We start from the raw sequence: 121,896 nt of genomic DNA, 5'->3' as shown, positions 1-121,896 counted from the left end.
AGCGCTGGCTTTTGGCACCAGTACAGCTGGCACTGGGCACCAGTGTGAGTGGCCACTGGGCACCAGTACAGCTGGCACTGGGCACCAGTGTGGCACTGGGACAGCTGGGGGGGGGCCGGGGCGGGTCAGGCTGTCCTGTGTGCCCCCCAGCCCAGCTGGGATCAGTTTGGGGGGCACCACGTCCAGTGGGGTAGCATGAACACAGCCATGGGATTGGACTGGGGGCAGCACCCCCCCAAAATACTGGGGTTACTGGGGGGGTCCCCATGGGGCCTGATCCAGCCGAGCCCCCCAAACCACCCCAACACCCCCACGGCCACCCACCGCCCCCCGTCTGCCCCGAATTATTGCCTCCCCTGGAGCGCTGATTGCCCCTGAGCTAACGAAGGGCTGGGGGGGGGGGGACATCGGAGGGGGGCTGCAGGATAATAGGGGTGGCCTGGTGCCCCCCCCAAACCGGTGATTACCGAATTAACCGTCTGCACCCGAGCCCGTCTGCCGCAGGGATGTGGGTCAGGGATTACCCACGCCGTGCCCCCCAGCCCCCCTGTGGGGAGGCACTGGGGACGTGGAGCCCCCCCCCGGTGCTGTCCCAGGACGTGGCACCCAGACACGGGGAGGGGGGGGGCAGGAAGGAGCTCCAGGCAGCCCTAATAAATACAAGAACAGTTTATTGAAAAAAAAACCAAAAACAAATAAAAGAGGCAGGGAAAGGGGCATCGGGCCCCGGCCCAGGGTAATAAATAACAAACGTGCTCCCGGGGGGCACCGGCTTACAAAATATGGCTCTGGGCAATGGGGACCCAAGCTGGGTCCCCAGCAAGGCTGGCGGGGGCCACCGGGCACCCCAGCGAGGAAATTGGGGGGGCCCAGCCCCCCGGCACCCCCCGGGCACCTGAGAAGGGGTTGAGCACCGAGCACGGCGGGGTCCCAGCCCCAGCGGGGGGCACGGGGGCAGCCCCCCCACCGCCTCCCTGAGAGCCGCCGGCGCGGCCACCGCGGGGTCCCCAGCACCGGGGCGGGGGGCTCAGCACCGTGGGGGTCAGCCCGGGCTGGGCGTGCAGCTCGTGGCCCCCTGTCCCCCCCCCAAATCCGGGGTTCAGGCGAGGATCTTTTGGGGGATCTCCACCGAGGCCTTGATGAAGATGGCGTTGTCCCGCACGTAGTTGCGCTTCTTGATGTCCTCGTGGGAGATGAACTTGGGGTAGCCGAAGCCCAGGGTGCTCTCGTCCAGGGAGCCGCGCGAGCTCCCCGGCTTCTGGAAGTTTTTCCAGTTGGGGTCGGGGTGGAAGGTCTCGGTGATGTGCTGGGGCTTGGAGAGCGAGGGGTCGCTCTGGTCCAGCAGGGAGAAGGTGACGCGGTAGGAGAAGGGCCACTCCAGCAGGTTGTCGTACTCGCCCGGCAGCACGCGGATGTAGACGGAGAGGTGGCTGCTCTCGCCGCTCCCGTTGCCGTTGAGGAAGGCCGAGACCTGCAGCTTGTAGCCGTACTTGTGGGTGTAGAAAGGGGGGCTGAAGAACTCGTAGTTGCTGCGGGCTTTGGCCTCCTGCAGCTTGCGGGCGTAGTCGGCGATCTTCCAGATGAGGATCCCGTCGCTGCTCACCGACAGCTCCTCCACGTCGCGCCGCAGCTCCAGGATCTCCTGGCGCTGCCGGCTCACCAGGGCGCACACCATGCCCAGGTGAGCCTTGGTGCTCTCCTCCAGGTGCCGGCCCATGGCCAGCTTGGGGCACTGCGGGGACGGCGGGGACGTCAGCGGGGGGTGGGATGGGGAAGGAGGAGGGGGCCGCGGGGATGGAGTTGGGGAATGGGGGTGGCGGAGAGGGGTGGCGCAGGGCTGCACAGGGACAAAGGGGTGGGACAGGAAAGAGGTGGCACAGGGACACCTGGATGGGATGGCACGGGGACATCTAGCCGGGATGGCACGGGGAGGACACCAGGATGGCAAAGTGACACAGGACAGGATGGGGACACCAGGTGGCAGGAACCCCACAAGGAACTGGACAGACGTCAGGGCAGGAGAGCTGTGGGGATGCTGCGGGGCACTTGGTGGCGTAAGGACACCGGGATGGGATGGGGACGGGGACGCTGGCACGGGGCTGGGGCCACACTTACCCGGTGCTTGCAGCCAGCCTCCTTGAAGGGACACAGCAGCATGGCAGTGTTGCAGCTCTCCTTCAGGTGGCTGGGCATGTCCTCCCGCGCGATGCTGGGTGTCCCACACTGGTTGGGGCAGGGCATGGGGTACCGGGGACACTGGTACTGGTGGTTCTGGGGACAGAGGACGGCGGTCAGGTGGTGGCACCGAGAGCCATCGGGGTGGCCTCATCCCCACGGGCCCCGTCTCACCTGGATGGTGTCGAAGACGAACTCCTTGGCGCAGTAGGTGCAGGGCTGCGTGCGCTTGGGGCACTCGGCCAGGGTGTGCTGGGACAGCAGGCGCCGCATCATGCGGGCCCCACACTTGTTCTCGCAGTACACGCTCTCCTGGGGACACGTCCCCTGGTGGCCCTGGGGACCGCAGCAGCGTCACCAACCACAGCCAGGATCTGTCCCCACAGCCAGGATCTGTCCCCACGGTGTCCCCCATCCGGGTCCCCCACGGCCACCCTGCACCCCCTGAGACCCTGCTACCCCCCCCCAGCCATCTGCGTGTCCCCTCCCCGGCCCGGCGTGTCCCCCACCCCGGTGCCCACCTCGAAGGCCTCCCCGGTGAAGTCGCTGGCGCAGAACTCGCACTTGACCCGGCGCTTGGGGCAGCCGTGCTGCACGTGCTCGGGCAGGTCGCGGCGGCTCAGCTTGGCGCTGCAGCGGTTGGGGCAGGGGACGACGTTGAAGGCGCAGGTGCCGAGGTGGGCCTGGGGGCGCAGGGACGGTCAGAGGGGGGGGGCTCTAAAGCACCCCGAGGCGCAGCCCCGCTCCTCTCCTGCCCACCAGCTCCTACCTGGAGGTGTTTGATGAGCCCGCTCCAGCGGCAGCCCTCCTCGCTGTGGATGCAGCGGATGGCCAGGCTCAACACCTGCACCTCCAGCTCGGGGTCGGGGTAGATCTGTTGGGCAACGGGACGGCACCGGGCTGTCAGCATCCCCCACCGGCCCCCTCCTCGCCCCCCCCCAAGCCCAGCGGGGAGCCGTGGGCACGGTGCCCGGGGCCGGATCCCCCCGCCGGCACGCGAACAAGCGCCCTTTGTCGGCCGTGGGTTTCCGTTTCCCAGCGCGGCGGCACAAAGGGCTCTTGCTTCCGCACGGGCACCCGTGCCAGGCACCGGGGCCGTGCCAAGTGGGGGGGGCGCAGAGACCCTCGGTGGGGACATGGGGACGTTCCCTTGCCAGCGGGGTGCCCTGGCCCCGTGCCTGCAGCTCCAGGCTCACCTTGGCGTAGTCCAGGGGCAGCTGGTCCTCGGGGCACTTGAAGACGCCTTCGCTGCAAGAGAAAGGGGTCGGGGGTCAGGCAGGGCTGGGGCACGGCGGTGACACATCCACGGCATCCCATGGGACCCCCCAGCCCCCAGCCCATCCGTGCTGCCCACCCGGCGTGTGCCAAATCCAGCCCTCGGGGAGCCCTAATCCCGGCGGCAGCCGCTCCATCTGTCAGAGCTGGGAAATGCCCCCCCGCCAGACGCCCCCCGGGCTGCCCCCCTGCTGTCGGGGGGGGTTGGCACCATCTGGAGCCCCCTCACACCCCCTCCCCGGGATGGAGGTAGGGGCCGGAGGGGGCCGAGGGCAGCCCCCGGTGCCGGGGCCAGCAGCTGGGCTCCAGATGTGCAGCCCGGATGCGCGGCCCCAGGGGCTGCCCCTCGCCAGGAAACGGCCCCGCCAGCCACCCCGGCGAGGTGGGAACGGGGTGGGGGGACACGGGACCTGCAGCTGGGCCCTGCACATGGAGCCGTGTACCCCCAGCACGCCGCGTCCCCACCCCCAGCAGGACGGGGGAGCTCGTGCCAAGAGCCAGCCCTGGGCGCAGGATGGGGACGGAGCCCAACGGGGAGCCCAATGGCACCGGGCACGGCTGGCCGGGAGCCACCGTCACCCCATGGCACCGTGCCCGGGGTGGGAAGCTTGGGGTGCTGCCCATGGGGACAGCAGCAGGGACAGGCAGGGATGTGAAGGGGACGAGGTCGCCCCGTGCCCCCGATCGCTCCGCGTGCCCTTGGCAAGCACGGGGGTGTCCGGGGCTGCCAAGGGGCTGCGGGATGTTGTGGCCATCCCAGCAGTGCCACCAGCTTGTGCTGGCCTGGGATGTCACCGGGATCAGCTCGGTGACATCCCCAACAGCCCCTGAGCCCCGGTGCTGGGGACCAAGGGATAATGGGGTCAACAGCGGGGTGCGAGCCCTCGGGGCACGGCCCCGTCCAGCCCCGCTCTGCCACGTGCCCGCTGTGTTTGCTGGGCGTTCCCTCGGGACCACCACCGCCACCAGCAGCAGCCCCAGGGCCCTTTTTGGGAGGTGGCATCGCCCCATGGCCTTTGGGAGGGGACGCAGCGGGGCGGCAGCACTGGCCCTGCCCGGTATCGGGGTGCGGGGGCCGGAATCCCCATTGGGGCGGGGGTCCGGGGCGCAAATCCCCGACAAAGCCTCCCCATTCCTCACGCTCGGCCGGGCAGGGAATGTGCTGAGGCAGCACCGGGGGCACCGTCCTTGCCTCTGACCTTCGTGGTGAGCCGGGGCGAAGGGGCAGGACCCCCCCCAAAACCCCAAATAGAAGGGTTTTTTGGGGGGGTTTGGGGGGGAAGCACAGATCCCCTCGTGTCCGGAACTGAGCCCCACGGCCCCGGGTGGGTGCGGGAGCGGAGGCACAGCCTGGCACCGGCCCCGGGAACGCCCGGTTTCTACGAAACCGGCCTCGGGCACCCCGGTGCCCCCCCCCCGCCCCCCCCGCCCCGGGGACCGTGCAAAGGTCGCCGGAGCGGGGCGAGGCTGAGCCGGGGGCGGCGGCGGGCGGAACGCGGGGCCGGGGGCGCAGCAAGCCCGGGGGGGGGGAGATGGAGGGGGACGGGGAAAAAGAAGTGGGGGGGGGGGGGAGGACCCGAGGGGCTCCCGGGGGTGGGTTTTGGGGGGGCTCCGGGGTGCTGCTTCCTTCCTGCGCGGCCGGGGCAGGATGTTGGAGGGTGCTGGGAGCGCGGCGCTTCGCCTGGCCTTCCTCCTCCTCCTCTTCTTCCTCCTCCTGCTCTTCCTCCTCCTCCTCCTCTTCCTCCTCGCCCCCCCCCCGGCTCGCTGTCACGCCTGGGGGGGCCGCCTTGCACCCCCCCCCCCCCTCTCTCCCTTTTTCCCCTGCAGCACCCATCGTGCGCGCCCGCACCCTTGGGTGCGGTGGGGAGTGTGGGGGGGGGACCCTGCGTGATATCCCGGCGGGGTTAAAAGGAGGGGTCGGGGGGGGTCCGGGGGGGGGTCCTCACCTGAGGAACTCCTGCAGGCAGGTGTCGCAGAAGCGGTGGCCGCAGGTGGAGACGCGCACGGGCTCCCGCATGGGCTTCCCGCACAGCGGGCACAGCACCCGGCGCCGCGGCCGCTCCAGCAGCTTGTAGTCGTAGCCCGGCATCGCCCCCCCACACACCCCACCCCCGGCCCCGAAGCCGGCTCCCGGCCCCGCTCAGCCTTCCTCCTCCTCCTCCTCCTCCTCCTCTTCCTCCTCCTCCTGCCCGAGCCCCGGCTCCCGGCTCCCGACACCCGGCTCCTCCCCGGGGCGGCGACAAAAGCGCAGCCACGCCGCCCCCAGCCCCTCTGCCCGCCCCCCCCCGGGGGTGGTTGGATGGGTTTGGGGTGGATTTAGGGGGTTTAGGGGTGGGGGGGATGGAGGGCGGGCTGTGGGGCAGCAGGGGGTACCGGGGGGAGCTGGTGCTGCGCCCCAAGGGGGGCTTCATTCCCAGCAGCTGGGGTTACTGGTTCCAGTCCCCCCATGGCAGTGGTTCCCAGTTAGCAGAGGTTTCGGGGCTCCTGTCCCCTGGGTCTGGTGGCAAAAAGCTCTGGGCGAAGCTTGGCCCCACGTGTGCTGAGCACAAAAAAAATTTGGCCACCCCCGGGGCTTTCCCAAGGGCCCCGACACGCTGACAGCCCGCGGTCGGGGGGGGAGCAGTGGGGTAAACCTGAGCCTGGAAACACAACGTGCAAAAAATTAAAATTAAATTAAAAAAAAAAAAAAAAAAATAATAGACAGCTGGGTGAGCGCGGGGAGCTGGCAGCGGTGCCACCCGCCAGCTGTCACGGGGGGTTGGGGCTGCTCAAATTTGGTTTCTCCTGGGGGGGTTTGCTCAGAGCCAGGAGCCCCCAGGGCAGGACTGGGTCCCTCTGGTTCTGCCACCAAGTCGCAGCACACCCCAGAGCCAAACACATAACAAAAACAGCCACTGCCTGACACCCGTCCCAGCTCCCTGAGACACAGTCCGATCCCAAAACCATCCCTGGCCACGGCTGTGGGATGGGGTGATGGCCAGGAGGGTCCTGCAGGCCCTGCACCAGCAGGCACGGACCAGGCGGAGTTTTGTCACCATTACCCCCATCTCTTTGATGTTCCCCAATTTTTCCGTTTCTAACCTGGCTGAAGAGCCATCTCTGCTAATTAGCCCGGAGCTGACAAAGCCATCAGAAGGCGCTGGCTGTGCCGGCAGGATGGCTCTCGGAGGTGTCAGACCCTGCAAACAAAGCTCCCCTCCTTTCCCCCCTCTCCCTAATGAGAGCCCTCCCCGCACTCCACATCACAGCCCCGGCGTTTGTCTCGCACAAAGGCGACACTCAACCTCCGGGCAGGGCCCTCGCCTTTGGAGAGGGGAGATGTCCCCCCCCGGACCCATCTGGGCTCGGGGAGGTTTCCTTCTCCTCCTTCCTTCCCTTTTTCCTTGTGTTTAGGGACAGAAAACCAGAAAACAGACACTCTGGCTTCCAAAGAAGCCAAGGCGGCGCCTTGTGCCCCGGGGGGAAGAGTGGGGAGAGCTCGCTCCCTGTTCTGGGGACCGGTGCCCGCAGAAGGCGAGGTGCTGGACAGACAGACGGACAGATGGATGGATGGATGCATGGATGGACAGTGGCTGTGAAGCGTCTTGGGAACGGGGCTGTGACCAGGCCAGGTGCCAGCACCAACCCAGATCAGCTCAGGGAGCAGCAGGCGCGTTTTGGCCGTTCCCTGCTGACAGCAAGGGGCCGAGGGCAGTGGGACGGGTCAGCTCAGCAGGCATGGGAACCTGCAGCCCTCAGAGCCTGCCTGCCTGCGGCTCCTCATGCCCGGCCCTCCTTGCAGGCAGCTTTTCCTCAGTGAAAATGAACAGACCTCGGTGTAAATGGACAGACCTGGGCACCCAGGTGAGGTCAGCACCATCAGGGATGCACCACCAAGGACCGGGAGCCCTCGGTCCCATCACGGCCCCGGGTTGTGCTCAGCCCCTGGGCTGCAGCAGAGCTCTTCCAGGCGTTTCCAGCACCGGGGTGCAGGGACAAAGCAAGGCTCACGGCAGAAGCCCTGAGACCTGCAGTTTTCACCGGGAGCTTCTGCGGGGAAACAAAGCAGCAGACGTGAGGAATGCAACTGGCCTATTTGCCGGGGCTGCTCTCTGCCTCCGGCACATGGACGTGCCTCGGCTTGTCGTTTCAAGAGCTATTGTTGCTCGGGGCTGGGGGCCTCTTTGTTTCCTTTACCCTTTCTCCAGGCTTGGTCACAGCCCGGTATTAAATTATTCAAATCATCTCGCCGGGCTTCACAGCTGAACCGAGCACGCAGGCTGCAAAATCCCCAGGGCTCCGGCCCTCGGTGCACAACCCCCAGCCCAGCACCAAGCCCCCTGCCTGGGGGGGGAAATGTCCCAATATTGGGGCTGGTGACACCCTCAGAACCAGCAGTGCTGTGCGAAGCCCCTTGTTAAGCCATAAAACAACCCACCCAAGGCCAGCAGGGCAGAGGGGGCTGCCAGGAGCGTGCTGGAACAAGGAGCCTGGCTCTCCATGCTGCACGTGGCCCGGGGGCAGAAGCATTTTGGTGTCACTGTTGGCGAGGCAAAGGGTGGCAGAGAATCCTGTCACCCGCCTGGTGAGGCTGGAGCAGGAATCCCTCCTTATGGGGTGTGTTTGGAGGTGGTGTGGGCTGAGGGGAGCCCCAAGAGAGGGGCTGTGCGGGTGCAGGGTGAGCACCGCACAGCCACGAAGGATCTCTTGCTACAGGAGGAAAGACAGCGGCCCAGAGGGGCTGCGAGGTGGTTTTCCCCAGCCCTGCAATTATCCCGGTGCTCAGGTCGGTCTGGGAGCAGCTCCACCTTCCCCTCCACCGACAGCAGGGCTGCCAGAGCTGTCCCCGTAACCTGCAGCACGAGAGGCGAGGGCCAAGGCACCGGCAGAGCCTTTGAACGCGAGCCGGCTTCCTGGGCTAGCAGGGTGTAACCGCCTGAAAAGGCAGCTCCACGAGAAACAAAAAGGGCAGGGGAAAAACCCATTCACCCACCCTGCCAGGAGCCAAAGAGGGAGGCCGTGTCTGCAGCCAGGACTGCACACGCCTCTCCCGGCTGGACGGGACCTGCTCCCTTCCCCAGCCAGAGCCTGCGAGGCGAAGGAGGGAAGAGCGGGAGAGCTGCAGAAATTCATTACCTCTCACATGACAGAGGGATCAGTCGGCTCCTAGCAGAGCCCGGCGAGGTTTCCCTCATTGAAGACGGGAGAGAATCACAAAAATAATTAGAGAGATTCCATCTCAGCCAGCTTATGAAAGCACCGACTTTATACACAACAGATTGGCAACAGCACAAAGATGGATGTGAAAGGCAAGAGCATTTGCAATGTCAGACAGATCAGAGACAGAAGCTCATCAAAAAATGGCCCAGGGCAGACAGAAGTTAAAAAAAGAAAAGGAAAAAAAAAAAAAAAAAAGAAGGAAAGGAAAGGAAACGACCCTTCTGGAGATAAAAACCGTAACTCCTGTCTGTGACACGGTGATATGCCCCCCTCCTGCCTGCAGAAAGGATCCCTGGTGAAAATTCATCATCTCCCCGTGGAGATCTGGGTTAAAAAACTTCACCTAGAGACAATCGCTCGCTGTGTTCTGCTGCCTTCCACTAGCTCGGCTGGGAGCCAGCGAGCTGGTCAGCAGCAGGATTTAGGGGCCCGAGGACAAACATCAGCTGGAGGATCCTCAGCTGGGCTCCCCGGGGCTGGAAGGGGAGAGCTCTGGGGGGCACTGCGGGAGGGCGGCTGCGCTGCACCACGAGGAGTGACGCTGCTCGCGCCGGGTTCGGCCAGCCGAGCGGGCCAGGACCCTTGAAAGCGTGCTGAACAGCTCGAGCAACGGGCAGAAGGCTTTCAGGGGGGGGATGGGAAAGGCCAGACTTCTCTAATTAGAAAAGAGGTTTGCACTTAGTCACCCAGTGTAGTGCCTGGGGCTGTAACTCCAGACACTGCCGCGCAGAGGCTGACAGTTCTCTCAGACACCAAGCTGTCAGCCCGGGCTTTGTAACCAGAGACAGTTTCCACAGGGGAAAACAACCTCTGTGCTCACCAGCGGCAGAGGAGAGCCCTTCTGCTTCTACAGGCACTTCCAACAGGGTGGGGAAGAGCCCCAGTGTCACCCACCAAAGGCAGAGACAGTACTAGGGACGTCTGCCCCACGGCAGGTCCAGTGCAGCGGCTCTCAGGCACTTCAGGTTCACAACGACCCTCGTTGATGTGATGTGAGACCAGCTCTGGTTCCGTGGGAACCGTCGTCAGGAGCTCCCCGTCATTGCTACTCCCTTCTGGGCGCAGGGACACGGCACAGGCAGGCTACACGGAGCCTCCGCACCCGCAGGGTGAGGCTGGATGCTGCCCCGCTCACCTCCAGCTCACTGTGGAGGTGACTCTTCCACGGCAGCTGAAAGACAAAAAACAACACCATGAATAAGCCCTCAGCCAGCGCTCGATGAAGCTGCAGCGAGGAGTGTCCTGCAGCAACAGATGAGCAATGCAAACCCTGCCCTGCTGCTCCTGGAAGCGTCAGTGGCAGAGCCCAAGCAGGAGGAAATATCTCGAGGCTCGCGCCTTCCTCCTCCTCTCCAGCACGCCCGGCTTCTCCCAGTTATCCCAGGCCAGTGTTTGCAGTGGGATTGAGCAAAGGGCGCAGCAGCAGTCTCACAATAAAGCAGGCACAAGTCCAAGCCGGTCAAAAACAGCCCTGGCCACATGGGAGGAAACCGCAGAGCGGTGCACAACTGCTGCCCCAAAGGTGGAGCGCGGCTCGGCAGTGCCAGCACCCCTCCCAGCTCACAGCCAGACCTGAAAGTGGCTGGAACATCAAACGTGTCGCCAGCTCGGGCTCTTTTCGGAGAGGTTTCCAGGGGACTGAGCTGTGTGAAAGCCCGAAGTGAGAACTTCAGCCCTGGTGCTGAATCTCGCAGCCGAGCCTCTGTGAGCTCAGCCCCTGGGAGCCCACAGCCCAGCTGCCCAGAGCTCGGTGTGACTCCAGCATGGGAAGCGGGGGTGCAGCTTGCAGCATTTTGCTCCCACGGCAAATTCCCCGCTTGTTCCTGAGCCCCGGGGACTTGGCTGTTCCCCCTGTCCCCTTCACGGCAGCACGCATCACGTGAGAGCTCGGCACTCATGGCAGCAACGGGACCGATGCCGCTGCGCTGGGGCAGCCAGCGGGCCTCCTCCCCTCGGGGCTGTAATTAGCCTCCTTGAAGTGGGCTGGGGCTGGGATCCCTCAGCCCAGAGCCGAGGCCATAATCGGCCCGGCAGAGGAGGAAGAAAGGCCCCCTCCAGCACTCTGGGCCAGGCTCCCATCGTACGCCCAGGCAGCGGAAGGGCAGGGTGATGCCACGGGCACGTTGTAACCACGCAGCGAGGCTGCCTTTGGCCCCAGCTGAGAGGAACCACAAAAACCATCGCTATCTTTTCCAAACCACAAGGGAGAGCCGGCAGCCAAAACGACGCCTCAAATCTCAGCTTCTTATTTCAGCAGCAGCAATTAAGAGGGCTGCTCTTTCGGGATACTCGGCAGGCCAGCTCCCCACCAGCTGCAGCCCGGCCAGCCCACCTGGCTGGGAGCGCGTGAGCCAGCCTCTGCCACCCCTCTCTGCTCCCCCAGCCCGGGGAAAACAGCAGTGCCACAGGGTGGTGAGGCAGAAGGGGAGTATTTCTGCACTTCAGGTTATTTCTGTTCCTCTAGATGGACAGGAATAATGCACAGCTATGTGCCGGGGGTGCTCAGCACAGCTCTGGGCACAAGGCATTGTGTCTGGCTGGGCTCTCACAGCAGGAATCTCGGCAGCAAAGCCTCTACTCACGCTTTACAGCCAGCAGCGTGTTCCCGTGGCAGCAGGCTACGGAGGTCACCAGGTATGGATGCGTCTCCTCCAGCTGCACAGGCCGCGGCGCTCCCGTCTCCTCGTCCTTCCTGCCCAAGCGTCCCCTGGCTCCTTTCCCCCAGGTGCACACCTCGCCGTCTGCAGAGGGACACAGCTGGCTGCACGCAGGGCTCCCGGTGGCCTTCACCAGGGAACTGCCTCCCCTCCACCTGGAGCTTTCTCCTGCTTCAACCAGCAACGTGAACTCCAGGCACAGGGAAGTCAGGGCCTGCTGCAGCCCAGCACGCGGGGACTTTAGCCTCACCTGCTCCGATGGCCACGGTGAAGGCGTCCCCACAAGCCACCACGGTGACCTTCATGGCCTGGAGCCCCACCACCAGGTGAGGCACGCGACTGTTGCGGCAGGAGTTGGTGCCCAGCTGCCCGTGCTGGTTGCTCCCAAAGGTGTAACACTGGCCAGAAGCTGACAACAGAGAGAGGAGAAACAAACGGGGTGTCACCAAAGGATGTAAGGAAGCCCCAAACCCCTAAAAGAGATGGGAGAAAAGAACGGGTGTCACCCGAGGATGTACAGAACCCCTTTTCTCTCTACCATGCTGAGCATCCTACTCCACAGAGCTCCAGTATTAGGAGCAGGCTGGCTCTTGAGCCTCTTTTAGGCTTTTATCTACAAGAAAGGGAGGAAGAGAGAGCAAAGGCAGCCCCCTCTCAGGGGTCTGGGCACCCACGCCTCACCTGTGACCGCAGCAGAGTGCGCCGTACCGATGTCAGCGCACACAATCGGCTCTTGGTTCAAGGGGGCTGACTGGGCGCACGTGAACACGGTGGCCTCTTCCACCTGGTCCTCCGGGGAAGGTTCTTCTGCTGATCTGATCTGGTCCAGGCCCAGCTTGTTACACCTGCAAAGAGAAAAGGGCAGCTCAGAGCTGGCTGAAGCCAGCGTCAAATCCTGCCCGAGCATAACTGCAGCCCCAGCAGTGAGAAGCTGAGGAGCAGCATCACACGGAGAGGTCTTCTCGAGACCATCTTCGTGGTGGACGCAGCAAGGGGCTGAGGAAGCTGTAAGGCAGGCTCTGAGGTCTCCCAGACCCTCGTTTCCCCTACCTGTTGCTCCCGCAAGCGAGAATCTGGTTCTTCACTGTGAGGACCATGGAAGAATCGATGCCACAGATGACCCGCTGAGCCTCGTGCTCCGGTGGGACTGCTACCTGCTGGGGGGAGTTATGGCACTCCAGGGTGCCCAGCCCAAGCCGACCTGGCAGGAGGAACAAAACAGGACACAGCTGAGGGCAAGGCACAAACTGAGCACACCCCCAGGAGCCACTGCATCGACGGGGCTGCCTGCGAGAGCCCAGCCTGGGACTTATCACCAGGAAAAGCAGAGAAACCCCGAGCACGGGGGCCCTGGTATGTGATGAAGCAGCTGCAACTTGTCCACACCCACCCAGCCTGGCACATCTGGAGCGGACTGCAGGCGAGCAGGGCCACGTGGGAGCAGGCAACGGAAAGCAGGAGCCCCGTTTGGCACAGCAGAGCCCTTCTTACCATTATCCCCTCTGCCCCAGGCAAAGACTTCCCGTTCGTTGGAAACTGCCAGGACGTGGGACGCGCCACAGGCCACCTGCACCATCTCGTAGCCCAGCAGGGCCTCCACGATCTTGGGCTGGCAGGGGAAGAGCAGCAGCCGTCAGCCGAGACCTCCCAGCCCGCCCGGCTGCTCCCATCCCTCCCACCCTGTCCCCCCCCTCCCCTCGAGCCCCAGCGCAGCGCTGGCACCATCCCAGTTTTCATCCAACACAAACACCGGCGAATTTTTTTTGTTTTTCTGTTCCAAACAGCCTTCAAAGGGTTTTAAGAGACTACGTGCACGCAGCGCAGAAGATAACGCAAACATCTCAGGGGCGGAAGAAAGCAGCCAGCACAACGGTTTGGAGAGGGAAGAGGTTGAGCCGAAGGGCTGGGATTCGCCCCCCTGCCCGTGCGGGGAGTGCCAGGGGCTGTTAACGCCCGCTCTGAGCAGGCAGGGGCTTGGTGCAGGATGCGTTGGCTTGAAAAGCTCCGGTGCAGAGGAGCCGTGAGCCATCGCCACGTCCTCGTTAGGGCGTGGGGAGACGGCGATCTCCGCGGTTCGTCCAGCCCCTGCTGTGACCTGCTGTTAGATCTGACACCTCGCCGCAGCAAGCCTCCTTCTCATTATGTGCCTGAAGTGAAAAGCACCATTTGCTGGGAGCTGGCTGCTGCTCCCAATTGGTTTCCCCCCCCCCCCCCAAGCAATAAACACCCAGCAGCTCAGCTCCGGCCGGAGCGAGGCACAAATGAGCCAGCTGACCACAGAGACAAATGGCACCAGTCCCCGGGCTCGGCTGGAAGCCATCGGCTGCTGCCACATCCGAGGGCAGGCGAGGAAGAAGCTGGAAGGGAACAACAGCCCCTCAGCCCCGGCGCTGGGAGCCAATCGGAAACACACAGCTCTTCTTTAAATACTGGCTCTTTTGAAAAATAACTTTTCTCAGTGAACCCTGGCAGCTGCAGGCCAAGAGTGAAGCAGGCAGGTGTGTGACTGGAGGCAGGCTCCAAGCTGGGCGCCTGCCAACAGCAACCACAAGGCAGCTCTTGACTTCCCCCGCGCTCAAAGGGATCATTGTGCGGGGCGGGGGGGGGTGTGCTGGAGAGAAAAAGAGGCAGGTTGGGCTTTTTAAAACCCGCAGCGACGAGGAGAGGAGGGGGAGGGCTGCGGATGCCAGAGCACGCCTGGGATGCACACCCCTGGCGCTGGGATGAGCCGTCTCACGTGGCGGATAAAGCGCAATCCGTCCCCTGCCCCGGGGGGAGCAGCGTGCCCGGCCCCTCGGCGACAAACCTGGCTGACATCCGTGAAGTTTCCGTGCCCCAAACAGCCGTTGCTGCCGCTGCCGAAGGTCATGATGATGCCCCGGTCTGGGAAAGCAGAACGAAGTGGTGTTAGTGGTACACGTGATGCCCTGAGAGGCACGCAACACACACACACAGCCCGTGGGGGCTTCAGCAAGCTTCCAGGGAGCAGCAGCCTCGATGCGCCGCGACAGCTCGCCAAACAACCATCAGGGTGATAGCGGGGCGCTGAGATAACATTGGCGCAGCTGTGTACGCAGGAGCTGCTGGCTGCACGGCCTGGCAAGGTGTTAAATACACAGAGCTGCACAGCGAGCAGCCGCCCAGCAGAGCGCTGGCAGGAAACGCCACGGGGAGGGAGGACAAACACATGCTGGTGGGGTTGCTCGTCTGTCATCTACCGCCCTGAGCCCCGGCAGAAGGGCAAACAGAGCTCCCAAAGGACCCCCGGGAGGGTTTTGCTCCCTCAGGTTGGTGTGCGTGCTCTCCTCCCAGCCAGAAAGCCTCGTGGCTCGCTTTAACAGGGCGTCAGACCCTGCCTTCCTGCAGCTGAGGACAACCAGCCCCCCAGGAGCTCACAGGAACCCCTCGTGCTGACTTCTTGTTGCCGTGCCAGTCCCCACCAGTCACTGCCTGTGTCCCTGTCATGCTTGCACAGTACGTGACAGAAAATGCCTGAAGTTCCCAGACATTCCTCACGCTCCAGGCCCCACTGCTCAGGCCATTTCTGGCTTCAGGTGACACCTCTGCAGGCAGGACAACAAACTGAATGCATTTATTGCCTTCCCCATACCAGACGGACCTTTGGGACCTGGCTGATCAGCGGCACATCATGTGAGGTCCTGTGATTCGTGCCTGACCCCACCTGATGCTCCACAGCATGCCACGGAGCCCTTCATTTCATCCCAGCCCAGTGCATCTCCCAGTTCTGCTCCGAGCAGGTAGCCCAGGCTGTCACACTGTGTTTGTAACAGCACCAAACCAGGCCGGGACTCATCTGGGACTCATCCAGGCACCAAACCAGGCAGTCCTGGGACTCATCCAGGCAAAGGCACACGGCAGCAGCTCACCTGTGAGACAGGCTGTGAAGAGATCGCCGCAGGACACGTGTTTGATGGTCACACCAGACTGGCCCTCCAGAAAACGGGAAACAAACTGAGGCTGCAGCTGCTCGGTGGCTCCTGGCAGAGAGGGGCCTCCTGCAGCACCCATCGGGGGAGCCTGGAGAGGAGAAGCACCAAGAGATGAGCAGGAGAATCAAGTTAGGCCCCTTCCCACAGTGCCATCCACGTCCTGGACTAGACTGTGGTCTGGGGGACGCAGGGCCAGGACCTGTGTGGTGAGGGGAAGTTTCTCCTCCTCAGAAATCACCTCGGAGCCCTCAGTGGCCACTGCCCACCCCAGGTTCCCCGTGGCTCACCTCCCACATGATGAGCCGCCCCGATTTGGTGACCCCGGCCTTCTGCGTCCTGCCAGCAGACACCTGCACCACTTCGGTGTTGAGCATGGGCAGGCGGAGCGGGGTGGTGATGCCGCTCCCCCAGGTGTAGATGGACGACAGGGGAGGAGGGATTCCCGTCCTGGCTGAGCCACCTCGAACACCTGCGGGTCAAACAGCGACGTTTCTTACTATCCTCTCTCCCGAGTGCCTCTCTGACCCCCCGACACCCAAGGAAGAGTTTGTTTTTTTTTTGGAAGCCCCCTGCCAGGACTCACCCCGTGGCCGGGCGCTGCTCACTCGTCCCCCCGTCCGGCCGTGGGTCACTGCTGGCACCGGAGCCAGGGGCTTTTCAGGCCTGCCAAATGAAAGCCCAGTCCTTACCGCCAGCTCAGGGCTACCCCAGAAGGTCTGGGCAGACCTACAGCAGAAGCCACAGCTGCCTAGCTCACAGAACTGCCTCGGCAGGTGCTTTAAGCCACCTGAGAAAGGGAAGTCGGTGTCAGCGTGCTTCCCCCCCGAGCTCCCAGCTCTCTGTTACCGCCACGACAAGCCCACACCTGCTGCGGCCACAAGCCACAGGGCCTGCAGCTGCTGCACCTTGGGTACTGCAGCAGAACAGCACGGGGACAACCCTTTGTGGGGCTTGTAACACAGACAACGAGCTGGTCTGACGCGTCGTGAGCCCTGGCAGCCCCTCCCGAGGGACGCAGCCGTGGCAGGATCGCTTGCCTCCTCATTTTAACGCTGCCCACGTCGGTGTAGAGGTTGAGAAGGGGGCGAATGCAGATGGCCTGGGCCATGATCTCATTCAGCTGCGGCCGCTTGGAGGGGTCCAGGTTCAGCATGCTGAGGATGAGCTGGCGCAGGTCGGGGCTGTACCTGTCCGATATCGGGGCGAACGTCCCGCTCATGATCTTCAGCACCAAGGCAGGGAGATTCTGGGAGAAAACGAGACAGAGACGTACAGTGGCTGGGCAGGCAGAGGCGAGGCCAAGGCTTAAGACACTCTCAGCACTGCCCTCTGCCTTCACACCATCCGGTGCAGCGAGGAGTGAACCAAGCAGGCATTTTCACCTCTGTAAGGGATCACAGCTCCCTGCACCGCGCGCAAACCCGATCTGTCTTACCGCAGCTTCAAATGCTCTCTTGAGGCTGGCGAGCTCGTACAGCACACAGCCCAAAGCCCAGATGTCGCTCTTCTGGTTGTAAGGCTTCCCTTCGCAGAGCTCTGGGGAGATGTAGCACGGAGTTCCCACAACCTGAAAGGGATGGAGAAATCTACAGCGACGCTGTGAAAGGCAGGAAGGTGGAAGGAGAACAGCTTGGTTTACAGCCCTGGGCACTGACTGGCTGGAGCACCAAAGCTCAGGGGAGCTGGGTGTTTGTTCCCCAGTGTCAATGTCTGGCTGACAATCTCGGTAAAAAATATGAGGATTTGCCTCCTGGAGGCCTCCCTTGCACATACACAGATTTCCTCTCATTTTGCTCCTGTTCACTTGAGAGAATCAAAACCCAGATCAATGAGCACGATATAAACGCCCAGCCAGGTCTGACCAGGTAGGGAATGATACCAGGCACAGAGAGGAGATTAAGGCAGGGCAGGACAGAGGGGCACTGGCAGGAATTCAGGTGCCAGGTGTGTGTCAGATGAGCCTGCAAACGCCATCCCTTAGGGTGGCAGCAGGAGAAGCTCAACTGACCCTCACCAGCGGGCTCAGACACCCCATCCTCTCCTCTCCCAGGCTAGGGCAGGCAGCTCTTGCCCACTTTTCTGCAGCCTAAAGAACCACAACAAATTTAGGCACGAAGCTACCAGCCTGTATGAACTCCGAGGAGCAAGACAGCACTGTGTGGACTGCTATGAGTATCCTACCTCCAACCTTACTCCTACAGCAGCTCCCATAAGACCATCACAAGTGAAGCCCAGCATTTCCAGCCTGCTGCCGTGGCTGTAAGCAGCTCCCCTGCGAGGCCAGGCCACCCACCGTGTAGGCTTTGCTCTTGCTGCTCAGGATTTTGGAGATGCCGAAGTCCCCGATCTTGACGATCATGCGGTGCTTGTCCAAGAGGATGTTCTGCGTCTTCAGGTCGCGGTGCAGGATCTGCTTGGTGTGCACATGGTGAAGAGCCAGGAGGATCTGCACGAAGAAGTGCAGGATGGTGTCCTCATCCAGCAAGGAGTTGCAGCGCTTGTGAATAAACTCCGCCAGCGTGCCCCCTGCAAAAGGGCAGCCAAGGGCTGTCAGCAAGGGTGGCTGCACGGGGCAGCACGAGCCCAGCCTAAAAATGTGGGGGATTTAGCATCTTAATGAGCCAAGCACATGGGAAAGAACACGTCCTGGTGGGACATGTGGCACGTTCTCTCCGTGCTCCCGAGACCGTGCGGAGAACAATGGCAACACAGTTGGTGGGATGAAGAAACAGCGAGGGAGAAGTCGCTGTTGACACACTGTCAAAGGCAGCAGGAAAAAGGAACGCGAAAATTACAGCTCCTGGAGCCCTGTCAGGACACAAACCTCGATGGCAGAACAAGATAAGCCTGTTCTGCAGACAAAAATTCTTGCAGTCCAAGAGGCCACGTGGCACTGAGAGGCCCCTGTCGAGAAGGAGAGGTCTCGATTCAGGTTTCCTGTGAAACTTTTAACAAACTCTCATGCAAATGTTGAGTTAATCTTACACTCCACGGCAAGGCTCGTTAGAAATCACATCTTCCCACACAGATCTGTGCGACCAACAGCGTGGCCAAGAGCTGACAAAAGGAAACATAAGCGAAACCCAAACCCGGGGCAGATGGTGGAACACTTATCATCGGCAGGGGTGTCAGAAATCTCTTTGTATCTGTTAGGAGTAGCGGGCATAAGGCATGTGAGCACAGAAATACGGGATGGCTGGGGGTTGGCAGGGACCTGTGGAGGTCCTCATGTCCACCCCCTGCTCACTACAGACAACTGCCCAGGCCCACGAGCAGATGGCTTCTGAGGATCTCCAGGGAGGGCGACTTCAGCACCTCTCTGGGCAACCTGTGCCAGCGCCCAGCCACTTGGCTCTTGGTCAGCTTGGCACCCACCAGGACGCACAGATGCTGCTCTGGAAAGATCTATAAGGGCCATATCTCCTCCAGAAGGCCTCGTTTGTAGTCCTGGGGGTTTCTGGAGGACAAAGTGAGGCCACAGCAGATGGACCCAAGGCGAGCTGAATGCTCGGTGTCCCCTGGAGCTGTCACAGGCTCGAGGGGCGAGCGGGGCGCACCTGGGGCATACTCCATGGCGATCATGAGGGCCTTGTCCTCCAGGAAGTTCTCGTAGTACTCGATGACGTTGGGGTGGCTGAGCAGCTTCAGCACCTGGCACTCGTTCTGCGCCGCCAGCCGCTCATCCTTGCTCATCTGCTCCACGGGGATCTGCTTCAGGATGACCAGCTTCTGGTCGGCCTTGCGCAGGCACAGGTGGACGATGCTGTGGGGACACGGGGTGGGGGGTGTCACCCTGGGGTGACACTTGGGCCTGGCCTGCCGCGTTGCCATGGCAACGGGGCCTGTATGGCAACCCCTTCCCCATCCCGGGGGGGGTGCCATGTCCCCCCCTTTTCCCGTTACCATGGCAACAGCCAGGGTCAGCCCCCACCCCAGGGTGCCACACTGACCCCCGCGTTGCCATGGCAACGGGCCCCGGAGCCTTGTTGCCATGGTAACGAGGCCTGCGGCCTACCACCCCGCGGTGCCCTGCCGCCCCCCACCCCCTCACACCCCCATCCCCGGAGCCCCCCGCTCCGCCCGCAGCCCCCCTCAGCCGCCAGCCGTCCCCCCTCACCCGAAGGCCCCTCTCCCCACCACCCGGATCCGTTCGTATTTCTCCATCGCTCCCCCTGCAGGCCCAGGCCCCCCCCGTCTCCATGGAGACACTTCCGGGTTCCTCTACGGCGGCCGCGGGCGGACAAAATTCCCTGCTCCGCGCCCGTTATTCCCCCCCCCCCCCCCCCCCCCCACCTCGTTTTAGGGCCGTTCTATGGCCACGGAGCCCCCCCCGGCGGCTCCTCACCGCTCCCCACCCCACCGAGGGGTCCCCTCCTGGCTGTTGGGTGCCCCCATCCCCTCCCTGCCGCCTCCCCAAGCCAGCTTTGCCCCCCCCGGACCCCTCTCGGACCCCCCTGGGGGGGTCTCTGGCACCGGGGGGGAGGTCTCTGGCACTGGGGGGAGCCCCCCCTGCCCCAAAGAGGGGCACAGGGACAGCGGTGGCACTGCCACCCCCCCCAAGCCATGCGGTGTGGCCGTGCTGCCATCTAGCGACACCCAGCACGGCGCGATGGGGGCTGGGGGGGTCCCTAAAGCCCCCCCTGTAGCAGTTTGGGGTGGTTGGGGGCGAGGTGACAGCGCTGGGACACCGAGGGGGGGCTCCAGGACACGCACACAGTGCCTGGGATGGATGTGTAACACCCTGCGGGTGGGCGACGCCTGGTGTGCACTAAAGGGGCCTCAAAGCCCCCCCAGCCCCAGCCCCCCAGCATGGACATGCAATGCCCAATGCATGCCCACGTCTGTGCAATGCCCAGGATGCACGTGCAGTGCTCGATGCACACACACACACATGGAATACCCAGCATGGATGTGCAATGGCTGATGCACACCCACGTGCAATGCACAATGTGCACATGCAATGGCCAGTACATGCATGCACACGTGCAATACATGCAATGCCCAGCAGGGACAAAGAATGGCTGGTGCATGCACATGTACATGCAATGCCCAGCATGGATGTGCAATGCCTGCACAGACATGCAATGGCTGATGCACACACACACACACACACACGTGCAATGCCCAGCACAGACATGGGACGGCTGATGTGCACACATACACAATGCACAACATGGACATGCAATGGCTAATGCATGCGCACACACGTGTAATGCCCAGCACAGAGGTGCAATGCCCGATGCATGCACACACGTGTGCAATGTTTCACACAGACATGCAATAACCAGTGCACACAGACCCATGTGCAATGCTCAGCATGGACATGCAATGCCCGATGCACACCCACACACGTGTGCAACGCCCAGCAGGAACGTGCAATGCCCAGTGCACAACCCCACATGTGTGCAATGCCCAGCATGGGTGTGCAATGCCCAGCATGGACGTGCAATGCCCAATGCACACCCCCACACGTGTGCAATGCCCAGCATGGACGTGCAATGCCCAGCATGGACGTGCAATGCCCAATGCACAACCCCACACGTGTGCAATGCCCAGCGTGGACGTGCAACGCCCAACGCACACACACAACTGTGCAACGCCCAGCACGGACACGCAACGCCCCATGCACACCCCCACACGTGTGCAAACCCCATCCCATACCCACACCCCCCCCACTCCTTCCCCACTCCCTCCCTCCCCCCGCGCAGCCGCACTTCCCGCCACGAGCTGGCGCCGGCGGGGCCGGGCGGAGGGGGGCGTGGCCGTGCGGGAATTAAAAACCCAAAGCCCCGCCCCCGGCCACGCCCCCAGCGCCCGGCAGCCCGCGCCAGCGCGCGCCCCGGGGCGCGGGCGCGGGAGCCGAGCGCGATGGGCCCCGGGTGGCGGGCGCCGTCGGTGGCGCTGGTGGGGGGCAGCGTGGCGCTGTTCGGGGGGCTCCGCCGGGCAGCCCTGGCCCTGCCCCGACCCGCGGCCGTGCGGAGCCGTCCCGGCAGGGTCTGGCGTTGGGGGAACCTCCTCGTCTCCTTCGCGCACTCCGTGCTGGCCGGCCTCTGGGCCCTGTTTAGGTACCGGGATGGGAAGTTGGAGGGGGGTGCTAAGGGGTGAGGGGAGTGGCGGTGGGGAAGTTTTCTCGCCCGCTTGCACTCGGATAGGGGTCCCCTCGGGAGCAGGACACCCCCCCCGAGCACGGGAAGCCCCGGTTTGTCCCGGCACTGGGGTGGGTTTGGGGTCCCGGGGCCGTACCCGCTGTGCTCACCCCGTTTTCCCCCTTTTTCTGCTTCCCCCCCCAGCCTCTGGCAGTCCCCAGAGCTGCTCTCCGACATCCAGGACGGCTACAGCGTCTCAGGGCACCTGCTCGTCTGCTTCTCCTCAGGTAAGCAGCCACACGGCCGGGACACATTTGGGACACATCTGGGACGTGGCCAGGACACGGCCATCCCATGGGACTGTGCCCACCCAGCTCAGGGACCCCACACCTCCCACTTCACCAGCAGCAAGCCGCCTGCATGGCGCCAGCGCCCCAGGGCACGGCTCCACCACGGGGCTCCCTGTGCAGAGCACGGGCTCGCCACCCTCCTCGGGGCACCCCAAACCCCTCCTGCACCCCGTTTCCCGCAGCAGGGTGCTGGCACAGAAGCCTGACCCCTCCATGCTCTCCCTCATCCCGCAGGCTACTTCATCCACGACAGCCTCGACATCATCTTCAACCACCAGTCCCGCTCGTCCTGGGAGTACCTGGTGCACCACGCCATGGTGAGCACGGGGAGGGGACGGGACACCTCAGGGGGGGGGTTGCTGTGCTCCTGGGGCCGTGCAGCGAGGCGAGCTGCAGCCCTTCCCTGCGCCTCGCCCTGGCTGCCAGGTAGGTTGTGCATCCAGGAGCCCAGGGAGCCCGGCGGGGCAGGACGGCTGCCAGAGGCGGCTCCTGGCGCCGGGAGCCAGACAGGCTGCTGCTCCCTGGCACAGGGGCACGGCTCGGTGCTGGGGACGCTGGCACTGGGGACTGAGATCCACCCTCGGATCGGGTGCCCGCAGGGTCCCAGGGTCTCCAGGAGGGGATCTGGGCGCTCCCACCACACCCAGAGCGTAGTGGGGGAGAGCTCACGTCTCATGGGGCTGTGCCCAACCTGGGAGCTGATCCATCCCCATCCCCTCCTCCCAGGCCATCTCTGCCTTCGTCTCGCTCATCATCACGGGCCGCTTCCTGGTGGCGGCGATGCTGCTGCTGCTGGTGGAGGTGAGCAACATCTTCCTCACCGCCCGCATGCTGCTCAAGATGAGCAACGTGCCTTCGCCGGCGCTCTACCGGGCCAACAAGTACGTCAACCTGGTGATGTACTTCGCCTTCCGCCTGGCCCCCCAGGCCTACCTCACCTGGTATTTCCTCCGCCACGTGGAGGTGCAGGGCCAGGGCGCCTTCCTGACGGCCAACCTGCTGCTGCTCGACGCCATGATCCTCATGTACTTCTCCCGCCTCCTGCGCTCCGATTTCTGCCCTTCCCTGCGCCAGGGGAGGGACGTGGACGGGGAGAAGTTCCTCATAGACTGAGAACGCCGGGCTCCTACCTGCTCTTCATGTGCCTTAGGGCTCGCTCGTTCCCCACCCCGCGGCCGCAGGCCCTGCGTTCACCCCTCTGCAAGCCGCTGCTACCCTGCTGGACCAGCCCGACAGCCGAGCGGATGCCACCGAGCCCTGGGGATGCCCCCGAAGCCTGGGGCAGATCCTGGGGAGGAGCAGCCCGAGCCTGCTTTCGGCGCCAGCGTGGCCAAGGGGTGGCTGCGTGGCGCAGCCGATGGCCGGAGAGGGCTGGGAGGGAAGGGCCGCGGCCCTCCCGCGGTGGTGCTGGGTGCTCTGTGCATTAAATGGGTCTGTTCACTGCTGCCGCGGCGTGCCCAGGCTGGCTTTTTATTATTTTTTTTCTTGTTGGGAGGAGGAGGAGGGCTGAGGGCATGGGAAAGGATGTGCCCCAGCTCCCAGGGGAGGGCAGGGAGCCGGCACCACGCCAGGGACCCCCCTCGGGGACGCATCCAGCACGGTGCTGAAAAAGCAAAGCTCCGGCTCTCCCTCGCCTTCCACTCGTGTTTTTCCTTTCTGTGCCCCCTCGGGGGTGAGCTCCTGCACCCCGAGGGCCTCGCAGAGATGGGGTGAAGGCATCAGGAGAGGGGCTGAACCCGGCTGTGGTCCCTGAGTGGAGCCGTGACTCACCCGGCAGCCATGTGAAGCCGAGCTGGCATGGGAAGGCCGAGCGAGGCCACGGCTCTTCCTGGAACATCGCTGCCTGCTCAATCCCCCCGGGGCTGCCTCCGCCAGCCCCGCTGCCTCCAGCAGCTCCCCACGGAGCCAGGGCGCAGCTCCCATGGGGCTGGAGCTGGCCCTGCCGGTCCTGTGGGGTGCAGGAGCGGTGGGAAGGCAAATGGTGATGTTGTGACAGCGCCGGGATCACCCCGGGCTGGCTACGAGCAGCGGGGCTTTGAGGGATTCCTGCCCACAACCTGCTCCCGGGTGGGATCGGTCCTAAAACAGCAGCTCAGGCAGACTGCAGGTCAAATGAGGATGGAGGGGAAGAGGCTCAGCTGTGGGGTTGGATCCTTCCAGGGCTCCCCGACCCCGCAGCTGGCACTGGGGGCCGGGTGTTGGCAGGAGTTGAAATGGAGACGCAGCGCTCGGGGCCGTGCGTGGGCAGGGATCTGCTCCAGCCCCACAGCAGCCCCCGAGGCTCCCCACGGGCTCTCCTCGTGCCCCAGCAGGCTCCAGCCTCCCCCCCAGGAGCTCTCCTGACTTCCACCGCATCCCCCCTGCTGCAGCTGAAGCCCCCCGGCCTCAGCACCACCCCCACCTGCCCGTACCCCACACGGTGAATCCCCAAACTCCATTTTCCCTCCCATCACCTCTCCCCCAGTCTCTCCCAGCGCTCCCACCGCCCTCCTGCAGCACAGAGGGGCCGGGCATCACCCAGTTTCCCCAGCAGGCACCCCAGTTGCCTCCCAGTTTCCACCAGCAGCGCTGGGCCAGCTGTGGGGCGGGCCGGCTGCCAGCCCCGAGCAGGAGGCAGGCAGAGGGAAGGTGCCAGCCTGCAGCAGCCATCGGGAGAAGTTGAAGGCAGGGTCAGGGCAGACTGCAAGTCATGCTGATGTGAAATCCCTTCCCAGCCCAGCCTCCACATCACCGGGGAGGGCTGCAGCCTGTACCCGTTCCTCGCTCCGCATTGGGGCTCTCCCTGTGGGGTGAGCTTGGCAAGGAGAGGAGCTCCTCCAACCCCAAATCGCTTTTGGGGTGGCCGCAGCTCGGATAGGAACAGGGCACGGGGCTTGGTGGGTACCCTCAGAGCCCTTGCTGCTGCTTGTTCCCTTCTCAGAGTGCTCCAGAGCCCTCACGAGCATCAGGTGCAGCTGCAGGAGAGGTTTGTCTTGGGTTTGTCCTGAGTCTGTCCCAGGTCCCTGCTGCCCCAATCCCTCTTCAGCCTTCCCTGGCCCCATACACCATGCCAACAGCCCCCGCTGTCTGTTTCGAGCCCCTGACCTAAAGAAGTTGAGGGGTTGGGAAGTTTCTGGCCTGCACCTGAGGTGGCCGAGCAGCCACAGAAAGGAGCAGCACAGAGAGAAGCAGCACTGAGCCCTCGAGGTTTCTCACCCAAGGGAGCGTCACCACCCGCCTCCCTCAGCCCCAAAGTTGCCTCCGGCCTCTCCCACAGCCTCCCATCCTCCCCAGCCCCTACAGCACCTCCACGCTGTCCTCACGAAGTATTCCTGCAGCTGGTGGAGGCTCAGAGCTACCCCAAAGGGTTTGGGGGCTCTCCCCCAGTACCTGGAGCCACCCCACAGCAGGGGAGCTCAGGGAGGTCCGAAGCCTCGCACCGCGTGAAGGGAATCTGGAGCCAAGAGCAGCTAAAAAGGGAAAAATCGTGACCTACTGCCCCAAAACAGCAGCAGCAATCAGGGGAGCTGCCCCTCAGGACCCCCTGCAGGAGGCTGGAAGGGAACTGGCTGCCCCCCCGCCTGAGCTCGATTGCTCCGATCAATATTTGGCCACCGCCTTCACCGCGCCTCTCAGCACTTAACGCCAATTATCTCTATCAGCACTCCACCTCCAGTCCCTGCTCACCGAGTGCTCCGCGTTCTTAGGGCTCTCCAAGCACTCCAAAAAGCTGCTTTCATCCCAAACGTTGTGGCAACGGGGCTGCCCAAACAGCAGCTGGCTTGGAAACAGCCCCTGGTGAGGGACCGTGGGGAGGAACCACGGGGAAACCGGGCTCCAGCTCACACGCTGCAACGAGGGGAGCGTGGATGGTGCCAGAAAAAAAAAACAAAAACAAAAACAAACAGAGTGCCTGCTGTTGTGTTAGCTTGAGGGTTTCAGAGCCTGCAGCCTAAGCAAATAGTTTAAGAGGTGGGAAATGGCCCGGCACCCAGCTTGCAGCAGACCTGAGCTGTGAACGTGGTTTTGCTGCAGGTAGCAGCGGCCTCACGGGCTTGTGGTGCACCCCACGGGGGTTCTGTAGGGCGCTGGGAATCACCACAAATATTTACTAATAGCAGCGTGACAAAATGCACCAGGATAGCAGCACAGTGCTGTGCACAGGTACCTGCACCAGGAGAGCATCGCGTCACCGGGGTTTTACCCGCAGAGGGACCAGGTCAGCCCCGCGGGATGCCCCAGAGCAGGGAGGTGCCGCACATGGGACGGCCCCGCAGCCCCTGAGAGCCTCTCCCGGGGCAGCTGGCTGCAGGAAGGAAAAGGAAAGCAGGAAGGAAAAGGAAAGCAGGGACCCTGTTTGCTAAAAACGGAGCCCCAGCAGTCTCCTGCAGGCTTTTCAGGATGGGCTGCATGGTCACAAAACACAGCAGGAGCCCCTGGGTGGTTTCACAGGGTTTATTGTCCCGTCTGTACAGTCCTCCATGCAGCTTAGATGATTCCGATCTGCAAAGAAGCAGAAGGGGTTGAAACAGCTGGCAAAGAGGCAGAGCCTCCGCCAGACATCACCACCACACATCTCCCACATCCTCCTGCTCTCCAAGGACAGGTTTCCTCCTCCCACACCCGCCCAGGTGCCTCACATCGTGGTTCCACACACCACCGGGATCCCCGTGCTGCTCCCCACCACCACCTCCTGCTCCCCACAGCTCTACCAAGGACTAAACCCCAAGCCCTTTGCAGCAGGACGGCCACCTGCAGTGAAACCCCTTCCACCCAGTGCCTTTGGCACGGTTTTCCCCCGAGGGAGCTGCCCGCAGTGTTGGCTGAGAACACTGTGGAGCCAAACACCACTTCAGACACGCCTCCTGCCTCCTCTCCCACCCCTTCACAGCTCCCAGGAACTTCCCCACAGAACTCGGTGGATTTTATGACCAGGAAGTGTTTCTGCTTACAAACACTCAGATCCTGCTCAAATACAAGGATGCTGCAGTAGCACCAGCGTGCTTCAAGCACCACCAGGTGTAGAAAATGAGATAAGAAATGGAAACTTGACAGATTTCCACGATTTCTCACCTTGTTGGCTACATCCAGCGCATCGTAATCTGGAGCCAGTCGGACGTAAGCCTTTTTCTCCCCATCAGGCCTAGAAAAGGAGATGGAAAAGGAGAGATCAGCACAGGGGCATGCCATTCCTCACACCTACTCCATCCTCCTACTACGGGATGTGCATCAGTGGTTCCTTTGGAAACATCAGTTTGCTCAGGGGTAAAACACATTCACATCATCTGCACAGAACTCCCTCGGCATTAGAAGAGCCCCCTGCTAAAGCCAGCTTCCTGCCTGCCACTTTTTTACACTTCCACCAAAATATGCTCAGTCAAAAGTTGCATTTTTTCAACATTTTAGGACTGGAAATGCTACGGAACTTAATTCCACGCTTCCTGAGAGCCCCTGCAGCACTGCTGAAACTCACACGTGTTCAAGCTTTCTGTCGAAATCCACGCTGAGCACCTGAAGTACCAGACACCCGCCAGTGACCAGATCTCCCCCTCTCACCTGATCAACGTGTTGACCTTGGCCACGTCGATGTCGTACAGCTTCTTGACAGCCTGCTTGATCTGGTGCTTGTTTGCCTTGACATCGACGATGAAAACCAGAGTGTTGTTGTCCTCTATCTTCTTCATCGCCGATTCTGTTGTCAAGGGGAACTTGATAATGGCATAATGGTCCAGCCTGCAGGAGAAAGGCCCCTGGGTTAACAAAAGGATGGCAGGAGCTGTTCCTACGCTTCAGAAGCTTTCAAACACCAGGTTTGGGGTGCATCAGTTACCAAAAAAAGTTTTAATCACAAACTCTCAGGCTTTGGTCGCTTGAAATCATCACCTGCACCCCGAAACATGGTGCCACCAAAACAGGGCTCAGCCCCAGGAGCAGCACAATGGCCAAGTCCCACCCTCAGACCCACAAAGGGGGCCAGGATCCCACACAAGGGGCCGTCCCCACGCCACAAACGCTGTGCCAGCTGCACCCCACACGTACTTATTTCTCCGTGGGGCACTCTTCCGCGGATACTTGGGCTGCCGCCTCAGGCGTAGGGTTTTGGGCCTCCGGAAGGTGGGCGACGTGCGGATCTTCTTCTTCTTGTGGCTGTGGACGCCCTTCAGGACGGCCTTCTTGGCCTTCAGCGCCTTGGCCTTCGCCTCTGTCTTCGGAGGCACGGCTGTGACAACCCCTGGGTCAGCACACGGAAGGATCTGCGGGCCCAGGGGGCTCCCCGAGGGGGCACGCCCACCGGCGGAGCCCCTCCGAGGGGCCCAGCCCCCCCTCAGCCCCCCTCAGCCCTCAGGCCCAGGCCTCCCGCTGCAGGCCGCTCCCACCCCCTCCACGTGCCCGCAGCCCGGCACCGCACCGCGGCCCCCGGGAACCCCGCAAACCTCCGGAGCCGAGCCCCAGGCACCTCATAGACCCCGCGGGGAGCCGATCACACCGCCCGGGGGCCGCCCGCCCCTCACGGCCGCCCGCGCTCACCCTCCTTCTTCGCCTTGGGCGCCATCTTGGGCCGCCGGAAGCCGAAAGGGGCCTCCCGCCCCGCGCCGCACGGGCTTATAGCCCCAAATCGCGCGAGATCTCCTTGCACCCCCCTCTCGCCGCGAGGCTTGCTGGGAAGCGTAGTCCTTGAGAGGAGACTCTCCGACGCATGCGCGGATCGTTCTCTAGCCCGCGGGGCATTATGGGGGTTGTAGTCCCGCTCCCCTCCCCGTTGTCACCGGGGGGGGGTCCCGGGAGGGGGGGGTCCCGGGGGTCCCGGAGGGGGGGTGGGGGGAGGCGGCAGGGCCCGGGCCGGCAGGACCCGCGGTGCCGGCCCCTCCCCGCCACGAAAAGGCCCGAGGGAGGGGCCAGGAGGGCGGGGGCGCAGCGCCGAGCAGAGGGAGAGGGGTAACGGGGTAACGGGACCCCCCCGGGGACACTGGGGGGGGACATCGGGGGGCAACCGGGGACATGGGGACACGGGGGCGGGACGGGGACATGGGGCTGAGGATGCCCCAGGATGCACGGGAAGGGGATGGGGAGGGATAAGGAGGGGGTAAGGGGGGCGGGGGGGGCAGTGGGGGGGGACATGGGGATGGGGGACAGGAGAGATTTGGGGACGTGGGGACATGGGGACGGGGGAGTGGGGGACTGGGGGACACGAGGGACATCCCCACAAGCGGGACGTGGGGAGGGTGGGACTGGGGGACAATGGGATTTGGGGACAGGGGACGTGGGGACATGAGGTGGGGGGCGGGGGGCCACGAGGGGTTGGGGACGAGTGAGATTTGGGGACATGAGGACAGTGGGAGGTGAGGAGGAGTTGACTTGGGGACAGCAGGGCTTGGGACGGCAGGACTTGGGGACATCGGGACTTGGGGACTTGGGGACACGATAACTCATGGACACGGGGAAACTGGGATTTGGGGACACGAGGAAAGCAGAATTTGGGGACACAGGCGCAGCGCCGCCCCCTGCTCCGTCCCCCCCAGGCCTCTCGGCGGCCCTCAGCCCGTCCCCGTCCCCGCTCCGTGTCCCAGCTCGCCCCGCTGGCCCCAGGGGACCATGAACGTGCTGGCCCCCGTCCGCAGGGACCGGGTGATCGCCGACCTGCCGCAGGTGACCGGGGAGGGGACAACAGCCCCGGGGTGGCCTCCATGAGCCCCACGAGCTCACCGGGGGTCCCTTTTTTTGTGTCCCCCCCCTTTCCCCGTGGCAGTGTTTTCGGAAGGAGGCCGCCCTGCACGCCCGCAACGCTTTCCACCCCAGCGTGGCCAGCGCCTGCCAGGAGCAGCGGACGGGCACCGTGGGGTGAGGAATCCCCCCCCCAAAAAAAAAAAACAAAACTAGGAAAGGGGGGGGCTCGGGGGTGTCCCCCCCCAAAAAAATTAGGGGGGTCCCTACGTTGGGAAGGCGCCGCGTGGCTGCCGGCGCTGCCTGGATGCGTCACGGCGCAGGAATGCAGCCCGGGGGGGGGGGGGGCGCGGGGGTCCGGGCTGGGATTGTGGCTGCTGGTTTTGGGGGGAGATAACGGGGGGGGGAATGGGGAGGATGGGGATATTTTGGCTTCCCAAAATGGCTGGTGTTGAGGGTGGGGGGGAGGTACTGAGTGCTGTGCCCCCCCCCCCCCAGCAGTGGCTGTGTTCTGCTCTGCCCCGCAGGTTCAAGATCTCCAAAATCATCGTGGTGGGGGACCTGTCGGTGGGGAAGACCTGCCTGATCAACCGGTAACGGGCACTTTTTTTTGGGGGGGGGCACAGTGAGAAGACACCCCCCCAGTGGGAGTCTGACGCTCATCTCCTGCTCTCCCCCCCCCACCCCCCAAAAAGCTTCTGCAAGGACACCTTCGACAAGAACTACAAGGCGACCATCGGGGTGGATTTCGAGATGGAGCGCTTCGAGGTGCTGGGGGTGCCCTTCAGCCTGCAGCTGTGAGTTGGTGCCAGTCCCCTGCCCCCCCCAAAAAGCACCCCCTGCCCCCCCAAAAAGCACCCTCTGCCCCCCCAAAAGGCTCCCGCTGCCCCCCCTGACCTCCTGTCCCCAATTTTCCCTCACCTCCAGCTGGGACACAGCCGGCCAGGAGCGCTTCAAGTGCATCGCCTCCACCTACTACCGGGGGGCACAAGGTGAGACCCCCCCCCAACCCCGTGTCCCGTCCCCGCTGACCGTCCCCGTCCCCATCTCACCTCTCCCCCTCCCCTCCAGCCATCGTCATCGTCTTCGACGTTAACGACGTGGCGTCCCTGGAGCACACGCGGTAGGTGACACCCGGCTAAGGAGGATGGGGACATGCTGGGGGGGGGATGTGGGGACATTTGGGGGGATTTGGGGGGTCACAATCCCGGGCAGCACTCGGCCGGTGACGGTGGCACCCGCAGGCAGTGGCTGGCTGACGCCCTGAAGGAGAACGACCCCACCAACGTCATCCTCTTCCTGGTGGGCTCCAAGAAGGACCTGAGCGTGAGTGTGTCCCCCTCCCCATGACCCCCCCCAGCTGCATGGGGGCCGTCCCCAGCCCCCCCCACACCCCCATTTTTTGGCAGACGCCGGCGCAGTACAGCCTGATGGAGAAGGACGCGCTCAAGGTGGCCCAGGAGATGCAGGCGGAGTTCTGGGCCGTGTCCTCGCTCACCGGTGGGTCCCAGACAAGGGGTGGGGGTTCAGGTGGCCCCCCCTCTAGCGAGACGAGGGGCTCAGGGGGTCTTATCCCATGGGGCAGGGGAGAACGTGCGGGATTTCTTCTTCCGCGTGGCGGCGCTGACCTTCGAGAGCAGCGTGCTGGCGGAGCTGGAGCGCGGCAGCGCCCGCAGGATCGGCGACACCGTGCGTGAGTACCCCCCTGGGTGCCCCCCCCGGGTGCTCCCCAATGCCCCCCACCCACTCCTTTTTCCCTCCAGACATCACAAGCAACCAGAGCGACCTGTACCAGTCGGCGCCCCGCAAGAAGCCCAAGTGCTGCCAGTGAGGGGGCAGCCCCCCAGCGCAGCCCCCCCGTAACGCCTGCGTCTCCGTACCAAAGAGCAGCGGCCCCGACCCCCCCCGGGGAGCCGTTCCTGTGGCCGGGGCTGGGCAGGGACCCCCGCGGCCCCCTTAGCTATGCAAACCCACTCCGGGGGAGACGCCCCCGGCCTTCCCTTTGTTTTAATAAAACGTGGTTTTTTATGCTTTTTAAAAAAGGCATCAGGATGGCGGGCGCGAGGCAGAGCCAGCGGCAGGGTGCAGGAGGAGTTGTTATTTCCTTGGTTACGCCAAAACCCAAAGCGGGCAGCAAATGCCCCAAACTGGGGGTGCAGCGTGCCGGCCCCAGCATCATTCCCAGCCCGTTTGGTGGCGGTCGAAGCGTGGCTGCAGGCGGGCGGGCACGCAGTGGGCGCACTTGTAGCGCTCCCGGATCCACCGCGCGCCCTCGCTGTCCTCCATGCAGACGGCCGCCACGCCTGCGGGACGCGCAGGGGGCTCAGCGCCCACTGCGGCCCCCACGGGAGCACCCCGGGGTGCCCCCTTCCTACCTGCCACGACCCCCCCGAGCCGCTCCACCAGCCGGATGGCCGCTCGCATGGTGCCCCCGGTTTCCACCCACTGGTCCACCAGGAGGACGCGCAGACCTGGGGAGGGGCAGAGGCTGCGTCCGAGCGCCCGGTGCCCTGCGCCGGCAGCCCCCCTGTGGCGGGAGTGCCCCCTGGGCTCACCCGGCGAGACGGTGTCGGTGCGGACCTCCATCACCTTCTCCCGGCCTGAGTAGTCGGTGTAGGGCTCCGACAGCGTCTCCACGCAGAGGTGCCCGGCTTTACGGATGGCCAGGAAGCCCTTGCGCAATGCAACAGCCACGGCGGCACCTGGGGGGTGGCCGTGGTGCTGTCAGTCCCCCACGGGGACAAGGTTTGGGGACCCCGGGCTCGCCCGCATCCCCCCTCACCCAGGATGAAGCCCATGGCATCGATGCCGGCCACCAGGTCGATGGGGTCCCCCTGGAAGGGCTGCAGCAGGTCGGCCACGCAGTCCTGCAAGGCCTGGGGAGACAGCGGAGGTGCTGGGTGCCCCTAAGGGTGCCCAAAACCCCCGACCCAAAGCCCACCCGGGTGCCAACCCCCCCTGGGTGCCCCTTGCCCGGGCGCTGGGTACTTGCGGGTGGCAGTAGAGCCGGGATGGGTCCAGCCAGGCGTAGTTGGGACCTTTGGTGTTGGGGGCCATCAGCGCCAGGTACCAGCCCTTCTCGCGGGCGGCAGGGACGTGGCTCAGGTCCATGCACGGGGGCCGCAGGCGCTGCGAGCACGGGGGGGCTGCAGGCGTGCAAGGGGGTGAGACCCACACCCTGCAGGGCTCCCCATGGCTTGGGGCACCCCAACTTCTCTGTGCACACCTCAACTTCCCCGTGCACACCCCAATTTCCCCATACACACCTCAGTTTCCCCATGCACACCTCAATTTCCCCACACACACCCCAATTTCCCTGTGCACACCCCACAGCCCTGCGCCGGGCTCCGTACCTGGGTGCCTGTGGTGAGGCCGAGCGGAGCGGGACAGTCACGGGGACCCAGAACAGTCACAGACAGCGACAGCTGAGCAGGGGCAGCCCCGCAGTGCCGGGCCCCCCGCCAGCACCCTCGGCCAGCGGGGACCTGGGCCGGTGCCAGGCAGGAGCCGTGGCGGTGACGTGCCCCCAAGGGGGTGGCAGGGAGCACTGGGGGGGTCACACCCCTGCGAGCGCGTCCCCAGCACCCAGAGGTGCCAGGGCTGGGTGTGCAAAGCATCCCATGAGTGTGAGGTTTGGACATGGCAGAGCCGTGCTCAGGGTGCAGCTTTTTGGGGTCTTTGGGCTTCTCGAGGCCGCGCACGTCCCTGCTGGGGCCTTGGGCACTGTCCTGCCCTGTCAAGCGCTGGCTGCAGCGGCCAGGCTCCGCGTCCTGACTGCAAATGGGCTTTGGCAAAGGGGAGCCTGCGAGGGGTGAGGAGCCTTTGGCAGCTTTCTTGGGAGCTGCCAGCCCCGGCTGAGCACAGACCCCAGGAAAAGCTCCATTCAGCTGGGGGCTGCATCGTTCCCATCTGCGTCCTGCCCACGGCATGGCCCCGCTGGGTGCTGCTGCTCCTCGTGTCCGTCGTGGCCATGGGGGAGCATGGCTGGGGCTGCGAGGGCTGGCACCTTGTGGGGTGGGACTGGAGCATTGCTCCTGCTGGCTGCACTGGCACAGGCTGCACCGTGTGGAGCTGAGCTGTGCTGTGCCAACTGGGGCATGCAATGCTGTGCCATGCCGAGCCATGCCAAGCAATGCCATGCCAAACTGCACCATGCCACACCATGCCATGCTGTGCCGTGCCATGCTGTGCCAAGCAATGCCATGCTGAGCTCCACCATGCCATGCCACGCTGAGCTGTGCCATGCCAAGCTGTGCCATGCCGTGCCGTGCCACACCAAGCTGTGCCAAGCAATGCCGTGCCAAGCTGCACCTTGCCATACCATGCCGTGCTGAGCCATGTCAATCTGAGCCATGCCATGCCATGCCATGCCATGCCAAGCCGTGCTGTGCCATACTGTGCCGTGCTGTGCCAGGCAGTGCCATATTGAGCTCCGCCATGCCATGCCATGCCAAACTGTGCCATGCTGAGCTGTGCCATGCTGTGATGTGCCATGCCATGCCACACCAAGCTGTGCCAAGCAATGCCACGCCGAGCTTCCCCATGCCATGCCAAGCCGAGCCGTGCCGATCCGATCCTTGCCGTGCCGATCCGAGCCGTGCCGCCCCGCGGTGGGCGGGCCGTGCCGTGCCGAGCCCCGCTATAAGGCGGCCCCTCCGCGCTGCTGTCCCCGCGGTGCCATGTGCGCCCCGCGGCCGCTCCTCCGCCTCCTCCTCCTCCTCCTCCACCTCCTCCTGCTGGTGCTGGTGGTCGTCCCCGGAGCAGCCCCGAGCCCCGGAGCGGCCCACCCGGGGCGGCCCCGAGCTCGCCGTGGGCTCACCTACCCCGGGACGCTGTGGTGCGGAGCCGGGAGCAACGCGGATGCCTACGAGCAGCTGGGTAAGGAGAGAAGGAGCCTGTCCCCGTCCCTCGGATCGTCTGCACCCTGCCCGTCCCCATCCCAGGGCTGGTCCTCGTCCACCAGTTTGCCCCATTACAGGGCTGCTCCATCCCAGTCCCCATCCTGGTGCCATGATCCATCCCCGTAGCACAGTCCCAGTCCATCCCGCTCCCATTTTGGTCCCCAAGTGCTGGTCCAGTCCCTGCCCCAGTGCTGGTCCAACGCAGTCCATACCCAGCCCCTCCCCTGATCCCCATCCCAGTGCTCATCCCATCCTCATCCCCAGACTGGTCCCAGTCCAACCCAGCCCATCCTGCTCCCAGTCTCACCCCCGCTGCAGTGCTGGTCCAGCCCCAATCCCCATCTCAGTCCCAAGCTCCGTCCCTCCCAATTCCCACCCCAATCCTCACCCCAGCCCCACCCAGCCCCTGGCCCTTCCTGCACCCCGCAGGGGAGCACCGGGACACCGACCGCTGCTGCCGGGACCATGACCACTGCCAGCACGTCATCCACCCCTTCACCGCCCGCTACGGCTACCGCAACCTGCGCTGGCACACCATCAGCCACTGCGACTGCGACCGCAGGTGAGCACCCCCGGGTCCCCAGGGCTCTGTGTGTGTGTGTATATTTGGGGAGGGGTCCCCCCGGTCTCTCCGTGACCCCGGTGCCGTCCCGCAGGTTGAAGGAGTGCCTCCAGCAGGTGAACGACACGGCCTCGCGCGTGGTGGGCCAGGCTTTCTTCAACGTCATCCGGGTGCCTTGCTTTGAGTTCGCCTACAAGGAGGAGTGCGTGGAGCCCTACCTCTACGTCTGGTGAGTGTGTCCCCCCCCATCCATGCATCCGGCCCCCCTGCTGTGTCCCACACCCACCCCTGACCCCGCGCCGTCCCCGCTCCCCGCAGGTGCAGGGCGTACAACACGGTGGCCGTGGCGGTGCCCAGGGAGCCGGTGCTGTACGAATTCGGTGGGGAGCTCATCGACAGGGCGGCGTGGCCGGAGGGGGACGATGCCCTGAGCCCCCCTTGGGGAGGAGGAGAGGTCCCGGCACAGCGCCATGGCCACCTGCTGCCCGCCGCCAAAGAGAGGAAAGGGATGAAGGATAAGAAAAAGAAGGGGAAGGGGTTGAAGAAGAAGAGCCCTGGCGAATTCGGGGAGCTGAGCCACGATGCGCACGCCGCCCACGCTCCCCCCGGTGCTCAGCTGGGTTCGGGGGCGCAGGACCCGCTGCCAGAGCTGGGGGAAGCGGCTGGGGGCAGCAGGAAGAGGAGGAGGAGGAAGGAGAGGAACAGAAAGAAGAGGCTGAAAGGCAAAGCTGAGCTGGAGGCTGCGTGAGCCCCGATGCCATGGGTCCGGCTCCCCGCGCGGGTCCTCGCTGTGTTAATAAAGTAGGGCGTCGAGCAGATGGAGCCGTGTGGAGCGGGGAGGAAGGAGCACGCCGAGGGGAAAAGCCTTGGGTTAAGGCTGCTGATGGGATGGGGAAAGGGGAAGGGGGTCTTGCTGCCTGACCTGCCTGCGGGCACTCGGCTGGTCCTGGTGCACAACCCCTGAGAAAAGGAAAACCCGAGGGTCTGCAGGGTTGGGCCAAAAGGGAAAGGTCTGAAGGGGCTTGAGGTACTCCCCAGTATTCATGGAGGCTCATGTCATGTTCCTGAGGATGGCGAAGTCACCTCCCTGGGGATGGATAGACCCCAGCTCCTGTCCCCACTCCGGCACAGGGCACGGGTTTGGGGTCCCTGCTCCAGCTGGCTGAGCTCCAGCTCCCCGGGGAGTTATTTCCCCAGAGCAGCAATGATCGAACTGCAGCCCCCCAGCTCTGCACCCGTTTTTCCCAGGCTGGGAGCGAGGTGCTCAGCCCCAGCAGCTCCTTTTGCAGCCCCACCAACAGCTCACCCCACGCACACTTGGCCCCTACCACTGGGAGCTGAGCAGCCCCTGTCCCACCCCAAAACACTACACAGGGGCCAGGGGCAGACGCGCTCAGTGCAGCCGATGCCACTTTTACAGCCCCAAGAAGGAGGCAAAGCAGTGCCCAGCTCGCAGCATCGCTGCATGGGGAGCTGGAGCCGGGGTGGGCTGCTCGGGGAGGAGAGGGGCAGAGGGGCCCCGTCCTTCCCCGGAGACTTCACACGCTGCAGGAGCTCTGGGGTGTGGGACAATAGAAGCTTTTCCAGCCCTGGGACAAAGGCAGAGGCACAGGCAGCAATCGCAGGTTGCTCGGGCAGCCCGACTCATTCCCCTGATGGATAACGGGGTGCCTGAATCAAGGGAAGTGCTCAGGGATGGGACACGAGGCCAGCAGGAGGGCAGCGCCGCCCCACACAACCCTCTGCTGCTCCTGGAGAGGTGCCTGAGGTGTGGATGAGATCCCACGTCCCTGAAATGAGCCCCACGGAGGAAAGGCTGGGGCTGCACCAAGTCATCGTGCCCTCGGTGCAAAGCCCTCGGGGCAAGAGCAGCATCAGTGCTGAACACAGACAGCTCGCAGGCAGCTTCCCAAAAGTAGAATTTTTATTGACGGTACGGGGAAACTAAAAACAAAGCTGAAAAGGAGCTGACAATGCACAACTAGCCCCCCCGGTACGGGTCAGAGACATCCTTGGGTAAAGAGCTGCTCCCCCCCAGTCCAATTCCCATCGTAGCATTTCGTAAAATAAAAAAATAGCACAGGGTTATTAGTACAGCTGCAACCCACGGCGGCACGGCCCCATCCCGGCCTGCGGCTACAGGAGGGACACGGCTGTGTCGGCCCCCAGCACTGGAGAGGAGGTGGCTGTGGAGGCCAGGACCTGCATTTCTCCCTGGAAAAGGGCTTTGCTTTGTTCTCCTGCGTGGCTGCCATTCTTCAGGAGCATTTACATGCAAAAAAGACCTTTGTTTCTCAGGAGTTGCTGTTCTTGCTCATTTCCTAGCGAAGAGGAGGCTAACCAGGAGCACTCGGAGGAACAAAGACCCTGCTTCCATAGAAAAGCCCTAGGGAACAAAGGAGGAGAGGGGAAAGTGTGTGCAGAGAAACTTTCCAGTTCAGAAATGCCTCTCAGCGCTGGCAGTTCCTGACGTGACAGAAGTTACAACAGGAGTTATCCGCAGCATCTGCCCCCTCCCAGGACCCCCGGTACCTCTCCCAGCCAGTGAGAGATGTGCGAGGTGCCGGTATGTGTGCGTGATGTCTCTGTACAATGCATTCAAAACAAAACTTTTTTTTTTTTTTTTTTTTATATATATATCAGCTCAACAGAAATCAGCTTCTCCGTGAAAGTTTCGGCACACAGAAGGCAACTCCAAGCAGCAGAAGGAAGGAGGAGCAGCGGCTTTCCGTGCTGAGCTCTGCTCCTGAGGCCAACCCAAGGCTAAGAGGAGAGGGCGGGCAGGCAGCGCGGGGCGCAGACAGAAAACCTCTCAAAGTGTTCAGTAGAAACACTATTTATTCACCCCTTTTGGTTACAAGTGGGCAGGGTTAAGCAGAGGCGGAGGAGGATGCCATGCACTCAGCTGCTTTACGTCCCCTCCACCATCCGAGGGGCTGCTCTCGCGGTGTTTCAGCCCGAGGGTCTGGCCCAAGCTTGGGAAAGCTGCCGGTGCCTGGGGTTTCGCTTCGCAGTCTGATTTAAAAAAACAAAACAAAACAAAACAACCCCCCCCAAAAAAACTAAATAAATATTGATCCAAAAGAAGCCAGAGGAGGGCAAGCTTTTGGTACAACAGCTGCATTTCGCTCTGGCAACACCCCTACCCCCAGAGCTGCTGTGTGAGACCCCTACGAGCACGCCTGGGGGTTGGCACAGACTTTGCAGAGCCTGTTACACGTGAAACCACGGAGCGAACAAACAACAGAAACCTTTTGAGAACTCTGGTTAGCTTGTCACAACCCCAGTGACTTTGCTTCGCGCTCTTTGGGCGAGGAGAGCCGACAGTCAGGGTTTGGGAGAATCCAAAGAAAACAGGCTCACTCCACGCCAGTGGTCTGCAGTTTCAGCTACGTTTGCTTCCTGGTCTTCGCTGTGAAAGCAGACTGCTGTGCGCCTAAAAGGATGGACTCATTTGACCTTGTAACTGCTCTGCCGAGCTTCCAAGTGGTGAACCAGGGACCTGGAACGCAGAGGCCACTGCAGTTGTCCTTTCCTATGATATATTTATATATATATATATAGTATATATATATTTAGACCAGCCCTGCCAAGTCTATTCGTCCGCTCAGGTGCACATCACCGAGAGTCATTTCCCACCGTCGCATGACGTATAAAACAGGAGTTGGGTGGCTAAGGGAAGGGAAGCTGTTTTCAACTGTTCGCTCTCCCCTTTCCGAGAGAAGGGAGCGGAGGTCACGGCGCAGGCCCCGCACAGCCTTATCGGTCCATCTCGTCGAGCAGCGGCGTGGCGTCCCCGGCGATGGACATGGGCGTGCTCTCGATCATGGGGCTGGGGGACGGGCGAGGAGTCAACCTCTGCTTCTGTTTCCTCCGTTCAGCCTCCTTCTCCTGCAGCCACTGCTCGGCCATCTTCCCCCAGTCGATCGCGGCGTGGCTGTTGGTCCTGTAACGACAGAGGCAGGAGGTGGGACGGGCCAGAAAGCAAACCCAGAGCAGCTTTCCCTGCTCTCCCTCCCCAAAAAATCCCATGTGGGAGGATTTCAGACAGCCCCACCGTGCTGCTTCCATGGGAATCCACAAAAGCAACCAGCAGGTGACACAGGTGACACCCGGTGACACTCACTTTGGCTGCTGCCTCTGCCTGGAGCTGGACGATGGCTGCGACTGTGTCTGGGACTGGGTGGACTGGGGGGTGGTGTTGGCCTGCAGCTGGTACTGGGGGGTCGTGATTGGCTGGCTGGGGGTAGTGTAGGAGTAACTGGGGGTCATCAGAGGGGTGGCCACTGGTTGCTGTGCTGGAGTTGTGAAGACCTGCAGGAAGCAGAGATGGTTAGAGGACAGAGGATAAACCCTGCTAGGCTGTGAGGCTGAAGTTTGGCGTGCCCAGCACTGCCCTGCTGGCAGGAGGCTGGTGCACGTCCTTGCTGCACACTCCCAGGCCTGCTGGAGCCCCTCATCTGAGCAACGAGAGGTTCACAGATCACAGCCTAGGGAACTGGGGGGCTGCAGGGCAGGAGGAGCAGCACCCTCCTGAGCATGAGACATTTCTGGGGCCTGCTTCTTGCCCCCCCAGAGCTCCCAGCCATAAAACAGGCACCCTTCCTTGTTCATCCCACACAGGGTACAAGGGGAGATGTTCAAAGCAAACAAAGGTAAGGACCACAAGAGAGATGGGTGCAAGAGATATAGAAACAACATCCTACAGTGGACACGAAGAACAGATGAATTTGCTCTTATTTTTCTGCCCTATTCATCTCCCTTTTCCTTCAGATTGGCTCAGTGCTTAACACATTGGGTTATCCACAGTCCCTGCCTATCCCCAGCTCAACACTTGTTTTGCAAAACTCCATGAAAGCCTCCCAAGGTGGTCCAAAAGAGAATCACTCCTCCCTGCAAGCCTCGTCTTGCAGCACCTCTTCATCAGCTCTAATGGCAGGGCGTGTTTCTTGTACCCAGACAACTCAGTCCTTCCGCAGCTGGATTTAGCCTCAGGGTCAGCCGGGGAGCTGGCAGCGCGTGCCGGGGGGAGGCAGGTACCAGTGTGCGTGAGGAAAGGCTTCAGCACGAGCTGAAACTGTTCAACTCCCTGCAAAGCCCCTGGGTATTCGGTCAGGCTGAGGTGTTCGCCTGCCGGTGCGGCTCGGAGATTAGCACGCTGAGCTGAAAAGCCCTGCAAACTCAGCGCATAGTTTCACAGCTAATCTCTTCCTCTGGCAGCTCACGTTGGCGATTCAGGGGCACAATCACAAGGTTGTGTGCCTTCACCGCTGGATCCCTTCTCTCTACCCTGCCACATTCCTTGGGGGCCTGGCCAGTTTGCTATTTGTTTCAGCTCTCCCCAGAGCAGGACGGGGTTACGCGCCTCATTTCCTCAGCCACGGGAGGGAGGCAAGAAGAAATCTGGTCCAAGAACCCTCTCAAGCTCCCCTCTGCAGCAGATCTCTGGCAACGAGCAACCCCTCGCACCACACAGAATTCCCATGGGATGGTTTGTAGTGGCGAGAAGCAGCCACGCAGCACCTTGTCCCCAAGGCTTAGAAGTGACACCTACATGGTACGCGCTGCTGCCACCTCCGCTGCCCCCGTAGCCGTACTGACTGGATGCCCACTGTGCAGGGGTGGCGTTGGGGTTCTGCCCCTGGCCCGTCACGGCAGCGATGGCACTGAACATCTGGGAGGTCATGTTCTGCGGGAGGGCGTTCACTGCACGGGTCAGGTCTGCAAGAAGGACCATCGTGTTAGATAAAGCAGAGCCTGGAGGACTTTGTACCCCAGTTCCACCAGGAAAGGCTTGCACTGACCTGCCAGGTTAATGTTAGCCGGAGTAGCGTTAATGGAGGCTGGAGTTCTGGTCCGACTGCTACTGCTGGGGGTAATACCTGTGTAAAACAGAAGCCAAGAGGGATGGGTTAGTTCTCCCAGGAGAGCAGCTGTTGGTCTGATATTCAAGGTTTGAAAAAAAAAAAAAAAAATCGTTGGAAACACTTGTATTGGCGAGGTGCAGTTTTACCAGGACACGGCACGTGCAGGATTGTATGGTGGGAGAGGCTAAGGGAGGGGAAAGGGGCAATTCCTTTGCTGCGTGGCCCATGTGGCCAAAAGATTCTTAGGAGAGCTCTTAACAGGTCGATGAAATACAAAAACTTGAGTACTGCTTTGAAATCTTCCACATACAGAAAAACCTAGAACACATTTCAGGGACAAAGACCACAGAATTGGCCTTTCCTAACAGCCCTAACTATGTGATGCCCATGAAACAGAAAGCTGAGACACTGAGGTTTTGGGATGCTCACCTGGAACAGGGTCCTGATAATGATCCTTAAACCATCGGAAGAGTCCATTCACGGTAGGGAAGATCTGGCCCCGGTAGCGGAATCCTTCTGGTGTGACTGTCACATACTCTATCCTGTGAGGAGCAGGGAATGTGGGAGAGCACAAGAGATCACAGGCTGCTCCAGATACCTGCCTCCATACAGCAACCTCACACTAACAGGCAACAATAGGAACAGGCATGACATGGCCTACAAACTCAGGTGAAGGCTGACTTACAGAGACTGACAGAACTGGAAGAGAAACTGGCAGCAGTAAGCCCAGGTGTGGTACTGGCAGTACTCAGCTCCAGCTGCTGGGCTTGCCTCTCATTTACCTTGGTTTGCCTCGAGGCTGATATCCCAAGAGGAATTTGCCAGGTAGATCTTTACAGGCACTGATAAAGTAGGGAATAAATGTTGGCTTCTCTTTCTTGGTCTTTATCAGCAGCTCTTCCAGCTTCTAATTAGAGAAAGAAAGAGAAAAAGAAACGCTCAAGGAGAGCCTACATTTTTAGCAACATGGAGAACCTGCAGGAACCCATCCTGACTCCACTGCTGCTAGACAATCCCCCTGAAACCTACAGCTGGAAAGTGACTGCCAAGCCCCAAGCGACAAGGAAGGTCAGAGCTCAGTCCAGCAGCAACTCATGCTAGACTCAAGGAGTTTAAGATCTGCCCTAGGACAAAGACACCTATTTATCTCCCACACAAGCTACCGCAGCCTGGGACGGGCTCACCTTCTTGTCTCCACCGTTGCAATCCTGATAGTATTTGTGATTCAACAGGTCTCTGGCAAAAGAAGCCATCGGCTGGACATAGCGAGCGACAATTTCATCCAGGTCTTCAAACTCCTTTGGACAAACACATTTTAAGAGGTATTTAGGGTGTGTGATGAGGAAACTGATCCTAGTATACAGCTATCAGTCATATATCCTGCACAGCAAGGCTGGATGCTTTGAGTGAAAAGAGTCTAAGAGAAGAGTAACATCCATTGCAGTTCTCTAGCCTGCCTGAAAGCAGCTGCAAGGACAGAAAGGCTGTGCCAACCTGTTTCTGCCACAGAGGTATTTCTCCTTCCCCACCAAGCCCTTCCCAGGCATGCTCTGCAGGGCTCTTACCTCAGTGTTAATCCAAAGCGTGGCGCCCAGACTGAAAGCGTTCTCCTTGCCCTCTTCTCGGACATCCACGTGCTGGTAAATCCCATCGTTCACCTTCCAGGTGACTGTAAGGTGGTTCTCCCCTTTGCTACTTGGCCGAATAATCACGTCCCCTTGGTCCATGGTCTCCATCATCTTCTCAGCTTGCTTGAAGCTAATGTTGTGGAATGACGGGTGAGCAATTACTCTCTTGATGTACGCTAGAGAGGACAAAGAGGAGTATTTAAGCTTCCAAGAGGAACTGCTTTATTCCAATTGTGCTTGTTTTCCCTGGGAAGCACCCTAGGAAGGCTGATGTCACATGGGAGGGAAAAAGGACAGACTCACTTGTTCGCTGCTGCTTTCTTTTCAGGTCTTCTTCCTGTTTGTGATCTGCTGCCTCAGAATCAAAGTCATAGTAGGTGTCTTTAGGCAGTTTCCACTCGTTGTTCTTATCCACCAAGTCAGAAGTCCTGCAGGTCAGATCTGCACTGAACTTCTCAATGTCAATCTTCATAATCCTGCAGTGAACGGTCATTCCCACCTGCAGGAGAGGGTCATGCAAAGCTGGTCAGCAGGTGTGGCTGATACGCCAGGCACCCTGTGCTACAGAGCAGCCTGCGTGGGATCGTGCTGCCAATGAGGAGGCACAAGTACCTCACGTATTTCAGACTGATACCACCTTTAAAAGTGATCCTGCGATATGAATTGAAAACCAACTGATCCCCAAGATGACTAGAATCAAAAGAGATTGAAGACATTTCTTGCTGGCAGTTCCCTATCATCTATCTACACCCCACATCACACTGGAAACTGCATGTCTGCAAGCTAAAGGCAATGAATTTTGCTATTTCAGGTATCTTTAACAATGGGAGCAGCAAAACTGGACTTCATGATGCACAAGCAAGCAGTTATGTCTGTTTGGAAACAGACTGGAAGACACCCAAAAGACTACTCTAGTTAAATGGGAAATCCCACCACAAAAACTGCAATGTCTTAGTCCAGTTAACCGTGCTGAAGTCAACAATGGCTCTTTAAAAAGCTGCTAAGAGATCTCTGTGCTTACAGGATTATCCATCACCTGCGTGGACTGTCAGGGAATCCAGGAAGACAGAAAAGATGTTAAACCTTTATTTTATCATGATAGAAATACGTGATCTCGTGATTTCAGAACCCCAGCCCCTGTCCTGAACAAGAACAGCAACTCTGATGACCTCCACAAACGAATTGCAAAAGAAAAAGCTACAAGAGAGGGAAACAGACCCTGCATATCTAACTAACAGCAGTTCTGTGAACTCTTTAGAAAGCCAGAAACAAAGGGCAGCTCTGCATTAGAATGCCTTTTGGTCTCCCAAACCCAGACTATAATAAATTCTCCCACAGTACAACATGTTAACTGATTAACATGGTTTCCACCAGCTGCCAAGAGAGATTTGCACTCTGGGACAAGGACGCTAACCAGAACCTGAACTTTCTGCTGATTTAAAGTCCTTCCATGGAAAATAAGGTTTGAGAAGCCATTTAGGAAACAGCATTAACCAAACTATGAATTATTGCCATTGACTCCATGCTCTTCTAGTTCTTGCAGGGTATGTGAAAACTCACTGCTTTCATACCTTCACCCTTTCTTCTGGCCGTTTGACCACCTTATCACTAAGAAATTTTGTTGGGATGAAGCCAGCAACGCCATTATCCAGACGTGTCTTCACTCCGATGGCCTGACCTGGGCAGGAACCGCTGTCAAAGTGATTCCAAACCTGGAGCAAGGCAAAGATAAAAAGTCAGTCCGCATGGAAACACAATAACCCAGGCAGCTCACACTCAAACAAGTCTAAAAGCTGTGTCAGCAAACAGGCACAGCCAGCACAGACGTGTGGAAGGGCAGAGGACAGAGGACTTCAACGAAAGCTACCCAGTAACACGGTCTTCCTACTTCAGCTGAGTAGAACTGATGGGACTTTGCAACCAGGAACATTTTTAGACCCTGAACAAAAGCCTGCAGCTAGGGCTGGTTTCTAACGAACACTATAGAACTCTAAAGTCACTGATTACCAATGCTGGAATTCAAATGTTTGGAAGAGAGACCTAAAGTACAGCTGCATTAAGCAGCAGGGAGTCCAGATAAGTTCTTAAAATTGTGAAGGTGGCAGAACAAACTTCTGTTCTCTATGTCACTAGCAACTTCTCTGCGTAAAACACAATCCTAGACGACAAACAAGCCTGCTTTATGTATTTGCAAAGAACTGGCCAGCTTATCCCCAAATCCATTTCACTCCTAGTTCAGTTCACTAAGATCCATAAAGGACCTGTCAAATCCATACTGAGGCAATTAGTCAAAACTGGAACATTTTATATTTGCAATCAAAGGTCACATTCAGGTTGGGGTCCTGGGGCACTGCAGACATAATCTTGGCTCCGTTACCTTGTTTCTCAAGAGCCCTTAGCTACTGCATCCCTACAAAATGCTCAGGTCTGCTGATACACTCCTGGCAAAGGTAGGGCGGGCGAGAGAGGCAGCCCTACCTCACTGAGCTCTGGGAAGTTATCCTGCTGACAGAAAGGACACTGCCAAAGGCCAGTTTCATCGTTCCGTATTGCCTGGTCGTAGCTTTCTCCTTGTGGCCGCCTGTGGGCTATCCCGGTGACATTGCAGATGATCATTTTACCTGTGGTGTGAGAGAAGGAGAGAATGAAGAACTGAAAGCCAACTGCAGGGCCAGACATTTACTTGTATCTAAGGCAGATGTGTATGAAGGTGTTAGGAGACTTCCCAGGTACACAAAAAGCTGCCTCACACACTTGTAATCCTAGCACTGTCCCAATGTCACCCTCAGCAACATTCCTTTGCCCCACCTCTACGTATTTTAAATCTACTTAGGATGACAACAATCATCAGAGCCCTCTAAGCGAACACAGATGTACCTATATAAAATGTCTCTGGAGTTTCTTTGGTCAGCATGTTGAAGACCTCTTCTGTGTTTGGAGCACGGTATGGTGTTCTCAGGTCCTTGTACCTGCAGCTCAGTTCAGCTCGGATGTCGTACAAAGTGATATGCTTGTCACCATAGCCCTGCGTGGTATTCAAAGGTTATAAAGCCATAAGTGACAGGGAGGAGGTGAAAAGGGAATCCAGGGTAAGTTACAAAAGAATTCACAGAACTTATCAAACACCAAATTAAAGAAAGGGGGGGGGGGGGGAGGGGGGATACGATGACACTGCAGAGTGTCATCATCATCAAACTGTAGGACTTAATCACAGTATGTTGAGGAGCTAAAAAGTATTACTAAATTCAGAAAAAAATTAAGTTCGGGGGGGGCAAAACCAGCCTAATTGCTGTCTTTTCCCTTCCCCTGCCTCAGGCATACTTTCTGTAAGAATTTACTACATGCCATTGTCAGACACCAAATACTTGTCATAGCTGTTTATAAATTTTACAATGGCAATAGATGAATATTATCTCCTAAAAAGGACAAAGGTCACCAGCTATAAAACCTAACAAACTGAGCTGGGCCACGCAGCTTCCCCTGTTTCTCAGCACCAGGAATCCCCAGCACACCTGTCGTTCCAGTTCTTCAGCAAAGGCATCAAGATCCAGGTCTTTCAGTCGCTCGGGGTTTTCTAAGATCTCCTCTAGAGCTCCTGCAGGATTAGCATCCTCAGCTGACTCGTCATACTCCAAGGCATCTACTGCCATTTTTCTTGCCCATTCGTAGGTTTCGGGATGGACTCTGGAACCATCTAGGACTTCGATGTAGGAATCAGTACTGAAATAAAACCAGAGACACCTTCAGATAAGGACGCTGCAGAGTTCCAGAGTCAGCTCCTTCAGCTCAATACGAATTATCCTATTGACCATCACTGCTGGCTGCATGGCTGCTTTGCCACCGCTGACCCCAAAGGAACAAACTACTCTCAACAGGACACAAAGAATTCTTCCTTGCTAAATCAGTAGGACCCAAGGCAAATTCCAGACCCAGACCGCAGCTCCTGCACATCAAGGTCATAGCCAGGCTTTTGGATGCTACGTAGACTCGATGACTCATGACTCAGTTTGCTATAGGTGCTGTACAAGCGCACAGCTCTGTAAGTTTCCTTCCTTATACAAGTTAAATGTTGCCAACTGGTGGTGCAGCCACCTGCATCCAGTTTGGAGAGGTCTATGCTTTGCCCTTGCACCTCTGGGACTTGGGTCCTGCAAGATCCAACCACCTAGTAGGGTTGGATCACTCAGCGTTAGGATTCAGCCAGGTGTCCTTTCTCAGACTGCTTTTCAAAGGAAAAAAAAAGGAAAAAAAATAAGAAAAAAAATGCTGTGGCAGCCTTAAAAAAAGCACGTTCCCAACAAGTGACCCTTCTGCACAAAGCTGGCAGCTGAAGACTTAGAAAATGGGTTATCACTGTCCGCCGAACACACATTTCTTTTTCAGTTACCAGTAACCTGATGCTCTACAAGTTGACCAGTATTGCTATGAGGAAGTTAAATTGCTGATTTATGCCCCCGTTCTGAAACTTCTGAAAAAACAAAATGCTGTTGGTAGGACTAGGCAGAAACCAAAGAGAAGTGCATATGGGTCACTGACGGACATGCACAAGGACTACGGAAAGTTAAGGAACAACTGGTTTTAGTCTAGTTCCTCTTGACCACAAAGGGTCTTTCACACCATAGCAAGCTATATAATTAATGTTCCGCAGCTCACATTGCTGGCCACGTTTAGCGACCCTTAAGAATCAGATTAACAACCAGCAATACCTGAACTTGGCCAGAGATCAGAGGGGCCACACAGAAACTCCTAGGAACATGGACTCTACAGAACGAGACTGTTTTAGCCTGTGACACACTTAGCTTCACAGCCTGTGCAGCACTGAACACAATCCAATACCCACCTATCGCCCAGCGATGCTGTGTCAATTTTGATGAAGCCAGCACAGTTGATGAACACCTTGGGTCCCATGTGACACATCGTAACCAGCTGGGTCCTGTTCTCCAGGCGTGTGTTGTTCTGTTTTAAGATCTGGAGAAAGAAGAAACAGCAGTAAGTTTTGCTATTCAAACCCGAGGTTTTCCCAAGAAAAGCAGAGGATTCTCACTGGACAGTGCGGTATTCAAAGCATCTGACATAACCAAGACCATCACAAATCATTAATCGTTGCCCTCTGCCTGTGTCTCAACACTGCACGAAGGGAGGTGACTCCCCATGGAACAGCTCCAGCTCTCAGGAAGAGCGTTGGCTTTTTGCCTTGTGTTTTCCGCAGTATGGAGGCGTCCTGGTACCGTAACAGCGCATCCGCTGCTGTGAGTTCAGGAGCTAGCTAGTACTGACAGATCTGCTGAGTTGCGTGGGTCTGTGAAGGACACAAGTCCACAAACAGCTTCGGGGTTAGGCACAGTGAGATAATGCATATGAAAACTCGTCGACGGAGCTGTCAGCTGCATCGCAGAACTCTGACTCAGCTCATCACAACACTGCCATCAGGCCGACTCACACACCGCTCGGGATGCATTGTTTTTGTAGGCAGTGACAGAAGCCTCCTTACCTTTAGCAGATGAGTGCCTTTGCGTGGTCCCAGGCCACACACATACTGCAGCAAAGCCTGGCTGTGAGGGTGAGCAATTGCCCGATTGACATCCACTCCCACCTCGTTCACGCGGTTTATGAATTCGCAGTAGAGGGCATTCAGCAGTTCCTCCTTCACCACGTGCTCCTGACAGAAGGGAGAGGCATTAGCCTCGCAAGGGGATGTGTGCAACGTTTTGCCATAAGCAAGCGGGGCCAGATGCAGTAGACTGGCTCTCAGGGGCTGTACTGCACCTCAGAGTTACCCCTGGGAACAGCCTAAAGGCAGGAGGCAGATGAGCTAAAGAAGGCAGAAAAAAAGGTGCTGTGTAGCCTGAACGTGGCACAGAACAGGCAGAGCTTGCACCAGTTCAACTTGGGGTACTTTTCCTTGACAGAAAACAGTCCCAGGTCTCCCAGGCCACTTTTCTTTTCCCCTCCCAGAAATGGATCCCCCCTGCCCAAGGATCCTACACGGAACCCTTACCTGCAGAGGGTGGAGTTTCAGGCAGAGAATATCTTCATCAGAGCTGCAGACCTGGGCAAACTCTATGAGAGGATCCTGAATGCGACGAGCAAGGGAGACTGCTTGACGCAGCAAAGGTGGGTAATCCCGAAATTCATTCTGCAAGAGGCCAGAGAATCACATTTTGTAGCACAACGTGCAAAGACATCAGACAAGAACGGGAACACAGGAGGCATTTGGTGCTCACGCAAAGAGAGCCGAGATCAAAGACCCACAGGAATGATGCTGTAACTTGGAATGAAACAAGCCCATCCACTCAGCTGAACAAAATCGATTTCAGAATGCACCAACATCTACTTTGTACATCTGCTGATGCCAACTTCTTCAGGGAAACCTAAACAAGATGCTTTGCCTTGACCCAGGGATCAGCATGTCATTTTCTAGATGGATCGCATGAGGCAGTGGATGACACAAGGCTGGGCCAGCAGAATAAACAAAGGCCAAGACAGCCTGAGTAAGACTGAGAGGTGTCTAGAATAATAGAAGGCTCACCTCAGACTTCTTGCTGTTCATGTAGAGGATGGCCAGTTCATTGTCCACCAGCTCCACTCCTATAGAGGACAGCTGCTGCCCCTGATCCAGCTCGTGAACAATTCTCTTTACATCCTCCATCAGCATCTGAGCATCCCTAGGGAGAGATGGCCAAGGGTATTGAGGGGAAAATGCAAGTCTGCAGCTTGCTACATACTCAAAAACTGTTTTGGGAGCAGCCTGTTCCTCCTCCGGCTAACTGTACAAACAACGAAACGTAGAGGAGCACAAGGAAAGGACTGCAAAGAGACCTAGAAATGCAAGGAACACAAAGACACTTGCTCTGACCTGTTCTCGCCTGCGATTGTCACCACATGAGGTTTCTTGTTCAAAAGAAATTTTTTCAAGGTTTCAATATCCTGTGCCTGGAAAGAAGAAGGTGAGATGGGTCAGAGTAGAAACGCTAGAGAGCTTCTGCATTGGATTAGCTACCAGTCTTGGGTTCCTATTTCACAGGGAAAATCCTCCCTCACTGCTACCTTGATCTGCCACCATGACATGGATCTAGATAAACACCTTCTCCAGAGGCCCTGCAGACAACTGCAAGGACAAACATGAAAGCTCTGCAGAGGAAAGACTGATGCTATCATGCTTCTGTGTTTCAGGATAGCAGTAAAAGCAGGGAATGGAAGTTAAAAGCCTATCCCAAGCTCCAGTAGGTCCTGCAGCATTTCACCATTACAGCATGATCTGGGAAAGTGGAGAAGATTTGTAGCTGTATAACCACAGAAGCTCAGAAACCCCAACCAACAGAACTCGAGACTGGCAAGGCCCTGTCACTCCCTGTAGGAGGAGAAGCAGAAGCAAACTGGAATCTAACTGAAAGCCTCTCCAGCAGAATAATTACAGGGTGGGAAAAAAAAAAAGGCAGAATTCTTGCATGCAGGAGTGACAAAGCCTGTGCTGTCTTCAGACTGGCTATTCCTCACCAGCCCACAGTGCATCACCCAGTTCCAAAAGCGACCTGTGGGCATTAGTCTCAAGACATGAGCTGTGCCAAGGCTCACCTTCTTTTCCCTCTCTTCCTCGCGCCAGGCATTCCTTCTCTTTGTGAAATGTGGCAATCGGAGGAAGTCTGTAACCTCGCCCTCTCCGTTAACAAGGGCACAGAACACGGGGTGGTCCCTGCAGAACAAAGATCACTCAGAAACAGACGATTGCTGAAGATGAACATAGATCCAGAGCCAATTCCTCTCCTCCTACCTGGCTGAGGAAAAGGCAATGCCTAGCACCCGAATCCCCTTCCCTTGGTTTTCGTCCATGAAATCATCATCTTCCTCCACTTGCTGATCAGGACGGTACGAAGCTACTTTTAGCCAGTTGTACAGCTTGCGGCTGCAGGCCTAGAAGAACAGAGAAGGAGAGACAGGAGTGAGAAAATCCACTGCAGGTGCTCTGGCACAGCCCTTCTCCACAGGGATGGTCAGGGACTGCTCAGGGCAGCAGGAGAGTAGCCTGCCAGATTAGGACCAGGTCTCCAGAAACACAAAGCCCATTTTACCTCCCACTGAAGCATCTGCTTTACTCTGCCTTTAGAACCTGACTCAGACCTCTCACTGTCCCCTCCTCCTTCCCAAGTGCCTGTATGTGGCCCATCAGCAGCCATTCTCAGTGTACTGTACGACTTTCAGCATTTGTAACCCCAGCTCTGACTCGAATCCATCTGTCCCCCACCTCACCTTGAGAACATATTCCTTGGCCTCCACCAACAGCTTGTTCTTCAACTCTTTAGCCATCTGCACGTAGAGGAACTGGTTGAGGGACCGCTCAATGGCCATAGTACGCTGCCGATTCCACTCCTGCACCTGGTGGCTGAACTCATCCCGATAGTAGAACTGTTTGATTTCCTCAAAGTATGTCTGGTCGCTACCGTAACTGCAAAAAAAAAAAATAAAGACGAGGAGATACAGACAGGCTCCAAACACCTGCATTGATGCCACCACTGTCAGATTCCTGCACAGGGACGTGACCTGATTCAGGAAGCTACCTGGTAAGTACAGAGAAGAGCCAATCCTCCCACCCAAGACTCCTTTAGGTGCAAGAACTATGCTGCTAGACAGACCTCAGCTGAATGTTCTGCTGGCAGCACAGAGAGGACTGACACAGGGGAGCCCACAGCCACTGCAGCACACCCTTACCTTATTGCACAGTGTGTCTGCTCGGAAGAAAGGGAAGAAACCAAGAAGCCACACAGCAAGGGTGATTTGGAAACAAGCGCTGCCTTTCACAAACAGCCTGAAGCCTTTAGAATTTGCTTTCAAATGAATAAGCCAGATTTCTTCTAAAGTTTTCAGTCAGATGATGATAAAAGCGAGCCCCCGAGGCTGCTTATCATTAAGGACCAGGAGACCAGACCACAACCTCCAGAAGCAGTTTGGGATACAGGAGCTCTAACAGCACAGCAGCACTGGACAAATGAGCTGTGCCAGGGCACAACCAGCGAGGACTCACCCCTCCACTCCTTTCATGTCAATACTGATGTCTATAGTCAGCAGCGCCTCATCTTCTGCCAGGCTCATTTTCAGGAACTGGTCATCTCGCAGCTCCTTCACAGGCTTGTTCTTCAAGTATTTAAAGGAATAGGCATAGTGGGCTTCATCGATATCCTGGAGAGAGGAGAGAATCAGTAAGCATGGAGGGCACTCACAAGGAATGACCCTACTGTACACTGGTTTTCATTAAATACCCCTACGCCTGCCAGTTTGTGTTTCCTTCCCCAGCAGGATGCAGTGGAATCTGTTCCCAGCTGGAGAAACAGACTGTTCCAACAACTGAAGGCAACATCTCAACAGTAAGAGTCAAGTCTGATGAAATGCTGAAACTAAAAATGCAGCATGCTGCTGAGCTGGTCTCTCCAACAGCCCGGCTCACACACTGCTCTAAGATCTATTCAGGGTTGCCACTGACATGGGAGAAGTTTCCAGATGCAAAACGAACATTTGTGTATTATTTAGATCCTTCCCTGAATTGACCCACAGAGTCAGAGCTTCCTTCCTTACCTTCTTCCCCTTTTTGGTTGGTGAAATGTTGATTTTAGCTCTCTCTTGGAAAGTCTGTCTCAGGACCTGCCTGACCAAAGGCTCTCTGGCTATCTGCAAAGCCACCATGTACCGGGCTCCTTCCAGCACAGCTTCTGGACTGGGGAATTGACTAAAAGGAAAAAAGGCAACAGTAAGCACTGGGACTTCAGAACACGCCAAGATCATCCGCAGGCCCTGAGCGAGGCTCCCCACACACTGACCTACACACGTAGTCCTTGGCCAGCTCCAGGGGCTCTGCAGGGAACTGCTCTGTCTCGTGCCGCTGGTAACTGTCTCGGAGATTCTCTCCGAACTGCTCGGGTGTCAGACCAAACTTTTTAGCCAGGCTGTCTGGGGGGGGGAAATAAAAATCACAAAAATGATGAGAAGGGTACTGGAGATTATACTGACCAAAATTACCAGTCCTCCTCCCCCAGGTAAGCCACACAGCCCAGAAGAACATGCAAGGCTAGGCCACAACACACTGCAAGCTCAGCATGACAGAGCAGAGCTCTTACCCAGCCCAGCTGTTTGACAGATGGTGTACATATCCCGACGGGAAGCCTGCTTCAGCTCAGGCCCTTTCTGCTCATCATCTTCAGCATCCTCTCCTTCACCTACGGGAAGCGTACGTTTAGCAAGGCCTCTTTACAGAGGCATACTGTCAGCTGCAGTGTGTCAGCAGCACAACAAAGGGGACAAGCACTGTGCAACACAGCCCCTAAATCCCATGAACACAACTGAAGGGTCACAGTAGCCTTAAAATTATTCAGCGTTTGACAAACACCCTGTAAATGCTAGCTTTTCTTCAATTTCTCTCTTTTGCACAATTTTAATAGCAGTATCTCCGGGTTGTATGCTAAAACATAAATCAGGGTAGTTGGATCTTTTTTTTTACCCCATCACGAGGCGTGATATTCTGTCCCTTGGAAAAACAGCATCCTGTATAACTGATTTTAAGCATTTTTAGAGATATTTGGAAGACCTGGGACTAACCTGAGACAGAAGGGAACTGCAGAGATGGTCTGTGCACACACAAAGGCTTTTCAACAAACTTTCTTACTACTCTTTTGAACCAGGATTTTGAACCAGCCCGGGATTAGGAGACTTATCAAGTTTGGGGACAAACCTTCTTCCTCTTCACCATCCTCTCGGATACGCTTTTGCTTCTTTCGAGCAGCCTTTGCAGCATTCTGCATCTTAGGGATGTCTCGCCCATAGTACAGCAGGAAGTGATTATACACGTCCTTCAGCTCGTCCATGGACTGCACATCCTTCAGCCTGGAACATGCAAAGCCAGCATGTTACATCCTGCTCACAGCACAGCTGTGGGTAGAGCGCTCACAGAACCTGCTCTAGGACAGGTCAGGCAAAAGGAGCGCTTGGGCTCATCTTCTGAAGGAGTTTTAAATATTTCTCATTGCTGGCTTTATGGTGAGGCTAAAATCAATGTAGTGCAATGGCCTGAGGGTCAATGTTGTACAGATAGGCTGGTACACATTAAGTCATTTTGGAATGAATACAAAAACGTCATGGCACCATACCTCTCCATGTCAGTAGTATCAAGGGCCCTTATCCCATCAGCCAAAGGCTTGTCTGGGTCAGCAGATATTTGCTCATACTGGTAGGCTTGCATCTTCTCAAACAGACGTGTCAGGTTCTGCTTGCGGATCTTCAGCTGGGTCCACTAGCGTTAAAACAGAAATCTCCAGTGATGCACTGTAGCTGTGTCACATTTATCTCCTCCCTTCCCCCAAAGACGGGATCCTAAGGAGGCACTCCCAGGATTTCAGGGTATTTGTTGTATAAAAATCATCATCAACACCTTCACTCACAGCCATGCCCAGATGTGACACACATGGCAGATTTCATCTCAGAGACTATTTGTTTATTTTCTGTTAACACAAATTAAGGTTTGGATCTAACTAATAGCAGAAAAGGAACTTGCACTCCTTAGAGGAAAGGTCACTACACAAAAGGAACTTGGTGAAGGGAAAGGACTATTTTTTGCACTCTCTTTTGTCAGGTAATTCTTTAACATCACGTGATGACAGGGATGCAAAATGAGTAAAAAAAGGCATAGAAGGTCTCCAGCTAGGTGGGAAGATAAAATAAATGCTGATTGGATAATTACCAATGAAAACACCCCTCACCTTCTCATCCCACTGCCAGACTCTCCACAGGTCATTGATGTGCAACTCTGGCTCTACATACTCCTTTCTGTAGAAGGCGATGAATGGGACCTAGGTCAGAAACGAGACTCGTCAACACCAAGCAAAAGGAGAGGGGGCTGCTCCTGGCAGCCAGGAGTCCAGAGACTGCTCCTGTCCCACGTGGGAGAACAAGCTGATGGGGCAGCAATGTGGGAGATGTACCAAGTCACAACACAACTCGAGACTGTTCCACCAAAGAACGCATCATATACACCAAAGAGCTTCTGTGACATCAGGTAACACCTCAGATAATAAGTTGAATGGACCAAGCAAGGTTCAAAAGACTCTGGAATTCCTCCACCTCATTTATCAACTTGTCCAGGATCAGGTAAACAGGGCAATAGCAGCCCCATCAAACAGGCCTTAAAACCTCTGCTGTCACATCTCATACGAGCTGAGCTGCACTTTCCAGAGAAGCACCATTTTGTCACAGCACAGGCAACCAGGTAAGGCACCTCAGACCTGCCTACTTTGTTACCCTAAATACCTCCCAGAACCCCCCTGACTAATCCTGCCTGGATAAGGAGATGGTGACTCATGCTTTGCCTTGAAAATGAAGCTGAGTTATGAGGTACCTCGAAGTGTTGATTTCTCATGAAATTCAGGGCTTCTTTAATCTTCTGGATGGTGCTGGGCCCCTTGCGGCTGAAGCTGCTGGCAGCTTGTCCACGATCAAGGTAGTCAGAACTTTCCTAAAAAAGGATAAACAACACATTATGTTGCTTAAAAGAGCAGTCCAAGCTAAGGCTGGAAAACGGTGATCCCTTTGTTAGCTGGAAATACAGGCTTAGCTACATGCTGCGATTTTAGACCACAGAAAAAGCATGACTGGCTTGAAGGAAAACACAGAAGCAGCATCTGGCCAATGTAACTCATCGTTAAAAGCAGATCTCAGCTAATATTAGTTTACCCTAAGTGCACAGTGGCTCAGAGATCTTTCAGTCTCTTATGACAATTATTCTTGCAACATCTCTGGGCTGCTTTTTGTCCTGTTTTATTAATGTGGAAATGAAGACGTGTGTGTGTTAAGTGACCCACTCAAGACCAGAAAAATAGAAAAGCATACTGGGCATGACGTTTCTCTAAGCAAACTCCTGGAACGTCTCCAGGGTAGAAATCTGTAGCACCTTCAAGTCACCAGCCATCTTAGGACAGAAGTCCCAGGCATAGCCCTTTACCTGCAAGGAGATGGTGGGTGTTGCAAATGCATTCCTGTAAATCCAGTCAGCTTCTTCCTCCAGCTCATCATCTTCAGCGCTCTTTACTGGGATGGATCGCAACTGTGAAAAGACAGCGGGATTAGCAGAGGCATGTACAGCACCAGGGCTCACACTGCAATGTTTTTAGGAAACCTGGATATGACTGTTTTGAGCCGCAGATTGCTGTGGGGTCTCAGTAGCTGCCACACCCACGGGGCTATGCTGAAGACAGCACTTCAACACCTTCATCTGAGCAAACAGCAAATCTGCATCAGCTTTGTAGTAGGTAAAAAAAGCCAACAGGTCTGTCAAAGACATGTGGAAAAGCCTGTAAAGGTGCATAGCCTTCTGTGATGAACAATTCAGGGTACTTGTGCTTCCTACAGGACTCCCAAGTCCCTTGAAGTTACATCCTCTATTCCCATCTGCCCCTGACAACCTTGTTATCACTTTTCTTGCTGCAGCCACAGAATAACAGAACATAAAACAGCTCAAAAGCCTCTCTGGGCATTTAGGCCAGCCGCTTCTCTTTCAGGTGGAGCCTGCTCTAACCATCTGTGACTATGACAAGACATCTGAACGAGCCACTTATGGCCAGAAGACATTATATACAGCACTTCCTCATGCTGTACACACTGGTGTGGAAAAAAAATGGGTCCTGTGAAAAACTGGCAGCTTCAGACATCACATTTCACAAAGGCAGGTAACAAGCTTCCACACAGAACTGTATTAACATACACTAAAGGGAGATCAAAGGACACTGACTGTCCAGGGAAAACCCGAATAAGAGGCAAAATTAAGTGAAAAATTGAGATAACAGAATGACTCCTAGCAGCACAAACAGGACTCCTCATGGACAGCAGCGTAAGTCCCAGTCGCTCAAATTATTTAAAGTGGGTTACAGAATCACACAGTAACACCTTGCAAGGAACAGTTGTGTTGGCTGGCACAGCTCTAGGCTAGAAAACCCTAGCAAGCCTCGGGCACTGCAGCATCACTCTTGTTCTAGAGGCACAGCTCATGGGATTACTAACAGCACCCAATACAGAGGACATCTCAGCAGAGCGCATGCCCTGCACCACACCCAGAAGAGCAACACTGGCACCCAGTGGCCAGAGAGAAGCTACGACCAGTGCTAAAACCCCTCTGGGTTTACACAGCCAGAACAACTCCGTTTCACTGTTATGTTGGAATGTGGAGCTTCGGCTTGCACATTTAAGGTGGGATAGACAAAAAGGGAAAAGAAATAGCAAAATCCAGCCAGGAGCCGGGTGAGAAAGCTGGCCTGCAGGTCCCAGGCCTGCTGTACTCGGTGGGCACTGAAATGCTTTCTGTTTGTACATCTGTCCCCTCTTCCCTCACCTGGAACCTCTCAGGCATGTCCGTCATGCGTATCTCGTTGTCCTGGTCTGTTAGGTGACTGCTCTCCAGCTCACTGGGCTCGTACATCTCGAAGATGCTACGGCGACTGACACGCTTCTTGGTGGTCTTCTTGGGTCGGACGCGGGTCTCCCCTTCAGCCTCTTCATCCTCGTATTCATATTCCTCCTCCATCTCTTCATCGTACTCGTTGTACTTCTCAAACTCATCATAGTCAAAGTCCACACCGAAGATTTCCTGAGCTTCCTGCAAGGCACTGGAAGGCAAAAACTACACTTCAGCCCCATGATGCAGTTCAAAAAATGTTGGTCTGGTCACAGCACCTAAGTTTAACCCTCGGTTTTGCACCTAAGCTAAAGAAAAATGGATAGGTACACAGACATTTGAACTTCACATGTAAATGCTTCTCTTAAGGGACTGCTTTTGGTATTCCCATAAAAAATCTAGGGAAGAAAGAAGTCTGTGATTCCTGAAATGTCTGCCCAAAAGCCCCATGTTTAAATTCACCACATTCCTTTGGGGAAGGAGACCAGCAGTATCCAACCACAAGCTGAATCACATTGCAGTTGCAGAAGTCAAGTGATCTGAGCACTCCTTTTAAGGCTCCGGGCCAATTTCCAATCAATACTTACGCATCAGTGTATCCAGGGAGCTTCTTTCGCCATTTTGGCTTCTTCAGAGGTTGTCCATCGTCATCCACAATGAAGTCATCGATGTCTGGACACGGACAAAACCATTTTAGCAGTCAGGACACACACACACACACTCAGCCAGTGCAGCTGTGCGCCTCCACCACAGACTTAGGCTGCTGCCTGCTGGCAGTCTGCACAGCTACCCACAGCATCTCCTTCACCAACCTCAGAAATTCCAGGAGCCTGAACCACAATTATAAGCTAGAACAAACTTTTAAACCCAGGACAACCATCTGGTAGCTATCTGCAGCTCAGTGCACAGAAAATGCACTCAGAAAAAAGCCTTCCTGCTTTGAACCCTAGACAGAAAGAATTTGTGCAACTCCTTCAGTACAGCACCAGCAGCGATGATGGGCTAATGCCCAAGAGCAGGAGTAGGGCAGGCATGTGCAGTGCTACTAAGTGCTAAACTGTGCCTCCACTTACTTTGTTTAAAGCATTTTCATGCTGAAAGCAGCTTAAAGGAGGCATTCAACACCTCAGTGTATGCAACATGTTTCTGGACAAAGCAGTTTAACAGACAAACTAAATCTGCTGCCCAGAAACATTTAATTCTAAAGATAGTACTAATCAGACACCAAGAGCTTGACCACAACAGGGCTCCAGCTTTTGGTTCACTGTAGATCAGTGGAAGCCTTAACTTGGTTGCTGTGCTTTAGTCCTACAACAAACTTCAGATGCAATCGGCCATCCATACTCACCAGATTCATCTTCTTCCTCCTCCTCCTCTTCTTCTGGTGGAGCAACAGGAGCTTCAACAGCTTCCCCTCCCTCCTCGCCTTCGCCATCCTGAAAGATTTCTTCAGCAATGGCTTCCTTCTCGTGCTCTTCCTTCCCATAGTCTTCCTCTTCATCATCCTCATCATCGGACATCTTCCGCACGCGCCTGAATTTTTGCTGCAAGCAAGGAGTCGTGTTAGTGCACACACCTCCTGGCACAGACTCACGCTCCGTGTCGTCTCTGCCAGGCCAGAACTGCACTTCCTCTGCTCCCTCTGGAGGGGGAGCAGGATGGAGCCCAGCACAGCACAGGCAGGGAGGGGCAAAGAGCCCTCCCCTGGCTCCAAAAGAGCCATGCTGCAGGTTAACTTTTCCACACAGGCAAAAATTACTGGCAGATGGGCTCTTCTGAACCTGCTTTGCTGAGGTGGGAGGGGAGGAGCAGAGCAGACGATACAAACAAGCACAAAGCGTTTTGCAAACTCTAGGAGCCAGTGCCCAGTTGCCTTGGCAAAGAGAGAGCGTGCTTCCTTCGAGCACTCAGCTCCTCCTTTGCAAGGAAAGCAGCAGACTGGAGGCACTGCTTGCTCACTCCACTCCAGAGCCCACCCTCTGTGCCAGGATGCAGCACACCGTTAGGACCAATGTGGAAACAACTCACCCGTTTGACTTTAACGCCCAAGTTCTCTTCGATGAGGTCGAAATCGTCGTCCTCCAGGCGGTCATCAAAGGCTGACAAGAAAGCAGAGACGAGTTACAGTCCCCCTTTACTGATGTGGGAACAGACAGGTGGGTACAGCTCACCCAGGGCACACAGACACCGCTTGCAGCAGGGCAGTGTGAGTGTTAACACCGTGGCCTGCACCACCCCAAAACTTACTGCGCTTTCTCTTTTTGTGGCCAACATCGTCTTCAGAGTCTCCAGAGTCACTGGCTTCTTCCTCCTCTTCCTCCTCCTCGTCGTCATCATCATTAATGAATCCTTTCAGGTTCCCTTGCTCATCTTGATCATCCAGATTTTCCTCTTCCTCTTCCTCATCTAGGGTGGAGAACAATAACTACTGCATAAGTGTCTAAGGCTTTTATCTCCCAAGGCTCTTGCACAACTCTGTACAAACATTTTCCTTCACACTATCTGCGCAGGGAGCCTTAACTGAAGGCTTTTACTGACACAGAACCGGGCCAGCTTCTCACACCAGAGCCCCATTTCTTGTCTCACGCTCTCTCTGCAGAGGGAACAGGTGGAGTGGTCACACTGGGAGAATTCCCGTGCTTTTACTGTTTACTATCAAACCGCGCATCCCCCGGGGGTGAAGAAATGTACTTCCTCTTGCCAAATATAAAAACCATCTAAGCGCTTTGAGGAAGGGAAACGCTTCAACAGCTGAGGATATCGCCTACAGATGGCCACGCTACTGCTGCACGGGTACTGCTGCATCCACAGCGTGAGGAGAGGGAAAACAGAGCCGTGAGGCACGCAGACAGCTCAGCCTCCTGGGCGCAGGCAGGAAGACTCACCGTCCTCATCTTCCTCTACAAATTTCTTGGTTACTCTGGGCACGACCTCCCCGTCCTGGTTGTATTCCTCCTCCGACTCCTCCGCCTCGCTTTCTACGAAGTCAGACATGGCTGCAGCGTCTCACGCGCAGGAGCTGGGGAGAGAAGACAAATCCATCGTGTCAGCTAAGGGAAAACAGGGTCAAATCAGCTCTCCAGGTCCTGAATTGCCCAGAGCCCCCCTCGCCTGAACATCCCTGTCACCAGAGATCAGCCAAGCCAAGCCAGCAGCCCCGTGCTGTCAGCTCCTGTCGGGCTGTGTCTCAGCGAGCCTCAGGCTCGGCCAGGAAGGCGACCCTACGCTGTCCCTGACGCAGCGCTGGGTCAGGCGCACTGTCCGACCAATTAGGACCTTGACGTGATTAATCCCCGCTTAATGAAGCCAGGGTGATCCCTAAAGTGGCCTTGGCTGAGTGCTGCGCGAGGCTCTGCTGAGAGCCAGGGAGCCCCACGGAGCAAACAGCACGTTGGGTGCCAAGGGGGAGAGATCAGGAGGTAACAGGGGACTGCAGCATGGGGTCATTCCTGCACCCAGAACCTTTTGTTTGATGTTTTTCCCCAGTGGGGTTTCTGGAAGCAGCATAAACCAGGGCTAACACGAAGGAAAGTGTTTCTCCATCCTAACATGGCTTCAGTTCTGTCTCCTCGAGCCTGTCGCTTCCTGTACTATAAATCTGCTCTAATTTGCAAAGGATTTTTTTTTTCCTTTTTAAACAGGCCAAAACAACAGAAATTTCTAAAGCCAGCTATAAGAAAACCCCGATCAATCCCTCACATGGCTATGATGCTGACAAAGCCAGCCCAGGAAGACACAGCAGCCTTTGGTACAAAGCAAAGCTCCGAGGAGGGATCAGATCTAAAGGCAAAACCTCCACGTTAAATTCCATCTGATGCAACACAACGACAAAAAAAAAAAAAAGCCCTACATGGTGGGGAGTGATACCTGACTGTGCTGCAAGGTGCTGCAATAACCATCTCCCCACCCGACCGAGGCTTTGCCGTGCCACATCTCGTGTGCAGGGCTTCTTGTTCCGCCCACAGATCCCCCCAGCTGGAGCACGAACACGGCAGCTTAGGGAAAAACAGGGACTCGCTTCTCACTTTCAAAAAAAAAAAGAGCGGAAAAAGGCTGATCTTGGCTAATATTTTGCTTTAAAATATTAATAGCTGCACAGGAATACGTTGGCCCCGCCTCATTAAAGGAAATCCACAAGAAAGATGAGGGAAAACCTCGGAGTTTTCAGGCAGGAGCAGAGAGCAGCTGCTATTCCTCTTCACCACGCTCCAGCCAGGGCCAGACGCAGCGGGCCAAGGCTGCCGCCCCGCTCCCAGACAGCACATCGCCGTCCTGGCGCGGGTACAGGCTGATCCCCGTCCTCACCCGGCTCATCCTTCTCCCAAACGAGGCGTCAGAGGGCGAGGCAGGCGCCGGCTGAATGCGTTTCCCTGCGTTTTGGAGCAAAGGCCCCCGACGGGCTCGGTGCCGCGGAGAACAGGAGCTGCTTTGTTTGCCAGCCTCTGCCCGAGCAGCGCAGCGGCTCCTCGCACCTAACTGCAGGGCGAGCGGCTTCCGTGGCATTCCCCAGCCTAACGAGCCTCCTTCTGCCCATGACAGACACCCGAAAGGTCCAGCAGGACGGAAAACCCTCCATCAGAGCACTGCGTGCTCCCTGCTGTGAAGTGTTTCCCCCAAAAAATGCTCGAGGCGCGTGCCCAGCGCCTCGAGCGCTGCCTCCAGCCCAGGGCAGCTCGGGGCCGTGCGGTTCCCCGAGCTCTGCTCCACGCCGGGGGTGCCTGCACTTTGCTCAGCTCAAGGGCACGATGGCAACCTGCCAGAGTCCGCGAGCTCCTTTGAAGCGGGGCGACAGCGAGCAGGCAGCTCTCCCTGCTGTCGGTACAGGGAGAGCAGATCCCCCAGCACATCAGGTTGCAAATTCAACCACGCAGCGAGGAGCTGCAGCGTCAGGAGGCACAGCGGGGACAGAGCCACTTGTAGGGCCGGCACCGGGATCAGCAGCACCCCACAGAAGCCTCACACATGAGTGAGGGAAACCAGAGGCATCTCCTGCTGTCTGTGCCCACGGAACAGCTGGGCAGGGTCACCGTGAGACCACACGAATTCTGCGATTTTTATTTTTTTTGGACAGCTTTTTTTAACCTCTGCCACTTCACGGTTCAAATCCCTGAGCATCACACAGATCCACGGAAGCACCTCTGCCAAAGCCATCAGGGAACAGTTCTGTCCAGCTCTCATCTCAAAGACAAAACGGCTGAACTGGAGAAGGTTTAGAAAGCTCTGTCACAGCACGAAGGCCAGAAATCCTGGCTCGATTAAAACACAGAGCCCAAGGAAGCCCAATCTATTCATTTTGTCAATGAAACACTCAGGAATTGAGTGTTAGCGTGCTGAGAGTACGTCGACAGGAGTAAGGCTGTGACAAGCGGCTTGGTATGAAAATCCCAAGCCAAGGGCAAAGGTAACGTCACCGCTCCAAGGTCTTACAAGGAACCGATCTCAGTGTTTTTACAATAAAAATGCCGCATTTGATCCCTTGCAGGCATCTCATCAGCTGCGGGCTCTTCCTGAGAGCCACTCTGTGGGGGCAGGCAGGAATTTCTGCAGGGCTGAGCCCCACCACGGCGGCAGCACGTGTGGTACTGAGGTTTCACAGCTGCTTTACAAACTTTCAAAGGCAGGACCTAAAACAAACACCTCTCTTTCCTCAGTGCGAGGTGAGTAACGGGGCTGAGGAGCAAAACGAGGAACAGACCCACGATGTTCAGCAACACCGGGACAGGGGCAGGTCGGGGAGAGCCCCGGCAGCTCAGGCAGCCCCGTTCCTGCTTCACGAGTCCTGCCGCTGCCTGCTGGTCCCGCTGCTCCCACCTCCCCCGATGCTATCGGGCCGCAGGACATCCTGTGGCAGCGAGTGCCGCAGCCCTGTGAGAGTGCTTCCGCATCGCTCCTTCAGACCTGCCACGGCACGGTTTCCTGCGAGGACCAGAAAAAGGATCTGCCCTCCTCGCTTTCTCTGCCCTGCCCGTGCCTGCAGGCACCCGGGTGGGATCTCTGCTTTTAAATAACTCCAAACTCTCCATTTTGGACCATGCCGGGGTGTTGGAGTGGTGTTTTAAAAGAAGGAAGTGCTGAGGCTCTGGCAGCTCTCCCCTGAATGGCGAAAATCGACGTGGAGGCAGTCGCTGCGGTGGCTGAGGCCTCTGTTACACCCCCTGCCATCACCTCCCGTGTGCCACACGAGCACCCAGCATCCTCCCCCAGCGGGGTTCAGCTACCCTAAATCATTTAGCTGCTAAATTCATCGCTTCCTTCCCTTCCCCGCATCGTCATACCCAGAAAAAAACAAAGCAAGCACCGACGGAAGCAGAACGGGGGGGGGCTGCGAACCCCCAAACCACCTCAAACCTCACCCCGCCGCGACCTCCAGCCGTTCACTCTCACCTTCCATGTGCTGCTTTTTAATCAAGGGTGAGCTCCAACAGGGCCTGCCCAGGCTGCTGCCCATCCCCAGCATTTTTTGGGGGGCCCCGCCAGCCGTTCACAAACCCAAACAGAGCTCCCCAGCTGTGCGGGGACTTCTCCTGCGGATAGGGTGATGAGAACCCACAGGGAAATGGGGAAATAGGGGCGAGGGTCTCGCTCCCCTCCTTGTGGTGATGGGGAGGGGGGTGGCAGCAGGGTGCCCTCCCCAGGCCCCATGGCAGCCCCGAGGCGGAGGTGGGGACCCCAGCGGTTTGTGTGTGTATAGGGGGGTCCCACCGCCCCCACCCCTCAGCAGCTGGGCTGGGAGGGGGCGCCCTAAGGAGGCGGGGGGGTCAGGGGGGTGCCACCCCCGCGGCCTACACTCGGGGGCGGGGGTGAGGAGCACGGAGGGGCCGCCCAGCCCCCACCCCCACACCGGGGAACCCCCAGAACCCCCCCCGGCCCCCTCACAGCCCTTACACCCCCCCCGACCCCCTCACGCCCCCCCCAGGCCCTCCCAGTGCCCCCCTCACGGCCCCACCGGGCCTCACCCCCCCCGGCAGCCGCCCAGCCCGGCCCAAAGCCCCGGTAGATGCCCCCACGCAACCCCTAGGCCCTACCGAACCCCTCCCCTCGCCCCTCACAACCCTCCCGGAGCCGTCCCGGTCCCTCCCGGCCCCTACCGGCAGCGCTGGGCCCGGCGCGGCCTCCCCCGGGGGCGCTGAGGGAAAATGGAGGCGGCGACGGCGGCGGCGGCGGGGGGCGGAGCAGACGAGTTGCGACCTCCGGGCGGGCGGAGCGGCGCCACTTCCGCTTCCGCCGGAAGCGGCAGCGGGGATGGGGCCGGAGGTGGTGGCGGCGGCGGCGGCTGCGGGCAGGGCCCCGCTCCCGGGGCCGGCCCCGCTCCCGATCGTGGCGCTGGTGCTGGCGCTGGGCGCGGCCGTTAACGGGGCAGGAGGAGGAGGCGGGCCGGGCCCCGTTACGTGCGGTTCGGTGGTGAAGCTGCTCAACGTGCGGCACAACGTGCGCCTGCACTCGCACGACGTCCGCTACGGCTCCGGTAACGGCCCCGCTACCGGCCGCCAGCCCCCTCCCGGGCGTTATTTACCTGCTTATTAATTTATTTCTTCATTTTTTTATTTTTTTGTCTCCCGTAGGCAGCGGGCAGCAGTCGGTGACCGGCGTGGCGGCGGCGGACGATGGTAACAGCTACTGGCGGGTGCGGGGCCGCACGGCCGCCGTGTGCGAGCGGGGCCGGCCCGTGCGGTGCGGCCAGGCCATCCGCCTCACGCACCTCGGCACCGGCCGCAACCTCCACAGCCACCGCTTCGCCTCCCCGCTCTCCGGGAACCAGGTACCGGGCACGGCCCCTGTGGCCCTTAACCCCGACCGGGCTCCTCTTGTTCCCTAGGACCAGCCCCTGCCCTTACCGGGACTCCATCAGGTCCTTACTGGGTCCCTAACAGGTCCCTGGTGTTGCTGTCCCCATCCTTCCCAACCCCACATTGTCCCCTAGCCCCTGCCAAGCCCCCTTGTCCCGCCCAGCTCCATTTTTCCCTAGCCCCATTATCCCCTTTTCCCCCTCAGACCTATTTTCCCTTGTCCCATTCTCCCCCTAGCCCCGTTCTCAGCCCCAATCCCACTCTCTGCCCCCCATTTCATGCCAGCCCCTCTCCCCAGCAGCCAGCAGGACCATCCCCACCACAGCAAGCTGCATCCCCTGGGGCACCTGGGCTTTGCTGTGCCCCCTACAAGCCCTGCGGCACCCGAGCTTTTACTTTAGGGAACAAACTTCTAACAAAACAGCACCCAAATGTGCACTCCTTAACCCTGACACCCCTGCAGAGCCATCCCCGTGGGTGCTCCCCCTCCGACACCCCCATTTTCCCCTCCCCACCGTGCCACAAAGCTTCGAGCCCCCCCAAAACGAGCTCCTTTTCCCCTCTCCCCACGTAACCGGGTCCTTGCTGCTGCCACCGCAGGAGGTGAGCGCCTTCGGGGAGGACGGCGAGGGCGACTACCTGGACGACTGGACGGTGCTGTGCAGCGGGACCTACTGGGCGCGGGACAGCGAGGTGCGCTTCCAGCACGCCTCCACCGACGTCTTCCTGGCGGTGACGGGCGAGCAGTACGGGCGGCCCATCCACGGGCAGAAGGAGGTGCACGGCGCCGCCGCCTCCAGCCAGCACAACTACTGGAAGGTCATGGAGGGCGTCTTCATGCAGCCCGGCGAGGTTTTCAAAGCGGAGCGTTACCACGCCGAGCTGTGACCGACACAGACTGACGGGCCCCGGGCCCCGCGCGGGTCTGGCGCGCACCAAAAAGTGGAGCCCGACGTCCCAAACACAGCACGGAGTTAATAGTTCTCTTGTTCTGAATTTCACACGGCGTTAATAATTCCGTTATTCTGAATTTAACACCAAGCAGAGCTCAGTGTCTGGCATTCGATGCAAAGCAGAGCCCCGCAGCGTGAACCCAACACGAAACAGATCCCAAATGCAGCCCCAAACTGATCCCAGTGTCCCAAATCCAATGCAAAACACATCCCTATGTCCTCAACAAAGTTGATCCCAAAGTTGATCCATCCTGAAGTCCAGATCCTAAAGTCCAGATGAGACACGAAACAGAGCTTCCTATGTAGAATCTGACTGGAAGCAGATCCCAGTGCCCCACATCCAACCCAACACAGATCACAAACCCCAAACTGGATCACAGAGCCCCAAATTCAGCTCAGCTCAGATCCCAGTGCCCCAAACACAATGCAGAACCCTGTGTCCCAAATCCAACTCGCACCAGCTCCCAGGGTCCAGATTGGACGCAAGCTGGTACCCCAAATCCAACTCAGACTGGATCCTGGTGCCCCAAACCCACATTCAAAACGGATTCCGGTGCCCCAAACCAGATTCAAATCAGATTCTGGTGCCCCAAATCCAACTCAAACTGGATCCCAGCACCCTAAATCCGACTCAAACCATACCCCAGCCCCTCAAATCTGCCCAGAACTATGCTGGACTCCCCACCCCTATCAACCCCACTCCTCTCCACCCCGATTCCTCTCCCTGTGTCCCGCTGCTGGGCCGGGGGCCAGGAAGGAGCTGTGTGCCCGTGGTGTGCTGCTTCCTGAGCACGGGGGAACCGGGGGGAACCGGGGGGAACCAGGAGGAACCGGGGGAAGTTGGAGGGGACTGGGGGGTACCGAAGGGAACTGGAAGAAAGGGAGGGAAGTGGGGGGAACCGGGGGGAAAAGGGGAACCGGGAAAAATCAGGGGAACCGGGAGGAACTGGGGAGAAAGGGGGGGAACCGGGAGGAACCGGGGGGTGCTGGGGAGAACCGGAGGAAAGAGGGGAGAGGAGGGGAAACGGGGGGGATGGGGGAAACCGGGAGGAACCGGGAAAAAGGGAGAGAACCGGGGGAAAAAAGGGGGTACCGGGGGAAAAGGGGGGGAATCGGGGGAACCAGGGGGGCCCGGGGGGTCGGAGGAGAGCCGGGGGGGAACGAGGAGAAGGAGAAAAATCGGGAGAAACCGGGAAAAAAGGGAGGGGACCGGGGGGGGGACCGGCAGCGTGGGGGGGGGGGCGGAGGAGGCGCCGCTCAACTCCGGGTAAGGCCCCGCCCCCCAGGGGTTTGGCCACGCCCCCTCCCGCCGCTTGACCACGCCCCCTTCGTTGGCCCCGCCCCTCGCGGCCGTCACTGCCCCGCCGGCTCCGCGGGCGCTGCTGGGAGGGCGGCGGGGCCCGGGGGGAGGGGGGGGCGCCCGTCATGGCGGGGGGGGGGCCCGGGGGGTTCGGGGGGCCCGGGGCTGCCCCTGCCGCTCCCCGGCATCGCCCTGCTCGCCATCGCCATCGGCCTGCTGCTCGCCGCGCTGCTGGCGCGGTCAGGGCCACGGGGAAAGGGGGAAATGGGGGGGGTTGGGGGGTCCTGGGGGGGTTCCGAGGGGGTGAGGAGGGTCCTGAGGGGTGTGGGAGGGTTGGGGAAGGGGTGAGGGGGGGGTAAGGGGGATCCTGGTGGGTGTAAGGGGGTCCTGGGGGTAGGAGGGGGTCCTGGGGGTATGAGGGGGGGTCCTGAGGGGTGTAAGGGGTCTTCAGGGGGGTGAGGAGGGGTCTTTGGGGGCTGAGGAGGGGTCCTGAAGGGGTCCTGGGGGGGTTGAGGGGGTCCTGGGGGCGGTGAGGGGGACTTGGAGGGGTTAAGGGGGGTCCTGAGGTGGGTAAGGGGTCTTCAGGGGGGTGAAGAGGGGTCTTTGAGGGCTGAGGGGGGGGTTCTGAGGGGGTGAGGGGGTCCTGGGGGGGTCCTGAGGGGTGTCGGGGGGTTTCTTTCTGGTTCTGGGGGGGTCTTGGGCTCCTGGAAGGGTGTAAAGGGGGTGTAGGGTTTGGGGGGTGGGAGGGGGGGGGGCTCATAGGTTTGGGGGGCTGGGCGTGTAGGGGGGCTATGGGTTGAGGTGTGTGGGGGGGACAGGAATATGGGGGCTTCTGGGGGGGTCCCACAGACCTATGTGCCAGGTCAAGGGGGGGCTGCGGGCTGGCTGTGGGGATTCGGGGGGGGCTCGGAGGGGTCGATGCGGGGTGGTCCCGATGGGCAGGGGGCTGACCCCATCCCTCTGTGTCCCCGCAGGTGGCTGCTGTGCCGCCTGGCTGTCAGCTGGTGCCGCCAGAAGCTGCGGGCAGAGCTGAAGATCGGCTCCTTCGGCTTCTTCTGGGCCCAAAACATCAGCCTCAAGTTCCAGCAGAAGCAGCAGACGGTGGTGGGTGCCCCTGGAGCGGGGGTCCCGGGGTTTGGGGTGAGGGCAGGGTGGCCACGGTCCCCTTTGGACATGCTGCTGGCACGCGGCCCTGAGGTTTCACCGGTTTCTTCCTTTTTTCCCTGGCCAAATTTGTTTTTTGGGGGGCTCCCTGCGTGATGCCGAGCACTGGGAGCGGGGTGGGAGGTTTGGTGTGGGCTCTGCGGGATGTTTCTGTCGGTTTCCTCGCTCACCTGCCCCTGTGTCCCTGCAGGAAATCGACAACGTCTGGATCTCCAGCAAGCTGAGCCGGGAGCTGCCGTACGTCCCCCCAGCTCCCCAGCTGCTCTTTTGGGGCCTCGCGGTCTGGAAAATCCTTTGGGGTGTCCCACAGAGCCCCCCCAAAACAGCAGGGCCCGCGGGCTCGCGTCAGGCTTGCCCGTGCTGTTGTTGTGCAGGCGCTACTTCGAGCTGTGCTTTGGGGAGGTGCGAATCCGCACGGACCTGCAGAAGGGCCCTGGCTTCCAGCCCCATTTCCCGGGGGCTCCCAGCGAGGCCGATGGAGGCGAGAGCAGAGGGGACGTGGCCCTGAAACCCTCCCTGCTGCGGCTCCTTAGCCAGGTAGGCTGTGCTCCCGGCAGGGTTTTGTAGGCTCTGCTCCTGGTAGGGTTTTGCAGGCTGTCCTGCCATCGAGGCAGCCCTCGCCCTAATGTTTTCCCTCCCGTCAGCTCTTCTCCATCCACCTGGAGTCCATCAACGTCATGGTTCTGCACGTGGCCACGTCGGAGTCTCTCTGGCACATCCAGGCCAGCAAGACGCGGCTCCTCCTCGCCGGCGATGGGAAGAGGTAACGCTGCTGGCACGCTGCTCCCCTCCTCCCCCAGCACGGCCCCGTTTCCCTGCTGGGATGAGGGTGAGATCTTCTCCCACTCCCACCATCCAGGGCTCCTTCTGTCCTGCCTTGTCCTGTCCCGGTCCCTTTTTCCCAGAGCCATTTGTTTTCCCGACGGGTGGCCGTGTTGTTCACGGGGTTAGGCTTTTTGCTCTGCTTTTGGGGGAGGAATTGGGGTCTCCGCATCCCCCCAAAAAGCGAGGAAAGGGCTGGGCGTGGAGGCAGCAGGGCCCAAAGCCTCGCTCTGCTCCCCCCAGCCTCAACTGCGAGGTGAGCCTGACCAAGGTGAACAGCAAGGTGCTGCGGAGCAGCCAGCTGGTGAGTGCTGGGGAGGGGAGAAATCCCACGCTCTGGGACACGCCGGGACACGTTCCTTACTCGGGACACGTTCCTCACTCGTCCTAACCCCCCCAGGATGACACATGCCTGGCAGAGCTGGCCCTGGCGCTCTCCCTCTCGCTGGAGATCAGCAGCAAGCGGCGGCTGGTGGGCGTCAGGCTGAGCGTCCGGACCCTGCAGGCAGAGCTCCACGAGGGGCTTTTCTGCAGCCCCCTGCTGCACCGATTCACGGCCGGGGGGGAGCAGCCCAGCCCAGGTCAGGCCTGGGGACAGGGCGAGGGCTGGATTTGGGATTTCTGCTGCTGCCCGTGACTCTTGTGTGTCCCACCGCAGGCCCGGAGGAGCCCCTGAAGTCCTCGTCCCTGCTGAGCAGGGCCACGCTGCAGCTCATGCCCAGGAGGGTGGAGGTGAAGCTGGAGAGCACCAGCGTGGTGCTGTCCATGAACAGCCAGAAGAGGTGAGGGGGGCAGGTGGGAGAGGTGCTTGTGGAAGCCCTGGCATGGTTGTGCCATTCCCTGCTCCGCCAGAAGGCAGAGAGCAAACCCTAGAGCCCACCGTGGTGGGAAACACTTGAGCATGGCCTGGGGCTGTGCTCCTGGGGGAGAAGGAAGGCAGGCGAGCTGGTGCTCCAGCAGGACAGCTGCTGGGATGATGGTGATGGGCTGGGCTGCAGGTATATACTGGCCCGTGCTTTGTCCGTGCCGGTGTGTTAGCCAGCTGGGGTGTGAGGCGAGGAGACGGGAGGCCGTGGGGGCGCAGCTCCTGCCTGGCAGCGACTCCCTGCTCTCCCCAGGCACCTCACCTGGAGCCTGAAGCTGCTTCAGTTCCTCTACCGGCGCGAGGAGGAGCAGATCCCGCTGCGCAACTTCACCCCCACCTCGGACCTGGACCAAATGAGCGTAGACCTCCAGCTGGAGGGCAAGTAGCCAGGAGGGGGGCCCCCGGGATCAGAGCTACCGTCCTTTTCCTCCTCCAGCCCTCACTTCTGCTCCTTTCCCTCCCCAGATGGCCTTCTCCTGTCCCAGAGCCGCCAGCGCATCGTGTGCCTCAACTCCCTGAAGACCAGCGTGCAGGTGAGCGGGCGCTGGGCGCGCTCCCGGTCCCCCGGGAGGGCTCCGGTTCAGCTCCCGGCCCGAGCTTGCTGCCACCCCGCGCTCTCCCTGCTCCAGGTCACAGCCATTGACCTCTCGGCTGCTGTGCTGCTCAACACCTGCATCATCCACTACCGCCACCAAGAGTTTTCGCACTGGCTGGGGCTGCTGGCGCAGGAACGCGGGTGCCGAGAGGTGCCTGTCCCCAGCCGGGGGCACAAGGGAAGGTAAACTCAGCCTCAGCTGCTGCTTTTGTGGCTTCTTTCCTCTTGCCTGCCACTCTGACGGGGTGCCTGGGCATGTGGCACCTCCTGTGCACGGCCCCTGGTGTTGTGGTAGCTGGGAAACCCTACAGAGGGTGTCCCTCGGGGCTGCTCTGTGGGATGCAGCACCCCTCCGACAGCCTGTCTGTGGTTTTCCCCCACAGGAGCTACCCCCAAATCCTCGCGCCGATCATCCTGTGTGCCTCGCTGTCCAACGTCAACGTCTCAGTGCAGCTGGGGGACACGCCGCCCTTCGCCCTGGGCTTCAACTCCATCTCTGCAGGTAGGGGTTGGGCTTCGGGGGTGCCTGCTGGGCTCTTCTTGTGGGGTTGGTGGCTTTGCGAGAGAAATATTGGGATGTTCAGCAGCCTGGGCGTGTGGTATGGCAACGGGGAGCATCCTGCTGTGTCTGGGTCCAGCTGGGGGCTGCGGGTCCTTGCCTGGTTGTGTCCAAGTCCCCCTTTTTTGGGGGCAGCGAGCCCTGCCTGCATCCCCCTCCCCTCTGCCCGCAGATTACCAGCACCTGCGCCCCCAGAGCGTGCACCAGCGGGCGGTGCTGGCCGTGGACCACCTCTGCTGGCGCGTGGGCAACGACTCGCACATCCAGCGTGCCCCCCACCCGCCCAACATGCACGTGTGGGGAGAAGCCCTCATCCTCGACTCTTTCAACCTACAGGTGAGCGGGGAGCTGAGGGGCTGCTCCCGGGGGGGCTGCCCGCCCGTAACTCCACGTGGGCAGCACGGGGGGGGGTGTGGTGGGAGAAGGATGACAGTAATCAGCCAGTTTGTCCTGCAGGGCAGCTACAACCAGCCTCTGGGCATGTCCAGCGCCCAGTCGGACACGCTTTTCCTGGACTGCACCATCCGGGGGCTGCAGGTGGAGTCGTCGGATACCTGCACCGAGTGCCTGGCCAGGGTCCTGCCCCTGTTCTGCCTGCGGCCTGGCGGAGCTGAGCTCGCTGAGCAGCCTCCCTCTGCCCCGAGCGAGCCCTGGGGGCTGCTCTGGAAGGTGGATCTGAAGGTGGAGGATGTAAATCTTTTCACGCTCTCAGCTGTGGTGGGTAAGTGCGGTTGTGGTGTCCGGCCTGGCCCCGTATGGCTGTCCTGGAACAGCCCCCACAGCCAGGGGAGCCTGGCGTGCTGCGGGGTGCCTTCTCTGTGCCTCCAGCACCGATGTGCTGCCCCTCCAGGCGCCCTGGAGCTGCGGCTGGACACGCTGACTGTCCTGGGGAGCGCCGAGAGCTGCACGCTCAGCGTCCAGGGCATGGTGCTGGCCTTGGTGAAGAGCATCACGGAGAAGATGCAGCCGTGCTGCAAAGCTCCTGCCATCCCCAACCCCGTGGCCAACCTCTCCATGCTCTCCGTGACCTACCACAGCAGCATCCGCTCCCTGGAGGTCGGTGAGGGGCCTCGGGACTCTGCTTTAGCTGGCGCTGGGATGGACGGGGCGGTGGCACAGGGCACCAAGAGGTGACAGAGAGGAGGATGTGGCGGTGACCTGGAGCTTTCTCTCCGCTCTAGGTGCAGTGTGGGGAGGGGCTGGCGGTGCTGTGGAGCCCCCCCGACCACATGCACTTGTACCATCACACCCTGGCCACCCTGCAGTGCCACGAAGCCTTGCGGAGCGCCCTCGGCCACGGGACGCCTCCTTCCCCGTCCCCGGAGAGCCCGGCGCCCCGTGCCACCACCCCTACTGAGCCAGGAGGGTCCCCCCAGCCCGACGGGGCTCCCCCCAAAAGACTGCTGTCCCTGTCGCTGGAGCTGAGCTCTGCCAAGGTCACCGCCTTCGTCTCCGAGGCCAACTACATCAGCCTGGCCGCTGAACGGACCTCGGTGAGCTGGCACGGCGGCGCCCTGCACGGCTACTGCCCGGAGCTGGCCGCCGGCTTCGACGGCCACAGCATCTTCAGCTTCAAGGAGGTGGAGGTGAAGCTGCTGCCGGAGCTGGAGGAGGTGATCCTGCACCGCTGCGCCTTCCCCACCCTGCGCACCCTCCGCAACCGCGGCTGGGCCTTCTCCTTCGCCAGCGTCAGCATCGAGTTCCCCTACCAGTACGACTTCTCCCGCACGCTGGACGCCGCCGTGGGCGTGCAGAAGTGGCTGAAGGGTTTGCACCGACGCGGGCGCCCCTCCAGCACTTCCTTGCCTCCTGACCTGCTGCTCAAAGTCACGCACTTCTCCTGGGTCTTCCTGGACGACGTCTTCGAGGTGAAGCTGCGGGACAACTACGAGCTGATGAAGGACGAGAGCAAGGAGAGCGCCAAGCGGCTGCAGCTGCTGGACGCCAAGGTGGCCGCGCTGCGCAAGCAGCACGGGGAGCTGCTGCCCGCCCGCAAGATCGAGGAGCTCTACGCCTCGCTGGAGAAGAAGAACATCGAGATCTACATCCAGCGCTCCCGGCGCCTCTACGCCAACACCCCCATGCGGAGGGCTCTCCTCACCTGGACCCTGGCCCACCTGGAGCTGGTGGCCATGGCCGACGAGTCCTTCCACGGCACGGAGCGTGTCGTGGAGCAGATGAGGGACCTGGACAGCGTCAGCCCCTTCCCCCCCGAGGGGCTGGAGATGGTCACGCAGTGGTGCCGCATGATGAAGGGCAGCGTGGGCAGCTTTTTTGGTGAGTGGTTTCGTGTTGAGGGTGTCCTCAGAGGGCGATGTGGTGGCCGCGTGGCGTGGGCTCTCAAGGCAGGGACCTCGTGGCACTGCGTGACGCGTGGCCGAGTGGGGGAAACGACTTTCAGAGCTGCTTGGGAGTGGGAATGGAGCAGAGAGGCAACAAGGTGGTGGCTCCTGGGACAGCCCAAAATGTCAGGATCGGAGCAGTGCCCATCTTCTGCCCCCTCCATCGTCCCCTGCTCTGCCCCGCAGTGCGGATCCGCGATTACCCTCGCTACCTCTTCGAGATCCGGAACTGGCAGCTCTCGGGCCGGCTGATCGGGGCTGAGCAGTGCGGCCAGGCCTGCTCCCGGCGCCGCCAGGTGCTGAAGTTGGGGCTGCCCTGGGGGGACGCGACGGTGGAGAGGAACATGCCCCCCCTCAAATTCTACCACGACTTCCACTGTAAGAGCTCGAGGGCCGAGGGGGCTCTCTGCCGGGGCGGGGACGTGGCAGAGGACTGAGCCGTGCCCCCGATGTCCCCCAGCTGAGATCTCCCAGTACACCATCGTGTGGGGGCCCTGCTGGGACCCGGCCTGGACCCTGATCGGTCAGTGCGTGGATCTGCTCACCAAACCCTCGGAGGACCCCAGCGCCCCGTTGCCCTGGTGGGACAAGAGCCGCCTTCTGTTCCACGGGGACTGGCACATGGACATCGAGCAGGCCAACCTGCACCAGCTGGCCACCGAGGTGGGAGACGGCGGGGTAGGGAGCGGAGCGTGGCGTGGGGCTGCCTCACACCTCCCTCTGCTCGTGCTGCTTGTGCTTGCAGGACCCCTACAACACCACGGAGAACATGCACTGGGAGTGGAGCCACCTCTCCTTCCACTGGAAACCCGGGCAGTTCGTCTTCAAGGGCAACTTGGACATCAACGTCCGGACAGCCTCCAAGTGAGCGTGGGGCTGAGAGCCTGGGGCTGCTGCTGATAGTGCTGGGGGGTTACCGGGGGCTTCTTTCTCCACCCAGGTATGACGACTGCTGCTTCCTGCACCTCCCCGACCTGTGCATGACGCTGGACCTGCAGTGGCTGTGCCACGGGAACCCCCACGACCACCACGGCGTGGTGCTGCGCTCCCCTGACTTCCTGCCCGAGGTGCCGGTGGGGCAGCAGTACGACTCCTACCGTGCCTTCCGCTCCGAGAACCTCAACCTCTCCATCCGGATGGACCTGACGCGGCCCAGTGAGGGTGGGTAACAGCCCCCTGGGGCAAAGGGGAGCGCCGGTTTTAGCCATCCTTTATCCAGCCCCTGTGTTGGGTGCCGCCGTGTCCCTGCCCCGTGGGGCTGGCTGATGACGGGTGTATTCTCAGAGCACTCCAGCCCCGGATCCTGCTCTACAGCAGCACCCTCCGCTGGATGCAGAACTTCTGGGCCACGTGGACCAGCGTGACGCGCCCTATTTGCCGTGGGAAGCTCTTCAACAACCTGAAGCCCAGTAAGAAGAAGCTGGGCAGCATTACAAGCAGCTGTCCTACACTGCGCTCTTCCCCCGGCTGCAGGCAAGTCCTGGGGGTGGCTTCCCAGAGTTATTTCCCCTCTTTCCCTGCTCTGATCTCTCAAGCCCTGCTGTCTGCTCCCTCCTAGGTGCATTACTGGGCCTCCTTTGCCCAGCAGCGGGGATCCAGGTGGAGTGCTGCCAGGGGCACATCTTCACCCGCGGCACGCAGCGGCTCATCCCACAAGGTGAGCTGGGGTCCTGCTGGCACCCCACGTGCTTCCAGGCTGGGGAGGGTCCCGGCTGACCCCTCTCCTCATCCCCCAGCTGGCACGGTGATGCGACGCCCTGATCTCGGAGTGGAGCATCACGCAGATGGTGAGCGACCTGAGCCAGGTCACCGTGCACCTCATGGCCTCCACCTGCGACGAGAACGCCGACCACCGGCTCGACACCCTGGTGAAGAAAACCCACCTGCTCAGCCTGTCCTCCCTCACCTACCAGCGGCACAGCAACCGCACGGCTGAGGAGGTACCGCAGCAATCACCCCGGGGCACGGCAGGGGTAACCCAGCCCGTGCTGCCCTCGGTGGCATCCCCCACGACACGGGGACCTCGATCTTTGCTGGAACGGGCTGGAGGTGGCTTCGTTGTGCTGAGGCTCTGCCCCTCTGTGCCCAGGAGCTGCCCCTGCGGGATGGGGACGATGGTTTCCACACGCACCCAGCTGCACCTGGTGGACCTGCGGGCGTCCTGGACCACCACAAACCGGGACATCGCCTTCGGCCTCTATGACGGCTACAAAAAAGCAGCGGTGCTCAAACGCAACCCTCTCCACCGAGGCCCTGAAGGGGCTGAAGATTGACACGCAGCTGCAGGCCAAGAAGCTGAAGCGGGGCCCGCTCTCCGCTCCCTCCATCCCTGCCAGAGTCACTGCTCCCATCACCAGCGGCCGTCCTGAGAGAGCCTCCTCGGGGGGTGAGCGTGGCGGGGAGTGGAAACGCGCACCCAGCAGTGGCCTGGCTGTGCCTGAAAGCCCAAAACTCTGCCTGCCTTCACCCTGTCACCTCCTAGCCAGCTCCCTTTGGCTTTTTCCCTGACCTTTCCTCCTTCCCAGGAGCCTACATGCTGCAGAAGCTCATCGAGGAGACGGACAAGTTCGTGGTCTTCACGGAGGAGGAATCGGGGGCTAGCGAGCAGCTGTGTGGCATCGCCGCTTGCCAGACCGATGATATCTACAACCGCACACTGCCTCATCGAGCTGGTCAACTGCCAGGTCCGTGCCCCTGGCCAGCCTGCTGGCTCCCACACTCCGCTCCCTCACGATGAGAGGGGCTTTGCCTCCTCCTGACCCCCCCAGGATCTCTTTTTTTTTTTATTTTTTCCCCCCAGATGGTGCTGCGAGGCGCGGAGACAGAGGGCTGTGTGATTGTGTCGGCCGCGAAGGCCCAGCTGCTGCAGTGCCCAGCACCACCCGGCGTGGTACGGGGACACGCTGAAGCAGAAGACGTCGTGGACGTGCTTGCTGGACGGCATGCAGTACTTCGCCACCACGGAAAGCAGCCCCAGCGAGAGGGAGCACGGGCAGCTCTGGCTGGAGGTGAGCGCCAGGGTTGGCACCTGATGGGCGAGCTGCAGGGAGAACGGGGGCAACCAGCAGTGCCTCCTCGCTTCCCTAGGTGAAAAAATATCGAGGAACATCGGCAGCGGAGCCTGACTCGGTGCAGGAGCTGATGGAGAGCGGGCAGGCCGTGGGGGGCATGGTCAGCACCACGACAGGTACTGCGGGAGGAGCTGGCCACCGCGCTGCCCCAGTGGGTGACCCCGAGGCTGGTGGAGCTGGGGGCTCTTGCACATGCGTGTGTGGCTCCGGGAGCTGGCTGCTGCTCTGAGCCCTCTCATGGGGTCCCCGGAGTGGTGCTGAGGCCGTGGTCCCCCTGCCTGTCCCCAGACTGGAACCAGCCCTCGGAAGCCCAGCAGACCCAGCAGGTGCAGAGGATCATCTCGCGCTGCAGCTGCCGCATGTACTACATCAGCTACAGCCACGACATCGACCCGAGCTGGCCACGCAGATAAAGCCCCCCGAGACTCCTGCTAACCAGGAGAAGGAGGATCTGCTGAAGAAGCAGGAGGGTGGGTACAGCCTGGCAGCGTGTCTCGGCAGAGCCCTGGGCTGACCCACAGGTGCCTGCCAGGTCCAGGGGTGGCCCCTCTTGTCCCTGCTGAGATCAGAGGGGAGCGTGCAGGGTCCCCAGCCTTGTGGGATCAGGGACACCCCCAGAGCTGGACACTGAGCCCCCTAGAGCCAATGTAGCCACCTCTGCTCATTCCCTGTCCCTCCACGGCTGGCTGGCCCCCGAGTGCATCCCAAAAGGTACCACCTCCGGCCCTACAGGTGCCCCACGTGTCCTTTTTGTGTCCCTGCAGGAGCTGTGGACACGTTCACGCTCATCCCACCACGACCTGGAGATCTCCACAAACCCTGCCCAGTACGCCATGATCCTCGACATAGTCAACAACCTGCTGCTGCACGTGGAGCCCAAACGCAAGGTACCCACGACGCTGCGAGTCATCGTGCCTCTTGCTTGCGCCCGGGGCGCTCCCTTATCCTCCCTTATTTATCCGCGTGGCCAGGAGCACAGCGAGAAGAAGCAGCGGGTGCGTTTCCAGCTGGAAATCTCCAGCAACCCGGAGGAGCAGCGCAGCAGCATCCTCCACCTGCAGGAGGCCGTGAGGCAGCACGTGGCCCAGATCCGGCAGCTGGAGAAGCAGATGTACTCCCAACGTGAAGGTGAGCCCCGCGTCCCGGGCAGCAGGACCCGGCTCCCCTGGCTCCCTGCTTCAGGGCGGAGGGCGCTGAGGGTCGTCTCTCCTTCAGTCCCTGCAGGATGACAGCAAAAACGAGACCCTGCTCGAGCTCAACCACCGGCTGCAGCAGCAGCTGAACCAGGAGAAGGCTGACCTGCAGCTGGAGAGCGAGGAGCTGAACATACTGATCAGGTACGGGGGGCCCTCTCCGCCTTCCTTGGCGTTGTTCCCCTCCTTCCTCCGAGGCTCCCGCATCCCAGCTCTCCCCTGTTTGCTGCAGGTGCTTCAAGGACTTCCAGCTGCAGCGTGCCAACAAGATGGAGCTGCGGAAGCAGCCGGAGGACGTGAGCGTGGCACGGAGGACGGAGTTTTACTTCGCCCAGGCCCGCTGGCGCCTGACGGAGGAGGACGGGCAGCTGGGCATAGCCGAGCTGGAGCTGCAGCGTTTCCTCTACAGCAAGGTACCGAGCCGCCCCGTGGCCCCCACGGCCCCTCTCTGAGCCCAAATATGTGGGGCTGATGCGTTTGTGGGCACAGGTCAACAAATCCGATGACACCGCCGAGCATCTGCTGGAGCTGGCTGGGTGACGATGAACAATCTGCTGCCCAACGCGGTGTACAAGGCAAGGGGAGCTGCTCTGCGCCCTGGGGACCCTCAGGGGACCCTCGGGGGACCCTCCGGTGACCCGGCCAGGGTGGCTGTGCCTCACCCCAGCCACCCCCTGGCTTCCCTGCAGGTGGTGCTGCGTCCCCAGAGCTCCTGCCAGTCCGGCCGGCAGCTGGCACTGAGGATCTTCAGCAAGGTCCGGCCGCCCGTGGGGGGCATCTCCATCAAGGAGCACTTCGAGGTGCCAGGGCTGGCTGGGAGGTGGCAGGGCACAAAAAAAAAAAAAAAAAAAAAAAAAAAAAAAAAGCGTTTTCCTGGCTCTAACGTGTGTCTCTCTCCCTCCAGGTGAACGTGGTCCCGCTCACCATCCAGCTCACCCACCAGTTCTTCCACAGGATGATGGGCTTCTTCTTCCCCGGCCGCAATGTGGAGGAGGAGGAGGTGGGGGATGAGGAAGACAAGTCCAAGCTGGTGACAACGGGTGAGTGGGGCGGGAGGCGCGGGGCACTGCTGCGTGGTCACCCTCCTCCCCGGCACCCCGGTGCCACCTGAGCACCTCGGGCTGTGGGTCCAGGACAAGTTTTGGGGGCAGCTGCTGGAGCTGTGTGGTGAGGAGCAGAGAGGGGTGGTCTCCCCTCTGGGTAGGGGATTGTTGGGGGGCATCGGGGTGGTGGTTGCACCCCAGGACAGCAGCCCCTTTGTCGCAGGGATCCCCGTGGTGAAGCCGCGGCAGCTGATTGTGGCTGATGATGCGCTGGGGCCGGGGAAGGGAGTCACTCAGGGCCTGAATCGGACGTCAGGGGTCAGAAGATCGTTCCGAAAAGCACCCGAGGTACCTGCTGCTGGGCCTCCAGCCAAACCCGGCCTTCCCTTAGCTCCCGAGCTTGTAGCCCTGTCCTCGCCCTGCTTTCCTGCCCCCCCTTTTTTCCCTGGTGAAGCAATGCCACGGCTTGCTGCCCGCTTTTCCCTTCCCTGCTGCTTTCCAATCCTCACCTCCTGCTCCCGGCTCTGTCCCCAGCACCCCGTGGACGACATCGACAAGATGAAGGAGCGCGCGGCCATGAACAACTCCTTCATCTACATCAAGATCCCGCAGGTGCCCTGCGTCAGCTACAAGGTGAGGGGACGGGGACGGGGAGGCGCTGGGGGGGGGGTCCCGGGGCCTTGTCTCACTCTGCCTGACCCCCCTCCTGTCCAGGGTGAGAAGAACAGCGTCGATTGGGGCGACCTGAACCTGGTGCTGCCGTGCCTGGAGTACCACAACAACACCTGGACCTGGCTGGACTTCGCCATGGCGGTGAAGAGGGACAGCCGCAAAGCCTTGGTGGCGCAGGTCGGTGGGGACAGCGCTGTCACAGCCTCCCCCCTTTCCCTATATTCTGCTCAGGACCATCCTGATCCCATTCTCCCTCTTGGGGCAGGTGATCAAAGAGAAGCTGCGCCTGAAGCCGGCAGCGGGCGCGGAGGCCCGGGGGAAGCTGGAGAATAAATCGGAGGGGCCTATCCAGCAGCAGGAGGAGGACGAGAAGGCGCGCCTGCTCATCGGGCTGAGCGTGGGCGAGAAGAACCCCAGCAAGAAATCCATCTTCGGCAGGCGCAAATGAAGGGCGGCAGCACCCGGCAGGCCGGGAAGGGACTGGGGAACGCCCCCCCCAGTGCTCCCCACAGCAGAGGGGCAGCCCTATAGTGCCGAGGGGGGGCCGTGCTGCTCGGCACGGTGCTGCCCCAGCTGGGGGGGGGGAGCTGCGCCCAGACCCTCAGCAGCCCCCTCCCTGTAGGGCAGGGGTGCAGCAGCGGGGGGCTGCGGGATGCAGAGAGCTCCAGGGCCGCTTTGTGGGGTGCGCAAAGCGCCCCCCCCCTTGTGCCAAGGGTGCCCGCGAGCCTCCCCTGTCCCTGCTGTGCGGGTGCTGGGCCCGGTGAAGCAGCAGGATGGCTCCAGGCTGGGAGAAAGGGGAACGGGAGAGAGTTTAAAAGAAGAGTTTTTAATTTGGAACAGCTTGCCACTCGCCTCCCCCCTTGGCGCCGTCAGCACCATCCCCAACACGTGGTTTCACCCCCTGGCTTCCCCTCCTTTTGGGGGTCCCTCATCCATCTCCTCCGGGAGCCCCTCGGGGTTGGGGACCCTAGGATCCCGTTACCCCCTTGTCCCCTCAAGCTGGGGGCAGCCCCAGATCTGGGGGGGCTGCTGTAAAATGGGGGGGTTGGAGGGGAGGGTGCTGTGAGATGGAGGGGGGGCTATGGGGGGAAAAACGGGGGTCCCCAATCCGTGCCCGGTGCAGGTGGGGGGCGGGTGCCACGGGGAGCGCACCGGGAGCCCCGCTGCCCATTCCCGGACCTGGGGGGGGGGTCGTGAGCTGTCGGGGCGGAGAAGGGGGGGTCCGGAGGGGGGGGGGCGGGGCCGGGCGGGGTTATGTAAGGCGGCGATCACCGGGCCCGGGGCGCGGCGCGATGGGAGCAGCCAGCAGCGGGCCGGGCCCGGCCCCGGTGCGACCCCCCCAGGTGCGTGCGGTGGTCCCGGGGGTGCCCCTAAATTTCCCCCTCCCCATCCCCGGGGTGCTCCCCCCTCCCCGTTGACGGCCGCCCCCGGGTCCGCAGGGCCGCGCTGTGGGGCCGTGGGTCCGGGCGCTGCTGCGCCGAGCCGGGACGGGACCGGCACCGGCACCGGGACGGGGACCGGGTCCGGTACCGGGGCTCGCCCTGGCCACCGAGGAGCCGCCGCTGCCCTCTTGGCCGCTGCCGCAGCTCGTCTCGCTCTTCCTGCCGGAGTTCCCCGTTCGCCCCTCCGGCCGCCAGCAGCAGCTCAAGGTGCCGGTCAACCCCCGTCCCCCCCCCAAAAAAAAAAACCTACCGGGGGGCTCGGTGCGTCCTACCGGGGAGCCCGCACCTCCCGCCGGGGGTCCCGTGCGTTAAACGGCGTCCTTCACCGGGTACCCTCGCAGCCCGGCACGGCTCCATCTGCTTCCCAGCGGGGTCCCTGAGTGTCCCGTGCGCCCTACCGGGGTCCCCGTGCGCCCTACCGGGTTCCCCGTGCGCCCTACCGGGCTCCCCGTGCGTCCCGTGCCGCCACCCCGTGCCTCTTCTTGGGGTCGCCGCCCGTCTTTACCGGGTTTCCTTGCGCTCCGTACCGGGTCCCCGCGCACCCTCTCGGAGCCCCCGACCCTCCTACCGGCTCCCCTTCTCCCCCCACCCGTGCCCCGCGCCCCCCGTTCCCCAGGTCCCCACGGGGGTACCCACGCGCCCTCCCCGGTCCCTGTGTGCGCCCCCCCCCCGCCGCCTGTTTTGTGCCCCCCAACGCCCCAAACCTCACCCCACGCGGGACCCAGCTCCCCGTGGAAGCGCCCCACAGCCTGCCCCACGCCGGGCACCCCACAGCCCGTCTCCGTGGGGGGGTGCTCAGCTCCTGCCCCCCCCCCCCCCAGATCCTGGGCTTGGTGGCCAAAGGCTCCTTCGGGACCATCCTGAAAGTGCTGGACTGCGGGCGGGAGAAGGTCTGCGCCGTCAAGGTGGGTGCTGCCCTGCGGTCCGGGGGGGTGCCCCTCCTGCTCTGTGCCCCCCCCCAACACCCCCATCGTGCCCCCCCCCACCCCCCAGGTGATGCCCAAAGTGGAGGTGCTGCGCCGCGACACCCTGAAGCAGTGCAAGGAAGAAGTCAGCATCCAGGTGAGGGGGGGATTTGGCGAGGGGTTGAGGGGGGGGGATCCCACAGGGCTGCAGAGCCCCCCCCCCCCCCCGTGAACCCCTCTCCCCCGGGGGCCGCTCACCCTCTCTGCTTTGTGTCCCCAGAGACAGGTCAGGCACCCGTTTGTCCACGGCCTGGGGGACAGCTGGCAGGGCCAGCGCCACCTCTTCATCAGTGAGTGACCATCTGCCTGCGGGCTCGTCCTGGCCCCCCCCCAGCCCCCGCTGCCCGCGCACGTGTCCCCGCTGCCTGCACACGTGTCCCCGCACACGCGCGTGCTCCCCCTGCCCTGCACGCTGCCCGCGGGGACCGAAGCGCTCGGCTGCCAGCTCCGGGGACAACGGGGACGGGGAGGAACGCAGCAGGGACAAACGAGCTGCTCTGGCCCCCCCGGGTTTGTCCTGTCACTTCTCCTGTGTCACCACTCCGGTGGCTGTGCCGCCGTGGTGCCCGCGTGGGTGCAATTCCTGGTGGCTCTGCGAGCCCCAGGGGCTGCGTCGCTTCGGTACCCATTTAGCCACGGTGCTCGTGGCACCTTTGTGCCCACGTAGCCATGGTGCTGTAGGGTCCACTGGGACCCTCGCTTTGCTCAGGGATGCGCCATCTTCATGGCCACAGAGCCCGCGTGGCCCTGGTGCCCATGTCACCTTGCTGTCCCCATGGCTCTGGAGCCCACGTCACCGCAGTACGTGGTCCTGGTGCCCACAAGGTGCTTGTGCCACCTCGCTGCCCGTATGGACCCAGCACTCGTGTCACTGCAAGGCACGGTCCTTGTGGCCACGTGGCCGTGGTGCCCGTGTCACCTCGGTGCCCGTCACGAGGCCGGTGCCGTGTCCTGGCAGTGTGCACCTACTGCAGCACCGGGGACCTGCACGCGCTGTGGCGCACCGCCGGGCGCTTCGCCGAGGCCACCGTCCGCCTGTTTGCTGCCGAGCTGGTGCTGGTGCTGGGTGAGTACTGGGGGGGGCTCAGCCCTCCTGGGGGGGGGGAAGCTGCCCGCTGGGTGCCACGGGGGTGGCAGAGGGCATGGCGTGGGGAGGGGACCCTCAGCTCTGATGGCTCCGTCTTGTCCCCAGTGTATCTCCACGACCTGGGCATCGTGCACAGAGACGTGAAGGTGGGTGACAAAGGGGCTTGGGGGGGAGACAGAGGATGGTCGGGGGGGGGTCTCTGCACCCCCTGGTGCAAATTGGCCACCCCAGCGCCTGGTTTGTTTCAGATGGAGAACATCCTCCTGGATGAGAGGGGTAAGGGTCTGTGGCACTAGGGTGGGGACACCCCATCCGTGGGGACACCCCATCTGTGGGGACACCCCATCGTTGGGACCCCCACGCGCCATCTTACCCCGCAGGGCACCTCAAACTCGCCGACTTCGGCCTCTCCCGGCACCTGCGGTGGGGCGAGCGGGCCCACACCATCTGCGGCACCCTGCAGTACATGGGTAAGGGGTGGCAGGGTTGTGGGGACACATCCCCCCCCCCAGGGGGTGCTGCTGGGGACACCTCCACCCCAGCTGCTCACCCCCTCATCCCCTCAGCCCCAGAGGTGCTGAGCGGGGGTCCCTACAGCCACGCGGCCGACTGGTGGTCCCTGGGAGTCCTGCTCTTCGCCCTGGCCAGCGGGGAGGTGAGCTCTGTGGGGTGCACGACTGGGGGGCTAGGGGCACCCCATGGAGCTCCTAAACACCTTCCTTGCCCCCCAGTTCCCGGTGGCACCGGCGGGGGACCACGTGGCCATGCTGGAGCGCGTCAACCAGAGCAGCTACAGCAGCCCCCCTGCGCTCAGCCCCGCGCTGGCCCGGCTGCTGGCCGAGGTAGCCCTCGCCCCCTGGGTTGGGGGTCCCCAGCGGGGTCTCCACTACTCAGCCTCTTCTCTCCGTCCCCAGCTGCTGTGCCACAACCCCCTGCGCCGCCTGCGCTACCTCCACCACTTCCAGGACCACCCTTTCTTCCGAGGGGTGACCTTCGACGCCGACCTCCTGCAGAAGGACCCGGTGGCGGTGGCCGTGGCCCCGCGCCCCCCCGCACCCCCTCCTCCCTCCCCCGACCCCTCCACCTTTGATGATTTTGACTGCGACCTCACCGCCACGGCCCCCCCGGACCGCCCCTGGCCCGGCTGAGCTGCTGCCACCACCGCACCCCTCGCATCGCTCAGGGACCCCCCCCCAAAATCCCCCCCCAGGCAGCGGCTGGGCCCCCAGCGCTGTGCGTCTCCCCACGGGACTGTTATAAATGAAGTCTCAACTCAATCTGAATTTAGGAATATTTATAAAAAGAATATTTATAAAAGGTATAAAAGGCAAGGAAACAGCGCTGGGTGTGCGGGGAGTCTGCGCTCCACCAACACACACACACAAACATCAAACATATAAATATACAGAACGTTTTCCATTCCTTTTCTTGATTACAAACATCTACATTTTCCATTCCTTTTGAACAATACGTCTCACTTTAAGTTGTCAAGCAACTTGGGTCTTCAGGCCTTATGTATCCCGTTCTTCCCAGATTGAAGGAAAGCACATCCATGTCCTTTTCAAGGCCAATAGGCCTGGGTCAAAAGGCACGTCCAGGTCACCAGGGGTGGAACAGCAAAAGCTTTCAATGGCTGTAGCAGCAGAGGGGCCGATGGCGTAGCAGAAGGATCAGTAAAGGAGCCCGCAGCTCCCTCACTGTCTGGCAAACCACACGTGTCTGGCTGTGGTCCCACATGGCTCTGTAAGGCCTCAGAGGCTGCTCGCCAGGTGCCGAGCAATCCCACTGCAACCTTGTCGTTTTTAGTTGCAGAGTCCCACACCTTGACATCAATTTGGTTCCATATTTCAGGATCATAAACTGATTGTTAAGAAGGAGAATAAGCTGTAAGGTTACCAGGACAGTCTTTGTTCCCAAGGATGTATGATTCCCCATAGCTGCTTACCAGTGAGAGGCAGTTGTGTGCACGGCTCTGCTTCTCTCAGCTCGAGCTTCTCTCCAGCCCCAGTGCACCTGTTTCCAGCGACTTTCAGTACGAGCTTCTCTGAGCTGTTTGCTGAGTTTGGCCAAACCGATCTTCATGATGCAATCAATGTGCCTGTTCCCATCCTGGTCTCTGTTCTGGTAATCTGTTCCTTTCATTCCTTCTTTCTGCTCCTTTATTGATGACATAACTTCATCATGTTGCCTTTTTTTTTTCTTTCTCTCTTTTTTTTTTTTTTTTTTTTAATCCTGAGGGCAGCCTCCCCTCTTATACCCTTCACCCCACAGCAGTCCTTCTCAAACCAACTTTTTGTTGGTCAAACAACTTTGCAAATAACAACAACAGCAACCACCCAGACACTTCCATGCCTCAACGGCTGGAGCACAAGCAACCCGAGGCTGCAGGGAGCCTCCTGAACCACCCTTCTGGGTTCCCTCTAAGCTCTTTCACGTTCCTGATGGCCTCATCGCTAAGAGTCTGATGCTACCATCAACCATGGCCACACTCCCACCTCTTTATTAATAAATTCTTTATTAATATTTTATTAATAAATTATTTATTAATAATTTTATTAACAAATTCTTTATTAACAAATTCTTTCTTAATATTTTTATTAATAAATTATTCATTAATAATTCTGTATTAATATTAATATATTAATATTAATTTGTATTAATACTTTCTGTATTAATGAATTCCTTATTAATACATTCCTCATTAACACCACCCACTCTCTCCATACCCACCAGGACCAACGCACCCGCCACCCCCACGCCTTTTTCCCGCCAGGTGGGCGTGGCCCAACGCGCGAGTCCCCGCCCACCTCCCTATAACCACGCCCCTTACCGGTTTGGCCCCGCCCTGATCACGTGCGCTCCGCGGGACCAATCGGAACCGCGCGGGGGTTTCAAATGGGGCGGCGGCGGGGCGCGGGCGGCAGCGGGGAGGGGGCCATGCAGGCGGCGCGCGGCTCTACCGGGGGTGCGGGGCACCGGGGGGGGCCCGGTACCGAGGTGAGTCCCCCCCCCCCGTGAGTCCCCCCGTGCCCCTATTACCGCCTGGGGGGGCTCCGGGAGGCCCCGTTCGCCGTTGCTCGAGGCCGGTTGGGGGCTCCGTTAAGCCCCGGGGGGGCTCCGGTTCCCGGTAACCCCCCGGTAATCTTCATTCCCCCCCCCCCCCAGGTGCAGCGGAGGCCCCTGCAGGAGCTGCGGCTGCAACCGGAGGCGGAGGGCAGCGGCCTCACCCCGCTGCTGCGCCGCATGCGGCTCGAGGTCGGTGCTGGGGGGGGGGGAATAATAACGGGGGGGGGACAATAATAACGGGGGGGCGCCGGGGGGGGCTGGGGAGCTCGGGGGGGGGCGCTGGGATTAACTGGGAGGGGGTGGGGAGGGGCAGGTGGCCAGAGGGGCGGAAGGGGGGAGGGGCAGGGTGGTCCTGCCCCCCCCCCTCCATGTCCTGACCCCCCCCTCCCGGTGTCCCGTAGGACCGTGGCAGCTGCACCCCGGTGTCCTGCGCTCGCCCCCACCCCATCCGCCTCGCCGTGCCCCCCCCCAGGGCTCTTATCCCGCGTTTCCCCAGCCTGGAGTCTCTCAGCAGCATCACCCCGGAGCCCTCCCCAGGTCCTGTCACCCCAGGATCCCCCACCCTGCACGAGTCCCCCCCCCACGTCCCCTTAAGGGCTGAATCGCCGGAGCTCCCCCCCTCTGATACCACCCCAGAGCCCCCCAGCAGCACCCCAGAGCCCCCCAGCAGTGCCACCTCGGGGCCTGAAGCCCCCGAGCCCCCAGGTGACGCCTCCCCAGAGCCTGCTCCCCCCTGCAGTGCCCCCCCAGGACCCCCCAACAGCCTTATTTCAGGCCCCTGCTTCCCCACCCCCCCCAGCAGCACCCCCCTGGTGCCCTACTCCCCTGACCCCTCATGCCCCTGCACCCCAGGCCCCCCCAGCATCATCAGCTCAGCGCCCTGCAGCCCCCCCTTGCATCCCCTCGGCAGCACCAGCCCAGCCTCCTGCACCCCGAGCCCCCCCGGTACCTCCACCCCGCAGGAGGCTCCCTTCCATGGGGGGGGGCACGCGGTGCCCACCGACCTCTCCTGCAGCCCCGAGGGAACTAGCGATGGGGGTGAGGGTCTGCCCGCTTGCCCCAGCACCCCTGGGATTGCCACGTCCCCAATCCCTCCCCTCCCGGAGCAGAGCCCCCCAAAAAATGAGGCAGCCGAGTTGGAGCCTGCGAGGGCTGAGCCAGCGGCCACCCCGCTCCCCTTGGCTGAGCCAGTGGCCACCCCGGTCCCCTCGTTGGAGCCGCCCCCGGGGGCCTTATCCTGGGCGTTGCTGCTGGCGTGGCTGGAGAGGAACCTTCAGCCCCCGTCCCCGCTGGAGTCCCTGCGGCACAGGCTCCCCCTGTCCGTGCCGTGGCGGGACGTGGGCTCCAGTGTCACCCCCGTGCGCACTGTGGACACTGGCACCAGTATCACCCCCGTGCCCACCATGGCTATGGGCACCAGTATCACCCCCGTGCCCACCATGGCTGTGGGCACCAGTATCACCCCCGTGCCCACCGTGGCCGTGGGCACCAGTGTCACCCCTGTGTCCACCATGGACACCGGCACCGTCATGACCCCGCGGGAGCCCCAGGACAGGAGCCCCGGCACATCTGCAGCAGCTCACGCCAAGGACAGCGCCACCGAGACCGACTCGCTGCTCTCGTAGTACGTGTCCCCATGGGGAGGGGTACGGGGGGCACGGCGCCCCTGCAGTGTCCCCTCCTAACTCCTGGGGCTTGCTGTCTCTGTCCCCAGCTGTCCCCGGGAGCAGCTGAGGTCCCTGTCGCGCGCGGAGCTGGAGGGGCGGCTGGAGAGCACCCTCATCATCATCGAGGTGCTCGTGCTGCAGCTGCGCAACTGGCAGGAGAGCCAGAGGTCGCTCCCCACCGTGGGGCCGGCCAAGCAGCGGGACGCCCCCGCCCAGACGGACATCACCTGGTCCCAGGGGGTAAGTGGGGAACCCCGGGAGGAAGAAAATTGGGGTTTTGTCCCACTCCAGCTGTGTTATTGCTCCTATTGTTTGCCATTTTTGAGCCCTTTCCGCGGTCGAATATTGCGGCAGGCGCACGGGGAAGGGATGAGCTGGTCCCGTGGGAGCTTGTGGCACGGCGTGCGTGGGGAGATGGGGAGGTTTCGGGGTGCAGAGCCTGCTGTGCCCCCTTTTAGGAGGAGCAGATCTACCACGGCCTCTACCTGGAGCTGCACAGGAAGACCCAGGCTCTGCAGCGGCAGCGGGGCGCCGAGCAGGAGCTGGCGCAGGAGCTGGCGCAGGCGACGGAGGCGATGGTGCGTGGGGGTGCACAGCGAGCACGTGGGACTCAGCTGGGCACCTCACGTGCCCGGTGCCACTGGTGCTGGCACGTCCTGAACACCCGTGTCCTTGTCCTTTCCCCAGGACGCCTGGGCCAGGCAGGGCCTCCAGCTGTGCAGCCTCACGGAGCGCGCCCTGCAGAGCCTGCAGGAGGATCAGGGAGCCCTGGCACAGGAGGTGAGCGCACACAGCCGGGCTGGCTGCCCCGTGTCTGGCCCTTCATGGCATAGGTAGCCAAGGCACGTGGGTTTTTTTGGGGTCTGGGGCAGCTGGAAGCAGCCGGTGCGTGTCTGGAGGCTGCTGGAAGCAGCTCCTGCACCCAGGCTTGTGCCACAGATGCCTGGGGACGTGGGTGAGGGAGCTGGCACGTGGCAGCTTGAGGCCGTCCCGGTGCTGGCCTCCTCTCAGGGCCTCCTCTCGGGGCTGTTTTCCCTTGCAGAGGGAGCAGGTGAGGGCTCTGGTGTCCCGCTGTGTGGCCGTGCTGCAGAGCGTGCCCGGCAAGCTGCGGAGCTGCCTGCAGGAGCGGGACGAGGCGCAGCAGCGAGCAGATGAAGCCCTTCGAGCCAAGGCGGAGGTAACGGGGCAGCCCGCGGGGTGCTCGGGAGCAGCCTCTGCAGCCCCCGTGCCCCATCCTGTTGATTTGGGAGTCCCGAGTCCGTCTGTCCGTGGGGAGCAGTGGTGAGGCCGTGCCCTGAGCCGTGCCTGTCCCTCGGCAGTGTGACAGCTTCCTGGAGGCTTTCAGCTCCCACGCCAGAGCCCAGATCAGTGCCCGGAACCAGAGCTTGGAGTCCCAGCAAGAGCTGGTCAGGCTGCTGGAAAGTACCATCCACCATCAGGTACAGGATGGCTGCGGGTCCCCTCCCCTGCGTCCCTGCGGGTGCAGCCGCAGCCCCGGTTTGGGCGACGATGCTCTGAGCAGATCTGCCGCGGCCCGGGGCTGGCGCTTGCCTCCTTCAGTCCTTTTTCCCTTACCTTCCTCTCCCGCAGGCTTCCCTGGCTGCAGAGTCTCAGCTCTTCCGTGAGTTCGCAGACGTCGCCTTTGCAAACCTGCAGGAGGAGCAGAGGGTGCTGGACGACGAGGTGAGGGCTGTCCCGGTGGGGCGGTTGCGCTTTGGGTACCGTGGTCAGCCCGGCTGCCAGCCCTGTCCCTTCCTGCCCTAATCCCGCTCCCCCTGGGGCTGTCCCCTCGCAGTGGGAGCGGGTGAGGGCCCTGGTGTCCCGGTGCACGGCCATGGCCTGGAAGATGCCCGGCAAGCTGCAGAGCTGCCTGCAGGAGCAGGAGGAGGCGCAGCAGCGAGCAGATGAAACCCTTCGAGCCAAGGAGGAGGTAACAGGGCTGTGTGGTGCTTGGAGGGTTCTCCCCGGGCATGTGGGGGGGATTTTATGGGGAAAAGGGGCATGGAAATGGCTCAGCGTGGGCTGGGAGCGGTGCTGGAGGAGCAGGGATGAGCTCCGCGTCCCCGCAGGTGTCCCAGAGGCTGGAGGAGACCTCGGCGGCCCTGCAGGACGCAGTGGCTCAGGTGGAGCAGCTGACGGTGACCAATTCACGCCTGGGTGCAGGTAGGGGAACACATGGGGGGTGTTGGGATGGGGGCCAGGGGGAGGCTGGAGCTGTTCCTCACCCTCACAGCTCTGCTCCTGCAGACCTGGGCACCCTGATGAAGCAGCTGGCCGGCGCGCAGCAGGAGCGGGACGCGCTCCAGCAAGAAACCACGGACCAGAAGGAGGAGATCTCCCGGTGGGTTCCACACCCCCTTCACCCTCCCCAAAATCCCCAAAACGCCCCCGTGGGGTCCCTTCACCCTTATCCCATCCCCATCAGGCTGACGAGGGGGCGGGATGCCCTGCAGCGGGAGTGCGGCGAGCTGAGCCAGGAGCTGCGGGAAGCCACGGAGTGCCGGGAGGTGGGAGCCCAAAGCCGCCGGCACCGTCACGTGCCGGCCGGGTGGCAGCCGGCCAGCAGCGGGATCAGCCCTCGGCGCTGACATCCTGCACGTAGGGCTGCTCGCCCGGGGATAATTCCCCTGGCCGCAGTCACGCTGCTTTGCTTTCCCTCGGGCCCAGCCCATGCCCAGGGTGCAAACCCGCAGCACCTCCAGGGGTTGTTGGTGGGGGATCGAGCTGCCCCTCGTCGGGATGGGACCACATTGGGGGGCTGCGGTGATGTCCCCCCGCCTCCCAGCTGTCTGTATGCTTATGGCCGTGTCCTTCCCTGCAGTTCCTCGACCAGGAGAACCGCATGTCCCGCCGGCAGCTGATGGAGGTGGAGGCCAAGCTCAAATCCACGCTGGCCGAGCTGCAGGAGCGCAGCCTGCAGCACGAGAAGCTGAAGGAGTCCCACAAGTGCCTGCAGTACGGCCCGCGCCTAAATCCCTCGTTTTGGGGAAATTAGGCCCCTCGGGGTGGGGTGTGTGTGTGTCTGTGGAGGTGTGGCTCTGGTCGCTGCTGAATCATCCCCCAAGTTGGGGGGAGAGGTTGGAGGGCAGCCCAAAACCTGCCAGCACCCGGCGCAGTGGGGTTTGCACCCCCAGATTTTGGGGGGAGCCTGGAGAATGCTCCTCTCCCACCCTAGGGGGGGGGAGATGCTCTGTTCACCCCATCCCCCCACCCTTGCAGGGACAAGCAAGCCGCCCTCCTCAGGGAGCTGGAGAGAACCAAGGCTGAGCTCCAGGACTCGCAGCTGAAGAGGGAAAAGGTCTCCTGGTGCCTGGCGGACATCGCCGAGAGCAAGCTGAGGCTGCAGGAGCTTGCCGACTGCCTGCGGGCCTCCCTGGAAAAGGAGGTAGGTCGGGGGTACGGGGGGGCAAAGGGGGAAGAAAAAAATGAACGGGCAGCAGGGGCAGCACCCCGACACCGCGCTCCGTCCTCCAGAAGGACGATGACACCCCACTGAGGAGCAGAACCTGGACCCCAGCCCCGCGGATACCCGCACACCGCACCCCGTACCGCGCCGGGGGCAGCGCCCTGAAAGCCACATCGGGGAGAGGTGAGCTCTTGGTGACCCCAAGGTGGGGGGGCGAGGGCTGGTCCTGTCCCCCCCCCCGACCCCTCACACAGCGCCTCTGCCCTCGCCTCCTGCAGATGGCAATGAAGCTGCCGGATTTGGGAGCGTGCCCCGGACGAAGCCTAGCAGTGATAAAGTTTTTTCCACGCCGAAGCAAGCAGGTAGCGTGGTGTGGGGCTGCCCCATGTCTCCTTGTCCCGTGTCCCCCCCCCCACACCCCGGTGACGAGCCCCTGCCCGCAGAGCCCGAGGGCGGCCTGATAGAGAGGGTGGCGGAGCTGAGGGCCGTGGTCTCCGAGCTCTCCTTGCTGAGCACCCGCATCCAGGAGCTGGAGCAGAGCGAGTTCAAGGCGCTGGAGGCCAAGATGTGAGTCTGGGGGGGTCCGGGAAGGGGGTGCTGGGCACGGGGCAGCACCCTGGGGTGCCTCCCACCCCCCTGGCTCTGAGCACAGTGCTCATCCAAAAGGGCTCCGTGCAGCTGGTGGCTATGGGCTGGCCTCTGTCCCTGGGGGCTGGGGACATCAGGAAGGGTTTGGGTCGTTCCCCCCAAATTCTCAGCCACGCTGTGTCCCCCCCCCCCCCCCCCCCCCCCAGCTCCAAGCTGCAGCTCAGGCTGGAGAAGGTGACGGACGAGAGCCAGGAGAGGATGGATGACCAGGCCGCCACCATTGCTAAGCTGAACAAGGCGCTGCAGGGCAAGATCCAGGTGAGCCCCCGCCAGAATTGGGCCAGTGCTCACCCCGGGGCAGAGCCAAACTGGGACGGGGCTGGGATCTGGGACACCGGGAATCTGGGTGACCGGCACCGCGCTGCCCCGCGGGCGCTCCGGGCTCGGATAACCTCAAATGTGAGCAACCCGGTGCCACGAGGGGGGGGACAACACCGGGCCTGACACCCTCCCGTCCCCCATATTTTGTCCCCTGAAGAACGAGAAGGTGCTGCAGGACATCTTGAAACAGCAGGAGGAGCATATGATGGATCTCATCGACAAGAGCGGGGAGGTGACGGTGCGTGCGGGGCCGGGTGGGGGGGTCCGGGGGGATGCCAAAGGGCCCCCCCATAGCATCTCCTCCCTCTGCAGAGGCTGAATGGGGAGGTCTCGCAGCTGAGGCGCTCGCTGCAGCGCGCCGAGACGGAGGCCAAGGTGCTGTGGGAGGAGGTGCGGGGCCAGGAGCCCAAGGTGGACGCTGCCCGCGTCCAGGAGCGGATCCTGATGCGGCAGGAGGTGAGGCTGTGGGGAGCTGGGCCTGGGGTGGCCGTGGAGGAGGCCTCGTCCCCACCATGGGATGGCCTCAGGTTGTGGGGAGACATCATCGTTTCCCCCTTGTTTCCATCACAGGTGGACAAACTGCGCCTGCTGCTCCTGGAGAAGATGGATGAGAACTCGCAGCTCTCAGACAAGTACCTGGAGCAGGTACCGGGAGCTCCCAGGGGTCCCATCAGCTCCCATCCCCTCTCCCCCACCCTACACCGCCTTTCCCTGCCCTTTAATGCCTCCTCGTTTCATTTCCCTGCCCTTTAATGCCTCCTCGCAGATCCAAGGGCTGGAGCTGAGGCTCCAACAAAGCCAGAAGCTGCTGAAGACCTACGAGGAGACGCAGGAGAAGATGAAGAAGGTGAGCTGGGCCCTGCCGGGGCCCTCATCCCTCCTGCGACCGGGGCGTCCCCTACTAACACCACTGCTGTCCCTAGGTCCTGTCCTGTCCCCAGGTCCTCTCGGTGCTACCTGCGGTGTCACCGGCCTGCCCCGAGCTCCTGGGCCTGCTGCGCTACCTGGACCTGAAGCCACCGAGCGCTGAGAGCAAGGAAGAAGCCCTGGAGCTGCAGTAGCCCCTAATGCTGCCCCCTTCCCCTTCCTAACCCTGTCATTGTTTATTGAATAAAGTTTTTTTTTTTTGTTGGCATTTTACCCCACTGCCTCCCCGGGCCGTGCCACTGGGCTCCCTGCCACCCCCGGGGGCCACGTTCCCCCCCCACGGTGCTTGCTCTCAATAAGGCACCGCGTTCCCAAGGCTCCCACCCCGCGGTGCCCGGGCTGACCCAGCTTCCCTCCCCGGGGCCCCCCGCTCCTCCTCCTGGCCTAGATTCCACCCCACAAGTTTTTTGTGTCCCCCCCCAGTTTGGGGGCATGCGTAGAGGGGATGTGAGGCTGGATGCTGTGCCCTATACCTGCTGCATGGGGCCCTATATCTCCCTCATGCAGCATCCTGGGGGGGGCCAGGACTTTTCCAGCCTTGAAGGGGGGCTCCTATGGGGCCCCCCTATTCCCTATGCAGCTCTCCTCCTTCCCCCTTCCCTACTAGGGCAGCTCCTGCGGGATCTCCCTCCAACCCTTCCCAGCCCCAAGGATGCTCCCGGTCCCTGTAGGGCCCCCCCTGCGCCTCCCTCTACCACCGCAGCCCGAAATAGCTGCGCTCCAACAAGTGCTCTGGTTTTTAATGGCCCTTTTCTCCCGCGGGCGGAGGGGGTCACCTTCCCCTGCCCTCCACCCCTATTATTTTTTTTCCATGCCTTTATTTCCCGGGGGTGCGTTGGTGGCACCGTACCCCTCCCTGCTGCCAGGGGGCTAGCTGCGCCCCCTAAATGTGGGGTGGGGGCGGCCTGGGCCTGGATTTAGGATGAAAGGGGGGGGGATAGGAGCTGCCTGCTCTGGATTAGGGCTGTGCCAAGCTGCTGAGCCCTCCTTTTACGGCGGGGATTCAGCAGAACTCAGCCCTGGCAGCCGGCCCGTGGGGCGAGCGGGGACACCGCTATTGTCCCCACGCCGGCTCCGGGCGGCTCTGCTGGGTGAGGGGGGGGCTGCTCCCCTGCAGAGCCCCCCCCTCTGTCCTGGGATATGCAGGGATGGGGGTGGAGGTGATGCTGGGGGGGGCACAGGGGGGTCCCCAACACATGGGTGGTGGCACAGAGGTCCCTGCCTCGAGGTGGGGGTGACAGTGGGGTCCCAAGGGGGGGCTCCATGGGGTGGCACAAGGAGGGGGGGGTTTGTTCCCGAGGGGGGGGGCACAGAGGGGTCGCTAACAGCAGCAGAAGCTGGCAGCGGGTGATGTGCTTTGTCACTTCCCCACACCCAGCAGGAAGTGACAAGGGGGTGGCACGGCTGGCTCCCCATCCCAAACGAGGCGGGGGGGGGGGGACACACACACAACGGGCTCCCCCCCGAGCAAAAAAGGGGCACAAAGTGTGTGTGGGGGTCCCCAACCCCAGGATGGCACCGCGGGGTCCCCGACAGCGGCACGGGGCGCAACCGGAGGGGTGGGTTGCGAGGTTCGGGGGGGGGCTCCGGTGTCTCGGCTGCGTTGGCGGGGGGGGGGAGGAAGGCGGGGAGGCTCTGGGGGGGGGGCTGGGGGCCGGTCTTACCGGGTGCCGCCCGCCGGGCCCGCCCCGCCGGTCACGTAGCTCTGCGGCACCGCAGCCCCATTTACCGCGGGACCGGAGCGCACAGCCCGCAGTCTGCGCCCGCCGCCACCGGCCCTGCACGGTAACCGGGGGGTGTGGGGGGGCAAAAATAGGGAGCCGGGGGGGGGGGGGCTGGAAGGGATGCAGCCGGTGGGAGCGGTAGCCCCGACGGCAGCCCCGTGCGGAGCCGCCGGGAACCGCGGAGCTTTTGGAGTGGGTTGGGTTTTTTTTTTTTGTTTTTTTTTTTTTTTTAGGGGTGCGCTCTAGGGTAGAGGGGTGTACGGGTGTGGGGGGGCCCGAGGGGAGGCTGGGGGAACCCCCCCGGACCGGAGCAGCCTGGGGGGGACCGGTCCGGGGGCTGCTCGCCGCCGGTCCCACGGTGGTGGTGTCGCCGTCCCCATCCCTGGACCAGCCTCATCTCGGGGGGGCCCCATCCCGGGACACCCCCAGCCCACCCCCGGGGCAGCGCCGCATCTGGAGCCTTTCCTCCCCCCCTACTTTAGGGTAACACCATCCCCACGCACCCCCAGCCTGGGCTAGCCCCGGCCCTACGGTATCTCCATCCCCGGTGCCCCCCACCCCGGGGGTCCTGCCCCCGGTGTGCCCCCCCCCGGAGCTGCTCTCCCTCAAGATGGCTGGGCTGGGGGCGGGCGAGCAGGCACCAAAATGGCTGGGAGCTCCCCGGCATCCTCCACGAGGTCCCGCTTACGCCACGCGGCCTCCCCCGGCACCCCACTAGGGCCGTCCGCCCCTCGGATGGGGGTCCCGGGGGGGTCCCCGTTCCCTGCAGGGTGCTGGCGCGTGGCGGCCAGGGGGTGGTGATGGTGGGGGGGGGGGGACCGTGGCGGTGGCGGCGCGTGACTCAGCCCTCGTCCGCCGGCAGGCACCACCACCACCATGACGCACCAATACCCCGCGCTGACGGCCGAGCAGAAGAAGGAGCTGTCGGACATCGCGCTGCGCATCGTGGCCCCGGGCAAGGGCATTTTGGCCGCCGATGAGTCCGTAGGTCGGTGCACGGGCGGCGGTGGGGAGGGGTAGGGAGGTTGGGGAGGGAGCCGTCCCGACTGTCCCTTCCCCGCGTCCCCGCGGCGCTGCCGGGGCTGACGGTGCCTCGGATGCCCCCAGGGAGCATGGCGAAGCGCCTCAACCAGATCGGGGTGGAGAATACGGAGGAGAACCGCCGGCTGTACCGCCAGATCCTCTTCAGCGCCGACAGCCGGGTGAAGAAGTGCATCGGGGGCGTCATCTTCTTCCACGAGACCATGTACCAGAAGGCGGACGACGGCACCCCCTTCGTCCAGATGATCAAAGATAAGGGCATCGTCGTGGGCATCAAGGTGCGGGGGGCGTCCGGTGGGTTTTGGGGGTGCCGAAAGTGCTTGTGGGGTGCTGGTTGGGCTCAGCACCACCTTCCCCTTCCCTCTGTAGGTGGACAAAGGCGTCGTGCCGCTGGCTGGGACGGATGGGGAGACCACCACGCAGGGTATGTGCAGCAGGTTGGGGGGTGAGGGTGCAAAGTTGGGGGGCCACGGGGCTGACGCGCTGCCCGGCAGGTCTGGACGGGCTGTCGGAGCGCTGTGCCCAGTACAAGAAGGACGGGGCCGACTTCGCCAAGTGGCGCTGCGTGCTGAAAATCAGCGACAACACCCCCTCTGCCCTCGCCATCATGGAGAACGCCAATGTCCTGGCCCGCTATGCCAGCATCTGCCAGCAGGTACGGGGCTGCGGCTGGGCACGGCCCCACGGGGCTGGCCGACGTCCCACGGGACGGGCAGTGGCCCGTGGGATGGGCACTGACTCACGAGGCCAGGTATTGCCCCACAGCGATGGGCACGGATCCACGGAGCTCGGTGTTACTGCAGGGCCTGGGTGTTGCCCTGCAGGGATGGGTATTGCCCCGTTGGCTGAGCATTGACCTGTGGGGTGGGTGTCACCCTACAGAGACAGGCACTGACCCTCGGGGCTGGGAATCAACCCAGGGGCCAGGTAACAGCTCATGGGGATGGTCCTTGGCTCCCAGGACCAGGGGGTGGGCATCTCTTGTAGGGCCAGGTGTCAGCCGTGGGGCTGGGCATCGCTCTGTGGGGTCAGACACCACCACATGGGGCTGGGCATCACCCCACAGGCTTGGACATTGCCCACGGGGCCAAGAATTGTTGCTCCTAGGCTGGGCATTGCCCCACTGGGATGGGCATCACCTGTAAGGGGATTGAACCCCGGGGCTGGGCATCACCCCCAAGTCCCGGCACTGCCCACGTCGCCACGGGGCTGGAGCAGTGCCCAAGGACACCCTTGCGATGGCATCTCCCGGGTGCTTGCAGAACGGCATCGTGCCCATCGTGGAGCCGGAGATCCTGCCCGACGGTGACCACGACCTCAAACGGTGCCAGTACGTGACGGAGAAGGTGAGCGGCGGGGCGGGCGGCGGGGCGGGCACCGTGCCACGCCGTGCCGTGCCGCGGGACTCCCCGATTCCCGTCCCCAGGTGCTGGCGGCCGTCTACAAGGCGCTGAGCGACCACCACGTCTACCTGGAGGGGACCCTGCTGAAGCCCAACATGGTGACCCCCGGGCACTCCTGCCCCACCAAGTACAGCCCCGAGGAGATCGCCATGGCCACCGTCACCGCCCTGCGCCGCACCGTGCCCCCGGCCGTGCCAGGTACCGCCACCGGCACGTGGTGGAAACAACAAAAGTGATGGCAGGGGGATGCCAGGCGGTCCCCTGGGTGCCACTCCCCTGCTCTCCGCAGGTGTCACCTTCCTGTCCGGGGGGCAGAGCGAGGAGGAGGCCTCCATCAACCTCAACGCCATCAACACGTGCCCGCTGGTGCGGCCGTGGGCCCTCACCTTCTCCTACGGGCGAGCGCTGCAGGCGTCGGCGCTCAGCGCCTGGCGCGGGCAGAAGGACAACGCCACCGCCGCCACCGAGGAGTTTGTCAAGCGCGCAGAGGTGAATGGGGACGGCCCCATGGGGAGGGGATCCTAAAAGCTGTGTCCCTGTGGGTGGGGGGGGGCACCAGGAACCACGTCCCTGTGGGTGGAGGGGGACACCGAGGGCTGTGCCCCGCAGCAGGGGGGATGCCACGGAGCAGGTCCCCATTAGGGGCACGCTGATGGCTGTCCCCATGTGGGGTAGGGGACGGTGAGGGCTGCGTCCCCATAAGGGAATGGGGGATGCCGAGAGCCAGGTTCCTGCAGGAACCTTCCCTGTGGGAAAGGGGGGGCCAAAAGCCACGTCCCAGGTGGGGATGGGGAACACGAGGGTTGTGCCCAGTGGGATGGGGCACACCAGGGCCATGTCTGTATGGGATGGGGCACACCAGGGCCGTGTCTGTATGGGATGGGGCACACCAGGGCTGTGTCCCCATGGGATGGGGCACACCAGGGCCCTGTCCCCATGGGATAAGGCACTCAGCGTGCCGTGTCCCCGTGGGCTGACGCTTCCTCTCCCCCCAGGTGAACGGGCTGGCTGCGCTGGGCAAGTACGAGGGCAGCGGGGACGACTCGGGGGCCGCCGGGCAGTCCCTCTACGTGGCCAACCATGCGTACTGAGCCTCCGCCGGGCCCCGCCGGCCCCCCCTCCCCTTTGCCCCGGACCCCCCGCCACCGCTCACACCCCGCTTCCACCCCAGCCACCCAGGGGAAGCCGCCAGGAGGGTCGGGGCCGGCGGCCCCACGCGGATGAAGGGGACGCTTGGCTCAGCCGCTCACGGCCTGGGGGAGAGCTCCGGCCAGGCCAGGCCAAGCCAAGGGTTTGGGGAGCCCCCGGCCGTGTTGGGGGGCAGGAGGGGAGGCCTGGGGGTGCCCCTGCCCCGCCGTAGCTTCTTCGCAGTGCCGCCCTCGGGGCCGCGTGTGTCGTGTTGTCGTGTGCACCCCGTGTACCAAATAGCCTAAACAACGAATAAACGGTAGAGACAGCGCCGCGACGCCTCCTCTTCCTCCTCCTCCTCCTCCTCATCGTCCTGCACGGTCTCGGCCTGGATTGGGGTTGGGGTGGGGTGGGGGTATGGGGGGTGTGGAGCCGCCATGTCCCCGTTCCCAGCCCTGATCCCCTGTTTCGGCTCAAGGTGGGTGCCTGTGGGTGGGCATCACCCCCTTCAGCACCCACTGCGCCCGCCAGCACCCATAGTTCCCCCTGAACACCCATTGCCCCCCCCTCAGCACCCATGGACCCTCCCCAGCACCCATCGCCACCCCAGCACCCATTGCCCCTCTGAGCACCCATTGCCCCCCCTCAGCACCCATTCCACTCCCTCAGCACCGATCACCCCCCCCCAGCACCCATGGCCACCCCCAGCACCCATTGCCCTCCCTGAGCACCCATAGCCCCCCCCTCAACACCCATGGACCCCCCGCAACACCCATCACACCCCCAGCACCTGTGGCACCCCTCCAGCACCCACAGCCCCCCTCAGCACCCATTGCCCCCCCCAGCACCCATGCCCCCCCCCAAGAACCCATCACGCCCCCCCCAACACCCATCACTCCCCCAGCACCCACAGTCCCCCCTTGAGCACCCATGGCCCCCCCCAGCACCCATGGCCCCCCCCCAGAAACCCCCCCCAGCACCCTGCTCCCCTGCCCCTCCTCCTTGCTCTCCGATTGGCTCCTCCGCACGCCCGTCCGGCCTCATCCCCGCTCCTATTGGTTGTCGCGAGAGCCGCGAGCTCTTTGAATGGCTGGGCCGCCTTCAAGCCCCGCCCCCCTCCCGGTTGAACCGGGAAGAGAAGATGGCGGCGGCCGCGGCGGCGGCGGCGGATGAAGCAGGTACCGGGGGAGGCGGGCGGGGGACAGGGCGAGGCCCGGAGCCCCCCCCGGAACCCCAACCGGAGCCCGGTTCGGGCTCGGGCTCGGGCTCTGAACGCTGTCCCCTCAGAGCGTTCCCGGGGCCGCCGGGCCGCGCTGTGCTTCGCCGCCATCGCCGTGCTGCTGGGGCTGCCGCTGTGGTGGAGGACGACCGAGACGTACCGGGCCGCGCTGCCCTACGCCGGCATCGCCGCCCTGGGGCGGCTGCCGGTGAGGAGAGGGGGGGAGTGTGGGCCTGAAGGGGGCTGCTCGGTGGGCAACCGGTGGTCCCCGGTATCCCCCCCGGTGGCCCCCAGTAGTCCCCGGTATCCCCCCGGTGGTCCCCAGTATCCTGCCGGTGGCCTCCCAGTGGTCCCTGGTATCCCCTCAGTAGTCCCCGGTATCCCCCCGGTATTCCCAGGTGGCTCCCGGTAGCCCACGGTGATCCCTGGTATCCCTCCCGGTGGTCCCTGGTATCCGCTCAGTGATCCCCAGCGTCCCCCCGGTGGTCCTGGTGGGCCTCTGTTGGGCCTCCTGGTATCCCCCCGGTGGTCCCCGTTGGCCTCTGGGTGGTCCCCGGTATCCCCCCTGGTATCACCCTGGTGGCGCCCCGGTGGCCTCCCAGTGGTCTCCAGTATCACCCCCCGGAACCCTCCTGGTGGTCTCCCGGTGGTTCCTGGCATCCCCCTGGTGGTCCCCAGTATCCTCCCAGTGGTCCCCAGTATTCCCCCAGTGGCTTCCCAGTGGTCCCTGGTACCCCTCAGTAGTCCTCAGTATCACCCCTGGTGGCTTCCCAGTGGTCTCCAGTATCCCCCCCGTCCCCGGAACCCTTCTGGTGGTCCCCCGGTGGTCCCTGGTATTCCCGCAGTATACCCCCAATAGTCCCCAGTATCCCCCCAGTGGCCTCCCAGTGGTCCCTGGTACCCCTCAGTAGTCCCTGGTGTCCTGCCGGTGGCCTCCCAGTGGTCTCCGGTATCCCCCCTCCCCGCAACCCTCCTGGTGGTCCCCCGGTGATCCCTGGTATCCCCCAGGTAGTCCCCAGTATCCCCCCAGTGGCCTCCCAGTGGTCCCTGGCATCCCCTCAGTAGTCCCAGGTGTCCCCCCGGTGGTCCCCGGTACCCCCCAATTGCCCCTCTGTTGGGTGTCCCGGTGCCCCCCGCTGACACCCGGTGCCCAGCTCCAGCTCTCCGTCCCCGTCTCCGTGGTCTTCACCCCGGGCTCGGTGCCCACCGACCTGCCGAGGCAGCTGCCGTACCGGGACGTGCGGGAGGAGCCGGTTCCCGTTGGCTGTAAGACCCCCACCGGCCGCTACTGCCCCCGGCCCGGCTCTCAGGAGCACCGTGGGCCTGGAAGTTTGCTCGTTTTTTACTCATTTTGGGTTATTTTTTCCCCCAACAGCAAGAAGCGACGTGGCAGCCCGCTATGAGGAGTTGTACCGCGGCACCACGGCCAGGGAGGCGGCGGCGCTGGGTGCAGCCACTGCACGAGGTAACGGGGTGAGTGGTTGGGGGGCTGCACGAGGTAATGGGGTGAGGGATTGGGGGATGCCTTGGGGCTGCTGCAGCTCCCAGTGCCCCGTGCGGTGCTTCTCCTGCCCGCAGGGGCCTGAGCCGAGCACTGCTGCCCATGCAGGAGCAGGTTTTGAGGGTGGTTTAGCAGAAAATGGCTTTGGTACCCTATGGGATGGGGAATGGAGCAAAGGTCCCAGTCCCACTAATGGTTCTGTCTTCCTCAGAGGCCGATGCCGCTCTGCACGCGCTGCAGGACGCCTCGCCGGGCTCTCTGACCGTGTACGTGGTCCCTGAGAGCTCCCCTCTGCTGCCTCAGGTAGGGAGCAGCGCCCTGAGGTGCCCGTCCCTCTGTTCCCACCGCCCCCGTGGGATGCTGCGGCTCTGGGGCAGCTTGGCCTGGAGGAAACCCCTGGTTCTCCACGCTCTCTGCCACACAGAGATGCAGGAGGCCTTGCCAAAAAGGCCTGCAAAACCCCAGGGAGGAACAAGGAGCGCTGGGATCGGGGAGATTTGTGGGGTTGCATCCCTTGAGGGTGCCCTGTGGGGCACAGCTCCCTCCCTGAGCTGCCATGGGTGGCTCCGGGCGCGTTGGCAGCACCAACCCTGCTCCCGTCCCTCACCACCACGCCTCCCCCAGGGCACCGACGTCTACGTGGGGAAGCACCGCAGCGCCCTGCTGAGGGCCGGGCAGGGTCTGGCCGCCCTCCGTGCCCGCCTCCAGCAGCTGACGCGGGTCATGGCCCTCCCGGCCACCTCCATCGCTGCCGCCCTCGCAGACCGCGTCCCCGACGGGCAGCTCGGCCCCGACGCCCGGCGGCACCTGAAATCCAGCCTGGGTATGGACTTGTGGCCAAGCCCCCTGCGTGTTGGGAAGGCTGGCTGGCTCTCGGGGGGCAAGATGCTGTTCTTGGTGTCCCTGCAGCACCTCCAGATGTCTTTTGGGGTGACAGACCCCCAGGGTTTTCCCTTTGCCCTTTGTCAGTTGTTTGGGGATGTGTGCTGGGCCACCAGAGTGTGGCCCCACGTTGAGGAGGGCCAGGGAGAAAGGGGTCAAGGTCCTGTGGCTCCTGGGAGCTGCGTCGTGGCCACTTGCCCGGTTCTGGCATCACAAAAGGGTGGCCGTGGCCGTGTCTCACGGGGCCTGGGTGCTCGGCAGGGTACGAGATCACCTTCAGCCTGCTGAACCCTGACCCCAAATCCCACGACGTGGACTGGGACATCGAGGGTGCCGTCGGCCGCTACGTGCAGCCCGTCCTGGACAAGCTGAGCGCGGTGGCCAACTTCTCAGTTGACTCGCAGGTGAGGGCTGGGAGAGGCGATGGGCAGAGCCCGCCCGTGGCCTTGCCGGGTGCCCTGGCACTCGCTTCTCTGCCAGCAGCACCCGCGTCGACTCCCTGCAGATCCTGTACTACGCCGTGCTCGGGGTGACGCCGCGCTTTGACAAGGAGTCCTCCAGCTTCCTCCTGAGCGCCCACAGCCTCCCGCACGTCATCAACCCCGTGGAGGCCCGGCTGGGTGAGCTCCCAACCCCGCTCTCGCAGGATCGAGCCCTGATGGGGAGTGGGGTGCCTACACCCTCACCTTTTCCCTCCCTGCAGCACCGTGAGCTGCCAGCCCTGACGGAGACTTACCAGGCTGGGTGCTCTGCTCGGGGCTTGCTGCTTGAGGAGAAGCAGGGCTGGGCTCTGTTGTTATTCCTGTGGGGCAGGGGAGAGTTTTTTAACTCAGTCCTGCTTTAGGCTCCAGCGCCGCCTCGCTCTACCCCGTGCTGAACTTCTTGCTGTACGTGCCGGAGCGCTCCCACTCCCCGCTCTACATCCAGGACAAGGACGGAGCCCCGGTGCCCACCAATGCCTTCCACAGCCCCCGCTGGGGTGGCATCATGGTACGGGGCCCTGCTTCTGGTTAGGGCTCAGCTCCCCGTCCTCAGCAAGTGCTGGTGGCACTGCTGGCCCCGGGTATCCCTCACCAATGTGCTTTCCTGCAGATTTACAACGTTGAAGCCCCTGCTTCCCCCCAGGCCTCCCTCCCACTGCACGTGGATGTGGACATGGTGCGGGTCATGGAGGTTTTCCTGGCCCAGCTCCGGTGAGGATGCGCTCTTCCCCACCCCAACCTCTGTGCTCTCCTGATCCACGTGCACATTAATTGGGGACAAAGCGGGCTGTACCCGTGCCAGAGCCCAGCAGCTCATCCGGGGGACTTGAGGATGGCTTTTTGTGGCCTCTGAGGTGCTGACCACCAACCAGCACCGCTTCCTGGCCGTGGGTGCTCTTGCCTGTCCTGAGGTGGGAGGTTGGTTTTGTGGGAGGCCATCAGGTGTGGGCTGAGCCCTGCAGGGACTGAACGCACCAGGGAACGTGCAGGCAGGGCTGCGGGCTCGTGCCACAGTCTGGGACCTTCCCCCTCTGCTCCCAGGTTACTCTTTGGGATATCTCGGGAGGAGCTGCCCCCCGAGTTCCAGGTAGAGAGCCCAGGGAACGAGGGGCTGGCCGACTGGGAGCTGGACCGCCTGCTCTGGGCCCACACGGTGGAGAATATCGCCACCGTCGCCACCACCTTGACCTCGCTGGCCCAGCTGCTGGATCAGATCAGCAACATCGTTATCAAGGACGACGTCGCCTCTGAGGTAGGGCTGGGGCACCCCAAGGAGCGGAGAGGGGCAGGAATCGCTGTCCCTGTGCCGAGGTGTGGGGTGCTGCCAGGCCTGGGGGCTGCCAGAGGTCCCCAGATGTTTATCTGTGGCCTCCAGCATCGTGTCCTCGTCCTCTGTGGCCAGGGACTGATTGTCTGTGCTGTTCCCACGCAGGTATACCACGCGGTGGCCTCGGTGCAGGATGCCATGGCAGAGCTGGCTGAGGGCCGCCTGCGCTCTGCTTTCCAGGCCAGCAAGGAAGCCGTCACCTCCTCGGAGCGGGCCTTCTTCGACCCCTCTCTCCTCCACCTCCTCTACTTCCCCGACGACCAGAAGTTTGCCATCTACATCCCGCTCTTCCTGCCCATGGCTGTTCCCATCCTCCTCTCCTTGGCCAAGATCCTGCGGGAGGCCAGGCAGCGCAAGAAGGAGCCCTCCAAAGTAGACTGAGCCCTCCAAAATGGACTTGAGCCTTCCAAAAAGGACCGAGCCCGACCCCGTGGAGCGCCCTGGCCTGGCCCCATGGCTCAGGGCTGCATCAGAGCCAGGCCTCGGCCCAGCAGCACAGATGGCCCAGCTGCAGGAGGGGGAAGAGTGACTTTTTTGGGGGTTTTGGGGTGGGAGATGCTCTGGGTCAGGGCCCTGTGCCCTCTACTTGAAGATGCTGCTTGCGCCCCTCTTCCTGAGGCCGGAGGGGGGGAGAGAGGGGGCTCCCTGCATGCACCCCCTGGTCCTGCACTGTGCTCAGAGCGAGCTGATGTACGAATAAAGAACGCCCCTGGCATGCAGGGGGCTGGCGTGGGGCTCTGCCTGGCTCTTTATCTGGGGGGTCTGCGTCCTGGCTTATGGGGTAAATATACCCTAAACCACCTCTGGGGTCTTGTCTTACAGGATATTTAGCCCAAGGTACCTCTTAGGTTGTGTCTTTAGGGGTATTTAGCCCGAAGCCCCTCTGGGGTCCTCTCCTATGGGGTATTTACCCTAAAGCACCTCTGGGGTCCTGTCTTATAGGATATTTACCCCAAAGCACCTCTGGGGTCCTGTCCTATGAGATATTTAACCCAAAGCACCCCTTGGTTATCATTATGGGGTTCAGCTGGGGGGGAGCAGCCCTTACTGACTGGGGTCCCTCTTGTCTCGGTGGGCGCTGAGCCCCAGCCCCCCCGGGGCACTGACACCCCCATACGCTCCACCTCCTCCCGGAGGGGGGGGGTCCCCAAAACCCCCTTGGGTCTCCCATGGGTGCATCCCCCCGCAATGCTCTGGGGGCTATCCCGGGGGGGTTCCCTCTCCCCGGGGGGGGGTTCCCTTTTCCCCAGGGGGGGCTCCGGGCGGAGCCGTACCGGGGGCGGGCCGGGGGGCGGGCGGGGCGGTGCTGCCCCTCCCGGTGCGGCGGGGCCGGCGGCGGCAGCGCAGCGGGGCCGGGGCCGCTCAGAGCGGCGGCGGAGCGGGGCCATGAAGGTGAAGAAGAGCGGCGGGGCCGGCACCGGAGCCGGGACCGGCACCGGCACCGGCACCGGGACCGGGAGCGGAGCGGCGGCGGCGGCGCGCACCGAGGAGGAGCTGGGGCGCAAGGCGCTCATCGGGCCCGACGATGTGCTGGGGCTGCAGCGGGTCACCAGCGGTACGGGGAGGGCACCGGGGGGATTTTGGGGGTGATGGGGAGGGAACCGGGGGGCACGGGGAGGCGGTGGCCCCGAGAAAGGGGATGGAATGGGGATGGTGGGGATGGGGAGTTGGGGTGCGGTGCTGCAGGGGGTGGGGGATGCGGCACCGGCAGGGTTGGGGATGTGGACCCCCCCCACCCCCCGTTACCCCCCAGGGATGCTCAGGTCGGGGAGCAGCCCCCCTGCCCCATAGGGATGCTCAGGTCGGGGAACAGCCCCCCTGAAGTCCCCCTGCCCCGCAGGGATGCTTAGGTTGGGGATGCAGCCCCCCTGCCCTGCAAGGATGCTCAAGTCGAAGAGCAGCCCCCCTGCAGCCCCCCTGCCCCATAGGGATGCTTAGATCAGGGAGCAGCCCCCATGAAGCCCCCTGCCCCGCAGGGATGCTCAGGTTGGGGAGCAGCCCCCATGAAGCCCCCCTGCCCCATAGGGATGCTCAAGTCAGGGGAGCAGCCCCCCTGAAGCTCCCTACCCCCCAGGGATGCTCATACTGGGGAGCAACCCCCCCTGCAGCCCCCCTGCCCCACAGGGATGCCCCTGTTGGGGAGCAGCCCCCCGCTGTTGGGGGTGGGAGGTCAGGGCTGTGATGCTCCCCGTTGTCCCCCTCCTGCTGCTGTGCCCCTTCATGCGGGGCTGGGCCAAGCTGAACCCCCAGCCCGTGCCCCCTGCAGCGGCGTGGGGGCCACAGATCCAGCGAGGAGGGGGGGCTCCTTTGCCGCAGACCCATCCTGTAGCACCGCTGCTCCTCACAGCATCCTGGGGGGAGCCTGCAGGAGGAGGGTTTGTTGTGCTTGGCCGCACAGCTCGGCTGGGACCAGGCGGTCACTCGCGTTTGGATCTGCTGGGATTGCAGCACCACGGGTCGGGAGAAGATGTGTGGCTCGGGCCAGCCTGGCTGTAGCTCTGCCAGCCTGTCCTGCTGCCCCCCAGACCCTACTGCATCCCCCGGGTCTCCTCTCTGGGTTGTCTCCCTGCAGGCAGCGTGCTGAGCAAAAGGGGAAGAGGAGGGGGCTGGCAGGGGGTTGGGGGTGACCTGGGTGGCCGGCCGTGCTTCCCTTTGCCTTGGAGTGCTCTGTGATGTGGCATCGGGGCAGGATTCGTGTCTCAGGCTGGTGCTGCGCTGCCTGACAAGCCCTGGGGAGAAAGGATGTGGTCGGGAGTGTCGTGCGTGCAGGCAGCCCCGCGGGCCTGCGTGCTGAGCGAGGTGGGGTGAGAGGCAGGAAGGGTGGGGGGGAAAGCGGGGGGCTCAGCGCTGCCCCCGGGGAAAGGGGTCAGGGAGGCTCCTGGGAAGAGGGGCTGCTGATCTGGGGGGGTCCTGGGGTCCAGCTGAGGTGCTGTGGTGGGCTGCAGTGGTGTGATTTAGGCCCAGAAACGCCGCTGCCTGTAGCAGGAGGCGTGCAGCAGGCACTGAAGCGTGCTGCCAGCGTTCTCGGAGGAGCAGCAGTTGGGTGGTGAAGCCGGCGATGGCTGTGCTAAGTGCCGCGTGTCCCTGCTTTACGGGGTCCTGTGTGTCCCTGTGTTCGGTGGTGGTGTCTGGAGGGGCTGCAGACACACGGCCAAACCTTGCCCTGGCTCCCAGGGCGTGCAGACCTCACGTGGCGTCACCGTGGCCGGCATGGGGCTGGTTTCCTGCCTCTTCCAGCCTCTGGAGCACAGGAAGGACAGAGGAAACGCGTGGAAATGCCTCGCTGCCCTCCTGGTAGGAGGCTTGCTGGCGTCAGGGTAACGCAGGGGGTGCAGAGGGGTCCTGAAAAACAAGGACCAGGCACCACAACCTGGCTAATGCCTGGGAAGTGCTTGCTGGGCACGTGGCAGCTGTCGGTACCTGAAGTCTTCAGTGCACATTTTTGGGTGCAGGCGTACAATTTGTCCATGTCGAGTGGGTCTCATTGCCTGACCATACTTTGCAGCACCCCTCCTCAAGGTGTTTCACACCTGGCGGCTTTAGCAGCAGTATTTTTATAGTCCTTAACACATAACGCTTATTTAGGGCATTCTGTGGCCTTTACTCATTTCCACGGGGTCACAGCAAGCTCGTAAAAAGAGACTGGAATTTTTGGCAACGTGAAACCATTCCAGGCTTGTGCTCCAAGCAGAGGGTGCTGCAGGGAGGAGGAAGGACCAGGCTGTGGGAGAGAAGTTCATGGCTACCCCAGCCTGTCCCTTGTGAAGTTGGGGCAGAAATGATGCATTTGGTGCACTTCTGTGACCCTGAAGTACGCGTGTGCAGGGCCGTGGCCAAGTTCACACTTCAGTATATAGTTAAAGGTCTCTTGAAATCTTCCTGCCAGGTCCCTGTAGATTTTTATCCCTGCGGGCCTCTGACAGGCAAACTTTTCTCCCCATTTGCCATGGGACAGCACCTCACAGAAACCACACAGGACAGGATTTACCCACACCAAAGATGCGTGCTGGACCTCTCTGGGGTGTGTGTCTGTCCTCGCCGAGTGTCCAGTACTGAGTGGCCCCAAAGGAGGGGAAGGATCATGCAGCAGGGGATGCCAAAATGATTTTACTTCCTGAGAGCCTCGTTCTAGCTCCTCATTCTCACCTCCCTCTCTTCCTCTTCAACTTTTGGCTTAAGCACTGCCATAAACATGGATTCAACTCCTTCCTCATTCTTTCTGCACGCAGCTCGGTGTATGCACCCTTGGGGTTATGTGCCTGGGGTTAGGACAATATTTAGGGTGTGCCTTGTGCCTGGCTTGAGTTTGGAAGGAGGATATGAACTGGGGGATATGGGGAATGCTCCTCAGACCAGGAGAAAGACCAGCAAGTAGCCTCTCCTGTCTGTGTTTTAATGTGTGGAGAATAAGTGAAGCTTGTATCTGGTATCCTGACCTTGGTCACATATGTCTTTTAAAGGGTATTAACAGCAGTGAAAGGCCTTGAGATGCATTAAGGGGGCTATCAGAGAATGGTAAATGGAGAGGTACACAGTTAAAATTTCTTTTTTTTTTTTTTTTTTTTTCCTTCAGCCCTCTTCTTAATTAATCCCTTCCCTTTGCACACCTCAGTGCTTGTGCCACCAAGTCATCCAGACTCGTAGCCACAGTCACCCTCATTTCAGCAGTCCTGGCTCTGATGCCCGCAGTCATGGTGCCCCAGCCAGTTTGAAGTCGAAACAGAAGTCGGTGATGGGGTGAGAATTGCAACAGCGAAATCCTGGTACCCTGAGCATCCCTGGAGGTTCCAGATGGGGTGTGTGAGTTAGGAGAGGGACCACACAGGGTTGCTGGGGTGGTAGCAGGGCACTGTGCTTGCTCCAGGAGGCCCCTTCCAGCCCTGAGCATTAGGGGTGCTCTGACCCTGCAGGAGCTCTTTTGGAGCCAGGCTTTTGCTGTCCTGTGCTTGCTCTGCCTGCTGCAGATCTCCTCGACATGCTCCTTTCTGGTATGCTGGGGAGATCTGCTTGCCCCTCTGTCCCAGAAAAGCGGGGTCTCTGAACCCAATCTGCTGCTTGTGGTTGCCACACGCTCACCAGGCAGCACACAGGCAGGCTGCTAGCCGTGCTCTGGTATTTGGGTGGGGGGAAAGTCCTTGCTTCTGCCTCAGGAAGCACAGCTGGGCTTTCCCTTTCTGATAGGTACAGCTGACGAGTGACTAAATGTTAAATGTCTTGGGCTGGGGAGCTGGAGAAGCAGGATGTGGCTCTGTGGCAAAGTGCGCTCGCTGCTAAACCAGAGAAACCCCATCTGTAACTAGTCAGAAAAGCCAGCTGGGCTCTGCTCTTAATGTCTTCCTAATAAGCTTAAAGGGGGAGTTGTGCAAACTGTCCTGCATATGCTGTGTCCTTTCAATGTTAAACTCTCCAGCAGTTCCAGATCACTTCTGGGCACTAAAAAGCCTGATGGGTCTGGGGGGCTGCCCCGGGGTCTTTTGGCTGGCCTGGCTCTGGTGCCACTCCAGCTAGATTAGGTGGAAGGCAAACGAACCAATTCCTTTGCAATTAGCAGGATTTGTTACTTGCTCATACAACTGTGCTTGCAAAGAGGAAAACCTTGTGACGTGATTAACTTGGGATTAGCAAAAGGAGCAGGGCAGAGCTCACTTCAAATTGCTATTAATTACCACAGCTGCCAGAGGATCAGAGGAGCCCGCTTGCAGTTATTGGGATGTCGGTGTCTGCGAATGCCACGTTCTGCTCTGTGGGGCCAGCTGAGAAGCTGAGGCCCAGTGTCCCTTGTCCCCGATGTCCCTTGACCACACTGAATCTTGCAGCTTTGCTGGGTCACGCCGTGCTACTCCCACATTAGCTGCAGGGCAAAGCTAATTCCAGCAGAGCTTTAATTTCTTTCTCTGTCTTTGGGGTTGGAGCCGTCGGTGGTCAGCAGGAAGGTGATATTACTGCCTTTGCAATACCAGCCCCTTTTGCCAGCATGTGCTAGCACCTGCTGTCAAACAGACACGTAACAAAAGGCACAAGGTTGCCCTGTGTATAATAATCTCAGGCACCCGTACAGTTTGCCTCTAATAATATAAAGCTGATCTTATAAGCTTTATATTTTAAGCTTTACTCTAAAGCTTATTTTGTTTTAGAAAACCAAAGGGTTAAATAATTGATTACATACTCGGGAACAATTACAAAACAAAACCTAAGTATAAGGAACACACACTTAATCATTTCTGAAACTAATCTCTTCCTTGAGCTGTCATTTAGGATTTCTCTGAGACTTCTCTCAGCAGCTTTAGCTAAAGGCCAGCTTGGCAGAGGGCTGCCTGAACGGGCAGGGCAGACCCTCGGTGGGTGACTTTCCTACCCGATTTGCTGTAGCGTTAACGGGAAGCTGATGTGTGCAAATCAATCTTCAAAGCCGCGCCTGGACTATGACTTTCCTTTCCTTCCCCAATTAATTGAGGAAATTTATTGTACGAGGAGCTGTGATTAGCTGGGGGTGTTTGTCAGGAGGTTAATGAATCACCGTTCTGACTTGTCCGGGGCTGTGATGTGTAAAAGTGTTTTGATATGCTGATTTCTCCTAGCAGAGCAGCATCCCAGGGCTATGTCAAGCTGCTGTCACCGTGGCTTCTTTCCCAGGCAACACAACATACGTCGAGAACCTTTTCAAGGCTTTGTGACAACTCACATCCGAAAGTGTTGTGTAGATGAAGGGTTTTGTTAGCAGTCTCACGCTACAATATGGCCTGCTAGATTTCCAAGGGGAGCACACATGGCATGTGTGTAGCCCAGGATGCCGAGCTGGCAGCTGAGTGGGTTTCTCCTTCTGCCAGTGTTGCTGGTTGGGGCCATTCCGGGTGGAAATGGCAAAGATAACTAAATAAATAGATAAAGGGAAAGCTGTGGTGGGGGCTGGGGGAGTCAGCTTTGTGCAGGGCCTGATTGCTTTGGGTTAGTCCTGTGCAAGACTAATGTGAGCTGATTTTGGTAATGTTTTCCACTTGTTAATGTTCTCCGCATCGTTTCAGACTTTGTGTGCAGTCAGCATAAACCAGGGGGCAAGAAACAGTGTTTGGAGGCCTTAGGGATGAAGAAAAGGGCAGCTCCTACCTTCCTTAACAAGGCCTGGAGAGCTGTGGTCAAATGAATTGTGAGAGGGTGAGGTCTGGAAAGCTCTAGCAACAAAAACAAGGGGAAAAAAAAGCAGGCTGCCACAAACAAGCAGAGCCTGGGAGGCCTGTCGAGGACTCTGTGTGTTGTTTGGGAAGGCACGCTGCCGTGTGGGTGCACCTTATGGGTAACAAGGACCATCACAAACACCCCAGCTCAGACCCTGCTTGGATGCACTCCACGCTTAATGCACAAATGTGTCGCTGCAGAAAAGCTCCTGTGGGAATCCTCCTAGAGCAAGAGCTTCTTTCTCCGGGGCATTCACAGCAGGCTAATTACTGAGCTAGGCAGGAGGGCTGCAGGTGCCTCCTTCCCTGATTACCCCTGGCCTTTGCTCATCCCATGGCTTTAGAAATGGAGTGGGGAGATCCTGTCCTCTCAGCAGCTTCCCCAGAGCAGCAGGGTGCTGGGGGCAGCTCCCCTGGGGAGCGAGGGGTCTGATCTCAGTGCTGAATGTGCAGCAGGGCGATGAGGCAGTCGTGGGGAGCTCTGCCATGCTCCGGTGCCACGTGCTGCTTCAGGATCTTGGCTTGCTTGTCTGCCGTCCTCTTTACAGGGCTTGAACTGCTGAGGCAAAGGGCAGGGGAGATGGTTTAGTGTTTTCATTAGTTGAACTCTGGTTGTCTAAGCAGACGTATCAGTACTGCCTGAAACCTGCCCTGCCTTCCCCTTGAGGTCTCGTACTCAGTCCTGCGTCAACGCTCTGCGTCTTGACTGGGTTTGTGCTATTTTTGCTCGCTTCCTCCTGAGGCTCTCCAATCTGATAATCTCCTAATCTCCAGCTCCTAGCAACTCATCTGCAGTTGTCTTTGCTTTATACCTGGCTTACATCTTGGGAGCAGTCTTCAAAATACCTTCTGACCTTGTTGCCTAATGCATGTTAAGAAATAGGCCTGCGTGGCAACAGGGGCCGTCTCATCCCCTAAATTCTTGCAATTGCCTGTGCTGGGGAGAGGTGTTCCTATCACAAGTCACTGACATTGCATTTGTTTCTTGTATGGCATCTTCCTGATTTGCATTCTTCACTACCGGAGTTTGAGTTCTTCCTTACCCCTGCCACACTCCGCTCTCCTCTCTGGGTGATTAAAGCTTAAAATAGGAGCTGCCCAATCTGAGCTTGGACGCTCTGATGAGCAGCACAGAAATATCTCTGATGTCTGTGGGAGAGGACACGTGCTTTCCCCTGGTTGCAGAGAAGGAGAGGAGATCTTGAAAGGAGCATGACAAGCAGTGCTAACCCTTTCACTCCTGTGAACAACTTCTCTTCATAAAATGTGCCTGGTGAGGTGGTTGCAAAGGACACCTGAAGTTTTAGCACTGACTTTTAGCTTTCTCTGATGAGGATTAAACTCCTAATCTCATCCCCGGGATAACTGAAATAACAGGGAGAGGGCAGGAGGAGAAAGTGCCTTCATTAGCTTTCCTCTTCTGGGGATAGGCATTGTGTGATTTCTCACCTTTGTGTTCCTTTGTAACATCAGATTGTTAAAATATATGTCTGGAAATGAGGGTTCACACTGTACCACTGCTCGCAAAAGAACAGGCAGTACCTGCTGCTATTGTCTGGGCTGTGTTGTTGGTTTCTTTTGCAATCTCAGTTGTTCTTGGGAGGGGAGGAAGGTTTCCCAGGTCAGAACTGGCTCTTTGCTGGGTGAGGACAGTGGAGGTACCACCTCAGAGCTGTAAACAGGGAATGAGCAGCCGCTGTGTCTCATAACAAAGCTAGAGATCTCTTGATGAATGCCAAGCTACACATTTTTGTTTGTTTGTTTGTTTGTTTAAGCACTTTTTTATACAAAGGGGATAGGAGAATTTATACAGAAATCCATTGTGTCTGGCTCAGGAAGTCCACCACCTCTGCTGCTTCCTGAGACTGCCGCAGTGTTGCTAGCTGTGCTTCCAGCCTCTTCAAAACCATGGTAGGTCTTAAGATAGAAAATGTCCATAAGAGTAGGGACTTGCAGATTTTTGGGTGTGATACAGAGAATATGGGGAAAAAAAAGCCAAAGAAGCATGAGCGGGAAGAGTGATGCGAGTGAGAAGTAAATGCTGGTGTTCTAGGCTTGGCCAATTTGCAAGAGTTTGCTCTGTGCTTTGAGCACAACTTGGTGAGCTTCTTCCAGGAGGATTTTGGGTTTGGAAGTCTGGGATATAGCAATTCTCTGTGCTTTAGGAAGGAGTAGGAAATGCTTCTCTTTTGTGGTTTGTTTTGGCACTACTTACTATGGGTACGCCTCAGAACAAAAGACAATCTGCTGGGTTGTCTAAGATGATGCTGATGAGTCCATTCCTCTATTCCCCGTTCAGAGGGTGCTTTCCATCAGTGGTGAATCAGCTGAGCACTGAGTGCTTGTGAGACACTGTGATTATTGGGTTCCTGATGGGGAAACAACACAGTCTGCTTTGGGGAAAGCAGAAGAAACAAGAAAATATTCTGTCCTGAGCAACCAAAACTACCTTTTTTGTAATGATCCACTTCATTTAATGGAGGCTTGAGCAGCATTATGTCTCACTGAAGCAGACGTGGATGCTGCCTCCATTCCCCAAATTGTGCTTACTGGGACTTAGGGTAATGAAAGCAGATGATGCATTTAAGTGCGTCATGGAAGTGTGGGCAACTGGGCCCTGCAGTAATTTAAAAATAAGCGTGTGTGAGATGAGATTAGCAAATTTGACAGTGCTCAGCTAAGCAGAAGTTTCTGCCAATTCCAAGCACAACATTCCCGATAAGACCTACCAGTGTGCCACGGGTTTCTACTGTGTTTGGGAAGAACATGGCTACAGATTTTTATCTATTTATTTATTTATTTTTTTTAAATACAGACTAAGAGGAATATACACTTTTTTTTTTTTTAAAAAAAAAAAAAAAGCACTTGATTGCAGTGCTTTCCCTCTATGGTAGCTAATCCTCCCAGCCGTCACCCGGTTAGATACTGGCATGCTGATTAAAATAAATAAAGGGTTTCAAATACTTTCCGTGCAAAAAGAGTTGGGGAAAAAAATAGCTCAGGGGTGCCAACGTCAGGAGCAGGAGCCCGATGGGGATTCTGCTTGGGGTTTATTCCTCTTCCGGGGGCTCGGCTTCGCTCTCCTCTCCTGTGGATGAGTCGGGGCCTGTTGCTGTAGCAACACTGCTGCCAAGGAGGGGGATAAAGCTGTTGCCATGGCGCTGGATAGGAAGGAATCCTGCAGAAGGAAAACACTTAATAATTAACTTGCAGACAAATGCAGCTTCAGGCTTGCCTTCGTGCTCTAGGGAAAGTGTCCCGGGCTCCCAGGCGAACGCGGGCCCGTCCTGCAGCCCCTTGCCTTGATGGAGAGCAGCTGGCCGAGCGTGGCTGTGGGAGGTGAATTCGGGGCTGCAGCTGCTTGGAGGTGGGAAGGTGTAGGACGAAATAAGAATTTGGGCTGGCTGTTGTCTTAGATCCTAAAATTACCGTGTGACCGCATGGCATCTGCATGAAGACTGCTCAACTTTGGGGCTTAGGGCAAGGGGTTTATATAAATTTCTGGCCCCTCATCCTGGGTAGAGTTAAAATGAGAACAGAAAAGACAATGTCATGCACTTCTTAGGGCATTTCATCTAGCAGTAGGCGTTTGTTTTCTTGTGGCTGTGAAAAGATTGAGCTTTTATCTTATTCTTCCTGCTAGCGCAGGTACCCGTGTTAGATTTAATTTGTGCCGTGTTGACAGGAAAAGGGAAACCTCCCTGCCAAATGCCAGAGAGGCTCCAAGCACAATTCTGTCTCAAAGCCTGTTTCCTTTGAGCATTCACCATCTGGTGGTGGTGGTGGAGAGTAGTAAAATCGTCTGGAGAGTAGGTTTAATACTCGTGTTCATCGTCCCAATGAGCGCTCAGACAGTCCTCCAAGTTAAGAAGATTTGCAAAGAATAAAAGGCTTCCAGGAAGGTAAAGGTGCTAGATGTGCAATTCGCATTGAGCCACGGCTAGGAGCAATCTTTCATAATGCTGACTGTGGCTGTCTTTGTCTTTCACTGCAGAGGGGTCTGATTTCTTTAATTACAGATTCCAGCAGGAGAGCTTGTTGTTTGGTAGCTGCAATGTGTGGCATTTGGGATGTTCTTTCGCTGCAGCAGAGCAAGCTTTTATTTGCTCCTTATCTACAGGATGTGAACCATAACCCCAAGCCATAATGTAGGTACCTGATTTGTTGCACCTGTGCTGACGTAGGAGTTGTAATAGACAGGTGTGATCTCCAACAGCACCGTGAGTTGGGTTTGTATATTCAATGAATAAGCCCCAGGTGGATGGATATATTTAGAAATAGGAAAAGCAAACAGAAGTAAGTCATTAACTCAGACTAACAACTGCCATTAGTGTCTTAGAATTAGAATGTTAAAGTATTACCTCTACCTTGAAACTTCTAAAAGAAGTCTTCTAGAACATGCAGATGCATTGTCATTCAACAGCTATCTCGGCTTTTATACGCACATTTGTTTAGATTTGCCAGGACAAATTATTGGAGCTGCTTTCAATCTGTGCTTATCAGCAAAGTGAAAAGTAATCAGGAGGCACCAGCACTCTTTCTGCAGAGGGGAAGCTGATATTCAGGCCAGAAGGCTGCTCAAGGCACAGCAGAGCTGATGCTTGGAATGATGACTTTCTACCAAAGACACCGCCACTGGTGGAAACCGGGAAAGGCTCTGTTCCCAGAGCAGTTCCTCGTACTGGGAAAGGCTTCAACGCCATTTCCAGTGCTGAGGAAAAAGTCCTGGCATGGGACAAGCACGGATGGAGAGAAGAGGTTGTGTTTTGTCTGCAGAGGGCTGGAGGTAGCAGAGATGGCACAAGGGAGGAGGACAATTCCTGTTCCAGCTAAGTGCAGTCGGCTTAGTGCCCACAAAGCTGCTTAGCACATGCATTTTGCCAGAGGGCAGCTTTTAAAAGAGGCAAAGCCTCTTACACTGAGAAGGCAAGGATTTGGTGGAGGTGCTGACTATTCTCAATACCCTGGGGAGAAATGGAACCAGGGGATGCTGGCACAAAGTTGGAAAAAAGTGATGACCTTTTAGCACTGGGGCAGAGAGGCCTTTTTCCCATTCTGTCCAAGCAGGGCAGCGTGAGCACGCAGTACTGGGGCTGTCTTTGTAGACATCAAGCCTTCACTTTAATTTGCTTTCCTCTGCAGATTATTTGTGCACTCCAGAGGAAAATGTTTACAAGATAGACTTCACCAGGTTCAAAATCCGGGACATGGAATCTGGCACAGTGTTGTTTGAAATCACCAAACCAGCAGCATCAGGTGAGTGCGCACACAAAATACTGTTTTAATGAAGAAACAAATGCTCATGTCTGCTTCCTTTTGCCATGCCCTTTACTCAACGTGTGTCGCAAAAATAGGAGACACTTTCACCTACAAGGGGGTTTGAGTTCCAGCTTGCAGCAGAAGTCCTATTCAGGTATCACTTTGTACTAATAGTGAACAGAAGTCATTGCTACTGTATTCTTGTGATTGCCATCTGTGGTGAGAAAGGACAGATGGATATTGTAAATAGAAGCAAAGAAGGAGGAGGTCAGCACTTGTTACTTTGCTGGCTGTTCATCAGCTAGAGTCCTCCTGTTCCTAGCTTAGCTGTTAGCCTCATGGCCTTTGGTCAGGAGTCTTGAAAATGGTATTTCCAAAAGGGACAACCTTTATGTCAGATGTGCAAACTGAAAATTAGACAAACTGAAAATTTGCATCCTACTCTCGCCTCCATTAATTTGTTAGGTGTTACTTGCAAGCATCAAAGTGTTACTGTTACCAGCGATAAAACAAAACACCAGTGCAACTGTTCTTTTCGTGATCACGTATTGTTTTGTATCTTCCTCATTTCCCTGCATGTGAGAGGAAGTTTTCTGTAGCTTAGAGATAACAAACCGGGTATACTAAGGTGAAATGGCTTGTTCAGAGTCACTCTGCAATGCTGAATCAGAGGTAGGAGCAGTAAGTACCTTCAGAAGATGTGTATCAAACCAAAGGGCAGTCTTGCAAACACTCACTGAGTGACCAGCAGTGGATGGCTTAGAGAGGATAGGAAGATGGTAAGCCCATCATCCAGCATTCTTGGAATAGTTTCCTGGCCTATATTATTGTATGATTGCAGGAGTTCCTTCGGAGCAGATGATGTCATCATATTTAATAGCCTTCTTTTTTTTTTTTTTTTTGTCCTATGGCAAGGAATCTCCCTGCTTAACCACATGCTATGGTTAGGACTGTCTACATTTGCTTTGGATCTATTGCATGCTAGTGTCTATTGCATTAAGTGTCCTATAATTATTGCACTAGAAGAGACGGTGAGCAGCTAAGTTTTAAAGCTCCCAATTCATATACTCTCAAAAAACAAAGTTTTGCCTCCCTTCAATGTCAGCGAGAGAAACCTAAGAGGAACTTTGTAACACAGATAAGAGTTTGGTTTGTTTGTTGTTTCTCTTCTTCTTCTCCTTTTTATTATTTTTTTTTTTTTTAAGAAATACCTTTAAGGAAATTGTCTTGATAACAGTTTAAAGTTCATTCTGTACAAAGTTGCCCCCCCTCATACCATACTGACTCTGAAATTCTTGTATGAATCTCCTTGTGACTTATTTTATGAACTTGGATAAGAAATCCGTTAAAGGATTGAGTGTAATGAAATCACTGAAGTGGCTCTTATTAACAATAAGGAAAATAAGAATTAGAATCTCTAATGCATAGGTCATACTCCTTTAGTTTGGTGAGGAACCCAGAAACTTTGATCTGTGAACCTTTTTGCTCTTAAGGCACATTTTTTTAGTTAAAATAAACAACCATTTACTGTTTGTGCAGACTCTTTACAGAGAGCTCTTTGTTGATTCAGTGTTCTGCCAGAAGGGAGCTTTAGGTATGTTTTGTCCAGGAGAATTGATTTCTGGCACTGCCAAATCAATTGAAATGGTGCAGTCTGGAGCACATAAGGAGAGCAAAACTGCCACTGAAGCTGCGATCAGTGCTTATTGAGGAATAAATCACCTAACGAGGAATATACCACCTATTTTTCACAGTGGTAGTATCAAAAAGAATGTTCTCCAGGTGCAGTCTGTGTGTTGTGCTCTGCGTGAATATAGGCATAAATTTGCCAACCTTGTCAGTGAGCAGAAGAGCCTGGGAAAGGTGCATTCTGGTGCAGAATGTCCTCCAGGTTTTTTTACTGTGCTTCATCGTATCGTGCAGACTCCAAAAAGACACGGAGAGGTTCTCTGTGGAGGAGAGGAAAGTTAATGTGGTATTTTCACTGGATTTCTGTTTCTCAGACGACAGTGATGGAGCTTTGCTTTGCGCTTTTCCAGAACGTGAACACAATGACAAGAAGGACATTGACCCAAATGCAGGCCGGTTTGTACGCTATCAGTTTACCCCAGCTTTTCTTAGACTTCGGCAAGTGGGAGCCACGTAAGTAATTGCTCCTGTCCTACCTTGTCCAGTACAGGAAACAACTGGAATCTTATAAAAAGTGGCTGTTGCTTGTTGATCCTGTCAGGAAGCTGAGTTAATAGGGATCTTTTGGTATGATCTCCAAACATATTTAATGTGTGCCTTGCTTTCTCCATTCCTTTAGCTTGTTTACATACCTCAGGAATAGGCATCAGGTTGAGGAGATTAATGCTAAAAGAGGCAAAATGATGGGCAGACCACCCAGATATTCCAACTCATTTGCACCAGAATAATGTTTGACATGTCTAGTAGTACATGTGCATCCACCAATAAACCACAGCGAAATATGACACCTAAAGGATCTTTCTGTAAAGCATCAAGCCAAAGTTCTTGCTCCTGTAATACAGCTGAAAGGCCGTATCATTTCTTTAGTATAAGTTAAGTTCGGAGTAATTTATCTGTGGTTATATAGTGTGCACGGGGAGATGCAATTTTGGCTTGTATTTCCTTTTCTAACCCCCAAAGTAGTAGCCGGGGGGGTTCTTTGTCTGTGCTGGAGATTTTAGAAGGATATGGGTTATTATATGGCAGGTTCTTTGTTATCTTTGTTTTTCTGTACATTCACTTAAGTTTAAATTGGATCTAATTAAGAGCTTTTTGCCCATTGCTATTACAGCATTAAGTCCATAATACTATAATTGAGCATCAGTTACAGTTTGTAGTAAGAACCTATTTTTTTTTACTTATGCAAAATCATGTTGGATTGCAGTTTGATAGATCCGATCAGCAGGAAACATATATTTCACAAGAACTGATGTACATTAGCCTTGGTGGGAAAAAAAAAAAAAAAAAAAAAAAAAAAAAAGAAAAAGGATTTTCAAGAGCTAAATTAAAATTCAGCATTTGGTTGTGATAAAAAAAGAATTACAATTTGTTGACAGTGTTTAGAGCAAAGTTGCACATAACCACTTCCTCCTCGTTTTAAAGAGCTACACCGTTTAGATTTTGTCTTGGAAGAAAAAATTATGTACCATTTAGCACCTTTTTGACTGCTATTCTGTTAAAATGGTAAACACACAACTTCTGATTTGTGCTAAACTACTCACAATGTATTCCAAGGTTAGTCATAATTAGTGTATCATATATAATTAATACTACCTTTCACTCAGAGGTCATGCTTCCTAGTAAGATAAACTTGAATTTGGAGCTGATTGAAACTTCTTCCCTTTTACTATTTAAAAAGCAGAAAAGGATGAAAGACAGTTTATCAGTATATCTATTTTATTTTTAATGCCTATCAGAAGAATTAAAATAATTTAATAGCAGTGTAACTTGAATACAATGCAATAAGGAACTTCTACTGAGTGACGTAGTGAAGTACCCGGTATATTTAGAGGGATCTGTTTTTCACTGAAGATGATTTTAAGGTTGTCAAATTGTCTCGTGTTTCCTTTCTTTTTTTTTTTTTTTTTTTTTTTTCATAGTAAAAATAATTAAGATAAAGTATAAACTATGATTTATAATGCCATGTGTTGTCATTGTGAACTTTTTAGGAAACGGAGGAAAAGGTCCTGTGAATAATACCAGTGCTTTTTAGTTTTGGCTTTTCTTAGAAGAGCTCTATTCTACGTTTCAGGAATGATTGAAACTCATGCTTAAGGAATAAAACTCATTTCACTCTTATCTTTCTTTTTCAGGGTGGAATTCACAGTAGGGGACAAACCCATCAATAACTTTCGCATGATTGAGAGGCACTACTTCCGGGATCAATTGCTCAAGAGTTTTGATTTTGAATTTGGGTTCTGCATTCCCAGCAGTAAAAATACTTGTGAGCACATCTATGAATTCCCACAGCTCTCTGAGGATCTCAGTAAGCTCTTTTCAATTACTGTGAGGTTAATCTCAGGTGTTTTGAAGAAGCACTTTCTTACAAGCTGTCTATAAAAAGTGGCTATGGCAGAATACTTCCAAGTACCTCCCAGACAAAGATTTATTTATTTATTTATTTATTTTTTCCCTTCATAGAAGGGAAACTTCAGTGTCTGGGATAATTGTGTTTTTATAAAAATAACTAAAAACTAGGACTAAAAAGATATCCAGTAAACAGGTAACTTAAGTTACCTGTTATGTTCTATTTTACTGTTTGATATACTACATTGATTGAGAAGTTTCTTTTTTAGTATGACCATAACTTTTATTTTTTCTCCCCTCTCCCAAGACAAACAGGCAGGAATACTAAATCTGAGTGACCTTACATTCTTTATAACCCCGATAATGTATGTCAGTACTCGTATTACAGTCTGTGGAAAATGCAGTGGTATCCTGCTGTCTCACCACAAGAAATTTCTTTTGAACTGTTTTGAGGAGAGGTAGAACACTTATACTTTGTATGGTGCCTTAACATGTTTGGGTTCCTTAGAACTTTAAACAAAGGGTTTGGGTAGTTTTTTGGTTGGGCTTTTATTTTTTTTAACTTGAGTGTTTGCTGCTATCTGAGTAATGCTATTAAACATAACTGAGACGCAGTCTCCACAAAACCCAGTGCAGACTATTTGCCTCCCTGTAACCTTTTTTTTTTTTTTTTCCCTGCAGTTCGAGAGATGATCCTTCATCCATATGAGACACAGTCGGACAGTTTCTACTTCGTAGATAACAAGCTGGTGATGCACAACAAGGCGGATTATTCATACAGTGGAGGACCTTGAGCACAGGATGGGCAGCCAACCTGTGCTGGCCTTCACTTTCCTATCGAAGTCGTCAGGGACACCAACACCTTCAGTTCAGTTGCCTACAACGTCAACTGGACAAGAATCCACAAACCAAGGACTCTGCCACAGTAGGAGTTTCATGACTAAATTTGCCAGTGTAATCTCTTTCGATCTTTGAAGCAGGCCCAGTTCTTCAGAACCCTAAGCAGTTCTACAATGCTAAGTGATCTTTGGATACCACTTCCCTAAGTTCTTTAGGTGTCTGCTTTGAAAATGGCCTTGTGGGACCTGGGGGATTTTGCCCTAATTGTGCGGATTTGTGTTCTTGTCCTCAAGCATTTTTAGGACGTGATTGCTTTCTCAAAGAATGCGATCAGAGAAACCATGTGAGTGGATGGATGCAAATGCAGAGTTTTGTTTATTTCTTTCTCTTTGTGAATGCTTCAAAAGCATGGTCAATGTAACTTGTACATCCAGTTGAAAACCTTTCAAAATCAAGTATCATCCTTAGATTATTTCTCTAAATAAGCATCTCATCCTTTTGTTTTGTTCCTTCTATGTATATTTTTTTTAATCTTGGAAATAATGAAACTTGCAGTGAAGACCAGTATTTCAATGACAGCTATTTTTAATCAGGTACTGTCCATTTGCATTTCAGATGGAAGCAAAATAGTGTTGAGTGTATACAAACCATCATAAGCATTCTCCATTAATTTCATTTCTTGCAAATTGAATCTAGAATAATCTGGAAAAAATGAAGGATTTTAGTTTTGCTTTAACACTTATACAGAGCTAACATTCAGCCTATTCATGCTATACGTTACACATGCCTGTTCTCTTTCATCTCTGCTCATAGTAAAACAAGGGCTTCAGCAATGCTTGCTAGAGCAACGCTTTGATTTGTCTAGGGCAATCAGAAGGTGTGGAATATCCAATTTTTCATTCGTGTCTGAAGAATGTTATAATGGTGTTTTTCCCTTTGTTAAAAATGTTTTGCATTGGATATTAATAGAAGAGAATCAGTCTAATAATGTAGCCTTTAAGCTACAGCAAAAATATAGCAAAAGCTCTCTCTTCAGACTCCGTAAGAAGTCTAAGAACAATCTTGCACAAGTTTCTCAGGCTGTACTTCTTAGAAAGGTATTAGTGCAGTGAAGCAGCAACATCAAAAGAGTAAACTAGTGCATGCAAAACAAAACCTGAGAAGGCTGTGTGGGGTGAAAAGCTTTCATCCTTTATTTTTGCCTAAGTAGCCTGTTGTCATGAAACCCTTACTCTAAAGATGAGTTCAGAGATACTTAAAAAGAAAAAAAAA

At 59.3% G+C, this 121,896-nt stretch overlaps 15 protein-coding genes across 17 annotated transcripts; 10 read left to right on the top strand and 5 right to left on the bottom strand.

Moving 5' to 3' along the window:
• Window positions 1–1,099: 1,099 nt before the first annotated feature.
• On the bottom strand, window positions 1,100–5,539 carry TRAF4 (TNF receptor associated factor 4; the record flags this gene model as incomplete). Its single annotated transcript, XM_084299500.1, has 7 exons — window positions 1,100–1,732; window positions 2,116–2,271; window positions 2,350–2,511; window positions 2,697–2,858; window positions 2,945–3,049; window positions 3,372–3,423; window positions 5,397–5,539. 7 exons carry the CDS (start codon window positions 5,537–5,539, stop codon window positions 1,100–1,102), a joined length of 1,413 nt encoding a protein of 470 aa, XP_084155626.1.
• Window positions 5,540–9,507: 3,968 nt separating this feature from the next.
• On the bottom strand, window positions 9,508–19,426 carry NEK8 (NIMA related kinase 8). Its single transcript, XM_084299494.1, has 14 exons — window positions 19,374–19,426; window positions 18,814–19,019; window positions 17,550–17,782; window positions 16,692–16,823; window positions 16,217–16,502; window positions 15,544–15,716; window positions 15,194–15,344; window positions 14,113–14,189; window positions 12,798–12,915; window positions 12,357–12,507; window positions 11,988–12,151; window positions 11,557–11,715; window positions 11,232–11,390; window positions 9,508–9,820 (listed from the first exon to the last, which is right to left on the bottom strand). Exons 1-14 carry the CDS (start codon window positions 19,418–19,420, stop codon window positions 9,792–9,794), a joined length of 2,085 nt encoding a protein of 694 aa, XP_084155620.1. The 5' UTR covers window positions 19,421–19,426; the 3' UTR covers window positions 9,508–9,791.
• A 1,649-nt stretch (window positions 19,427–21,075) lies between these two features.
• On the top strand, window positions 21,076–23,127 carry TLCD1 (TLC domain containing 1). Its single transcript, XM_084299508.1, has 4 exons — window positions 21,076–21,321; window positions 21,547–21,629; window positions 21,927–22,009; window positions 22,419–23,127. The coding sequence occupies exons 1-4, from the start codon at window positions 21,125–21,127 to the stop codon at window positions 22,803–22,805; spliced, it is 750 nt and encodes a 249-aa protein (XP_084155634.1). The 5' UTR covers window positions 21,076–21,124; the 3' UTR covers window positions 22,806–23,127.
• Window positions 23,128–26,112: 2,985 nt separating this feature from the next.
• On the bottom strand, window positions 26,113–28,297 carry RPL23A (ribosomal protein L23a). Its single transcript, XM_084299514.1, has 5 exons — window positions 28,200–28,297; window positions 27,711–27,891; window positions 27,228–27,404; window positions 26,745–26,814; window positions 26,113–26,174 (listed from the first exon to the last, which is right to left on the bottom strand). The coding sequence occupies exons 1-5, from the start codon at window positions 28,222–28,224 to the stop codon at window positions 26,160–26,162; spliced, it is 468 nt and encodes a 155-aa protein (XP_084155640.1). The 5' UTR covers window positions 28,225–28,297; the 3' UTR covers window positions 26,113–26,159.
• Window positions 28,298–28,565: 268 nt separating this feature from the next.
• On the top strand, window positions 28,566–31,302 carry RAB34 (RAB34, member RAS oncogene family). 2 transcript variants are annotated; one of them, XM_084299507.1, is made up of 11 exons: window positions 28,566–28,607; window positions 29,192–29,318; window positions 29,419–29,510; window positions 29,861–29,926; window positions 30,029–30,130; window positions 30,261–30,325; window positions 30,405–30,456; window positions 30,578–30,659; window positions 30,743–30,833; window positions 30,919–31,026; window positions 31,097–31,302. In XM_084299507.1, exons 2-11 carry the CDS (start codon window positions 29,265–29,267, stop codon window positions 31,162–31,164), a joined length of 780 nt encoding a protein of 259 aa, XP_084155633.1. In that variant the 5' UTR covers window positions 28,566–28,607; window positions 29,192–29,264; the 3' UTR covers window positions 31,165–31,302. The 2 variants fall into 2 exon arrangements, with proteins under 2 accessions (XP_084155633.1, XP_084155632.1); XM_084299506.1 differs by having other exon boundaries at window positions 28,573–28,615.
• A 109-nt stretch (window positions 31,303–31,411) lies between these two features.
• Window positions 31,412–32,717, bottom strand: LOC311217446 (adenine phosphoribosyltransferase-like). 2 transcript variants are annotated; one of them, XM_084299510.1, is made up of 6 exons: window positions 32,687–32,717; window positions 32,322–32,479; window positions 32,116–32,209; window positions 31,889–32,035; window positions 31,709–31,804; window positions 31,412–31,636 (listed from the first exon to the last, which is right to left on the bottom strand). In XM_084299510.1, the coding sequence occupies exons 2-6, from the start codon at window positions 32,442–32,444 to the stop codon at window positions 31,509–31,511; spliced, it is 588 nt and encodes a 195-aa protein (XP_084155636.1). In that variant the 5' UTR covers window positions 32,445–32,479; window positions 32,687–32,717; the 3' UTR covers window positions 31,412–31,508. The 2 variants fall into 2 exon arrangements, with proteins under 2 accessions (XP_084155636.1, XP_084155637.1); XM_084299511.1 differs by lacking the exon at window positions 32,687–32,717 and adding an exon at window positions 32,620–32,673.
• A 1,295-nt stretch (window positions 32,718–34,012) lies between these two features.
• On the top strand, window positions 34,013–37,186 carry PROCA1 (protein interacting with cyclin A1; the record flags this gene model as incomplete). The annotated part of the gene is made up of 5 exons (XM_084299945.1): window positions 34,013–34,211; window positions 34,664–34,796; window positions 34,891–35,025; window positions 35,115–35,416; window positions 37,122–37,186. The coding sequence occupies 5 exons, from the start codon at window positions 34,013–34,015 to the stop codon at window positions 37,184–37,186; spliced, it is 834 nt and encodes a 277-aa protein (XP_084156071.1).
• Window positions 37,187–37,616: 430 nt separating this feature from the next.
• Window positions 37,617–63,904, bottom strand: SUPT6H (SPT6 homolog, histone chaperone and transcription elongation factor). The gene is made up of 37 exons (XM_084299490.1): window positions 63,805–63,904; window positions 59,602–59,735; window positions 58,964–59,122; window positions 58,745–58,815; window positions 58,065–58,260; window positions 57,304–57,388; window positions 56,654–56,927; window positions 55,271–55,372; window positions 54,668–54,784; window positions 54,033–54,122; window positions 53,424–53,566; window positions 53,009–53,160; window positions 52,398–52,496; window positions 52,101–52,230; window positions 51,859–52,009; window positions 51,311–51,465; window positions 50,539–50,734; window positions 50,063–50,202; window positions 49,867–49,984; window positions 49,148–49,224; window positions 48,821–48,956; window positions 48,290–48,427; window positions 47,783–47,950; window positions 47,132–47,259; window positions 45,804–46,011; window positions 45,169–45,316; window positions 44,770–44,912; window positions 43,863–44,003; window positions 42,595–42,790; window positions 42,229–42,467; window positions 41,848–41,961; window positions 41,446–41,570; window positions 41,093–41,205; window positions 40,601–40,678; window positions 40,351–40,517; window positions 38,923–39,110; window positions 37,617–38,742 (listed from the first exon to the last, which is right to left on the bottom strand). The coding sequence occupies exons 2-37, from the start codon at window positions 59,708–59,710 to the stop codon at window positions 38,556–38,558; spliced, it is 5,181 nt and encodes a 1,726-aa protein (XP_084155616.1). The 5' UTR covers window positions 59,711–59,735; window positions 63,805–63,904; the 3' UTR covers window positions 37,617–38,555.
• A 51-nt stretch (window positions 63,905–63,955) lies between these two features.
• Window positions 63,956–65,504, top strand: SDF2 (stromal cell derived factor 2). The gene is made up of 3 exons (XM_084299509.1): window positions 63,956–64,181; window positions 64,279–64,475; window positions 65,104–65,504. Exons 1-3 carry the CDS (start codon window positions 63,959–63,961, stop codon window positions 65,389–65,391), a joined length of 708 nt encoding a protein of 235 aa, XP_084155635.1. The 5' UTR covers window positions 63,956–63,958; the 3' UTR covers window positions 65,392–65,504.
• A 376-nt stretch (window positions 65,505–65,880) lies between these two features.
• On the top strand, window positions 65,881–79,913 carry BLTP2 (bridge-like lipid transfer protein family member 2; the record flags this gene model as incomplete). The annotated part of the gene is given in 53 exon segments (XM_084299944.1): window positions 65,881–65,977; window positions 66,743–66,995; window positions 67,731–67,860; window positions 68,111–68,157; window positions 68,295–68,457; window positions 68,565–68,683; window positions 68,986–69,046; window positions 69,143–69,323; window positions 69,401–69,524; window positions 69,861–69,985; window positions 70,073–70,140; window positions 70,237–70,385; window positions 70,586–70,704; window positions 70,934–71,097; window positions 71,218–71,482; window positions 71,612–71,817; window positions 71,943–73,038; window positions 73,290–73,481; window positions 73,564–73,766; window positions 73,849–73,967; window positions 74,044–74,268; window positions 74,388–74,521; window positions 74,524–74,576; window positions 74,662–74,695; window positions 74,698–74,760; window positions 74,840–74,859; window positions 74,861–75,043; window positions 75,193–75,234; window positions 75,236–75,340; window positions 75,342–75,489; window positions 75,629–75,756; window positions 75,758–75,787; window positions 75,904–75,975; window positions 75,977–76,111; window positions 76,191–76,193; window positions 76,195–76,222; window positions 76,225–76,290; window positions 76,463–76,567; window positions 76,570–76,644; window positions 76,939–76,964; window positions 76,966–77,061; window positions 77,146–77,292; window positions 77,294–77,302; window positions 77,390–77,511; window positions 77,600–77,780; window positions 77,857–77,893; window positions 77,896–77,942; window positions 78,057–78,167; window positions 78,272–78,407; window positions 78,634–78,758; window positions 78,945–79,043; window positions 79,125–79,259; window positions 79,348–79,913. Coding segments are annotated over 53 exon segments (6,984 nt in total). The 3' UTR covers window positions 79,531–79,913.
• Window positions 79,914–80,366: 453 nt separating this feature from the next.
• Window positions 80,367–83,724, top strand: RSKR (ribosomal protein S6 kinase related; the record flags this gene model as incomplete). The annotated part of the gene is made up of 12 exons (XM_084299504.1): window positions 80,367–80,425; window positions 80,522–80,731; window positions 81,346–81,429; window positions 81,518–81,586; window positions 81,710–81,779; window positions 82,448–82,555; window positions 82,682–82,722; window positions 82,825–82,852; window positions 82,957–83,046; window positions 83,143–83,231; window positions 83,308–83,418; window positions 83,491–83,724. Exons 1-12 carry the CDS (start codon window positions 80,375–80,377, stop codon window positions 83,722–83,724), a joined length of 1,185 nt encoding a protein of 394 aa, XP_084155630.1. The 5' UTR covers window positions 80,367–80,374.
• Window positions 83,725–85,513: 1,789 nt separating this feature from the next.
• Window positions 85,514–92,745, top strand: SPAG5 (sperm associated antigen 5; the record flags this gene model as incomplete). The annotated part of the gene is made up of 24 exons (XM_084299943.1): window positions 85,514–85,573; window positions 85,742–85,831; window positions 86,044–87,266; window positions 87,357–87,549; window positions 87,768–87,887; window positions 87,997–88,089; window positions 88,352–88,486; window positions 88,629–88,748; window positions 88,900–88,992; window positions 89,105–89,239; window positions 89,379–89,472; window positions 89,557–89,650; window positions 89,735–89,816; window positions 90,131–90,264; window positions 90,529–90,694; window positions 90,784–90,898; window positions 90,994–91,077; window positions 91,159–91,282; window positions 91,510–91,621; window positions 91,842–91,922; window positions 91,997–92,140; window positions 92,255–92,329; window positions 92,451–92,531; window positions 92,608–92,745. 24 exons carry the CDS (start codon window positions 85,514–85,516, stop codon window positions 92,743–92,745), a joined length of 3,786 nt encoding a protein of 1,261 aa, XP_084156069.1.
• A 1,547-nt stretch (window positions 92,746–94,292) lies between these two features.
• On the top strand, window positions 94,293–98,239 carry ALDOC (aldolase, fructose-bisphosphate C). Its single transcript, XM_084299524.1, has 9 exons — window positions 94,293–94,396; window positions 95,198–95,323; window positions 95,443–95,654; window positions 95,746–95,800; window positions 95,871–96,031; window positions 96,639–96,722; window positions 96,803–96,977; window positions 97,069–97,268; window positions 97,775–98,239. The coding sequence occupies exons 2-9, from the start codon at window positions 95,212–95,214 to the stop codon at window positions 97,868–97,870; spliced, it is 1,095 nt and encodes a 364-aa protein (XP_084155650.1). The 5' UTR covers window positions 94,293–94,396; window positions 95,198–95,211; the 3' UTR covers window positions 97,871–98,239.
• Window positions 98,240–99,034: 795 nt separating this feature from the next.
• On the top strand, window positions 99,035–104,020 carry PIGS (phosphatidylinositol glycan anchor biosynthesis class S). The gene is made up of 12 exons (XM_084299565.1): window positions 99,035–99,085; window positions 99,195–99,334; window positions 100,281–100,392; window positions 100,502–100,591; window positions 100,839–100,930; window positions 101,252–101,450; window positions 101,771–101,913; window positions 102,015–102,129; window positions 102,354–102,499; window positions 102,602–102,702; window positions 103,033–103,243; window positions 103,424–104,020. The coding sequence occupies exons 1-12, from the start codon at window positions 99,049–99,051 to the stop codon at window positions 103,697–103,699; spliced, it is 1,662 nt and encodes a 553-aa protein (XP_084155691.1). The 5' UTR covers window positions 99,035–99,048; the 3' UTR covers window positions 103,700–104,020.
• Window positions 104,021–104,704: 684 nt separating this feature from the next.
• On the top strand, window positions 104,705–120,602 carry UNC119 (unc-119 lipid binding chaperone; the record flags this gene model as incomplete). The annotated part of the gene is made up of 5 exons (XM_084299942.1): window positions 104,705–104,873; window positions 115,633–115,746; window positions 117,753–117,891; window positions 119,571–119,743; window positions 120,466–120,602. 5 exons carry the CDS (start codon window positions 104,705–104,707, stop codon window positions 120,576–120,578), a joined length of 708 nt encoding a protein of 235 aa, XP_084156068.1. The 3' UTR covers window positions 120,579–120,602.
• Between the last annotated feature and the right edge of the window lie 1,294 nt (window positions 120,603–121,896).

Source organism: Netta rufina (genome assembly GCF_964035555.1).
Source record: "Netta rufina genome assembly, chromosome: 21".
Lineage (NCBI taxonomy): Eukaryota > Metazoa > Chordata > Aves > Anseriformes > Anatidae > Netta > Netta rufina.
The sequence above is the reverse complement of the archived record's forward strand: the minus strand, read 5'-3'. Positions and strand labels throughout refer to the sequence as shown.

Coding starts and splice junctions, on each gene's coding strand:
- ALDOC (XM_084299524.1), top strand. CDS start 95,212: ATGACGCACCAATACCCCGCGCTGACGGCCGAGCAGAAGAAGGAGCTG. Junction 95,655..95,745: donor GCATCGTCGTGGGCATCAAG/GTGCGGGGGGCG, acceptor TTCCCTCTGTAG/GTGGACAAAGGCGTCGTGCC. Junction 97,269..97,774: donor AGTTTGTCAAGCGCGCAGAG/GTGAATGGGGAC, acceptor CTCTCCCCCCAG/GTGAACGGGCTGGCTGCGCT.
- SUPT6H (XM_084299490.1), bottom strand. CDS start 59,710: ATGTCTGACTTCGTAGAAAGCGAGGCGGAGGAGTCGGAGGAGGAATAC. Junction 50,203..50,538: donor CCAAGGAATATGTTCTCAAG/GTGAGGTGGGGG, acceptor CTGTTCTTCTAG/GCCTGCAGCCGCAAGCTGTA. Junction 49,985..50,062: donor ATTGCCTTTTCCTCAGCCAG/GTAGGAGGAGAG, acceptor TTTGTTCTGCAG/GGACCACCCCGTGTTCTGTG.
- PIGS (XM_084299565.1), top strand. CDS start 99,049: ATGGCGGCGGCCGCGGCGGCGGCGGCGGATGAAGCAG. Junction 100,393..100,501: donor GGAGCCGGTTCCCGTTGGCT/GTAAGACCCCCA, acceptor TTCCCCCAACAG/CAAGAAGCGACGTGGCAGCC. Junction 100,931..101,251: donor GCTCCCCTCTGCTGCCTCAG/GTAGGGAGCAGC, acceptor CGCCTCCCCCAG/GGCACCGACGTCTACGTGGG.
- TLCD1 (XM_084299508.1), top strand. CDS start 21,125: ATGGGCCCCGGGTGGCGGGCGCCGTCGGTGGCGCTGGTGGGGGGCAGC. Junction 21,630..21,926: donor GCTCGTCTGCTTCTCCTCAG/GTAAGCAGCCAC, acceptor CTCATCCCGCAG/GCTACTTCATCCACGACAGC. Junction 22,010..22,418: donor ACCTGGTGCACCACGCCATG/GTGAGCACGGGG, acceptor CCCTCCTCCCAG/GCCATCTCTGCCTTCGTCTC.
- RPL23A (XM_084299514.1), bottom strand. CDS start 28,224: ATGGCGCCCAAGGCGAAGAAGGAGG. Junction 27,405..27,710: donor AGTGCCCCACGGAGAAATAA/GTACGTGTGGGG, acceptor TTTCTCCTGCAG/GCTGGACCATTATGCCATTA. Junction 26,815..27,227: donor AAGGTCAACACGTTGATCAG/GTGAGAGGGGGA, acceptor CTCCTTTTCTAG/GCCTGATGGGGAGAAAAAGG.
- RAB34 (XM_084299507.1), top strand. CDS start 29,265: ATGAACGTGCTGGCCCCCGTCCGCAGGGACCGGGTGATCGCCGACCTG. Junction 30,326..30,404: donor CTACTACCGGGGGGCACAAG/GTGAGACCCCCC, acceptor CCTCCCCTCCAG/CCATCGTCATCGTCTTCGAC. Junction 31,027..31,096: donor CAGGATCGGCGACACCGTGC/GTGAGTACCCCC, acceptor TTTTCCCTCCAG/ACATCACAAGCAACCAGAGC.
- LOC311217446 (XM_084299510.1), bottom strand. CDS start 32,444: ATGGACCTGAGCCACGTCCCTGCCGCCCGCGAGAAGGGCTGGTACCTG. Junction 32,036..32,115: donor TGCCATGGGCTTCATCCTGG/GTGAGGGGGGAT, acceptor GCCACCCCCCAG/GTGCCGCCGTGGCTGTTGCA. Junction 31,805..31,888: donor CACCGACACCGTCTCGCCGG/GTGAGCCCAGGG, acceptor GCCCCTCCCCAG/GTCTGCGCGTCCTCCTGGTG.
- SDF2 (XM_084299509.1), top strand. CDS start 63,959: ATGGGGCCGGAGGTGGTGGCGGCGGCGGCGGCTGCGGGCAGGGCCCCG. Junction 64,182..64,278: donor CGACGTCCGCTACGGCTCCG/GTAACGGCCCCG, acceptor TGTCTCCCGTAG/GCAGCGGGCAGCAGTCGGTG. Junction 64,476..65,103: donor CCCCGCTCTCCGGGAACCAG/GTACCGGGCACG, acceptor CTGCCACCGCAG/GAGGTGAGCGCCTTCGGGGA.
- NEK8 (XM_084299494.1), bottom strand. CDS start 19,420: ATGGAGAAATACGAACGGATCCGGGTGGTGGGGAGAGGGGCCTTCGG. Junction 12,508..12,797: donor CTGGGGCAGAGGGGATAATG/GTAAGAAGGGCT, acceptor TCCTCCTGCCAG/GTCGGCTTGGGCTGGGCACC. Junction 11,716..11,987: donor GCACTCTGCTGCGGTCACAG/GTGAGGCGTGGG, acceptor CTCTGTTGTCAG/CTTCTGGCCAGTGTTACACC.